Source organism: Vigna angularis, chromosome 11 (assembly GCF_016808095.1).
Source record: "Vigna angularis cultivar LongXiaoDou No.4 chromosome 11, ASM1680809v1, whole genome shotgun sequence".
In the NCBI taxonomy this organism is placed as follows: domain Eukaryota; kingdom Viridiplantae; phylum Streptophyta; class Magnoliopsida; order Fabales; family Fabaceae; genus Vigna; species Vigna angularis.
Genome location: NC_068980.1, coordinates 18,405,482 through 18,549,660, shown reverse-complemented (window position 1 = coordinate 18,549,660; position 144,179 = coordinate 18,405,482). Strand labels below are relative to the sequence as shown.

The window sequence follows — 144,179 nt, the reverse complement described above, 5'->3', positions numbered from 1 at the left end:
GTATGTTGATGACTTACATAAAGGATTCGGTATGAAGGATTATAAATCAGAGGATTCTCCAATTGCTAAGGGAGACACGTTCAATCTCAATCAATGCCCAAAAGGAAATTAGAAAACTCAAAAAATGTTGAAGATTCCCTATGCTTTAGATGTAAGGAGTTTGATGTAAGTCCAAATATGTACGCATTTGAATATAGCATACATAATTGGGGTATTAGGAAAATTTTTAAGCAATATGAATGAATCATCAGGAAGCAGTCAAAAGAGTTATGAGACATTCCAAGAGTACAAAGGATTATAAGCTCACATATAAAAGGTTAGACTAGTTAGAGATCATTGGATAATATGACTTAATTTTGCAGGATATCAAAATAGTTTAAGATCCACTTCATGTTACATTTTCATGTTAACTGGTGGTGATTTTTTTTGGCTCAATGCCAAGCAAACCCTTACATTTTTGTAGCATGTTATGAGACATCAAATCAAGGAATATGGTTGAGTTTTTGTCACAAGGCTGCACATTTTGGAAGGAATTGAAATACCACTTAAGTTATGTTATTACAAAAAATCAATTGTATTGTATTCTAACAACAATAGGATCTCGAGCAAGTCAAACCACATTGACTTCAAGTTCTTGGTTATTAAAGAAAGGGTACATGCACAAATTTCTATAGAATTCTAAGGGACAAACTCTATGATAACATATCCTCTTACTAAGGCTCTTACACCCAAGATTTATTATGAGCTCATTGCTTATATATGTGTTTTACATTTTGAGGAATCTTTGGTTTAGTTGGAGTTAGTCACTTTTGTGTGTTTATGTTCTATGTTTGATTATATTAAGGTTATTATATTAGTTTCATTGAGATAAAGTTAGGACCAATAATTGAAAATAGACTTGTATGAGTTACTTTCATATAATTTTAATGCTACATATTTCATGATGAATCCATGTTATTTGGTTTTGTCAACATTAATTATCATTGTCAAATTTGGTTGTGATTGATGCAACAAAAACTACTTTAGTTCTACATGCGAATATATTAAAGGCATATAATGAAAATTTTAAACGGTAACACATTTATAAAATTGTTAATATATATATATATATATATATATATATATATATATATATATATAACAAATCATTAAACTATTATATTTTATTAATCAATTTATTAAATGATTAAATTTATGTGTAAATATAAACAGTATTTTAATTTGTGGAGAAATCAAATCAAAATATTGAAACAAAGTAATCATATAAAAGAGTCACAGTCCCTGACTGAAAGCACTTAAAATTACTTCTGTTTCTTTTTCATCGTTCCATACAAACAAATTAAGAAAAAAAGTCTAAAATGTCTACAGTTAGGATTAAATATATCTAGATTGTTCTCGCCAATATGCTTTCCATGTGAATTGAGAATTACTTTGTTTCAAGAAAGAAAGGATTTATTACTTGTTGACACATGGAACAAAATCGACACCACCTTAAATCATACGATAAATTAATATATTAAACCAAAATTCTATCGAAAAGAAAATATTCATTAGTGATTTAAAAACCTCATTTTTCGTTTTTAAAAATGTGATCTTGTTGATACCAATCAAGTGTTCTGAGTCTGTAATGATGGGATCACTAAAGTAATATATTTTTAACGAATCTGTGATGGCTGAATTGCTCCTCCAAATCATGGTTTGATTAAATTAACCATCCAATCATATATAATATTTTGTGCAGAACATGATCAGCAAACTTTAAACATTGACCCATATGGTTTTTCCATCTGAGTTTCCAAGTTTAAACAAGAAAATGCAAAAGGGGTTTGAATTTTTTCACTTTGGAAAGGTCATGTTCATGTGTGTGGTAAGCCTAACATTAGAGCCTTTGAGTGCAACAAGTGGGGAACATGGCATGTTACAGCCAACACAATCAGTGTTATTGGACCCCATGCACAACAAGGATGCTTTAGTTTCATTTTTCAGCACGCTTAAACCTCTCTCCCCAACCCCTTTCAATTCTTTTGCCATTTTTTCTTATTTCACCATGAAGTGTCATCATCATTCCACGCCCAAGAATCATTTCTTCTTACCCTTTTCTTTATTTTGCCAATTCCACATTCACAGCTACTACATACATGGATGCCCCCAACAACACTTTTCTCTCATTCTCCTCTAGCTTTGTTTCAATAAATATCTACATTTTTCTTCTTATTTTGTTTTTCCCTTCTTATGGTCACCAAATTGGACTGTTTCACTACATCACTACAAGAGGCAATCCTTTTGACAGGAACAGCAAGTGTGAGTTCTGTTGAGGGAACATCTCCAAGAACCAGAACAAGTACTTTGCTGCTTTACCCTTTTCCATTTCATTGATCTGGTGTGTACTACTACTGCCCTTATTATCCTTCTCATCTATTACCACTCTACTATCTTCATTCTTTGGGACTCATTCCATACACCAAGAAAAAAAAAACATGATTTAGCCATGGTCTTTCCTTAGGAGAAAAACAAATATCAATGCTTTTTACTTTTGATGTTGTAGCTACCCATAAGGGGTTGACCTAGACACATTGCTAGTGTGTTTGGCCAGATGACAAGGTTTTAGGATCTGGTCACAATTGTGATAGCAGCGACCACATTTGTCTGCAATTTCATGCAATATCAAAGACTGACAAAACTGACTACAGTTTCAAGCATCAGCAAGGATTGAAACAAAACTAGGAGCGTTACCTTGGGCAGAATTGGAAGCCATTGGTTGTACATTATTGGCTCTTTTTCTGTCATGGACTCTGCTTTTGGTCTGTTTTTGATGACATTTTCCTGGGTGTCATTTACATGTGATGGTCAGAGTGTGAAATCAGCTCATGTTCTTGACCTCATCATAAGGGATCACACGTTCATGGCATTGGACAAGAACTTGAGAACAGCAATACCACAGTCAGTGGACCTACCTGCAAATCTTTCAGGCATTGGAGTTGATGCTGTGAGGTTTAGATGTGGCAGTTTGAGAAGGTATGGTGCACACTTGAAGGAATTTCATCTGGGTACTGGTGTGACTGTGCATCCATGTATTGAGAGGGTCATGTTGATCAGACAAAACATGGGTCACAATTGGTCTTCTATCTATTATGCTAACTATGATCTATCTGGGTACCAGCTTGTGTCTCCAATTGTGGGGCTCCTAGCTTACAATGCCGATGATGATGATGCAAACTCAAGCAACCCTTTCCAACTTGGGATTGTGGCTGGAGAAAGACCAATGACAATTGACTTCACCAATGCCACAAAGTTGAACAAGGAAGATGGGATCAAGCCCTTGTGTGCCAGCTTTGAAGGTGATGGAAGAATGACACTTGCAAAAGGAAACCCTTCAACACCACTTGTTTGTGTTGCAAAGAGGCATGGCCATTTTGGTTTGGTTGTGGAGTCCCCTCCAGATCAGTTCAGGAACAAGCCCATAAGTAGGTGGAAAGTGGCTGTTGGAAGCACCATAGGTGCTGCTTTGGGTGCTTTTCTCTTAGGCTTGCTTCTTGTGGCAATGCTTGTTAGGGTGAAGAAGAGATCAAGAATGGTGGAGATGGAGAGAAGGGCCTATGAAGAAGAAGCCCTTCAGGTTTCAATGGTTGGACATGTCAGAGCTCCTACTGCACATGGCACTCGAACCACACCCATCATTGAGCATGACTACAGACCTCATCCTCGTTGAATGCTTTCATTCTGTTGCTCATCAAATCAATTTTGTAACATTAAGATTACTTTCCATCAATTCCATTATGTTGCTGATCAATCACTTTGGTAACATCAAAATGACATCCGTCTAGTGCAATTTATCATTAGCCAAAACTAAAATTTTGAATCTCTAGTTTCCACAACACATTTCACGACATAGGAATATAGCAGAGATATCAGAATATTCGCAACAAATTTACATGCACTTATCAACCATCTGATGATTTCCATTTTGTAAACAGAGAACTTTTTGTTCCTTCATTGTCTTAATCTTTTGGATTGTAAATGATGTGGATTTCTTATGTATTAATTGGGTTAGAGCTTCCTAACGAAAGGTTTAAAATTTTTGAGTGTACATTGAGAATTATCCATAAGAATGTTAAAAGAAAAGTAATGATAAATGGGAGGAACTTTTTGTCCCTTACAGTGTGAGAGTAGCTGTGCATGAGAGTTGCTTAAAGGCAGAGACATGAAGAATTATTATGCTGTTGGGAAGTCAGAAGAAGGCAATCTATGAGGCTGAACAGCATGGACATTTCTTATACGTGAAGTCTGCGGTGCAGTTTTGACCATTCAACTACAAATGAGTATTGAATACAGTTTATCAAAATATGTAATTTATATGCATGTTTGGTCAAGAAAATTTCTTCATCAAGTATGAACCAAAACAAGAAAAGAAAAAGTAGATTGATCTAGTGCATGTTTTGGAAATAAATTCAACACATCCATAATCATGATTTTAACGTCAATAGTCACTAAGATAACATTTACACTTTTTAAATAAACTGCATAGCTTCTTTTTCTTTTTTAAATAAATAAAGCTTTTTAAGTGATTGATGTATATTTTATTTTAGCTTAATGGTGGTTTCTATGTTTATAATAATTATTCAATGTTTCTTTTAATTTATTTTTGACTAAATGTAATTTTTATATTTAAAAAATATATATAATGTGTTCTTTTTTTGTTTTCTATCAGAAAAAAGTAATGGTGACAGAAAAGTGTTGGTATTATCGAATAATATAATTAAAGAAGAAATTAAAAAGTTATTATAAAAGTAAGTTAATGATTAATTTGAGAGTGGTTATCTCACACAGAAAAAAGTTTGTAATTTTATCTTAAAAAAATATGAGTAATAATAATATATGGATGTATTTTATTTAAATTTAAATTTTATTTTTTTTTATGTGGAATACTTCTCTTTAAAACCAACATGAAGTTCATCTTCAGAAACAATACTACAAGAATCATATTAAGACTTTCTGAAAAATATATGTGATCTGTTAAAAAAATTAAACAAAAACTAAATAATTGCTATATAAAAATGGTGTTAAATATTTTACTTTAAAAAATTAACAATTTTCATTTTACTCTCCATTTTTTACATCTTAACACTTTCACGGTCGTCTTGCAAACTGGTTTGAATCTTACACGTTAAGAAATATTTTATTTCAATTCAAACCTTTTTTTATTTGAAAAGGTACAGATAAATCATAGAAAAAAAGAAAAAAAAAAACTAATCCTAAAAGTAAACACAAATTAGTAAATTGTGAATACTGTATCCTTGCATCATATAGATGTATAGAAAGAAAATTGATGAACACCCAAAATATTAAATAACACTTTGTATTTGCAGTTGTATCTTTGTGTAAGTATTACATTATGATAGAAAGAGACATAAATTTTAATGTCAATAGGTAAGGTATTTAAAAACAATAAATGTTAATATATCAGTATTCATCAAAAATTAAATGTACTACTTTTATTGTTACTATCACTCGTCTTTCTTCTTATAATCTTAATTATGATGTACGAATATGATAAGTATACGTAACTGATACATTGATATGTTTATTTTGAAAATTATAATATATATATATATATTGAAAATTATATAAAAAAATTTAAAAATATATAATTGTTAGTGTGTAAATTCAAATCAAAATTATACATATTAAATATTGTCAAAATAAAAGTTATAAATATTTGTTATCATAAAAGTACACTGTTTTATAGATTAAATATCTTATAGATAAATATTAATAAAGTATTCTAAAGTATGAACAAAGGTATATATGTGATCAAATTAAAATATCAATAAATCATAATTATTACCACTGAAGTTTGGTTATTGATAATATTTTGGATAGATCTATACATCAATCATCTTAATATGGTTATCCCTTTGGAAGAATTTAAAATTACAAATAGTGACACATTGTACACAAATTATGTTCTACGATTAATATATAGAAACTCACGTTTAACTTCATATTAATTGATATCCTCACTTTATACATCAACGATATCTACATCCATTTATTAAGTAACATAAAATATTCAAAATAATTGATGAATATTCAAATTAAAACATGAATACATGCATACATAAAACAACTATTATATAATATATATATATATATATATATATATATATATATATATATATATATATTATAAAATATAAACTACTTTACGTTCAAATGAGACTAAGTGTTAAAAAAATGTAAAAAACATATTTAGTTAAAGGATGGTCTTCATTGAGAAATCTCAAGTAGGTCTTCTTGTTTAAAATGGTCTCACTTGATTTCTAAATTTAGTAAATTCATAACAATTAAGTCTTTTTCTGTTAAGTGATCAAAAATGACGTCAAGAGTTGGTGAGTTGTAATTTATTTTGAAGCACGTGTCATTCTTAATTAATTTCCTGGCTGATGTCTTTTATAATGACAATTTACACGTGGATCCTGAAATTATTATGTTTGTCCTAACATTTAAAGGGTTCGTTCAGGCAGAATGTGTCATTGTTCTTCGTCTTGGGAAAGAAGAGGTTGTGGAAGGTGGAATTAGAACAATGTTCAGCTGAGGAATGTCTCGTTCTTCTTCATCTTGCACATGCAACGGTTGGGGATACAACATGGCACTGCAAGGAGGTTGGGTGTAAAATCCACTTGCTTTTGTGGTAAAAATTTAGTGTTTCGCGTTGCGAGAACACCTAAAAATAAGGGAAAAAAATCCACTTCCAATAATGCTCCATTTTCTACACGTGCAGTCCATTTTGTCAACATTGACAACAAATTTCTCTCCAAATTGAGATATGTGCCTGACTTCAAAAAAGTTATCTATTGACCACCTGTCATGTATACAAAACCATAACACAGTTACCAATAAAGTAATGATCATGTAAAATGATGTTAATTGTATCATTAAAGTTACCTTGGTATCCAATATCTAGTTCACCATGATTCCTTTTGAAATTTGTTCAGAACTTTAGGCAGATAGAACCTTCATATGATGTCATCTTTGTCCTGTTCGTAGCCCATTTTTTCATAATGTAAACCCTAATGTCTTGTAACATGGTAATAATGGGCTTAGACCTAGTATGAACTAGTACATTATAGAAGCCCTCGCACATATTGTTGACGAGAGTATTATAGTTTGATGTAGGGGTGAATCTAGATCTTAACCAAAACCTGATTTAATATGAGTAAATATAAGTCTGAAAAGTAGGGGCAACAAATGTATATAAACCATTTATAATAGTAAATACATACTTGGGTGGAATAACGATCAAGTATTTAAAGGCGTCCAAATTGACCTCTTTAATGTTCCTCATTTCACACTCCTATTGTGTTGGATGTATGGCTGTTGCTGCCCTCCACATGCACCGTTTAAGAATTTTCTCGTGAAATTTCTTTCTAAAGTTTGAATGCAAATGTCTAATACAAAATCTTTGTTCTACCCTAGGTGGAAGATCTTGAATAGCTGACAAAAGACCCTGACATTTTAAAACCCTCAAGTTAGTTTACTTATATGTCTTATTGTAATAAAAAATTGATAAAACTCACGTTTTGTTGGTCTGAAATAAATGTGCATGATGCACACACACGTTCCTCACCAAAGTCCTCAATGAGAAACTCCAAGAACCAAGTGCATGAGTCCTTTTTTTTCACCTCAACAACAACATATGCTAGGGACGAAATTTGTTCATTTTCATCTCTTCCAACTGATGTTAGCAACTCCCCTCCATATTTTCCTTTCAAGAAGCATCCATCCAACCCAATAATGGGTATAGAACAAATGAAGTTATCTTTGCATGCCTTCAAGCATGCATAAAATCTATTGAAGATTACTCATCGTTACTGTTTTCAACTTTTATTTTGACTATTGAACCTAGATTTGTTCTCAAACGGTCATGACCATAATCATAAATTCTTCTAAATTGTTCTTTGTATGACCCCCTCAACATTATCTTTTGCAATGGCTCTTGCCTTAAAAGCCATATTTCTAGATATACCAACATTCCATTTCCTACTTACTTTATCCCGAATGTCCATTACCTTCATATTTGGGTTTTCTCTCACAGTTTTCTTCATCTTTTGACTCAACCATTTCACATTCATCAACTTGACATTAAAATCTCTAGTACAATTGTGAACATAAATTATTTTTCTAAGCTGTCATGACTTCACACCACACATAAATGTGCAATAAGCATACCATTTACATTTTCCATTTGCCCTCAAACATTTTAATAACACACTCTTCTTGTCATTCTTAACAAATTTAAATTTTTTTCCATTTGTGAGTGCATAAGTCCTAATGACTTCTATGAATTTCTTCTTTTCAGTGAAAAATGTTCCTACTTCCCATTTATATTCATCCAAACTTTTAAGCATTGTAAAAGTGAGAAACCTACCATAAATTCCTATATTTTCAGTTTCCTCCTCCTTATTTGTACCACTAAGAAACTCATGTAACACCCACTCAATATCAGACAATCCACACACATCAAGAATTGAATCAGTATCACTTGCCCGTGAAGGCTCACCGTTGGACTATAAGGTTCTTCTGCGACTTTTCTTGTACAAGTCCCAATGTCACATTCAATGGTGACATCAACCAGATTTTCTTCACTCATAGAATCACATTCACTTTCAACTTCCTCACCTACATCCTCATCCTCATCTACATCCTATAGCTCAAAATCATATACATTATGTACCTCAAAAATCGTCTACATCGTTAGTATTACCATCACCATCACCAACTACATCTTCCACTTCTTTTGCAACATCACTTTCATCCACCTCTTTTGCACCATCAACATCACCATCACTCCCCACCTATTTTGCACCATTACCCTCCTCCATTTCTCTTGCAACTTCATCATCATGATCACCATCACCCTACTCCAACTCTTCTCACCAATACCACTCTCATGTTCCTTCATCTCTCTTGGAACATCACCATTACAATCTTGTCCACCATCACCCTCCTCCAACTCTTTTGCAACTTCAACATGACCATCACCTTCCACCTTGCAACCCTCCTCTACTCCTTTTTCACCATCAGCCTCCACCTCCCAACCTTCATCATTTTCCTTTAACTCACCCCAACGTGGTTATGTTAAGCATATGCATTGCGCCACGGTCATCAGTCAATAGTTCTAACATATCTTCCAGTATTGACTCACCTCTTAAAGAGTACCAAAGCTCTTTCACATTTATATGTCCTAAGTATTTGACTGAAGCTAAGATCCAAAATAGCTCAACGTATCCGGGTCACAAAATCATTCTATTGTTTCTCCATCAAATTCCAATTTCCCATTTTCATCACTTACAAAGTTTCCAGTATGGTGTACCATTACTCATCCATTTTATATTATATATATCTCACAAAGTCTTTGCACTTGTACAGTATGTCCACAAAATATTATTATTATTACACTTCCTACCACTCAAACACGCAAATGAGGGGACAAACTAACACCGAAACACTCAAACACAGGACAACGGGTTCTACACAATTCAAAAAGAAATAGGGGACAAACTCAAATCCCCACCACCCACCGACACACCCAAATAAGGGACCACAAGTTCTAAACTTCTACACATTTGAAAAAAAAATAAGGGACAACACCGCATAAAACATTGCTAATAAATACTCATACCACAACACAAAAATCAATTTCTCATTTCTCATCCCTAAAACCAAAATGCAACACAAAAACGAAGCATGAAAGCAAACTAACCTCAACTGATGTGAATGTTTGGTATGTCTTTCAAAAGCGTAAGGTGATTGTCTTTGTCTTCTCTCCGATTTGCATTCAAATGTCTTCATGGCGTTCGTCTCGTGTTCGAATTCGAAATTTCTTATTCCCTTTCAAAATCCCTCTTTTTGTAAACCTTCTTCAGTTCAAAAATCCATAATCTCAACTGCACAAAATCCCTAATTTATTTTGCTAACCACGTTGACCAATTACATAACACCATGTCAAAAACTAATACACCATCATAATTTAAATCTTAATTCAACGTAATAAAAACATTCATATTAACATATTTACTATGCAAGACGTCAGCAGCTCTTGACCCTATTTCTGATCACTTAACAGAAAGGGCGTAATTGTTACGAATTTACAAAATTTAGAACCCAATTGAGACTATTTTAAACAAGAGGACCCACTTAAGTTTCCTCAATAAATATGAATATATATATATATATATATATATATATATATATATATATATAACCAAACTTTTTAAAAAAATATAAAAAGCATATTTTTAGCAGCCAAATCTTTAAACCAATTATTATTTTAAAAAAAATTAAGCCTAACAAAGTATTTTATTTAAGTGAATATATATAATATACTTATTATTAATAAGTAAAACATATACAATTTTTATAGAAGGTTTTCCGGCTAACTCGCATAAAATAAAAATTGTAATTTTTTTAAATTACAAAATAAGATTTTAAATAGGTAACTTAATATGTTGTTCATATTATAATGTATATATGATATATAGACTCCTACATTCGAGAGTTCTCTTTTGTTCGATCAATTGGTAAAACAAAGTTCTTTTCTAGGCCCTTTTATAGTTACTTAGGATTTTGATATGCATGTAACTTTGGGTCAGTAAGGAACCTTTGTTCAATTCACTACAAAAAAAAGGCATTATCGACTGTCGAAAACGTCAAATATCCTACAGTAACAACTTTTCTAAGGAATTTTTTATGATCAAAATCTGTCAGTAAAAATACGGTCAGTAATATTTATCGACATAAATTTATATCCGTTAATAATTATTGAAGGAAAAATTCATCTGTAAATTTTGTTGGTAAATATTGCGATTTGGTTCATCTTTTTCCTCCTCTCTCCTTCATCTTTTTTTTAGGGTTCCATTTTTTTTTACTATGTGCATGGAAAATCCCATGGTGGGTTCTTGTTTGATCGCGAGACGACATGGAGGACCTGTGGTGGTTTGCGATAGTGTAGCGATGATGAGCAGCGGTGCGGTGGCTGCCTTGGAGAAATATGTCCGACGATGGAGGTAAAAGAACAAAAACAAAGAAAAAAGATAAAAGAGGCAAAGATGCAAAAGGAATTCATTGTTCTATATTGCCTTTCCTAAAAGGTAATATATGTACACAAAGGATGACTTAATAGAACAAGGGCAAAAACAAAAAAGTCTTATATACAGTATTATTGTCTGGTATATTCTTCTGTTGTGCTATTTTTTGTTTTGCTTTCGCATGTGCTCTTTTGGCCAAATTGGGCCTTGCTTTTATTAGCCCTCCACAAGCTAGAGGTAGGAAAATATTAACTAGTGCCAGCTTGGAGAGATTAGAATGAAAGAGTTTAGGTGAGAGAACTTTGGTAAGTATGTCAACTAGTTGATGTGAGGAGGAAATTGGTAATAAGTGCATTAACCCTTCTTGAGATTTTTCACAAACTAAATGACAATCAATATCCAAATGTTTTATGCGTTCATGAAAGACAAGATTGGCAACAATGTGAAGAGAACTTTGGTTATCACAAAATAAAACAACAGATTTAGAATAACTGACTTGAAGATCATTAAGCAAGTAAGACAATCATTGGAGTTCACAAGAGCGCGATACTCGACCTTAGAAGAAGAGAAAGAGATAATGCTTTATTTCTTGGTCTTCCATAAGATTAAGGAATGAAAAAAAAAAGTAATAATCAGTGATAGATCACCGAGAATCAACATAAGTGGCCTAATCGCCATCACTAAAACCATATATTTGCAAGGGAGAATCTTTACAAAAAAGAAGACCTTTCCCTATACAACTTTTGAGATAAGCTAAAACTTTCATGGCAGCGTGGTGATGAGCTTGACTTGGATGAGCCATGAATTGGCTAAGTTAGTGTGTAGCATATACAATGTCTGGATGTGTAGTAGTAAGTTATAATAGTCTTCCAACCAAACACCGATAGGACAGGGGATCAACAAAGAGGGGGTTAGAGTCCTAATGGAGGCGAAGAGAGCTATACATTGGGGGTAGAGGAAGGTTTACAGCCAACCATGCCAGCATATGTGAGTAATCAATACAATATTTGCGTTGACATAGGGAAATCCCTCTTTCTGAATGAGCTACCTCCAAGCCCAGAAAATATTTTAAAATCCCAAGATCCTTAATAGGAAAATTAGAGTGAAGAACATGTTTAATATAAGCCATTTTAATGGGTGAATTTATAGTCAATACAATATCATCAACATATATAATCATAACATTAATGTCAAGACTAGAAACTTTAATAAACAAACTACGATCAGTTTGGGCTTGAATATAAACACAAGAGAGAAGAAAAATAGAGTTTTTCATACCATTTACGGCTAGCTTGCTTTAGACCATATATAGATTTCTTCAATTTGCAACATTTAGAGGCATCTTAAGAGCCTAATCCAAGGGGAATGGACATGTATACATCTTCACTAAGATCCCCATGAAGGAGCGTGTTGTTGACATCTAATTGTTGAAGTTGCCAACAATTAATGGATGCAGGAGTAAGAATAACATGAATGGTTATCCTTTTCACAATAGAAGAAAAAGTTTCAAAATATTTGATTCCTTCAATCTATGAAAAAACCTTATCAACTAAACATGCTTTGTAACATTCGACAAAGCCATTTGATCTTCGTTTGAGTCGATAAACCCACTTACAACCGATGGGTTTGACAAGGGGAGGCTTGTCCACAATATCCCAAGTTTTATTTAAAACCAAGGTATCAATCTCAACATTCATGGCCTCAAGCTAGCAAGAATGGTAAATGACTTCATGATAATTACGAGGTTTTGCTTAGAAGAGAGATTCATTAACTAATGACGATGAGATTCAGAAATTCGACAATAATTAATGACAAATTGAATTGGATACAAGCACTTGGATGATGATGGATTTGGCATTGTAGACAAAGAATTACATTGAAAATGCAAAGGAAAGGAGTGGATTGTTGGGGCGAGTGGAGTGACGAGGGGTGGTGCACGTGGTATTGAAAGTTGTGTATCTGAAGATGATGGTAAATGGTTAGGTGATGGATTGTTTTGGCTTGTGTTGGTTTGTTGTGTGGTGGTTTGGGATTGTGTAAAGGGTGTTTCAGATTGAGATCTATGAGTAGTAGGTGGGAACTTAGGTGAATAATGAGAAATAAATGGATTGTGTGAATGTTGGACTGAGTGGGGCTGATAGTTTTCAAGATATGGATCCATGAAAGGAGTAGAAATAGTGATGTGAGGAACAATGGTTTTTGAACTTAAATTTGGTGTAAAGGGAAAATTAAATTCATAAAAGAAAATGTCTCGTGATATAAAGGTAGTTTTAGAAATCAAATAAAAAATAACATAACTCTTAGTTCTAGTTTTAAAACCAAGAAAGACTCCCTCACGAGAATGAGCATCAAATTTTTTGACATGGAGTGTGTATGGAAGCGTAACATAAACAACCAAAAAAATTAAGCATGGAAAAATCAGGTGTTTGTTTGTGTAAAATCTCATAGGAGCACATGTTTTGAATGACATGAGAGGGAGCACGGTTAATTAAATAAACAACATATTTAACCGCATAAGACCAAACATGTTTAGGAAGATGAGATTGAAACATAAGTTCATGAGTAACATTAAGAATGTGTTGATGTTTTCTTTCAATTCTTTCATTTTGTCGGGGAGTGTAAACACAACTAGTTTGATGAAGGATTCCTTTATATGCTAAGAAATCTTTAAGAAATATTTATGGACCATTATCCTTGCGAATGCATTTGATTTTTGTGTGAAATTGATTTTTAGCAAAGGCAATGAAATTTTGGACAGATGTTTTTACCTTAGCTTTAGATTTTAATAAAACAATCCAAGTGAATCGACTGTAATCATCAAGAATGGTTAAAAAATATTTGTGACCATGAGTAAAAGGGGTAGACAAGCGACCCCAAATGTCCATATGAATTAGATCAAAAGTATTTGAAGCTCTACTCGTGCTAGAGCTATAAGACAATTTTCTTTGTTTTGAAAGATGACAAATATGAAAATTTTCATTAACATGCTTTGGAATAAAGGGATATTTATTATGCAAGTCATTGAGACGTTTTCTAGAAATGTGGTCAAGCCTAAAATGCCATAGGTTGGTTGAGGATAAAGATGGGGTAACAACATTGTTGGCACAAGAAATGAGGTTTTCTCCTTCCTTTTTGTTTTCTAAATAGTAAAGACCTTTTGTTAATTTGCCAAACCAATTATCTGACACCTGTCAATTTCCTGTATTTGACAAGAATCATCAGAAAAAGTAATTGAGTATTTAAGAGAGGAAATTAATTTTGATATGGAAAGAAGATTAAATTTAAATTTTGGTACATACAGTACATCATGGATTATGAATTTTAGGGAAAATTGGATAGTACCAGAAAATAAGATTTGACAATGGTACCATTGGATAAATATATATCAACAAGTTTTATCTTTGAATAATTTTAAAAAAGATGTAAAGAGGAAGCAATGTGATCTATTGCGCCAGATTCTATGATCCACGAGACATTGAGTGATGATGGTGAAGGTATGTGTTTACTAAAGTTAAGAACATGTGTTTTGGTGCAAAAAATGAAAGAAATACCAAGAGAATCAGAAATTGGGCCCTTTTGTTTGATATGAGAAGAATTATCACTTGAGGACTGGACATTAACACTCGGGCCCACATCATTTAAGGAAGAATTTGGTTGCTACAAAAGATCCATTACATGTTGATATTGAGCCTGGGTTAAACCTTGATTCATGTGGGGTTGTTGTCGTTGTAACCTGTGAGCCATCAAGGGATGTATTTTTTACGACACTATTAATAGAGGATGAAGAGCCAATGTCATTGCGGCCATTTCTGCCGTTGAAGTGTGGTCTACCGGGATAATGAGGGTGACCAAGAGGATACCCATGTTTGCTATAACACACATCAATGGTGTGGCCAGTTTGTTTGTAGTAGGAACAATATTTATTTCAGTTTTGCTTAAAACTTCCATTTAGAGAAGGACTGCCACCATGACTTCTATTATGGGAGGAGGAACTGATGACATTGATGAACAATTTACTCCCTCAATGTTTGTTAATGACATTGATGAGATACGTTGGTGCTCTTATTGGATAACCATGGAAAAAACACAATTGATGGAAGGAAGAATATTCATAAGCAAGATTTGGGAGTGTACCACTGAGAATCGCTCATCCAAACCCTTTAAGAATCGTATAATAAGATCTTGTTGATGACATGTCTTGGCGAAACAAGTGCAAACAGGAAAAGGGTGAAAATTGTCTAGTTCATCCCAAAGAGACTGAGGACAGTATAATAGTCAAAGACAGATTTCAAACCTTGGCGAATACCAAAGATTTCTTCTTGGAGTTTTTTTATACGAAGCAAATCACCTTGGGAAAAAAGTTCCCAAAGATCAGTCCAAATATCAATGGCGCAATAAAAGAAGATAACACTTTGAGCAATGGAGGAAGACAAAGATTTAAGGAGCTAGCACATGATCAGTGTATTACAATGTTCCCAAGAATGATACGATATATCTATAAGAGAAGGAACATGTATGGAACCCATAAAAAAACCATTTTATTTTTGGAAATCAAAGCCATTCTAAAGGAGCGAGACCAAGAATGGTAATTATTTTCTATAAGAATAGGTGTACTAGAAACAAAACTAGGTCCTTCATTGGGATGAATATAGAAGGGACTGGAAGGAATGAGACTAGGGTCAGAAGAGGCACTAGAATTAGGATTGAATTCTTGACTGTGACCTGTGTTGTTGGAATTTGTTTCAGTCATGATGAAGAGAAGAAAATTGGCATAACTCTAAGAGGGAGCTCTGATACCAAAAAGAACAGAGAGAGAGAGAAAAGAGACAAAGATGCAAAAGTTATTCATTGTTCTATAATGCTTTTCATAAAAGGAAATATATATACACAAAGGATGACCTAACAAAACAAGGAAAAAACAAAAAAGTATTATATATAGTACTATTGTCTGGTATATTCTCCTATTATGTTATAATCTATTTTGCTTTCGCATGTGCTCTGTTGGGCCAAATTGGGTCTTGCTTCTTTTAGGAGGTTCAATAGTCATGAATGCTTTTAGTGGCACAATAACTTCGATCTGGGTGGTTCTCAATGGCTTGAGCGATGTTGTGGTGTGCGTCATTTTTCCAAATTTGTAACAACGGTGGGAACGAGTTCGCAAAGAAGCTTTGGTGGCAGGCGAGGCACGCTTCTCCCTTCCTCCTTTGACAACACCTATGGTGGTTATTGGTAGAGAGGAAATGAAGATGAAGAGACTTGGACGAAAAAGAAGAAAAATACCACTTTGGAGAGAGTTGTTGTGCATGGGAGAAGATGAAGAAATAGGTATATGTTGACACTGAACACGAGATTTTGGCAAAAATTTTCCTTTTTTATTGACGAGTTTGTCTACCGATAAATATGTTAGTAATAAGTTATGTAATTACTGAAAAATTTACTCGATGATTTTTTTTAACGATAATAACTTTATTGGTAAAATCCATCGATAATTAAATATGCATGTATGACTTCCACTCTCTTAAAAGTGCTTGATTATGACTAAGGGATTTGTCATCCCTAGCACTAATGCAGCTCAAGAATAAACTTGATGATGGACTACACTAGTGTAGAAAGGACTTTAGACATCTGTTCTTTTGGCCTTTTAACGTCCGACATGTACCCGACGTCTTTGTGGGTGACGTTACTCAAACATCGGGGGTATACCTTGGACGTCTATATAGACGTCCGATGTGGTCAGACCCGACGTCTATATAGACGTCCGAGGTATACCCCCGACGTCTGTATAGACGTCCAAGGGCCTATAACCGACGTCTGTATAGACATCGGATGTGGTCACACCCGACGTACATAGGCCCTGAAACGGTTTGTTTAGGGTTTAGGGTTGGACGTCGGTTTGTGCATTGCCAGACGTCTATAGACGTCCGTTAGTACACTAACCGACGTCTACTGGGTGTTTTTTTTAAAATTAATTTATTTTTGCAATAAAACCACACCTGAAAAGCAGAAAATTGTCCCAGAACAATATAGTATAATATATATGCGTTTCATATAAAGAAAGTTCTACTTAATGTATAAAACAATCCAATACCAAAAATATCAAGATATAAACTTAAACTAAACCTAAGCAATGTTCAACAACAAATAAAAGTGTTCCTAGCTCCATCTTTGCAGAAGATAAGTTGTTCACTCCTGCCTTATCTGCCTAATTGTGTCCTCTGGTATAGGAGATGTACTCTTCAAGCGCTGCAAAATTGAAGAAAGATTCATTATGGTTTCATATATGTTTAAAGATGAATTTGATTTGTAATGTATTCAAGGTATGCATCATTACCTCATTCCAATCATCTGTAATGACAGCTCGAATGATGGTCTTAATCCAACACATGACATAGAAGCCACATTCCCATGAATCTAGCTACTGGTTACACTAAAATGAAAAACTAAATAGTCAAGAATTTAGATCAATCAATAACATAGAAAATGAATTAGAACTATAAATGACTTACAACCTTTGGATACAAAATTTGAACTAGTTGACTTCGAGATTTACCAATAACTCTCTATAGATTGAAAACACAAAGTAAAATTAATATAACTATATTTATCATAAAAGTTTAAGTTGAACATCAAATTCAAAGTCATTTTTGGAGAAACACTTACCCTTGAAGCATGGTTCTCAAGTCATTTTTCATCTTCTTGTGCAACGAACAAAACCATATAATTTTACATTGTTTGGGAATGATGACCATCAGCTGCCAGTGCGACCTATCACGAAGGACAAATAGTTATTTAACTAATTAAGGAAACTTTAATAATGAACTTTTACATATAACAACACCTACCCATCAATGTATGGCACAAGGTATACGTCTCTTTTTGACTCATCCATCCATGTTTGCAAATAATGTTGTCTGTTTTCAAGTGTGTTACCAGAAGGTTGAATGGTCTGAGGTTCAACAAATTCGTACGTGGAAGACCGACCTTGGTCTACAACGATTGTGTCCATGTTCCTAAAACAACAAAGTTAAGTTGTTAGAAACTAGGAATCTAAATAAAAATAATATGGAAGACAAAATTAACTATCTTACATGCACCACAGTTGAATGATGGAAATATTCAACATCCTCTCTCCCCCAATCACCTCCAATGCATCATTCAATGTGATATATACTGACACATAAGGGGAAGACCAAATACTCTCAGATCCAAGTATAGTTCTAATGGTGCTCTCTTCAACCTGGGTAATCTTGTCATTAGCTTTGATAGAGGATCATCCTCTGCTTCAGCCATGTCATCATCTTCATGTATTATTGTATCATGAATCGGCTGCTTCTGAGGACGTGTGAACTGAAGATAAGAATCATCAATTTAAGTTTTTTAACTCTCACAAGGTTAGGCTCTACCCATTCAAAAAAATTATTTTCATAATTTGCTAAGACAAGTGCAAAGAAGTCTATATCATAAATTAGATAAAATTTCGGCAGCATTTCGCATTGGTCTCCGAAATACACGAAATTAGAGTAGTCAAGGATGACCACAATCAAATATGCATCCGGAGAACAACACAAATACTGAACCGAAATTTTATCAATCTTATCCATAAACTCCAACATACATGTTATAGAAAATTATGAAAAATAATTTTCTCAAACTGTCCAATCGGACAATTAAAAATTTAATACAAACGATTAAAAGATTAATCGTTTGTGTTAAATTTCAAACGGGAACTAAGTTTCACTCAATGATTTGATACTTATAATCTAACATGTCAATTATAAAAACACAACTATCACATGCATATTCAAAAGCCAATAACACATGCAGACCTTAAAGTAAAAAACATGCATACGCAAAAGCCAATAAAATGTATACACAAAAGCCAATAACATGCATACAAAAAAATTATCAACAAAGAAGCTAACCTTTTTAGCAAATTCAAAAACAAATGGAGGGAAATGGAGGAGTGCATGACCTAAAACGTATGTCAAAAAGAGTAAAAAACGCCGCCCAAGAACACGCCAGAAACTGCACCAAAACGCAACGAAAACTATTTTTAATCGGTTCAAATGAAAGATATTTCATCAAAGAGTAATTTAATCGGAGTAATTTAATCGGAGTAAAAGTAAATTTAAACAGTCCAAAAGAGAGAAAACACATCTGGAAATGCAATGTCGCAGAGAGAAAACGCGGGGAAGACGATGAACAGTGAGCGTAACTCCTTGCGAGTTCGCGATTTTAGTATAAGTGGCAGTAGACGTCGGGTACTAGGGGGCCCCGACGTTTATAATATTATAGATGTCGGGGCCCTAACTAATATGACGTCTTTCTGATTTAAATATTCATATTCGCGGGGCATTTAGACATCCGTGAGAGGAGCCCCGACGTTTATAATATTATAGACGTCGGGGCCCCCTAACGGACGCTTAAATGGCTGAAAAAAATAACTCCTCACCTACCCTGTCAACCACTTAGACGTCCGTTGTGGGGGGGCCCCGACGTCTATAATATTATAAACGACGGGGCCCCTCTAACGAACGTTTTTTGTGGCTGAAAAAAGAAACTCTTCAACTACCCTGTCAGCCTCATAAGCGTCCGTTGAGGGGGGCCCGGACATCTATAATATTATAGACGTCGGGGACCCTGTAACAGACGTTTAAGTGGCTGAAAAAATAAATTCTTCAACTACTCTGTCAGCATCATAGGCGTCCGGGGGGGACCGACGTCTATAATATTATAGACGTCTGTGCCCCCCCCCCCCCCCCCTCTAACGAACGTTTAAAGGGCTGAAAAAAATAACTCCTCACCTACCCTATCAGCACTTCGGCGTCGGTTTTGGGGAGCCCCGACGTTTATAACATTATAGACGTCTACATTCCCACTTATTTACAAAAATGTCACCGGTCAATAATTTACGTTGGTGTTTTGGTTTGGAAGTCTAACTTAAGGAGAATCCTATGCTACTTAGGCCTTAATATAAGCCTTAAACAAACCTACACTACTACGTGGCCAAATACAATATCCTACATATCCTACACTACTCTTCAATTCATATTCCATGATAACTCCAAATGTGGGTCACAAGGTAGAGTTAATATCATCTTTATGAATTACTTCCACTCTCTTAAAAGTGCTTTGGATTTGTCATCCCTAGCACTAATGCAGCTCAAGAATAAACTTGACGAGGGACTAACACTAATATATAGTCTTTAAGTTATATTACCTTATTCCTTATGTTATTTTTACAAACACAGTAATTTGTTTCTTTTAAAATCTTGAATGTTGGTTATAAAGAATATTATAATATGATATTATGACTTTTTTTTTTTTGTGAATTAGCTCAAGAATAAACTTGATGATACTAACACTAATATATAGTCTTAAGTTATATTACCTTATTCCTTATGTTATTTTTACAAACACTGTAATTTGTTTCTTTTAAAATCTTGAATGTTGGTTATAAAGAATATTATAATATGATATTATGACTTTTTTTGTGTGAATTATGTTTATTATCAAAAGTTTGAAATACTCTAAATTAATAGACCGTTTTTATTATTGGTGGTATTCTTGTCTAGACAGGGCAGCTAGTAATTCTGTTGCAGTCTATCATACATAGGTCACTAATATTTTAAGTTAGAGATGTATATCATTAAAATTGTATAAACTAACTTGATATTAAATTTAATTTATAATGTTTTAGTATTGGAAAAGAAATTAGGATGTCATATATCTCCATCATAACTAAATAACATTTGATTTTTCATGTTATCACGATGATTATATCTATGTTACATAGGATTGGTGGTAATCATAAGAATTTCAAAAGCCTTTTTAATAGTTATGTAATGTTTTTGTTAGAAATTCACATATAAAATAAAAGACTCCTAAATTTATTAATCTTTTTGGATTGAATATGGTTTGATTATCTTGTATGGTTTGGTTCTATTCTCCTTAGTGTTTTTTTTAGCGATGTCAAGATAACCACCAAGACAAATAACACGCACACAGAAAATAAGAGGCAATCACATTCATACTTGGTTTTCATAATTAAGCATAACACGTTTTTGACACTGACCAAGAAGACACCACTACTACACACACTAACCTCTGTTCTTCATCCTTAAAACAACCCTACTTTTCTAAAATCAACAAAATCATAGGTGTTCCCACAACACAGACCTCTAAAGAACAAACCAGCTTCAACAACAATAGCCCTTTTAACCAGAACACTCTGTCAACAACCTTTCAACAGTGTTCCAATTCAAACATTTTCTCTAAATTTTCAGCAGATGGCAAGATATTCAAGTAATTTGTCACACCTTTAATTGCCAAATTTAATATCATGGGGACTATACATGGAAGTTTAACTCCACAAATGGATATTTACCGTGAAAGTTAAGACAAGTAATTTACTATTTTTTAACTTTTTTTTCCTTAACTCTATGGCCAAAGGAGATCCTGGTCTGCTGTTGTCAACAGAGGAGAGTCCAAAAATTCAGCTTGGGAATTGTTTGAATCCCATGCAAAGGGGGAATCCACTGTTATCGATGTTGACAAATTGCCATGGACAACATTGGACACTTCAGCATTCAAACTGTGGCCACTGGTACCACCAACATTTTGCACCTGCTGCTGGTTTTTGCTTTCTAGAGAACACACATACATGTTGTTGCCAAAGACATCCTTGTCCAAACAAATCCTTCCATCAAAGAAACTATCATTGTACACCTGAGTCTGAACAGTTTGCAAATGCTGGTTTTGGCCTGCAAGACATGGAACATTCATGTTGTGCATCCCCATGTCCCCAACAGTAAAAGTCTGATTTTGATCAGTGACTGATGAGGTAAAGTTCCTGGATTGAACAAGAGGCATATTTACAATAGAATTCCCACATCCAATCTGAGAAGGCATTAACCCTCCAACTCCAACCACTTGCAAAGGATTTTTGCTTCTGTATTGGCATGTCAGCTGATGATTGTTCCTCGCGTTTCTGTCACTGAATCCAAAGCCAGTCTCATGATAAGGGCACTCTGAGCTGTTGCAAGAATAGGCCTCATGAGGAAATGTAATACCTTGAACATCATCCCCAGGCTTTCTCTTATTAGCAGCATGGTCTAGTGACATAACAATGTTGTTCATCATTGTAATGTTACTGCCATTACCAATACCAACACTGCTTCTTGCTGTTGTTATAGTTGTGGATGTTGGTGGTGGGTTATATTGGCCATCCAGAAAAGCTCTTATGAATCCACTATGAACCAAATTGCTGATTGGTGTTGGTGTTGGTGGATCGAACTGCCCCACAAAGAAATTTCTAGCTCCACCATTTGTGGCTGGTGCTGTATCAATCTGCACTCCATGAAAACTGGTAGCACCATCATCAGTGATCAAATCGGTGGTTGGTGGAGGGTTCCCAAGAAGAATTGTAGCAGCATTGCTGGAAGTTGAAGGGTTATTGTGGCCATCGAGAAAGCTCCAAGCACGACCGTTAGCAACATTGTGGTGTTGTGGTGTGTTATTCAGCCCCCCAAGAAGATTCAATGTACCACCAAGGCTATTACTTTGTTGCCCCCTAATAAAATTTGTAACATTATTATCATAAGGGACACTAGGTCCTGCTCTTGGAGGGAGGGTTTGGAAGAAATTAGGGTATGATCTCCTAGCAAAGTACTCTTCACGCTTCACAATAGCACTCCAAATGGCAGATTCTCTTGTATTGAGCTTGTCCTGAAGGGTCCTAGAATGACGAACAATGTTTCTGATCTTTGCTATGTCTGGGGATATGTGCTTGATGACTGCAGTGAGCACACACATCTTCCACACCTTCTTCAGGTCATGGGGCTTCTTGTAGGGTGGTGGGCCTGGGTCTATGGTAAAGCCCATCTGGGCCCACCACCATTCCTGCCCAGTGGGCCACCAAGGAGGGGCAATGCCCTTGTCCAAAGGGTACCTTCTCCGGGGAGGATCACAGTTCTGCACGAGACATGACAAGAGTGAGCCAAGAGTTGTGTCTGGGAGATCATTTAAACTGTATGCTGTTAATGGCTGTCCATTGAATCCATCACTAACCATGTCTTCAAACCCTGTTTCTTCCTCGTACCTGCACCACATGTATTCTATAAACTTATTATTATTTTTCTTTAAATATGTATTAAGTGTTCATCAATCTTTGAATTTATATGAATATTTTTTGAAGTAAATAATAATATATATAAGTTTGATGATAAGAAAAGTTTGACCTGAGCATAGCAGCAGGACCATTGTGATCAAACTTGACCCTATCCTTCCACCAACCTCTGAGGTTATCAGAAGCTCCACTGACTGGTTTTCCCTTCTCAGGAATGATGCCATAAACGAAGCCACGAACACCACAAATCTCCATCATCTTCACCATGTTCTTCAGCACTGTGTCTTGTGCACGAATCAGTGCCTTCTTCTTCATCATCTCCACCGTTTCTCCTTTCTCCTTATCCCTCTTCTCTTCCTTCAGCTTCCTCAACATCATGCCATCTCTCCACATCCTTGTCTCCAGTTCCTCCACTGTCACCACTTCTTCTTCTTCTTCTTCTTCTTCTTCATCTTCTTCTTCCTCTTCTTCTTCTTCCACCCTCATCGTTTCTTCGTCAGCATTTCTCCTTGAAGGGTCATCAAGAATACCATAGTTAGCACCACTCATGCTGTCATCATCCATACAATCCATTGCCTGTGGCTTTTCTTGTTCTCTGAAAAAACAATGTGTACAGAAGAAAAAGCTTATTCAATGTATCATCATTCCATTCATTCAGAAAGCTCGTTTTGAAGACAGATTGAAAAATCTATATATAATTTTTTAACCCCATAAAATCATCGTTCAAAGAAAAAAGAGGTGGATAAGCTCTTGGGAAACGTGATTTTCTTAGTCCATTTTATCATGGTAAAATATAAAACTTGTATACCTGTAAGCTACTGTGATGTAATAATGCCTGCTTTGATGACGTAGAACATGTTGTGTTTGTCGATTGTACTAGGTTAGGGTTTGGATAAAAAGTTAAGGTATAGGGTTTAGTTAGTAGTATTGATCTTTAAAATTTTGAAGAAAATATGTAAAGAAGAAAGTTAAAAAAAACGAGTAATAGTGAAAACTATATATGTATAGTTGTGTGATTTAATTATTTGATTTTTGAATTATGAAACTGAATTAAAAAAATTGGAAGTGATATTATATATGTAAAATTCACTTAATGATAAATTAGAAGAAGAAAATTATGCTAAAAGTTTGATACGCTGTCACTGAAAAATAGTTTGTTTATCTGATTAAAATGGTAATAAATCTGATTATTTAAGTAATTTTTGAAAAAATTGGTAAAATTTAGTATATACAAAGATGTTATTAAAAGTTTGTTACATAGTTATAGAATATAGATTGTGTAAACAATGTATTTGTACAAAATTAGACTCAAATTCGTTTTTATTTCTTTAAACATAAAACATATAGTGACTTGTTTATATTTTTTTAAAATGAAGGGAGTAATAAAATTTAGCCTGAATAGAAAGAAAATAAAAAATAAATAAAACGATCAAATTTTGAAAAAAAAATCTATATAGATAAGATGGTAAACAATTTTTTTATGAGTACTTGATGGATATTTATGTTTTAAAAAGTGTTTGTATATTTTTGTTCATGTTAAATATATCTTTTTCCTTTAAACTATTTTTAAAAAGTATGATTTATCTTTAAATTAAGCTATATATACATATTTTGTTTCTACTTTATGAAAGTAATCCATGTGTTATTTATTGAAGAAAATGTTGACATTACTTCAAGTGTACAGTATACAGTTTAGCTAAAAAAGATAAAAACACCTTTTGAAAATGGTTTTGGAGAAAAAAACATATTTAATTTATTTAATGCAAAGCTTGCAAAATTGGATATGGAGATTTTGGAAAAACACATCAAAATGAATCAAAAGAAAGGAAAATTGGAGGAAAATATATATAATCACTCTCAAAATTGTAGTAACTCAAATAAAAAATAAATAAATGAAAGCATAAACTAGATGCAGAAAAATTATGAAATATTTGGCAATAGGAAAATAATTTAGTGATTCTTCCTCCTATTCTATTTGAAATTAATCAAGCATGGAATAAAACACTAAATATAAACAATTATGCAATAAATTAAGCAAAGTAATGTAAAACATATATATAAATTGAATCATACCAAAAGTCCTTGTAGGGCAAAAAGGAGGATAAATGGTAGAGGTTGAATTGAAAATCGAATCAAGAGAGTGTCACAAAGGAAAGTGAGATAATTAGGACACAGAAAACAAAAAGATCTTTTTCAAATAGATAAAATTGTCACAAGAACACTTAATCTTATATAGACATTACAAAACAATATATATGGAAAGTTAAGCCTAAAACCAAAATAAATTGTGTTACAATTTTTATTATCATAAAAATTTGATGAAAACTTGGGTTTGGATGATGAAAGGCTTCCACAAAACAAATTATATATGTTTGCTAAACCACAAAACATGTATTTTTCACAAGAAAAAAGTGCTTAATTTTTATACTAAATACAGACAACAATTTTATAAAAATAATTTTTCAATTGTAAAAAGGTGCAACCGTGTTGACCTTTCAGTAAAATGATATATAACCAAGTGGAAAAAAAAAAGATTAATTATTGTACTATTTTGGTAAAAAAAGAAAAATTTAAATAAATGATTGTCTCATTACTCTTAAGAAAATAAAAAAACTTATAACTTTCTTCTTTTACATGTTATTCTTTCATTTACTATAACATAATTGAACTTAATTAGTTTACATTTTTACAACTATAGAAATATTTTATACTTCCTATATTTGTTCAATTAGCAACACCATTTTTATAAACAACTACCATTCATTAATTTCCTTTTTTTAGTGCCAACTGTTTTTAGCATTAATTGTTTTCTATGATATCAATGTATTTACTAAAAAAAAAGGCAAAAAATTGGGGATGTATATACAGCTGATGTAAATTCGGCTTAAATATATTTTAATCCTGTAAAATGAGCATATTTCAATTTTAGCCCCTATCAAATGAATAATGTTTTGACAAACATGGTTTTAATTCCTATACCTTAAAAGTAATGAATTAATATTTAATTTTTTAGAATATATAAATTTAGTTTTTCTTAATTTTTTTGATGGACCAAGGTTGTCACACTAAAGTTATGTTTAAGGAAAGATTAACTTTAAATATTTTCGTAAAGTTTAAAAATATAGAGACTAAAATAAAATTTATCATAAATATAAGAACTACAAGTATATTTTTGTCAAAACTTTACTTTTCAGTCATCTCAAAATAAATCCACTGTGATGCATATTCTTTTAAAAATTATTCAGCTGTTTCCTTTTATTTTCTTCGTTTTTTTAGTTACTAATGTAATTATTAATTTACTAGTATGCTATCATTGTTATGTCAAGCAATATGTATTCTTAATTAAATACTATTATTTAACAATTTTTCCTTATGTGCAAGAAGAACAACCCCGATACTATGACCGACTGATTTTGAGCATTTTTTACTTTGGGGGAAATTGAAAAAACAAAATTGTATGTGTTGTTTAAAATTAAATAATTTTAAAATATAAAAAGTACAAAAGTTAATTTTCAGACCTCATTAAAAACGTACTCCAAACTCTTTTTAGTGGAAGCCAAGTATCAAGAAGAGAGTTAGAATTTCACAGAGTGGAAAACAGGTGGCTGTAAGAAATTGGACATTCGATTTTGGTTGGTAGAAGTAAAATCTGAGTTTCAAAAGTTTATGCAATTCTCTGCATGCAACCATCTTCCTCTTTGATTTCTGAAACTCAATTTTCTCTTCTTTCTCTCTAAAAGCTCTTCCTTCTCTCTACAAAATCTCACCCTTTCTCTTCTCCGATCACCACCCAGGCACCGCTGAAGCACTCCCGACGTCAAGAGCTTCCGTGTAAACCGATTGGTTTATGATTCTGAGCTGGTGAGTCTCTTTTTCTCTAGTACGTTCGGTTATGTCTTGCATGCAACTCTTTGGTTCTAGTCGTCTGAGTGGGTGGTAGTAGTCTGAGTGTTTCTGGTTTTTCTCTGTAGTTCAGTATCCCTAACAACGTGATCGTCGAACGTTAGTTCTGTGGTAGAGGGAAGTTTTATTCTTCTTCGTTTGAGCGTTCATCTACGTGTCGAGATAAGGGAAGCTTATATAATTTGATTGTATGTTAGTTTCTATGTTTGTTTTTAATGAATGCATGTTTGTTGAGTTGTTGAATGTATATGAAGTATGATTGTTGATATGTTTTCACTATATGAAGTATGATTATTTACTATGATATGGATGTTTGATTTTATGAAAATAGATGTTGAGAAATGAATTTATATAAAGAATTCTAGTATGAAATTTTCCTATGAAAGTGTACGTTCATCACTGAACGGTCCTTGATCGTTCGGTTTTTCTAGTGAACTTGGTTGGAATTGAATTCTTTCATTTGGGAAGAATCCTAGTTGAGGACGAGCGTCTTCGTTTTGTAATACTGTGCATGAGCGTTTGGCCAAGAGTAGTCGTTCCTTGGTATTCGGTTATAAACTTAAATATATCTATATGTATTTGTATATTTTCGTTTATTCTTAAACACTACTTAAAATGGTATCTATTACATTCATCAACCCTTTTTCTCTATAAGTTTAGTAGTGCTTGGTCTTATACCAAGTGCTCGTACTAAGCAAGTGCTTGGTCTTACACCAAGTACTCGTTCTAATTTTCGTAAGCTAACTTCATAATAAGAGCGTTCGTCCAAACCCAATAGGGTTCGCTCATCATGGTGTTCAGTCTTTGACTGGCATTCTGATTTTCTTGATGTTCAACTCATTCAAAAGTTAAGTATATATATTGATGTTCGGTCTCTTCACCAGATCCAATTATGTACCCTTATTTGATATCCCTCAGTATCTGTCTAAATTGGTTCCGGCCTAGAGTTTTAGTACTCGGCCTAGGCTTGTTGGTGTTCGATCTAACTCGTGAGTCAGTTCATCCAATTGGCTCACTTAGTATATAAACGTTTGGTTCTAATCGTCCTCGAGAAATATTATGTTAATCACTCCCTTTCTTAAACCAATGATTCTCTTTCTCTTGGTTTTGATCCGCTTGGAACTGGAGACCTTTGGTCTCACTCCAAGCGTTCGATCTTGTTCAGAGTCGAAGTTAACGTTCGACATTTGGTATCTTCAGAGACGTTTATTCAAATTGATCTCATTGAGGTCTTATTAATGAAAGATGATGAAATATGATGTGTACGAAATGAATTGGATTATGAACGAGCGTTCCGGGGAGGAATAGCTCATGAATGAATATTGGAAATTTGGTAAAGTATGAATGTGGGAATGCTAAGCTGGCAGTTCATCCTGATATTCCGTGATTACTCGTTCTCACGTAGAGAAGGGTAAGTCATGAGTGGGAATGGTAGGAGGTCCTAGTCCTTATGGTTAATTTGGACAGATAGGACTAACCTCGGGTGGCAGCTGTTGAGGGTATCCCAGTTACTACATCACCCGGGTGCACGAACGTCGTAGCTACACAGAATTCATACAGTCCGGACAGTCAGAGTCTAGTATTAGGCTTTGCATATAAGAGTGAATGAAATGATCTTGTTTATGTGAATTGTGTGAAATACATGTTGATGATTAAATTGAATTACATAAGCTTACCCTATTTTCCTGTCTTGTCCGTTTTGTACGTCCGATATGTGTCCTTCTGTTGCAATGATCATCCGTGTGGATGTGAGCAGAAGGAGAAGCGTTGCTGGAAGAAGAAGAAAATTTGATAGAGGTAGAAGTTAAGACCGAACAGTAGAACCGTTCGGTCAGTTATAGGTCTCTTTGTAGTGATCGTTCGGTCATCTTTTGGGCTACTTCTTTTGTAGGACGTTCGGTATAGGTCCTTTGTAAACCGTTCGGCCTAGTTTCAGCTTTGGCGCAGTTTTTAATTCCTCGTTATTATGTAAGGCCGTTCGGCCATAATTGTACGTCCTCTCTTTTGTAAGACTGATTTGTAATATTATTAATTTGTGATGTTCCCATTATATGGTTTTGACACTGTATTTTTGGGATGTTACATTAATAAAGATAATTATTTTTAAAAAATAATAATAATATAAATTAAAAAATAATTAAATGTCTTTTATAATTTATTTATTTTGTTTTCATTTATAAATAAATTTTTCACCTTATTTTTATTCATTCTGTCAACAAATCTTTTATTTATTTATTTTTTATTATTTTCTTTATATTTTTCTCTTATAAGAGTCAAAATAATTTGTATAAGGTTAAAATGACTCTTTTTTATTCTAATTTACTACAATACCTTTTTTTTTGGTAGGAATATCTATAAAAATATTTTAAGATTCAAGTTGGTTAAAGTATATGTGATGCAATAAATGAGTAAATAGGGATTTCTATCTATTTATAATATTTTAATGAAATTTTACTTGTATGAGTGTTATTTACATGTCCTAAATATAATTTTAAGACTTGACTAATGTATAATCATTTCATTACTCTCTTAAGTGTTTTATAATGAAAAGTTGAAGTTGTTTAAAGAAGCAATTCATCCATTGATATTCTAATTTCAATAAATCCAAATACATAAAAACATCAAATTCAAGTTGAACTCGTAATTTTAAGATGTATATGAACTCATAAATCTAAAATTTTAATTAACTTAAAAGTTTATAAATATATTATCTAATAGTAAATATTTACATATTTTTAAATAGTATATTGTATAATAAAATGAAATTATGTAATAAATTTCGAATTAATTTTGACGTTGTATATATTTGTGTGTTTTTAATATTAAATAATACATTAGAATTATTACTATATATTTATTAATGTATTCATTGTTTGAATATTAAAGATTTATGATTTAAAATTTAATTTCACCTTTAATTCCATATAAGTTTGGGTTTTTGTAAAACTATTTTTTATTTTTCGACTTTTTAAAAGCATTAGTTTTAAGTATTATATATGATACTAACTATATTTATATCAAAACATTCTAAGTCGCCCATACTAATATTATTTATATAACGGTAACAAATGTAATTTAACAAAATCTTAAAGTTCTTAAAATTATGGAAGAATGAAAATTAAAAAAAAAGAAATCTTTTAACTAAAATTAAAATTGACATATTTGTAAGAACACAAGGTTTCATATTTTATAAGAACGAAAAACAAAGAAAAAAATTTATAACAACAAAACATAATCTCTAACTTTATAAGGGACTAAAAATATATTTAAAATAAATATGTAAATATTTACTGTTAATTATTAAGCATTAATTATTATTTTTTTATTATCAATTATTAATTAAGATTTAAATATTAAATTATTAAATATCAAGTAATAAATAATCCATATTCAACATTTAAATTCACTATGCAATATTCATAAATTGAAACATATATATATATATATATATATATATATATATATATATATATTTATAGTAAATAATAAGTACTCAACGTTCAATAATTTTATAAACATGTCATAATAAATACTATTATTATTATTATTATATAAAATGAATTATTCTAATAAATATATCAATATAAATTAATAAATTTAATTGCGTATTTTATTATCATATAACAAGGCAATATTGACATTCTAGGTGACGAATATGTTGTTTTTCTTCTTACATTCTATCATTAAAATTTTGTATATATTTTTGGTACATTATATATACATACATATAACTAATTAATTAGTGAATAAATAAATGAGAGTGGTCAACCAATTAGGATGTAGCACGCACTAACATGGCATGCACTCAACTTAAACATGCAGACACAAAATACAAGGTTTTTAGTGGCTTCCACGTATTAACAGTGTTGCGTGCTACTACACTCTTCCTTACATTAACATACTACACATATCTTATGCTAAACAACCTTGTAAATTCAAACAAATTTCTTTCAAGAATAATAGAAGTGGTGTTGGAGAATTTGATTCAGCATGTTCAAATCCTACGGGAAAGTTGATGAGCATGAGCAAATGGTGTTGGAAGCAAGGAAGAAAACCAGAAAGAGAATCACAATCATAGGATTGTCCTCGATTGTTTTAGCAGCCGTTGTTTTTGCTGCTGTGTTTGGCATTCGTGGCACCAACTCTTCAGAAGGTGCCAATGATGCTCACACTGTGACAGATTCAGTGAAGGCTGTTTGTGATGTGACATTGTACAAGGATTCGTGCTACAGCAGCCTTGGTTCTGCTGTGAACTCAAACCAGGTTCAGCCTCAGGAGTTGTTCCTGCTGTCAAAGAAGGTTGCCTTATCTGAAGTGTCCAAAGCTGTTGAATATTTCAGTGATCATGATCATGGAGCTTTCAAAGGGGTGGTTGTGAAGAACAGCAGGACCAAGGAGGCTATGAAAAATTGCAGGGAGCTTTTGGGTCTTGCGGTTGATCATCTGAATAGCTCTTTGACATCAGGGGAAAACTTTTCGCTTAAAGTTTTTGAGGATCTTCAAACATGGTTAAGTGCTGCAGGTACTATTTATTATAAGTATATATATGCTAGCATGGTTAGAAGTTATGAACATACATCCAAGGCTGTTTCTGGCCTAGTAATTACGATGTTAGTTTCAAATCTCCAAATTCGGCCACTTAGAGCTACAGTACACTTTTGTTCTACCCCTTTGGCTTGATAAAAATAACCGTACACTTTGTTTTCTCTGTGCTGAAATAGGTACATATCTGCATACTTGTATCGAAGGCTTTGAAGATGAAAAAGAAGCAATTAAGACAAGTGTAGTAAGCTATCTTAAAAATTCTACACAGTTTACCAGTAACAGTCTTGCCATCGTTACCTGGATCAACAAGGCTACAACCAAACTGAACCTTAGGCGCTTACTGAGTTTACCTCATCACAATGAAGCACCAGCATGGCTTCCTTCAAAAGATAGGAGACTCCTTCTGACAGAGGATTTGAGGAAGAAAGCTGACATTGTTGTGGCCAAAGATGGCAGTGGGAAATATAAGAAAATTTCTGATGCACTTAAACATGTTCCTGATAAGAGCAACAAGAGGACTGTAATCTATGTGAAAAAAGGGATTTACTATGAAAATGTGAGGGTTGAGAAGACCAAATGGAATGTGATGATGATTGGTGATGGAATGACTTCTAGTATTGTATCTGCCAACCTTAATTTTGTGGATGGCACACCAACTTTTTCAACAGCAACATTTGGTAAGTGAAAACTATGTCCATTCATTTTTACTTTTACATGACTATTTTAGAAGTCCTACCATGAAAATGAACTAGGCTTCAAATTTAATGTTTGTCATTTCATAAACACAGTTTGGATGACTAGGAAATATTTTCTTTGTGGTTTGTTGGGTGCAATCAGCTGTATTTGGAAGGAATTTCATTGCTAGAGATATGGGTTTTAGGAACAGTGCTGGTCCACAGAAGCATCAAGCAGTAGCACTAATGACAAGTGCTGATCAAGCAGTTTACTATAGGTGCCACATTGATGCATATCAGGATAGTCTCTATGCTCATTCCAACCGTCAATTCTACAGAGAATGTAACATCTATGGCACGGTTGATTTCATCTTTGGAAATTCTGCAGTTGTGATCCAAAACTGTAATATTAGGCCAAAGTTACCAATGCATGGCCAGCAAAACACAATCACAGCTCAGGGAAAAACTGACCCTAACATGAACACTGGGATTTCCATTCAGAACTGCAACATTTCACCCTTTGGTAACTTGAGTTCTGTGGAGACATATCTTGGAAGACCCTGGAAGAATTACTCAACCACAGTGTACATGAAATCCAGAATGGAAGGTTTTGTGAACCCCAAAGGCTGGTTACCATGGACAGGGAACTCAGCTCCAGACACCATTTTCTATGCAGAATTTCACAATGTTGGACCAGGTGCTTCAACAAAGAATAGGGTGAAGTGGAAGGGTTTGAGAACCATTACAAGTGAACAAGCCAGCAAGTTTACTATCAAAGGTTTTCTACAGGGAGATAAATGGATTTCTGCAGCAGGTGCCCCATTTAAGTCTGATCTATGACAACAGCCATAATATGCAATTTGCAAAGCTCCCTTTGTCAAAATTGTTTCCCCTTTTGGATCATTTTCCCTTTCCCTTGATCTTCTTGATTTGTATTATTAATTTGAAAGTGAATAACGATTCTTTTCATTTGACTATTCTTTTTATTCATGCATAGTTTGCACCAATCTCTGTCCCTTCTCTCAATTTTGTTTCACTTGGAGACAGGCATGGATTATAAAAGAGATCAATATTCTGAGATTTTTCTTTTCAACTAGGTCCAATCTCCATGTAGCCAACTTCACTTATGGGAATAGGACTATACTGTTGTTGTAGTTTTTGGAGAGTGGTGGAGACAAGCATGCAACTCTTCTCACATCTAGAAGTAAAAGAAAGGCAAATTGAGACATAATAATCATAGTGGACCACATTTCCTAATTGCGTTCAAGTGCATTGTTTCTACAAACTTGTATATACTTTTATTAATACTTGAGAATTTCATAAGAACATTAATGACTCTCATCATCCCTTTTGGATGCTCCTCCTTAAAAGGAAGTCATATAGCTATATTGCATCTAACAAACAATGAATCAAAATTATCTTTTCAATAATGAATCAATTATCTTAACAGTCCTTCAGTGTAAGGTATATCTGTGTCAGGAAGCCAAGTATTTCCCAACGTGAAGTTCAGGACTGTGAAGTTCCAAGCTTGAGTAGCATTCAACAGAAAGTAACCAGGCCACTGTACTCTATCGCTAGTGTTAGAACCAGGACCGTAGTTGTTAAACTCACCATAAAAGAGGGTGTCTAAACCAACAGTGCCATTCCACTCTAACCACCCTGCAGGTTGAATAACATTTCCAATGTATGATTGCAGGAAAACAGTCCTTGAATACAACTTCCATGGCCGGCCTAAGTAGCTTGCTGTGGAATTCAAGTCCGCAGCTAAGTCTGGTGCGGCATCAATGGTGCAGTTTTGGATTGAAATGCCAGTGGTCTGAAAAGGATCAGTTCTTCCTTGTGCTGTCACAGCATTCTTCTGGTTTGGCAATGGTTTTCTGGCATAGATCTTACTCTGTTGGAACACCACGGCTGCGTTGCCAAAAATGAAGTCCACAGTGCCATAGATTTCACATTCCCTGTAGAATTGCCTCAGAGAGTGAACATAGAGAGTGTCTTGATATCCTTCAAAACTGCAACGGTAGAATGTAGAGAGGTCAGCATTGTTCCTCACTGCCACTGCTTGGTGTTTTTCTGGTCCAGCTGTGTTTCTGAATGTAACATCCACTGCTATAAACCTTTCTCCTGAAACAGCTGTATTCAACAAAATGCAAATATGTTAATGATTAAGATAAATTTTTAATATTATAAATTTATTCACCCTTTTGAAATTTCTAACAGACCCTGTATACGTCTCAAATATAATATACCTAACAAATAACAAATTTCTTTAAAATAGACATAGAAAGTCTGATAGGAAATAGACCCAACAAATAACAAACTTTGCTAAAATAGACTATAATGACTCTAATATCAGATTAAGAAGTGAACTTTGAACTTAACTCAATTTTACAAGTAAATCTTATAAGGTTGAGTTAGGCTTAAAATTTACTTAACATTTTTAACTGTTAAAGGATTATCAGTGAAAGAAAATTTTCTGATGACACTTGACTTGCTATTAGGACAAGTAAAACTAGTCGTTGCAAAATGAGAAGAACTAGAAAGAATAACAAGGACTTACCAAATGTGGAAGAATTGAAAGTTGTCCAACCATCTATGACACTATGGTTCCCTGTGATGATAGTCTTGTTAATACCATCTCCAACAAGCAATATATTCTTCTTTTCTCTGGGAATTACCACATATTCCTCATAGATTCCCTCCCTAACATACACCAGGAAATATCCATCTTCAGGCTTTGTGTTATTGGGTGCAGCAGCAATAGCCTCTCCAATGGAAGTATAGTTGTCCATTCCATAAGAACTCACAATCACAAAATCCTGTAATAAAATTCCTTGGCTTCCACTTTCCTTAAGATTCCTTCCAGCTCTGCTGCAATTGGATAACTTGGTGCAACTATACTTTGTGCGAAGAAGCTGCAACAATTTTAGCCTTTCAATTAACACTTTATGCTTATATATATATTGAACTATGGTTGATTAAGTAGACAAAATTTATGCAAAGATTAACAGCAATAAAACTTCAGTGTTTCTTACCAAACAATTCTATGATTGAATTATATGCTCATGTATGTATAATGCAGCATTGATAATTGTTTGACAGACATACAAGAAAGTTTATGTAAGATCTTTGTCATAGACTGATTTGGTAGCAAGTGATACCCAGTAACTGAAAATTACTTATATGTTTTATGATTCTAAAAAATGTCACAAAGTGTAAAGAGTTTTTCTTTTATGAAATTTGGTAACAGCTAAGAATCTCTGCTCATGAATTAATCTGCATAATGTAGACAACTTGACATTAATATATGGTATACATAATGGCAGGTTAGAAAATAAAACGCAGATTTCACGTGCATGGAGCAGTGCAAATGGTGGAAACTAGGAAGACTTCACGTGAATGATCATGAAATTTTTAGATTATGGCAAAGCATTCACATTAAAAGGCAGAGGATAACAGAGCGTACTTGTTTGACCTATAGTCAACCCATTAAAGCATCATGCATGTGGTTGACTTCACCTATCTCTACTTTTTATCATCTTAGAAGTTGAAATTACCCCATTCAAATCTCAAGAATCGATAATAAATAAAATAAATTTTAATATTATGTTAATATTTGAGTTTATCTTAAAATTAATTTCACAAAATTTGCTTACAAATATTAATTATTCAGAAACTTTAAGGTATTGATGTTTTACAAATCCAAAATTTTATTAATTAACAATCCTTAGAGCAGTAATTCACTACCCCTGTTTGGCAATTACAGTAGTAATTTATAAAAAAAAATGTAATAGTATTAAGTATAATATTTTAGTATGAAACCAACAATATTTTAATCTACCAAACGTTTCTTAACATCAATATATATAAAATTGACTCCTGAAAAAAAAAAAATATATATATATATATATATATATATATATATATATATATATAACAGTGGAAATACTTTTAAGATAAAAGTAGTTCCACAAAAAAACGTTTACAACAGCTATTGAAATTTGTAAAGAGGAAGATTTTGGCTTAAGAAAATAATTTTTTTTATCAGCAAAAGCCTTACGAAAAGAATAAACTTCTGGCTCAACCAATAAGCCACATAATTTTAAATCTAACAAGTTGTATATTTTCTTGTTCTTGAAAAGTTAGAAATATAAATAACCATTACGGAAGAAAAAAATGAAGAAATATAAGTTAAAAAATCCGTGATAACTTTTACGTCAATTGAAATTTATAGTAAATTTTGTCTTAACTAAGACAAAAAATAACGTTATAAACATAGTTTGAATGTTTGACCAAAGATTAAAAGCATTGATATTTGTTTCTCTTTCAAGTAATACCAAAAAGTGAAAAAGTAGTGAAGATTTGACTGGTGGAGTGTGCTTTACAGTGCTTGGTTGAGGTGATTCAATGAACTAAAAATTAGAATCCATAGGTCATAAATCTGTCTCCATGCAAATAAATATAAACCTAACCTAAAACAGACAAAAACATATGATGTGTCGGTGATACAATTGTACAGAAACAAACAACCTCGTTAATGTACTTCAGTTTGCAAGATTTAGATTCACTTTCTACATTATAATCTGTCACATATATTCACTTCAGTAATCAAAACCAAGTACGAAGAAACATCATCGGTGAAGAGAAACAAGGATTACCTTGATGAGCTTCTCCAGTGGTTGCCTGACCTTGAAGGTTTTGGTGGGTAGTCCATGTTTGCGTGTCTTGTTTCTTCTGAGGTTCTTGTCGAGAGCCTCGGTGACCAACCCAAGTGAGACACTGTACAACTGGGTCACATCCTTCAGTGGCACAGCAAGGGCACTGGCAATGTTGCTTTTGGTCACCACCAACCCATCATAGCATGTGTAGTGGTTGGTAGCCACAGCACTGAGATAGCTCTCCATTTTCTGAACCAGTTCAGTATCTGAAGAACTCACGGATTTGAGCTCTTCAGATATGGACGATAAGTAGTCCACGTTTAGCTGGTTGAGGTCTTTGCAATCTCCAAGGGATGCAACTTCTGCATGGTTGAGGGAAGAAGACGATTGGTGGCGATGGAGGAAGTCATCAAAGACCTTGGCGAGTTTACGTGCCTGTTTGAGGCTTTGCTTTATGGAGAACTTGCCATAGCCATAAGGGTCGGAAGGGGAGGCACGGATGGCTGAGAGAATGGAACGGCATAGTTTTGGATAGAGTGTGGCTTTGCAGGCAAGAGAAGAGGAAGGAGAAGGTGGAGAAGGTGGAGATTGAGCTAAGAGTAATAATGGAGCTGAGAGGAAGAAGAGAAAGAGAAGGAAAAATGGTGGGGATGACATTGTCTAGTTGTTGAACTTCGATGTGGGGCTTGGAAAGAAGTTTGTGTCTTGTGTCTCCGAATATATGTTTTAGCATATGATGAGCATTTATAGAGGCATGGGAGTGAAGGAGAAGTGTGAAATTATTGACTCTTCCAACTATTGTGTATCTTCTTCCATTAATCTTTAAACTATTACAAATCATTTTATCATTAGTTTATCTTACCTTCGTTTAGCTCATCATCATGCTAAAACTAATTTAAAAGATCAAATTTATCAATATTTTTTTTTGTTAATATTAGACTTTTAACATTTTCTTTTTTTATTGAAATATTTTGTATGTGTGACTAAATGTCTTTTAATGTTGTTGATAAAATTCTAATAATAGATAATTTAATACAGGTAATAAATCTTGTTAAGATAAAATTAATACTGTATTAAAAAATGGAAATTTTTTTAATATAAGTTGAACATTTTGTTAAAAATATCGTATCGAGTAGAAATAAAATAAATTTATAATATATATATATATATAATTATATTTTATAAATTTTTGTAAAAGTAAGTTAGACTTAAAAAATTTAATTATGATTTTTCTAATCTATAGGAAAAAATCCTTTTCTTTTTTGTCGGTTGCGATAGAGAGGAAGTCGAACTTCCGACACTGTGGTTTGTAGGCACGTATTATAATTCTCTGAATTATGAGTGACATCCCGTTATCTTTACTTGATATCTATTTACTTAAAAATGGAAATTTGTCTCTTTCTAGTCTAAGAAAATGTGAAAGTATCTGTCATGAGGTGTTAAGAGACCTTAAACAAACCTTATTTTTTCGACTAAAAGTTGTGAAAACGAGGAGTGAGAGAAAAATTAATAAATATTGGTAAAATAATAGAATTAGAGATGAAAAAAAAAATCTCTGTCCTCAAATAAATATCCATGAATATTTATTATCCACGAATTGTAAATAACGGGTTTTTTAATACCGCATGTGGACCCGACCCAACAGTTGCCATCCTAATTAGAATGTAATAGTATGTTAGAGAAATAAAGTAAAAAATGAGATAGTTACGTATGGCGTTTGGTTTTTTGAGGATATATTTATGAGAGAGAGAGAGAGAGAGAGAGAGAGAGGAAACGTGAATGCGCGTTGGGAATTATTAAAGGGAGAGAAATAGTAGAAGTGTGTCGGTGTTCTGTAGAAGAAAGGAACGTGCAAGGAAAGGAAAGTCTTCTAACAAATGCTAAGGTTAAATGCTACTTCTAACGGCAGATAAGGTATACCTGCATGTTTGTTGGATATTTTCTCCACTTTCAATTATTACCATTTGGTACAACAACAATATATATATATATATATATATATATATATATATATATATATATATATATATATATATATATTTGAACCAATTTCTTTACAATTATCTTTTGGAAAAAAATACGAAATTAAATTATTATTTTCTTCTTCTAAATTATATTTATTTATGTATAAACTAACTGTACAAGTTTTCTCATAAAACTGCTCCAACTTTTTACTTTTAACTTATGGATTAGTTAATTTCATTTTCTGTTTCATGTTTTTTCTTATATACATCCTTTATGAATTTATCAAAAATAAAAGTATTAAAAGCACTTTGTGTAAGGCCTCTAAAACGTAATCAGCCTCCACATGTCAAATCACGTTATTAATGTCAAAAACCCTGTTCAGATTTTGTATTAAGAAACGCACCCAACCCCACACTCTGACCACCATTAAATGCACCCACGCCGCACGTTCAGTGCCATTAAAACGCACTCACACCCACTCTGCATGCAACTGTCAAGTGTCACTTTTGGAACATTCGAAATCGTTAGTGGAATACAAGTGGCAGCAGGAGAATGGACGTTCGTCCTACGTGGAAGGGAAAATGATTTTCTGAAAAACTCTCTTCCCACTCTTCTGCATGCTTCGTCTTCTTCCCCAAAATTCTAATTTCCAATTCTCTACCTTCTCTCTAGAAACCTCCATCTTCTCTCTACCGTAACTCACTTTCTTCTTCTCCGATCCAATTTCAGAGACCGTAGAAGAGATCCAGACATCCTAAGCTTTCCATTAAACCGAACAAGTTCAAGTTTTGAATCTGGTAAGTTTCTTCCCTTAGTCGTTCGTTCTTAGGTTTCATGCAAAACCAAACCTAGTTATTTGCATTAGCTTTGTCTGAATCAAATTATGATTCTGTAAATTGTTTTAGTTCACAAGAGTTGAGTGATCTGAGGATAGAAGTGGTAGTTGGGCGAATCCAGTTTTACACGTTTGGACGTTCGTTCACGAATCCAGGTAAGGGAAGCTTATTAAATTTAATTCCTATGTTTACACTGTACTGTATGCGCGTTCTATGTGTTGTATGAAGTATGAATTTATGATATTTGATTTTTGGTATACGATTATGATCATGAGTTGATGTATGAAAATGATGAAATATACTATGGTATGAGTAAACTGAAATATGAAATGTAGGATGAGATGAATATATGAAAGTATATGCTGAGAAATGTGTTTAATGTAAATGAAACTTTAAATATGAATTTTCATATGATATTGAACGTTCGTCATCGAACGGTCTTTGACCGTTCGGTGTTATTACCAAATTTCGTTGGGATTGAATTCTTTCATTCGGAAAGGATTCCAGTCGAGGACAACGCCCTCTTGTATTAGAGCTACGTTTGAGCGATCGGCCGAACGTAGATATCCTGAGTATTTTGTGAGAATTGAGAAACCTATAAAAGTAACTTTGAACTCTTAGTCATTCTGCGACGAGTCTCGACCCAAAGCGTACGTCCTAAGTGGCGCTCGGTCTTATACCGAACGCTCGTCCCAAAGCATACGTTATAAGTAGCGCTCGGTCTTATACCGAACGTTCGTTCTTTATCCTTAATTACTAAATGGGTAGAAATAGCGTTCGTCCAAAAGTTTCAGTAACGTTCGTCCAAATATTTAATAATAAATATCTATTACCGCGTTCGGTCATTGACTGGCGGTTAGTCTCTTTTATTAAATCGTACTCGGTATCAGTATCTAAACGCCTTGCGGTGTCTTTATCCATTTGGTTTCGATCTATAGTTATTGAACTTAAATTATTCTAAGTATCATTTAAATCGTTCTAGAATCAGTTCATTTAACTGATTCAAGTGGTCATAACGTCCGTACTTGGAAAGACGTTTGTTTCCTTCCGTTCAGAAACGAGAACTTCTCTGTATCATGATAACGTTCGTCCTCATTATGAAGGGGGCTGAACGCTCGTTTTTTTATGAAACTAAAATGGAGTATGAAAATGATGTTAAGTTGGAAAGTTATTGAGAATGAGCAGTATATGAGGTGAAAATATGGTTGTGGATTTTGAACGAGCGTTCCGTGGAGGAACGACTCATGTATTGAATATTGGAAATTGTATAGTATGACTATGGTAAAGCTACTGATGGCAGTTCATCCTGATGTTCCGTGAGTACTCGTCCTCACATAGAGGAGGGTAGGTCATGTGTGGGAACGGCAGGAGGTCCTAGTCCTTAGGAGTACTTTGGACTGATAGGGCTAACCTCGGGTGGCAGCTATTGAATGTTTTCTAGTTACTACATCACCCGGGTGCAAGAACGCCTGTAGATACATAGATTCATACAGTCCGGACGGTCTGTCTTATGAGAGTTTTGAATGTTTGTATGTGTTGTGATATTCTTATGATTGTTAATATGTTGATTTGTATGAATGAATTGTGAATTAAATTCAATAAGCTTACCTTGTGTTCTTTCCTTGTGTTGTCGTTCGTACCTGTACGTCCGTCCTGTCTATGCAATGATCATCCGTGTGGATGTGAGCAGACGGAGAGGCGTTGCTTGAAGAAACGCTGGAAGAAGAAAATTTGGAAGACGCCAATCTGGTTGAAGTAGAAGTTAAAGCCGAGCCCTAAAGCGCTCGTTAAGTTTTAGTCTTTAGTATTTCTGTTTAGCTTTTTGAACGTTCGGTTAATGTTTGTAAAACCGTTCGTCTCTGAACTTTGCAATACTGCTGTGTTGTAATTATCTCTGTACTTAAGCCGTTCGGCTTTGGAAGTTTAATATTAGTGTAAGACTGCATGATTTAACTGTTAATTGTAATTAATTCTAAATTATAGTTATTACTGTATTTTGGGATGTTACATTTTGCATATATTAAAATTAGTTTATATATAATTTATTTGTAAATAATTTCTATTTTTTTAGATTAAGCATAAGTTAAGTTGGTTTTTTAGTTTAGGAAGAATTTTTTTTATTAATATTTAAAACCGTTTTTAAACAAATATATAAATTCTCTTTGTCTTTTTATTAATACGCTTTTGGTCTTTCAAATGTACGTTGAAAATTGCGCCTTCTAAATTTAAAATTGATTTTTTTAATTAAATATTTCTTCACGTACTTTTTAAGTGTTTATTTTAATAACATTTATGTATAAGCATTTGAAAAGAGGAATTAGAACAAGTTCATTTTTTTCAAGTCAAAGGAACTGAAAAATTAAATTTAAATTTAATAATAAAAAAGAAAACTAGTGGAAATTTGAAGATCTAAAACATTTTTTTTATTTCTTGGTGTTTTATATTTGTTTCAAGCTTCGATGATGAATATAATAGTAATAATACAATAACTTGGTGAAATATAGAATATATGAGTTTGATATCTCTCACAAAGAAAGAGATTAGTCTATATCTCGATGTTAGGTAGATGTTATTTGCTCCCTTTAATTTAAATTGAGTGATATTAGAGGGTTTTAATAGTTTACAAAAATAATTACTTCAAGACAATGTTACTTCTATTTTAAGTTGAATAATGTTTTAATTTTCAAAAGAAAAAATCGTGTTAAGTTTGATTTTTAATTTTTAATAAAGCTGTAACATGTATTCTAATTTTGTCATATAATATTGAAAAGAAAAAAAAAAGGAAGGATATTTTAGTAAGACTGTTCTTTCCTTCTTTTTTTTAATATATTTGTTACTAAATAAATGCTTGGTGTGAGATCATTAAATTCAAAGAAAGTGGAATCCAGGTTTATGCAGCTGGTTGGATCCATCGATCTTTTACGGTAGTATATAAGTAAATTTTTCAAAATTTTGGACCACTTTTTGCATGCACTTCTTCTTTCCAAATTTCTAAGTTTTATTTTCTCCTTCTTCTCTCTAAAATTCTCCTCCTTCTCTCTACAAATTCTCATCTTCTTTTTCTTCTGATTATCAATTTAGACCGTGCCTGAGTTTCCTAGTCGCAAGAGTTTCTCTTTTCACCAATCAAGTTGTTGTTTGGAGTTGGTAAGTTAAATTCACTCGTTCTTTGAAGTTTTTGTATTTTCTTATACAAGCAAGCATTGTTCAGCTTGCATGTGTTCATCATCTACTTCTCTGAGTTTGTTTTCTGTCTTTGATTCTCTGGTTGGTTCCTTTTCACCGATCAGAAAGTAGTAGGTTGCCTTAGAACTTGTTTTCTGGTTAGTCAACACAGTAGAAGCTTAGGAAGTGTCTGGTTTATTCGAGGTAAGGGAAGCTAGTAATTTAATTATGTTTTTCTGTGTTTGGAATTTATGTTTGAATGCTTGCATGTATGAATCATGATATGTTTGATTGAATTGTATTCAAATTCTGGGATTGACCAGACTTGTGAACTGGTTTGGAGTTTCCTGCTGTAGAACATTCGGTCATTTCTGGTTTGGAAAAGAGAGTATGTAAAAATGTGAGTTGGGATCAGTGTGAAATAGGTTCAGTGGAATAGGTTTAAAATAACTTAGAAATCAATTTTGGAGGTTTATAAATTAAGAAAAATTATCTTGTTGTGGTGTAAGAAGTGTTATTCAGAATCTTGTTTTGTTGACCGTTTGGTCGTGTCCGTACTCAGTCATTAACTAGGTTCGGTCTACTAGAGGTGTTATTTATTTATGACCGTTCGGTGTAATCACAGTTTTTCGATATTAAACTAGTGTTCGGTCTGGATAGAGTATCCAGTACGCTCTAAGTACTCGGTCTAGTATAAGCATTCGGCCTAAGTTTTTAAGAGTTCGGTTTGAGCTATGAGTGTTCGGTTTAAGCTCTTCGGGTTTAGGTTAAGTTCCTAGTAGTTGGTTTTCTGTAGTGGTCGGTCAATAATAGCGTTCGGTCATTTCTTTTGTTTTGTCTCTTATGGACCGTTCGGTGCTCTCGATTGGGTAGTGTGAAGGTGTTCGGTCTCCAACGTTCACAGGTTTTCTCTTTCTTCTATGAATAAAAATATAACTGATGAATGATTGTTTATGTTAAATATGAGAATCTTGATGTTCAAATACTATGGAAGAGAATTCCAAGGCGGAATGTCTCGTGGATAGTTATTGAATTGTAAAGTATGAATATAGATATATTAAGCTAGCGTTCATCATGAAATTCTATGAGTATCATTCTCACATAGAGAGAGATATTTCATTTGTGAGAATAGCAGGAGGTCCTACCACCTCAGGGTGTCGAGGTAGGTATTATGAGATTAACCTTGGATAGTAGCTTGATTGGTGTCAGCTGTTACACTACCACAAGTGTAAGAACGACTGTAGCTACATATTCATACAAACCATATATATATATATATATATATATATATATATATATATATATATATATATATATATATATATATATATATATATATATATATATATATGTGTGTGTGTGTGTGTGTGTGTGTGTGTGTGTGTGTGTGTGTGTGTGTGTGTGTGTGTGTGTGGTGTTCGGTTTGTATGTGATTATTTCTATTTAGTGTTTGCATGATGTATTGTTCGGTTTTGTACGGACTAAAATTGCATGAAATGTATAGATGTGTTTATAATCAAATTACATTAGCTTACCCTACTTTCTTGTTTTGTCTTGTTTTGTCCATCTGGTTACCTTTTCTTTTGCAATGATCATCCTGTGGATGTGAGCAGAAGGCGATGAGTGTTCGGTGGAGCAAGCGTTGGAAGGCGAGGATCCTGTTGCTTAGGTTAGGACCGTTCGGTCATCAGTTGTATATAGTTTTAGAATAGATTGTTCGGTCAATAGGCTTAGTTTATCTTTTGTAAACTGATCGATTTATACATGATGTTATATCACCATACGGTTTTGACAAGTATGAAAATTACATGTTTTCAGACTTATTAATTAACTCAAAATTTGTATTTATTCATGAAATAATGTGTTTTCCTCATTGAAAAGTTGTAATTAGAAGTAGGAAAGTGTGTAGTAAATTGTACAGGAATTTATACATCAAAGTGGAGTGCTATCAGATGTTTCTCGCTAAGCCAACATTAAATCGCTCAACTAAATAGAGTTTTATTCGCTCAGCGCACCAGCACAACTCGCTAAGCGAATAAAGGACAATTAAAGATATGCTGCAGTTGAATATTGGCTTAGCTCATAAAGAGTTGTGCGCTTAGCGAATTAGTTATGTTTTTAATTGGCTTTTAAAGTGGGAAATAGACAGAAAGAACTCCTGACAGAAGTCCCAGACAAAGGAAAAAAACGAAAACATCTCAAGAACTTTCGGAGACTACTTCAAGGCATCAAGACACCATTGTTGCAAGCGATTGCTTCAAATGTGTACGTTCTAGATGTCTAGGAGTAGTTAAATTTTTCTTTCGTTGGAATTGGATGTAATGAACTCACTCTGATGTAATTTTCGTGTTCAATATATCATTGTTCGTTCATATGCTCTTTCTTGAATTTACTAACATTATATTAAAATATAATGTTATTTGAATGTCTTTGATTACTTGAACATGAACATAGATAGAGCACCTAAGTGATTTGAGATCTAGGGATAGACTCAATAACTTGATCTTTTTTAGCATCAGACTTAATGCAAATTGTATGTTAAATTGACTAAGGGATTAACATTTTGATATATAAATTTAGAACTAGTTGCTAAGGGATTAGGACTAGTATGCCTTAATGTGAATGCTTGAATGAAATAATGATATAGTGTACAAAGTTTTATCTTCATATGATTCATGAAAGCCAATTCCAACAAAGGTTCCTTTAAATATAATTCCTTCCACACCAACTGTTTGATAAAATACCAAAAAGAGTTTCTAGTGTTGTTTTGTGCATTTTGATGTCTAATTGAATTATAAAAGGAAGAATTGTCATGTGTTGCACAAGTCCTTTGGGAGAACGATACTCTGAACTTACTCTATATTAGTTGGAACGATTTGTTATACTTGCCAAAAAAGTTATCAGGTTTATGTCTATATTTTTGTATAAGACTTGTGTTACTCTGTAAAGTTTTTAGTTTTATAGTTATTTTGTATAACTATACTGTTAAAATATTTTACTAACTCTCTATGGACTGATCTATCGTATATTATATGTGATTAATCTATGATATATTATGCTATATTTTGGGATGTTACACTTGGAACCAATTATTCAAATTTTCTTCAAATATTTTTACTTTAATTTCTATACAAGCATTATATATTATTCCAATACAATATTGGTATTTATTAAAGAAAATTATAAAAACTATTTTATTAAAAATAAAAGTGTTGTTTTTATTTATATAGATAACATCAATGTTTCCCCTCTAAGTTTAGTTAGATAATATGGTATTTGATATATTATTAGCTTTAAAGTTTATAAGAATGAAAATAAGTTTAATTCAAATTCATAAAACAAATTTATATGGTCTAGTATGATTACATTTATATATTATTGATTTTATACTTAGTTTGTATGAGACTTCTAATATACTCTTCTTACTTTGAAACATATAATCTTATGCATGAGATTAGATATTAGTAGTAATTAATTTAATAAAGAGTTAAACAATAAACTTAATAAACAACAAACTTAGGATAGAGTTTAATACAAAACTTTGATATCATGTTAAAAAATAAATTTTAAACACTTTATACTTATAAAATAAGGTTGAATTAGAATTAAAGTCAACTTTTTAATATAATATATTAGAATATTTGTTAAAACTTATTCTAACAAAATTTCTTGTTTATTGAATTTGTTATTCTATTTATTATCAAGTTATCTATTAATATTTACTCTTTTATATATATATATATATATATATATATATATATATATATATATATTATGTTTAAAGTTTTATATTAATTATAAAATTAATTTACAAGTGAATCTCAACTTATAAATTATTTTTATAAAGTTAATTAATTTTAAAATTCCTTTTAAGTATTTGAATTGTTCTTAGTTTCAACTAGTAAGTGAAGTAGAACTATTAAATATATTTAAACATACAAAATTTAAAATTTACAGATATTTTGCAAATCTCAATTTAACCACATGAGATAAGGTTGGATTAAATTAAACAATGATTTAGTGATTAATCATTAGGTGGGAATGTATCCATATATATAGGTGCTAGAGCTCTGACAAAATAGCAAGATATCATGCGCACTAAAAAGCGATTTTAGAAGGAAAAAAGTGCTTAGTAGATTGAGTTAGTTAAAAAATTGAAGATACTTTATCTATCATCGATCATTTACAAAAGTTGAAGCAAGATATGACGTCAGTGATAGTTCAGCTTCTTCATCAACTTTTCTATGGCAAACTTAAGCGCTTTTTACTTGAAGTTGTCATCTTATAGATTACTTCTTTATTTTCTTCTCTTTTAAGGAAAAAACAACACTTATTGGTTCTATCTTAAGTACGTTTTTGCATCGCCAGCAAGAAAATATAAAACAAAAATATAGAAAACTCCAAGGTAAGAGAAAATGTAAAAAATATTTTTATTCAAACATCAAGTCTAATTAAAATTAGAGGCGGAAAAGCAAGAAAACCTTTAATATAATATCATCTTTGTTTCAGTACGAATGTTGTGACCGAGATACGAACCTAACGAATTGCAACCGCTTCTTCCTGTGATGTCGTTACCGTGATATCTCCCTTTCTGAGGGGAAAATGGGTTGGGTACCTGCAAAGGCACTCCGACGCTCAAATTAACAAAGGATATATTGAACCCTTCCTATTCAAAGTGAAGAAGAAGCTCTCTTAATTTCTCTTAAGGAAAAACGTACATTTTTTCCTCTCTGCTTTTCATATTTAAAACAGTAAAATAAACCGTTTACCTGAAAATCCGATCAGTTATCAAAGTTAACCACTTGAAAGTTGTAACTGTTAGATCGTGCTTGATACTGGATCAGTTACTCCCGAGATTCGTGGCATTGGCTGATACTCCCAACCGTTTACTCTTAACCGCTAATTTATAACTTGTCGATCGTCTTGCGTATCGACACAAATATGCGAGTTGTCGATCGTCTGGTGTATCAACACAAACTTGCGAGCGTTATACGTCGCGACATCGTTGTTCGCTGTTTGCTTGTCGATCATCAATGTGTCGACATCAACATATAAATGTTATGAGGCGATTGTCTTAACGATGGTCGTTAAGATGTGTTCGACATACATACGATCGTGACATTACGACCGTAAGAAGGCTCGGCAAACGGTCGCCCGGATTACTTGTCGACCGTTGGTGAATTCAAGTATCCTACGGTACAATCTTAAAACTACTTTTCTGACTCAGTCAAGCATATTATAATTAAATTCAAGTTTACAATTACTTCTATCCATAAAGGTTTTGTTTCTTTGTTACAAAAAGTACTGTATTGAATAACATGTCCAATTTTATTATTAGAGATCTAAAGTAACTTATATTTATAAAAGTATTTTTTTCTTTGTCTTAATATTAGAGAAGAATATTTGAGTGTAAATATACATAATATTCAAAATTTTAAATAAATTAAACAGATACATATTTGTCTTTTTTTCATTTACTTATATTTTAAATGTATACGTTAGCACTGTTTAATTCTATTTTGATACGGTTAATGAATATCATCTTAATTACACATAGGTATGAATATGGCTAACAGGTAACTTTTTTAAATAAAATACGGAAACATGGATTTATAGATTATACCATATTTATTTTGAAATTCATATTATCATGATTTCTTCATTAACATTTAGCATTGAAAAAAAAATTTGTAATTAAATTTTTTATAATATCATTTTCAGTTTTTTTTTTATTATTACAAAATATTCAATGAGTATTTAGACAAACATAAAAATATATATTGTACTATATATAACCATATATATATATATATATATATATATATATATATATATATATATATATATATATATATATATATATATATTTGAATATCAAAGAAAAAAGTGAATACAAATTTTTATTTTAGATAAAAATATAATATGGGCTCACATCCATACGTCTTTTTCTATAAAATTAGAATTAGTCTTTTTGAAAATTTAAATCAATTTAATCTCATATTTTTAGAAGTGCATATATATTTAATTCTTTTATTTTAACTTTTATTAAGTTTATTTAATGTTTTAAACATGTTTTTAATTAATATTAAAAATATATATATATATATATATTCAATATAAATAATTCAAATACTATCATATAATATAATGTGTTTAAAAAGTTAAATAAATCTAATAAAATTTAATTAAAAGAATTAAATATATGTATGTTTAAAGTTAAAAAATTAAATTAATTCAAAGTTTCATAAACAAACTAATTATCATTTTCACTCAAAAATTAAAAATAAAAATATATTTATCCTTGTTCAAACGTTCTTAATGTACCAATTTGAAGTGAAGAAAATGGTAAGAGACTTACATCACTTAAAGTGAATTTAATTTCTACTTTCTGTAATATAAATTAAAAAACAAAAAGTTGATCTTAAAAAGATCCAAAACCACACTTATAAAACCGGAACTAGTCTATTTAAGACCTTATAATTATTTTGTATAATGTAGGAAATAAAAAATAAAAAATAAAAAATATAATTTGATATACATAAATATTTTATATTTACTTGATTTATTATTATTATTAACTATTTTTAAAATATATATATATATATATATATAAATTTAGTTTTTATTATTTATTTTTATAATATATATGAAATAAATATATGTATATTATGGTGGAATAGCAAGGTGGTGGCATTTCCCAGGTGACAGCTCAAATTCCACAAAGTGGCATTGTGGTCAATGAAACAATCATAAAGCTTTGAAAAAGTCAAAAAGTGTGTGTGGCAGTGTCTGTGAGCATAGTACTTCTCCTTTTCTGAGTGGAAGGAATATTGCAATATTATTATACACTAAGAATCTTCCTATGTTCACACATCCTTCAATATTATACTTAAAATACAACATATTTTGCTGGGTTTACACTAATTTTTAATTTTGTTTTATATATTAATTATAATATTTTATGCTTTTTAATATGTGAAGATGAATAAATAAGGTATGAAACAAAACAATAATTATATTATTCAGTTAACAAAAAAGTTTGATAATAAAGATTTGATTGAAAAATATAAAACTTTCAAATATTTAATAAATAAAAATTAAATTAAAAATACTTAATTTATGAAAAAAATTAATATTTAATTAAACTTGATGTAAATCATGTTTTTATTATTCTGTGAAATATTATATTAAAAGGTCAATTTTAAGTTTAATTTAATGCTATACATAAAATTAATTTTAAAGATAAAGTTTGTATTTATTATCATAAATTTGTCTTACTTTTTATCTATACGTGATTTTCAATACATTTTTTTCATTTATAAGTTGTCTGATAATAATATAATAACAAGTGGCACAATACACACAAATAACAAAAGTAATAAATTTTACTAGAAATAATTTTAATATTATTTTAAAAAGTAAAATTTAAATATAACTCAATTTTATAAAATTAAATAATATTTGGATTTATTTATATTCTATAAATTTATAACGTAAATTTTCAATTTCTTTTGAAACAAATAATTCGAATTTAGATTTAGATTTATTAGTATGAACTACCTTTAGGAACCAATTAATTTAAAGCAATTCACATCATATAAACTGAAATATGCTCATATTGAAATTAGAGAAATAGAAAATTGGACAACTTTTTTTAAAAAGACTAAAACTAAACATCAAAAGACTTTAAAGGAAAAAAAAATGTTTTCTTCCAAAAGTTGCATGGTGATCAAACACAGGTTCAGATTGGAATGATTTAGCAAGAAGCTAGCTGTAATCCATCTCCCAAAGTCAACCTTGTAATGTGTTTTTTTGTGATTTGAGCTCTCTATAAACGACATCATGAATAAATACACACATATATTTGAATAATACCCATTAAAATATGTAGTAGAACAAGAAGAAAAATATATTAAAGTTACTATTTGATCAAGACATTTTCAATTTTAAGTTGTTGTCAACGAAGGAAGAAATCATTATTATTTGGCTTGAGACAAAAAGTTATATTTTCTTATTACGTTTTGTTGGACGCAAACGACAAGAGAAATACTGTTCATAGGGTTTTTCAAAGGATTTTATTTTTTTTGAACTTATTGCAAACGCGGTTTCGGCTCCTAAGTCCTATCTATTTTAGATTATGAGTTTGTTTTAATATTGTTAAAGAAAAATAAAGTTACTTCTCGTTGCACATTCTCGTTATTTTGTAGTTTGGCTATGATTCTGAATTCGTCAATACAATTTTCTTTAAGTTTTGAGGAAAACATAACATTTCATCAAACTTAATGTACTTTTACTTTGAAACAAATGGCTTTAGAGAGTGAAAATAGACCAATTTTAAAAATTGATTGTGATTTTCCTTTTCCACACATATGTTACTTGTAAACTTGTTATTTATTTTGTAAATCGAACATCTTCTCAAGTTTTTCCAATTGTATGCTTGGAGTGGACCTTATATTATTTTTAAACATTTAAAAAGTTAGGTAGAAACTATGTTCTTGAAGAGTTTGATGTCAAATATTGTAGAAGTCGTCGTCATATCACCTTTAAACATCGGTTTGGAGGGGCACTGATGTCATATGATTTTTAAACATTTAAAAAAGCCAAATGGAAGATTTTTAGACTACTTTTTAGTCTAGAACAAATTTGGTCCCCACTAATGTAGTAAAGGGCTTATCAAAATATCAATCCTAGGACTCGGTACAATTAAGTTTAAAGTGTAGAGTTAAGGTGTTGTATTATTTACTAATTATATACTAATGCTTGTGGGGACACTAAAATTGAATTTTAAAATAAAAGAATTAAAAATTGAAATTTGTTTAAAAGGAAAATAAGGAAATAAAATATCAAGAACTAAGACCTGAACCTAAACTACATTTATGAAAAGATGTTGAATCTAACTATGCCTACAAGTTAAACAATAACTAAAACTAACCTATACATGCTATGATTTAATGATGCAAGGAAACTAAAAGCAACTGGATATGGAAACTAATGAAAACAATGAATAGTGAATGAAAAGGATTGGTTTATGCATATATCAGAACCAAAATTAAAGAATCAGAACAAGGAGAATTGATTATAATAAAAAACTAGAATCAAATTCATATAGAATTAATGTACAAAGTAGTTGATCATATTTCAGGAAGATATCCTGTGAAAATAAGCCCATTACAGGGTCTTTAAAGTTCATTTTCAGAACTTAAAACAATTATCTATACTTAGTTCATCAAAACTACAATGAATCCAAATCCAATTTATGTTTTTTAACCAATATCAGACATGGAAACCTATTCTAATTGCATAAAAAAATACTTCTAAACTCTAATTCATCTCTATAATTCATAAAGAAATCAAAACATGCAGAACAATACCTAAATTCTACTATTACAATCAAAAGCAAGATAACAATCTCAAAAGCAGAATTGAATTCATAGGTGAAGGCACATTGGAGTGAAGAAAGAATACTAAGAATTCTCAGGAAGACATCCTGTTAATGTGAATCCCACTTCGGGGTATTCTAGGTCATATTTCATAACCTAATTTTGACTCTTTCCACTCATTTATCCAACCAATGTTCATTAGCCTATTCATCAATCTAAAAATTCACAACCAAATTCAATAAAGCATAGAAATAGCATTGAACTCAAAAACAAAATCAAAACGTAAACCAAAATAGAACCAAAGCAAGAAATTGAATTTTATTAACATGAAAAGGAAAATTACACACTACCGGACTCACCAAACCATTCATGATATGTCACCTTCGCAAGCCTATCGGCGAAAGCGAGCAACCAAGAACGCTACCTTTACGAAAGCGTAAAAAACCCTAACTATAAACTGAATGTAAAACTGCAGAGTGTAAACTGTTCTGAAGGTCTGAAAAATATATTTACATGGCAGAAGCCCCTTTATATAGGGTTGAAGAAATGAAAGAGGGAAAAAGAGGAAAAAGGAAACTTGCTTGTGACACTTCATAATCGGATGACCCTCTTCACTTGGCATCCTTGCTTTCCTCTGGCCGTTTGATCCTCTCCAACGGGCAGCTCTGGTCAGCTCTTCTTCTTCAAGTAGGATTGCACCAGCGAAGCTCTCCTTTCTTCATCTCATTCAAAGCCGTAGCTTCTTGGGTGCTTTTCCAAATGAATTGCTTGAGAGATAGACCCCCAAAAGCAACATCTGCTAGCCTCCAAAACGTAGCATTGAGTGTTCCTCCCTACACCACCACGGACTACTCCCTACACCTCCTCATTCTTGTTTTTCCCCTCAGTAAAATTTAATTATTAAGGGGAAATGGATGTGGATATCCATTTTATGACATGAAATTGGCAAGGTCTTAAACTTTCCTAAAATTAAATGCTTCATCTCTATCATTGTTCTTGTATACAATATTAAGACCTCATTCTCAGTTCTAACTTTGACAATAACTTTTTATAATTAACTTTGATGGTAACTTATTCCTTACTTTTTATTTTAATCTTCAAAATGAAGTTTAGATCCTCAAAAGAAGAACTGGGATATGATTGGCAGTTGACTTCTATTTGTCTTTTGGATATGTATTTAACATGTTGCTTCACAGGTCAGTGGGTCAAAGTTCTACTACCTGAAAAATGAAGCAGTTTTGTTAGAGATGGCTCTTTTAAATTGGACACTCTCTGAAGTGATGTAGAGAGGGTTTACTCCATTAACAACCCCTGAAATTGTGCGATCCTTTGTTGTTGAAAATGTGGATTCCAACCACGTGCAAATAATACCCAGGTTTGTGAGTGTGTATCTCTTAACAATGCTCTCTTTCTCAAATTTTTTTATTAAATTATACTTAACCTTCATGATCATGGACATAAGATTCCTAGCTCATCATGACAAACATTTTTGCCAACCATTTATCCGTGTTAGAAGAACTTGTCCTTTTAATCCTTTCGTTTCCATCTTGTTTTATATTATGCTAGAGTTAAGGGCTATAAAGGTCGTATAATTATAATCATAATACGACTTCCAACCTTGTTTCATGATGCAAACATTGCATCATCATTTAATTTTTGCTAAAATTTCTTTGTATGTTTTGTGTTTAATTAGATGATTGAAGTTCATAGCATATGTTGATGTTCTTGCCAAACATTGAACAAATTTATTCCATCGATGACAGTGACCAATGCCTCATCGACACTGTAGAGATTCCTGTTGGTGGCCTTCATATGGATTCTATACTCTCTAACTCATTCCTACCTTTAAAATATGTGGCATTTTCTCATTGTTTCCAAACGAATATCGACATTTGTTCAATGCAAAACGGATATGCCACATCCGTTGAGGCTTGGGCGGGTTATCTTCTTCCTCTCCACACATAGAAAACACAATTAGCAGAGAACAAAATGCAACACAAATAATATATTCTAATACATTCAAATGAAATAATACTACCAAATTTAATTTGAACCAATCTCTTGTAGCCTAAACTACACAGTAGATGCACCCACGAATGAAGCACCACCACCAACGAACCACCACCGCACCACTAACACACAACCAAGGGACCAAAATGGAGAAGAAAATATTAAAGAAGTGGAAACTAATATAAAGAATAGGTTGGGAAGAAATGGATCTGAAAGAGAGAAAGTGAGAGTTGGGGGGTGAGGCTACTATGAGAGTAAAAATGAGAATTGAGGGGTGGGGTTGGGGGGTGGGGCTGCTATGAGAGTGAAAATGAGAGGTAGAGATTTAGGATTTTCTTTAAAAAGTACAAAAGTAAAAAGGGTAGTTTTGTAATTAAAAAAATTGGGGAGGTGTATGGAGCAGTTGGGGTGGTAGAGGGAGTAGCTCTCTACATCGTTCCACTTAGTTGGAGTCAGCCCATGCAGCAGCCCAATTCCAAGTATAACTGCAGCGTCCAATGTCCAGCAGCATAACGCATTTCAGCCTAAAACTTTTCAATTAATTCCATTCTAGTGGCGTTTTCAAATTGCATTGTAGCAGCAACGTCCAAACAAGAATCAGCAGCAGTGGCCCAACAGTGTGCAGCACCTGTCCAACCTAATTAAGCCAAGGCAACAACATCCCATTAAAATGCGCAGGCCCAAATCCAATGCAACAGAGCCCAATTTCATTCAATTTGTTCAATTCTTCAGCATCAGTTTCCAGTAGTGGCTTCCAAGCAGCCCAATCAGTGCAACAACAACATTGTCAGTCCAAATTCAACTCAATAGCTTCAATCAGCCCACGACCAACAATGTTTCAACCGAATTCTGCATAAAAATTGAATTAAAGAAGGGTAAAAACAATGAAAGAAAATAACCTATTAAAAAAATATTTTTATTTTGTTTTCTAAAAAAGGAAAAAGAATCTAACTCTTTAAAAAACTAATTTTATTTTCCTAAAAAGAGAAAATTAACCAAATTTTTATTAAAGTCATATTTTTACCTTTTTACACTAAACTATTCTATTTCTAAAGAATTAAAAACTAAAGAAATCTAAGAAAAGATTTTTAACAAAGAAAAATATGCAAAAATAGAGTGTTATCAAAGACAATATTCTAAAAAAGTTTGATATCGAAAAATTAGGGGGGCAATATCTAATTATGTTTAAAACATTAAAGAAACCCAAGTGGAAAGGACTTTTCTTATACCCTTTAGGCATCGAATTCTATAGAGGACGACGTCATATCTCATTGGATGCCAAATTGTAGGGTGACCAACGTCATATGTTGTTTAAAACATTAAAATATCAACATGAAAATCATTTTCTTGTACCAATTAGACATCGGGGCTCTTACAGATAAATTTCTAAGGAGATATGACATTTCCCCATGTAGAATCTGACAACATATGTTGTTTAAAGAATTAAAAAAAGTAGCGCAAGAACATTTCTCGTTCATTGTTTCTTCGAGCTCTCTCTTCTCAAGCCTCTCAGCAGTTGCGACGACAAGTGTGACCACCACCAAAGGTAAGTTTTCTTTCATTTAATGCAAAGGCACATTGTTTGGCTACCTTGGGTATAATTTTCTTTCGTTTTCAACGATTATTTTCGTGTGGGAATTGTGTTTTGAACACCTTCAAGCGGTAGTGCGAGTTCTCTTTTCTCCCTCACCGACAAAGACTCTTCCACAACGACGACGATGATTCCTTCACCAACTTTCAATTTTGTTCAAGGTTTGTTATGTATACTAAATATTGAATGAATATTTTGTATATGTGTTAGCAATTTTGAATATGGCTTGATTTGCATGTGATTTTCGCCATTATGTTTTCCATTATTTTATTTATCTTGGCCAAATTTTTTTAGGGATTTGATAAACTTTGTTTGGAGAAGTTTTTCTCATCGTTTTATTTATTGGTTTTATTAACATGTTTGTTTCATTTAAATTTGTAGAATATTTTTAGTATCAAATTTAGTTGTATCGATGATGTTTGATTAGTTATTAAATGATTGATTAAATTGTATTTTTAGTTTATATAAGTAAGTTGATTAATTTAGATTTATTAGATGTTGTAGTTTAAATAATTTTAGTTTTTTAAAGATTTATTATAATTTTAGTTTAACATTGGATGAACCTTTGTTTCCATTTGAGATTTAGTACAAATGATTAAACTTTTAATTTTTTGTATTAAATCCCGAATTATCTGATCGAACAGTTTGGAAAAATTATTTTTCATAATTTGCTATAATGTGTACATTGAAGTTTATGCATAAATTTGATAAAATTTCAGTTGAGACCACTTTTTGTGTTATTCTCCAGATGCATACTTGATTGTGATCATAAGTGATCATTTTTATTTCGTGTACTTCAAAGATTAATGTGAAAAGCTGCCAAAATTTTATCAAATTTATGATGTTAGACTTCTTCATATATGTGTTAGCAAATTATGAAAATTATTTTTTTAATAGGTAGAGCCTCACCTTGTGAGAGTTATAAAAAACTGAAATTGATGGAGTATGTTACGAATATAGTATGGATCGATGTTCGATGTATGAACGTTGCATCAGTGAAGAGTATGAAAAGGGGTCGAGTTCTTTCAATATGCTAAAAAAACATGCAATATATGTGAACAAGACATATTTTTGTCCTTGTGTTCCTTATCTTAATCAAATACATCAGAACTTGGGCAACAAACGTGATCATTTATTCATCTTTAGTATAGAAAGGAATTATATAATTTGAACTTGGCATAGAAAAGTATTACACAAGCCTACAATGTCACGAGGAGCAAATTATGTGGACGAATGAATGAGTGATCATTTAGATGACATGATACATGATGTAGGTGATTTTTTTTTTGAAAAAACTCATTTATATGATTCTCTTAAATCCGATTTAGAGGAAGATATGTACATAGGATGTTCCAACTTTACACTACTAATAACAACTTTGAGATTGTTCAGTTTAAAAGCAAGGAATGGATAGATATATATAAAATTTTCACAGAATTGTTGGAGTTGTTGAAGAAATGCTTCCAGAAAATAACATGTTACCTATCCATAATTACGGGACAAAGAAAATTCTATGTCTAATGAGTTTGAAATAGCAAAAGATATATGCATGCCCCAATGATTATGTATTGTACAAAGACGAGTTTGCTTCACTAAAGACATGTCCAACATGTGGTTTATTGCGGTTTAAAAAGAAAGTTGATGAATATAGTGGTGATGAAGACATAAATGGTCCACATGCTAAGGTTGATGAAATATTGCTCGACAAACCTTCCTCAGTGTTCTCTATTTGTATATTTTTACGTTTTATTGTATACGCTTTTAGCTTGCATGGAACATGAGTCACTATAAATACTCAACTCCACCATTGTATTTTCACTTTTGAGATGAATGAGAATTAGATTTATGAAACCAGAATTATTTCTCCTTGAAAGTCAAGGCTAGAGAATCCTAGAGATCCTCCTTTAGCCACCTTCCAAGCACACTCCTTCACTTTCATTTCTCCTTTTTCCATTTATGCTTCCATGTTAATCTATCTCCTCCATGCAACACCAATTCGACAATCCGTATGAGACCTTTCGCGCTCGTGTGTCAACAGATTCAGCCACGTCTTCATTGAGTTGTCTCGCGTTTTCTCTCGAGCCACATATCATATTTCCTTCTCCCGTAACCACATCAATAATCCATAACTTCATTTTGCTCTCGAGAATTCATCTTCATAGAACACTCTTCATTCGCGTCTTCAAAGGTAGTTTCACTTTCTCGCTGCTTCTTGATAGTTCCTTATTCTCGAGTTTATTTCTTCATTCACCGAGCTCGTCCAACACTGTACAATATCTTCCGCTAAGGTTTCCCTCATTTCATATTTCCTTCATTTTCACCGATTAAACCTCCTTTGTATTGATTTGATTCACTTTTCACCGATTGAAAACCTTTTTCCACAGTTTAATCTTCGATTTACACCAATTAATTGGTCCAGATTAGGGTTTATCCATCATCTAGGGTTTCTATGAGTTCGATCTCACTTTTGATTCATTCGTTCTCTATTTATTATTTTTCTTTCGTGTTTAGAGTTTCTACTGTGTTCCTTCGAGTCCATGCTCTATCTAGAGTGTTCTTCGATATTTCTGCGACGTCATTCATTGGAGAAAGCTTCGAGGAGACCTTCAAATCCAGCTTGTGTCGCACGTTCGGTCCTCTCCTTGGAGCCTTCATCCACAAGGGTGGTGTGGTACTACCTATAATACCTAGATTAAAACGATTGTTTGTCATTCAAGAAGATGCAAATAACCTGAAATGATACGTTGATGGAAGAAAGTGTGATAATCTTCTTCGACACCCAACTAATTTTCCACAATGAAAGAAGATTGATGAAACATTTCTAGAATTTGGTGCAATCTAAGAAACTTAAGACTTGAATTTGCTACAAATGATATGAATCCTTATGGGAACTTAAGTAACAAACATAGTTCATGGCCAATTTTGTTGATGATTTACAATAATCTCCTTTATTATGCTTGAAGAGAAAATATATGATGATATCGATTTTGAGATATGCCAAATATTCTATTAAAGGATATTAGGCAATTAAATATTGTGTTAGTTATAATTTAGATATTATTATAATTTGTGCAGATTTGTGCACCTGTCATTCCTTTAATAGATGAAGAATTATAGGATATTTGTATGTATATATATGGTACTCTACTCTTTGAAATAATACATCAGAATTATTCTTTAAACCTTTTATTAATCGAGCCCTAGACAACTTGGAAATGAAATTGATATGTACCTAAAGCCATTGATCAATGATTTGAGAATGTTGTGGAAAGAAGGCGTCAATGTGTTCGATTCATATTCTCAAGAAACTTTTGGTTTGCGTACAATGTTATTTTGCACCATAAATTATTTTCCAACATATGGAAACTTGGGTGGTACAGTGTTAAAGGTTATTTTGCATGTCCATTTGTGAGGAAAACATAAGTTATATTCAATTGAAGCATGGTCAAAAAACTATATATGTACACGAGACAAAAGATTCTTTCATCAAAATCATCCTTACTGTAGAATGGAAAAAGCTTTTAATGAAAGTCTTGAGGATGAAGTTGTGTCAAGACCCTGCAATGGTGAAGAAGTATAGAATCAGGTGAAAAACATTAACATTATGTTCAGAAAATATCAAAAGAATAAGACCATTGTGAAAAAACGATCAATATTATTTAATCCTTCATACTAATGTAAACTTAATATATGACATTGTATAAACATGATGCACGTTGGAAAATATGTATGTGATAGTGTTATCGAGATTTTACTATACGTAAAAGGAAAGACAAAAGATGGAGTAAAAACACGACAAGATTTGGTTGACATGTGCATTCGTTTTGAGTTACATCCACAATCATGTAGAAGACGCACCTACTTATCCCTAACCTGTCACACTCTTTCTAGAAAAGAAAAAAAATTGTAAATGTTTAAGCATTATGTTATTCTTTAAATATTAGTAGTTTTATTTCTATGCAAGATTTAAAGTTAGTTGGTTTAAAGTCCCACGACTGTCATGTGTTGATGCAACAACTTTTACCAATAATTATTCTAGCCTTACTTGCTTCTGTTGGATACACTTTAACATGTTTGAGTATGTTTTTTAATGTCATTTGCAAAAAAGTTATTGATCCAGAGTGTTAGATGATTTGGCAAATGAGATCATCAAACTATTGTGTCAATTGGAAATGTATTTTCCACCTTCATTTTTTGTATTATGGTTCTTTTGATAATTCGTCTAGTGAGAAAAATTTGATTATGTTGGCCAATTTTCTTGAGATAGATGTATCTAATTGAGAGATACATGAAGATCTTAAAGAGATATATCAAGAATTAGTTTTGATCGAAAGTTTCAATTATAGACTGATACAGTGTATATATCTTAAATAAACAATACATAGTCTCTTTCCAACCAAATACATCTACTAAAGTTAACCCTTGAAAATGCTCAATAGCAAGAATAACTCCACTAATTCTAGCATTTAAATAATTTTGAATAAAAAAAAGACATATTACCAATATATTTACCTCTATTACCTTTGAAAAAGTCACCGATAATGAGACCAAAACTTTCACAAGCTACATCATTAATATTTTTCTTAATCTAACCAACATCGTCAAAACACGTGTATATGAGAATTATTTCTCTCAAATATAGTGGTTATATAAAAAGATTTTAAAATAAGAATATGATACATATCATTCTCTGTATGCTTCGTAGAAGAATTACCTATTAATTTTACATGTTCTCTAATAGTGTGTATAGGAGTTTGTGATGCAACACTTTGTTGGGAATGAAATATTTTGTTAAAATTTATTATAATTTTTTATCTTTCAAACCATCTAAATAGTATAAATTACAACCAGTTAATCAAATGATTTTCAAAATAAAAAACTTCCTGAAAACTTAATAAAAATAATTAAATGAGTCCGCAAATTCACAAAAATGTCACTCAAATCCATAAAAATATTGTGAATAATTTAATGATAACAAGATTTATATTTTTTCTCTTTTAAGATCAAATAATAAAAAGTAAGTCATATTTGTGTAACTTCTAAAATAAAATATTAAATAAATTAAGAGTATTAACATCTTCACCTTTTAAGGGATTGAGGAAATTTTGTAAGATTTGATAAATTATTGTGTTTGTTGAGCTTTGTTCTCGTGGACGATCTTCTTAGGAATTAGTCTATCAAGTGTGCGGACCCTTGGGCCCAAGAATGAGTGAGTACAGAAATTATTCCGTCAATAAAATAATTTGCTTAATACAATTTTTATATATTTATGTGAGTTATTTATATTCTTTCAACTACGCTTCCATGTATGTTTTTAATTTGATTATTTTCAAACATGTATTTTTGTATAACAATGGGTTAATTTGCATACATTCAGAATACGTATTTCAAAATGAGTATTTAAAAAAACCACTTATTATAAAAAAGAATTTATCACTAAAAAAAAAGTAGGAACGGCTTATTTTTAAAATACGTAGATTACACATACGGAAAAGGTAGTAGACGTATATTAATTATTATTATTATTATTATTTTAAAATTACAAAAAGAACTCACCCTACAATTAAAAGGAGATAGTTTTTAAATGTACACTTAATTTAGCTTTTATATGTAGACTTAAATTTTAAATAAATCTAAATAAATCTTAAACTGCAATAATTAAAAATAAAAGTCACTTGATAGATATGATTTATGTATTTTTTTTCAAATGTTTTTTCTTAAAATGTTTATACACACAATAAATATATTAAGTTTACAAATAAATAAAAAAATACATATAATTTGATACTATATTACTTTTTTTCACAAAACATTTTAACATGTATATATGAATTCATTTTTAATAATAAATTTTAATAACCATATAAAAATTATACATATAATAAATAAATATATAAGATAAATATGCAATATTTAAAACATTTAAAAATAATACGTTTAATGAATATACGATATTTAATCATACGATATCCAAAAGCATTATTGAAACAACTTTTATACTATAGAATCATTTTACTTTATATATTTATAAAAAATTGCATTAATAGCCTTAAATGGTAAATTTGTTGCATTTCTTATGAAAAATAGATGAAAAAACACAATTAATGAGTTAGATTGTGTTTTTGGAAATTTTTCATAAAATTTTGTATGATGAATGAATGATTTGTTAAGTAATTTTTTAAATGATAAAATTTTGTATAATGAATTAATGATTTGTCAAGTAACTTTTTAAAGAAGAATGTCTTACATAATCTCAAGTTATATGAAAGTTGATTTACCTCTAAATAATATTTCTATTGTATATAATAACATATAAATTTCATATGTACATAATTACTTAAGGATAATATCCACGTGTAATTTGTATAGAAATTCCTTCTATACGTCATTATTTGCATGATCCATTTTGTAATTACATACAAACCTTATTGTATGTAATTATATACACATTTGTAACTATTGAGTGTTATTAAATTTATCTACAAATTTCAAACGTTTTTTTTATGAATTTTGGCTACAAATAATCTTGATTTTTCTTGTAGTAAGTTTGACAAACACACAATCAAACACATTTTTGTCAAATTTTGTTTTCACAAAAACTCTTCTTTTTAGTTTATATGTAAATCAATAATATGCAATGTAAAAGGTTTAAAGGGATTAAAGATTTATTCTAAATTTTTCTATACTAGTTTGTTTATAAACAACAAAATACATTTATATATCAATCAATTTGATTGAGTACCACTAAATAAACTAATGTTACTTATATAAGTAGGTATTATTTAGATCTCATCCACTCCTATCTAAAACAACTAAAGTATTATTTGGACACAATTATTTCAGGTTAAAACCTATGTATTATTTGGAACACAGTCACTCTTGATGATGAGTCTCTAACTCCAACCAGGGATGGAGACACATACTTAGGAAAAATAAGCTTCTTTAGGGGGAAGTTTCTTCATCTTCTTTCTTTTATTTGGTTTAGTTTTTCTTCTTTTTATCTTATAATAAATTATAGACTCATGAATTACTTCTTTTTTTGTAAGATTATTGTTGGACACCCTTAGTTTGATAAGGGGAGAACCTAGATGGATTAAGAAGGGCCTTAGAGCTTGGTCCAACATGTGGGGTTTCATTTAAAGTGGAAAGGAGCTTGGTTGACCTTCTAGATGGTAAAAAATGTGGGAGAGAGCTTTGGAGAGAAAGGGAGATTTTTGTTAACCTTCTAGATTGTTTTGACACTCTTGGAGAGCAAGGAAGAGAGCATGGACTACCTAGGTTACCCTAACATTTTATATTTGTTAAGAGGTCCTTAATCGTGGCTATTTAAGGGAGTCTCTATATCATATATAAAGGATTGATAAATATTGAATTTGAGAGACACATTTGTTCTCATTTGTGAGCTTTGCTCTTGTGAGAGTGTTTAATCTTGCTCTTATCTTGAACCTTGGTTCAAGTGATGACAACTACCTATTGTATTGGGTGGCCTAGTTCCCAAAGTGGTGTGCCTCGTTCCATTTCCCATCCCATTCTATTCTCTTCATTTTTTGTTATTTTATTCCATATTTTTTTATGTTATTACTTTCATGCTTTCGCACCTTTTAGGTTCATTATTATTATCTTGTTTTGTTTCAATTGAAACCTTTCTTCCTCTATTTTTATCTCCTTGAAGTGAACTTTCATATCTAGATAACCATTTGATTATCTTAATGTCCAATGAGAATCTTCTTAGAGTTTTCTTGAGAAACTTTGACATAAAACCTTGCACTAATTTAAAATTGTAAGATGGATCTACATCAATTGGCTAAACCCGTTAATTATTGTTCGGAATGCAATCACATCTTCCTAAGATTGAGTATTTTTTAAAACACAACCACTCTTGACTAAGATTGAGTACTATTTAGAAACACAACCACTTCAGGCTAAGATTTAGTATTTTTTAAAACATAACCACTTCTAGTTAAGATTAACTATTGTTTGAAACACAGTCATTCTTGGCTAAAACTAAGTATTCTTTGAACAAGAATCACTCCTTGATAAAATTGAAAGGTTTTAAAAGAAAGTAATCTAAAATATTAGTGGGATGCTCACTAGAAAGAGGGTTATTATGTCTTACGATGGATACAAGATAAATTTGATTCTTCTAAATAGGCATGAACACAGATAATGTTCTTCCTCACGTATAAATTAAGGATTGCTTAAGAAAACAAGGGTTTGTTTATGTTTTTATTGTAAAAGTTTCATCAGCCTTCCTTCTTCACCAGAATCTTCTTTATATAGAGCTTGAAAATAAGATTCATTACAAGTTCTTTAGAGTTTTTATGACATAATTGTAAGTTTTTCTTTTGCTAATGCTTTTTCTTGCGTTTGACCACATTTTGAAGTTGTAAAACACACAAAAATGATAAAACAATTGGCTCTATAAGAGGGTTGAGTAGAATTTTAGATTCTTTTTCATATAACACTACACTAGATCGTCTAGTTCACAAAGATCAAACATATAAAATATTTTATATTGGTTTGCCCAAATTCATAAGTTATGTCTAATTCTTTTTTAAGCACACTACTTAACAAGTTATACTAATCAACGAACGATTATAATGAGTACATCAATCTCTCCAAGTTACAATGAGTACACATTGTGAATACAATTTAAGCTCACTTGTGAAAGCTTCACAATGTGAAACATTTACACATTTTTCTCACAAGCCATAAAGAAAATAAATTATACAAGAAGATCTAGAAATATGTATTGTTGATGTAGGTTCTAAAAAATCAACTTGTTCTCTTTATATAACTTCTTAAAATTTGACCGATGATTCTATATAAGGTAGACTTAGATATATAAAGTTTTCGTATTGAGATCTCAAGTTGTATATTTCCTCTTTATGATAGAGAATGCTTGTTTTGGAATGATTTAATTTGATCTCCTCAAAATTCATATGTTTAAGTCTTATAAAGGAAACAATTGGAATAATGTATGCAAATATAACACTTAAGTATAATTAATCATACTTAAGCATGAACACATAAGATTATTTGTTTCCTAAATAATTGATCATAGACACGTTGGATTCATACAACCAATTTATTCATAAATAAAATAGTCGTTTGAGATTAATTTTAACTTAGTTTATAATGCATTTATCAGTTTGATTTGATTGATTTTATTAGAACTAATTTTAATATATCTGACATCGTCTCTAAAAGCGTTAAATGATATCTTTATGGTTGTTTGATTAGAGATAGAAACATATCAAAATATCCTTCAATTACAAAAACACACATGTTATCATCATATGAAATGTTAATTCACATTATCATTAAAATCATTAGGTGGCTTATATGCATTAAATCGTCTAAGGAGGTTCATTACATAATTTGATCTAAAGTTAAATGCTTTTGACTAAACATTAAATGCATGTTTTCTCAGGCAACATCTTTAGAATAGGCATATAGCTTTTTTGTTTTCACTTTTTAAAGCAAAGCACAAGGCCTTTCAAAAAATGTGTGAGACAACTTTCAACACATTTTTCAAGAGATCTTGATGCTAACAAAAATAATTATGAGTTATTATTAATATAAGGAAGAAACATGTATTTATAAGCCTAAAATAACCATTTATATGCTTGATGTGTATTATGAAATGTACAAGATTTTCATCTCTATTGTTTCTTTTAATCAAAGTATGCTTATTTGAATCTACCCCAACAAAAACTTATGAAGAAGATAAAGAGTATACATAACGTTTATGTTTAACAAAACATACTAAATCACATTTGCAGTTAAGTTAAATTTGTTTTACATTTTTGTTGTTAAAAACTGCCAAAATCATACAAAGACTATATTAAACTAAGAGCTAACAATTTTCTACGTATATTTTTATTATATAATTATTATTTTAAGACTAGTGGAAACATATGCACCAACATGTATATGTATCCATCTTTATGAACCAATAATAATTAAAATTTAATTTACAGATAAAGTACACATATATTTATATACTAAATATTATATTCTATAATAATAAATTTTCTTCAAATAATAATTTTACAATTAATCATGAGTATAAAATCATATTGTATATAAGAAAATAATAATATCACTAAAAGTTGATTATATATTGTATTTAATAAACACGACCATTAATAAATATTAAATTAATCATACTGTTCAAAGTTTTGGTGGTCTCAAAGTCGAGCATTCAAATTGTTTATGACTTTTGTCTATTCTTTAATTTATAGGTACATAGTATGGTTGTAAACTGAATAATAAATATATATCTTTGAATCTAAAGATAAAAAATATTAGAAAAATGATATTATTTTTATCTGCAAATAAATTATTAACTTTTAAGAACAGAATGGTCTTTTTTAATATCTTATATTATAGATAATTTATTTATTTTATTTATGAGCTTTATCTTATTTATTTGATTTTGATCGAATAATATCTATATGATTCCAAGATTCCTTAATTAGCACTTGAACGTTTTCCAAAGTTATGATGGTACATATACTAAAACTATATTAATGTTATTTTTATCATATACAATATAACTTCAATAAATTTACTAAATATTAGATATGTTAGTTTTAAGGAGTATATTCAATTTCACGTGATTAAAAATTGTAAATGCTAAAATAAATTTTGAGATAAGTATGATAAAAGTTAGAAAATTCGGTATAACTTCGAAATCTTTTTCAGAACAATCAACTTTAATATAGAAAAGTAAATTATATTAGCACATATCAAAATATTTGTTTGAATTATTCACAGTTTTGTTTTTTTTTACCATAATTTAAATTCTTATAAGAACACACATTATGGTATTTTGTAATCAAACAAATAACTGATATAATAAATAAGAAGTATTAGTGTAATGTTTTCAAAATTGTGAGTGAAGTTTTCTTAGAAGCTTTTAACAAAAATACAAAATTTGAGAAAAAAGATTTATGAGACACTGTAATTTATTTTATACAAAAAATAATCCAATTCTATTCTGTCCTTTCATCCTTCTGAACATCTATTTTTTTTTTAAATTTTTTTAACTGATGCATATTATTTTTTAAGAAAATTGTTTAATATTGTATTATTTATTGTGTGAGCTGAGCTTAATTTGCACGCGCCTTGTTATTGACTCGTTTTAAAAGGAATAAACCTTGAGCGGGAAAAAGCATCAATAAATACTAATATATTAATTTTAATTTTAATAATCATTATTAGGAGTGCTAATTTTCTATTTTATTTTGTATTAATAATTAATAATATTCATTAAGAGGTTGTGGTAAGTAGAAGGTACGCGACACGTGCTCGGGTCTGGGAGAGTCGGATTGGGAAACGAAGAGAACAGAGTGGCTTCGGAAACCCTAAGCTTCACGCATTTGGGGAACCTCCTTCCTCCACTCGCTCATGCTCCTCGCGTGACCTTCTTCTTCTTCTTCTCTCTCTCTCTCTCTTCATCTCTATCTCTCCTCTTCACTCTCAACACACATCGATCATCGTCAAAACCATCGTCAATCCCTCTTTTCAGGTACTCTCTCACCATGATTTCCTCCTTTTTTTTATTTTCTTCATTCATTCATTGACGATCATTAATCAAATACTATGTGCTTATGTGTGTATGCGTGCGCGAGAGATGGAGAGATAGTATTGTGCACAAGGAAGTGGAATTTGGATTGGAATTCGAAGTTTTGTGTGTTTTTGTGCTAGTTGGTTAGGTACTAAAATTGTTAGGCGAGGTGCCAGTGTTTGTCTCTGTGACTTAGAGACTTACTGTGTTTGATTAATTTAACTGTGAAATTAAAGAGAAAATAATGTCGTGACGTAGATGAATGAAAGAATGAGTTGGAGTGTTAACATTTGTGGTTTGGCATTTCAAGTTTGTTGACTTGTGTTTTTGACTTGTGTGCTATGAGAGACGAAGGGTACTGTGGTTTTGGAGGTTAGACTTAAAAACCCTGCTTGGCAGAATTGTGTTGATATTGTGGTTCTTTTATTTTGTGGAATGAAGTTGAATTTGAAATGATTTTAGATTTGTTAGTTATTGTAAGTGGTTTTGGAGGTTAGTTAGACTTAGTCTTCTTGAGATTCTCTAAAGTATGGTCAACCTTTGAAAAGGATGTTAACTATTTGGATTGAATTGCGTGAGCAATGCTTCAATTTTTGTCGGATGTGTACCATTCTATTCATGTTGATGTTTCTTGAGGTTGAGTTAAACCCTCTGGAGGGCTCTGAAGTGATGTTTCGCCACTGGAACAAGTTGAACAGTTGCTGAGTGCGGAATCCCAAAACTATGTAATAGAAACACACCGTTGTAGCCTTTGGTGCTGCCATAGCGGTGCTGCCAACCTCCACAAATTGCCTATTGGGGGTTGGTCGAAAATACCCTGTTATAGCATTATGGTGTTATGGTTATTTCATAACATTACAGTGGAAAGAATAATTTGCAATTTGAATTAAATTGTGACAGCCTAATCTTTTGGTTGATATCATTACATTAATGTTGATCTCTAGGTTGTTTTATGAGCTCTAGGTTATTTTATGAAATTCAATGAATGGGGGTGGAAAGATGGGAGAGATATCAAGAAAAGCGAAAAGGTAGGAAGAGGATGTAACAAGTGATGTAATGGTAAAGAAAGATAAGGATGGGAAGAAAATTGGGTGGAAATGAGATGGAAGAGAAAGTAGGTGGTGGAGGATTATAGTTTTTCTTTTATGCTTGGAAAATGATTTGTCGAAGCAAATTATTTGCTTGGATTGAACAGTTGGATTTATATGCTTCTTTCCTTGAGTTTTTTGTATGCTGTGCATTTTATAGAAATAGTTGGCTGTGGAGCTTTAGGGGCATTTTGTCTTTCTGTAAAACCTTCCTGTTGTCTGTCAGTGCTTGTTGCTTTACTTGAATCTGCTTCAACTTCTATCTACTTGGAAGGTATGCATTATTTCCACCAGAAATATCAGAACGAGGAACTTGAGGCCAACATTAGTCAATAACTCAGACTCATATGTTATTTCTTTGCTCTTATGTGCTCTGATGATTTGTTTCTCACAGGGAGGTGTTCAGAAACTCTGGTGATCATATCCTTTTGTCTGAAGGAAATGATTGCACAGTCACAGTAAGAGAGGATCAGATGGAACGGAGGAGGTCATTGATGTGAAGGGTCTGAAAATTCTGGTTCCTGTACCAAATCCTTTAATGTGGATATTAGTTGTTTTCTGCCTTTTTTTTATATGGTAGCCTTCTTGTTTGACTGCTAGTAATATTATAGGCAAGTGAGGTGGAGTTATGTTCTACTTCAGGGTTGAGTGTCACTTTGATAAACTCCATAGGGATGGGGAGTTGAAGTGGAAATACACTTTTTCCATTCTATTTCAGTTGGTTTTTGTAGGGACCTGATTATGGCTGCTTCATTATTTTTCTGAATGCTATTATGGGAAAAATAACGTGGTTTGTATAGATCATAGTTGTATATGGTCCTTTAATATGGGAAATTTCATACTTTCAAATTATTATTTTTTTCAAATTGCAATAGTAAGTTATTTGTATAAGAAGAATATTAGTAACTCTTAGAAAATGAATTTTAGGTAATTCAACCTCATAAAACCGACTTGTAAGATGAAGTTTGAACCCACTTATGTACTATAATTTGATTTTAGCTCTAGTCAATATGGTTCTTCAACACACCCCTAATGCCAAAGGACTCAATATCTTGAGCATGGGAATAAAGGGGGGCCCATAGTGGGTGACATGATAGACTAGTAAACCTCGATAGGATTAGAATAAGCTCATGTACCATCTTAGAAAGTGGATTTGAAGCCTACATCACAAAAACAACTTGTAAAGTAAGTTTTGTACTCACTTATACACTATAATTTGACCATATCTCTAGTTGATGTGAGATCTCCAACAATGTAGATATTTTTGCTTTCGGTGAACGTGACATTGTCCTATTAGCTTGGAACATTTTAGTTCCACTAATTTTTGAAGCTTTGATATGAGTAAATAGGGCTAAGCTTCAAATATCAACTTGGTTGGAGAGAAACCCCAAAGTTTTCAATAGTAAATCCTTTGTATGGTATATAACAGTCTTCTTTGCCTCTTTATCGCATTCAACTTATGAGGTTTTAGAGGGATTTTTGGGTAAATGAAAAATAGTTTAATGACTTTACACTTCTATGATGAGCTTTTTATAGCCCATTCTTTGTTCTTTAAAGAGGATTTCTTGGTCTTCGAGAGAAACCCCAAAAATTAAATTTGGCTGTTGTGAAACTTAGCTGTTTGTGAGTTCTAAAAGAGGTTAAAAAATCCTAGACTTTGATGACAAAAAAATGCAACATAACACACTCCTTTCACTTTACGACACTTTACCCATGGACACTTCACTCAACTTAATCAATGCTAAACGCCCTCTGTAGGTAGCCATTTCTGAAGCATCGAAATTCAATTCTGATACAAATTTGATAACCACCATAGCACTAGAGGAATCCACCCTCAATATATAGCAAGGGGGGAGAACAAACACTTACATACCCCATCGAACATCTCATTACTTGATATGGGACTTAGGTACTCTATATACCCAAGTTCTTATCATGTGATTACCAAATACCCATTATAACCCTTTATTGGAAGTCAAACCACTTGTTCGCACATCTAGGTGACATGGCACTGTCGGTGCTGTTGCTAGCCTCACCTCTACTTACACCATAGAACAATTGATATAATTTGGTTTATCTATTTGGATGGGATTTTGATACAGACCCACACCTTAAAAGCTTATAAGAAAAAGAAAGGAATGAAATGAACACTGATGTATGTATTGTTCTGTCAACAAAAACATGAAATAGAAGGATAACAAATCCCACCCAGGGCTACGCTCCTCTCTAGAGCAACACGAACGGTTCCTCTCCTCTGTCAACCAAAATCCCAGTCCTCCCCAACGTTTAGCAAAAACTGAATACAAATAGAATCTCTCCATTCCCCTCCTGATTTCTCCCTCCTCTAACTACCTGCCACCTCAGCCCTTGGATTCTTCTTTCTCACGTATACTTTTCCCCACTGTGCTTGGTACCTTCGTGGGCTAGAGGTTGAGGAAGCCCACTCATTCTCTGGGCCTCGTCAGATATGAAAGAGAGCGTTCTCCTAGCATTTCTCATATTCAAGTCAGGTTGCTATTTATTTAGTCGTTGCTTTGTGCAGCATATGAATTTCTGCGGAGAAAATGACTTAATTTCCGTGGCAGCCTTCATTTTCTCTTCTCAAGATCATGTAAAGAATTTGGGCCTCTATAAATTGTCATGGAACTTTCCCCTAAATTAGGAGCATTGGTTGGTTACTCATTGATGTTTCGAAATATGTACATATGCTTATTATCTGTGACTGTTTCTGCCTATAATAATTATCTGTGACTGTTTCTGCCTATAATAAGGTTATGCTGTCAATTCTTCTATAGATGATTTAACTATCTTGTGCCTTTAAACTAACAAATTGTTTTCCTTTTTAGTTAAAATTCCTTGTCATGATCTATATAGCTTTCTTTTGTTCCTAGAAAATGCATAATCACACAGGGAGGCAGTTAATGAGGTGAATTACTTGATCGTTTGACATGCCTTTCCTTTATATTTTTCAGTACCCTTGAAACCACTGAGCCGAAAGCTTTTTTCGTCATGGATATAGATCTCCGGTTACCTTCTGGTGAACATGATAAAGAGGATGAAGAAACAACTACAATTGATAACATGCTGGATAGTGAAGAAAAATTGCATAATGGAGGTATAGATGGCAGAAATATAGTTGATGCTGGTATTGAGGTACATGCTCTAAATGGTGGAGATTTGAATTCACCCACAGTTGATATTGTAATGTTTAAGGAAGATACAAATCTTGAGCCACTTTCTGGCATGGAATTTGAGTCTCATGGGGAAGCTTATTCTTTTTACCAAGAATATGCTCGGTCAATGGGATTTAACACTGCAATACAAAATAGTCGTCGTTCAAAAACATCAAGAGAATTTATAGATGCAAAGTTTGCTTGCTCCAGATATGGAACAAAACGAGAGTATGACAAATCATTTAATCGACCACGCGCTCGACAGAACAAACAAGATTCTGAAAATTCAACAGGTCGAAGATCTTGCTCTAAAACTGATTGTAAAGCAAGCATGCATGTAAAAAGAAGGTCAGATGGAAAATGGGTTATACATAGCTTTGTGAAAGAGCATAATCATGAGCTTTTACCAGCCCAAGCAGTTAGTGAACAAACAAGAAGAATGTATGCTGCAATGGCTAGGCAGTTTGCTGAATACAAAACTGTGGTTGGTCTCAAGAATGAGAAGAATCCATTTGATAAAGGTCGGAATTTGGGCCTGGAGTCAGGGGAGGCTAAACTCATGCTTGATTTTTTCATACAGATGCAAAATATGAATTCTAACTTCTTTTATGCAGTAGATCTTGGTGAAGATCAACGTCTGAAAAATCTTTTATGGATTGATGCTAAAAGTAGGCATGACTATATCAACTTTTGTGATGTAGTGTCATTTGACACCACGTATGTTAGAAACAAATATAAAATGCCTCTTGCACTTTTTGTTGGAGTGAACCAGCACTACCAATTTACATTACTTGGATGTGCCTTGATATCAGATGAAAGTGCTGCCACTTTTTCTTGGCTATTTCGGACATGGCTGAAAGGAGTTGGTGGTCAAGTTCCAAAAGTGATCATTACTGACCATGACATGACATTGAAGTCAGTTATTTCAGACATCTTTCCTAATTCTAGTCATTGTATTTGCCTATGGCATGTATTAGGGAAGGTATCAGAAAATTTAGCTCCTGTAATTAAAAAGCATGAGAATTTTATGGCAAAATTTGAAAAATGCATTTATAGGTCCTTGACCAGTGATGATTTTGAGAAGAGATGGTGGAAAATTGTTGATAAGTGTGAACTTCGAGAGGATGAATGCATGCAGTCATTGTATGAAGATCGAAAGTTATGGGCACCAACATTCATGAAAGATGTTTTCTTAGGTGGTATGTCTACTGTCCAGCGATCTGAAAGTGTAAATTCCTTCTTTGACAAATATGTTCATAAGAAGACCTCTGTCCAAGACTTTGTCAAACAGTATGAATCAATCTTGCAAGACAGGTATGAAGAGGAAGCAAAAGCAGATTCTGATACTTGGAATAAATTGGCAACTTTAAAAACTCCTTCACCTTTGGAGAAGAGTGTTGCAGGGATTTTCACTCATGCTGTATTCAAGAAAATTCAAGCTGAGGTTGTAGGTGCAGTTGCCTGTCATCCTAAAGCTGACAGGCAGGATGATACAACCACAGTTCACAGGGTTCATGACATGGAAACAAGTAAAGACTTTTTTGTTGTGGTGAATCAAGTGAAGTTCGAGTTGTCTTGTATATGTAGGTTATTTGAATACAGAGGTTATCTTTGTAGACATGCATTGATTGTTCTTCAATATTCTGGACAGTCAGTGTTCCCGCCTCAATATATTTTGAAACGGTGGACAAGAGATGCAAAGCTCAGGAATATAATTGGAGAAGAATCTGAACACATGCTAACTAGAGTGCAACGGTACAATGATTTATGTCAGCGAGCACTGAAGCTTAGTGAAGAGGGATCATTGTCCCAAGAGAGTTATAGTATTGCATTCCATGCACTACATGAAGCACAAAAAAGTTGTGTGAGTGTTAACAATTCTAGTAAGAGTCCTACAGAAGCTGGTACATCAGGGGCTCATGGTCAGCTTTCCACTGAAGAAGATACACAAAGTAGAAATATAGGCAAGCCAAACAAAAAGAAGAATCCAACTAAAAAGAAAAAGGTTTGCTGTTTATAAGAACTTGACTTCTACGCTTTCATGTTTTTGCTATATGACCTTCTCTTTGACTTGCAGGTGAACTCTGAAGCAGAAGTGATGACAGTTGGTGCCCTAGACAACTTGCAACAAATGGTTTGTTCTCCTACAATTCGTTAACCCTTAAAAATGTTTGATCTTTTAGTCTTTGGGATAAAAACATGTAGATGAAAAGTTATGAAACAATACATGTGAATTTCAACTTATTTTAATGAATACATGTGTCAGCTTGCTTGAATTACACAGCAGTTCAGTTAAAAGGAACCTTCTTTTGCAGGAAAAATTCAGCACAAGAGCAGCAGTAACCCTTGAAGGTTATTATGGTACACAACAGAGCGTGCAAGGAATGGTATGAATACGACATACTAAAGTTCTAATATTTAATAATATATATTTAATGAGTTAAACTTTATAACATTTTTTTATTTCATGATGGTGCAGTTGAACTTAATGGGACCAACACGTGATGATTACTATGGGAATCAACAGACTCTTCAGGGGCTGGTGCGTAAAAGAACTTGTGATAATCTTTTGTTAAATATTTTTTAGTGTATAATAATATAGAAACTGTGTTTACATGTGTAGGGACCAATAAGTTCAATACCAACCAGTCACGATGGTTATTATGGTGCACATCAGGGCATTTCTGGTCTGGTATGGTTTACTAAAAGCCAAGGATAATTTTCTTTCCCTCATAATGTTTGATGAATTCTTATACGGTTCAAACATGCAGGCACAACTAGATTTTTTGCGAACTGGCTTCACATATAGCATTCGGGTTAGTATGGTAATTCAAACATTCTTAGTTAATATTTTTTCTGAAGAGCACTTCTATAAATTGCTTCATTGTGGCAGGATGATCCTAACGTGAGAGCAACACAGTTGCATGAGGATCCATCAAGACATGCATGATTGTCATATTATCCTTTTGGAACAAGGTAGTTTATATTTTGAGCCAACCCCAATATTTTGTTGTGGTTAAATGAGTAATTTCGTTGAAGACGAATGTTTCAAGTTGTGTTTCAAATTGTTCCTATTTATAGGCTGATGGAGTGAGAGCTACTAGATGATTTTCTGGCGTTGAGAATGGATACCTCTTGGCCATTTGAGGTTATAGTGGAAAATCTCCAAATCCAGTATTTGTAATATAATACTGTTATATTAATAATATAATATAGGATAACTGCAATTAAAGTCTACTATAAATATTAATAGATATTGTAAGGCTTTAGAGATCAACCTCATTTGGAGATTGTTGTATTATATACTTATTCTTTAGGCTGCTTGAGAAATTGTAATTATGAAATATTTGTTAGGAATGAAGTATTTCGCATGCTTATTTCCTTTAGTGCAAATGGTATACTCTTACATTTATAATTTTATTTTCTCCTTTAGTCGATATATTCTGTATTTATAAGTGTCAAATTACAACTTTTTTCCCATTGAAACATAATTGTGCATGAGTCCTGAATGCATGTTCATAGATCAAAATTCTGTTACTTTTGACAACTGAGAATGTTCAGTTGGCAATGACAGCATTGTACTTTTTGATAATGACAGGTAGAGGTGTTTACTACTTAGTTCAGTTTTTTCTTTTTTTATGAAAATGTTATTTGAACCAAATATAACTTTAAATGTTGTTAAGTTTACTTTCAATAAAAAATAACATTAACTTTTCATTTCACTTTCGAATATGAAAACTTTGTAGCTATTATAAATCCAAACACATTGCTAAATTTTCACAGGAACTCATATGGATCAATATTTTAATTTTTTAATGATTTCACTTAGTGTTTTCTTTGGTTTAGATATTCTTCAATCTTCATTACGTGAATTGTTTTTATTGGCTCCTCAGTTAGTTGTCTCCACACATAACCACAATAAGCAAAACATACAATGAAAAAAAGAAACACAAAATGGAGTAACGAGAATATGACACAACTACCGAAAAAGAAGAAACATGAAAGTTAATGGCTGGGAAATAGTGTTAATTTTTGTGCTAAATTATAGATTTGACGATGTTTAAAGAAATATTATAGATTTAGATATGTCGTTATTAGGTTAACAACTTAATTATAAAAATAGTCATTCACCTTAGAATTTTGTATTTTTTTTTCTTAAAATCGAATTATCATTTAAATAAGGATTTCAGGCTCCTTTTTTTTTTTTTAAAAGTATCAATTTAGGTATTAACCTTTTCTTTTATTTTTTGTATTTTTTTTATTTTGTATATTTAGAAACCAAAATTATTGATGCAATTGATTCAAAATTTATGAGTTTTTTATTATAATACCGTTAGTTTATGTTTTTTAAAATTCTATTTAGTTTTTTTTTAAGATATGGATATTTTATGTTTAGATAATAACTTTGAATACTTTTTTGAAGTTAAGCTTGCTAAAAGAAGTTTTCTTTGTGTAATTGAAAAGATTAAATAAAAATTGGAATAAATTATGGTAAATATTTAAAATTATATATTTGTTTATGTAACGTTAAAGCATATAGATGGTCCTTTAAAACATTTATTAATTAAAAATGAAGCATAAACAATTTTAAGCTTATGTGTCAACAAGAATTAAGCGTATTGAACTTTAATATTTTATAAGCACTCCAATTCAATATGGCCAACAAAAATAACAAGAAGGATAAGAAGACAAAGACATGCAATCCTTGCTCATCAAGAGGAAACATCACTCCTCAAGTGTCCAGTGAGACAACAACGGTTGATTGAAGCACCTCTATAAATCCAAATTTCAGCTACACATGTAGATACTCTAGCCAACCTCAACATAATTTGATACCTTTATCCATGCCTATAAGTCGAAATCAAGATCAAGCACAAAGTTGTCTCGTTATACCCATCTCTAACTTTGTTATATTCCTTCCACTCATTTGAAACAATCATCCACGAACCTCCACCTGAACTTAAAAATAATGTACCTATAGATCGCCCTCTAATCACCCTCCAAATCACCCTCCAAGTAGATGACATAAATGCCCTAGCCTATCTTCTTATCCAATCCTTCATAACAATATGATACTTGGCTTACCCTTTTGGCCAATATATCCGACCTAACACCACTTATTGGTGGTTTCCAGATAGAGTTGTCCCTCAACTACCACGTCTTAACTTATCCATCATCATTGGTCGACTATTCTAGATTAACCTGTCTGGACCGACCAATCTTGGCAAACTTATCTAAACCGACCTATCTGGGCCGATCATCCTGGGTCGACGACCCTTAGTCGACCATTCTGAGCCGACCACCCTTGGTTGACCATTCTATATCGACCACACTTCGACGATCATCCTTTGGTCAATCACTCTGAGCCGACCACCTTTGGTTGACCACCCTTTGGCTGACCACCCTTTAGCTGACCACCCTTTGGCTCAACATTAGATAGATCACCTATGGTTGGCCACCATGATTGAACGGCATGGCCAACCGGTTACACAGTGAAGGTCATATTAACATGAATGATAATCACGAATCAACTTACTACTGCTGATTAAGGTATGATTGGGTTGTGATTAGGCCGTTAAAAAGGTAAAAGCCCATTACATCTACTATTAATAAAAGTCCAAGGTATGAATTTCAGATACATGCACAACACAAACATAATGACAACTAGTGCTTTTTCGCTTGGTCACTTACTAACTTTAGCATCAATGTACCTTCTACATGTACCATCCGAGCAATTTGGACACATGAGAGGCTCCTCAGACCAACTAGTTAGAAGACCAACCATTTGACTTAGAGTTTGGCTAATTGACGTGAAGACTTGTCCGATCCATCCCGAACAATTTTTAGTACTTATGACTAGAGAGGTGTCTCTTTGATCCATGGACCTTGGGTCAATCTTGACCCACTTATAAATAAGCTCTCTTTTATAGGGTCATAAAACGAGTGGGTCAAAACAAAGTTTCAATTCTCAAAACTCCTTCTTAAAGAAGGTTAGGATCTAGGCCAAAGTGGGTTTGACCCCTCTATAGAACTTGAAGGTCCACCCAAAGTTCTAGCAAAGTCAACCAAAACCGAAAGTTGAATCAATCCAGTTTGGGCCAAACTTTGAGTCCAATTGATTCAATCAAGCTTAAGGTCGAGACAAGACCGCCAGACCAAAGGTTAGAACAAGTTGGCCAAAACCAAAGGTCATAATGGTTTATCCCAAACAAAATATTGACACGAATTGGCTTGTGAATAGTTAGAGACGAGTCGACCATGGTCAAAGATCGAGATGAACAGGATAAGCCAAAGGTTGAGACAGTCTGAGTCAGATTAAAGATCAAGACTATTTGTCAAATGTTGAGGCTTAAGACAAGTTAGTGTGAGCCAAAGGTCAAGACAAGTTGACTCGAGTTGAAGGTAGTGACTGACCTAAAGGTCAAAATAAAGGTTGAGACAAGCAGGCATGGATGTAAGGTCATGACAGGCTAAAAGTCATGATAGGCTAGGTTGAGATAAATGACGAGACAAGCTAAAATGGGTTGAATGTTAACTCGAGTCAATCTGGGATAAAAATTGAGATGGATCGGTCCGGGTCGAAGGTCATGATGGGTTGACTGAGGTCAAAGGTCATGACAGGTTGACCTGTATTGAAAGTTATGATAGGTTGATATGAGCCAAAGGTTGTGACGGGCCTACCCTAGTTGAAGGTTGTGAATGATCAACCCAAGTTGAAGGTTGAAACAGACAATCTCGAGTTAAAGGTTGAGACGAGTCAGCCTAGGTCAAAATTCGAGACGGGTCAGCCAGACTGAAGGTTGTAGTTGGATGAACCAAGTCGAATGTCATGAAAGGATGGCTCGAACTGAAGCTCTTGACATGCCCACACAGGTTCAAGGTCAAATTGGGTTGACTTGGGTCAAAATTTAACCTAGGTTGACACGAGCCAAAGATTGAGATCGATCAACCCAGACCAGAAGTTGTGACGGGTAACCCTAAAGGAAGGTTGTGTCGAGTCAACCTGAGTAGAACTCATGATATGTTGACTTAAACTAAAGGTCATGACAGTCCAACTCAAGTCAAAGATTAAAATGGGTCAACCCAAGCCGAAGGTTGGGACAACCCTACTTAGTCTAAAGGTTGTGACAAGCTCTTTGGGCCTAAGGATGTGATGGTGGTCGGCCTTGACAAATGGTTGTGATAGGTCAGCATGGGATGAAGGTTGTGATAGGTTGACCTAGGTTGAAGGTTGAGATGGGTGGTCTCAGGCTAAAGGTCAAGACATGGTGTTTGATTGCTTTTTGCAATCAATTTTAAAGCAAGTATACTAGGTGGATACAGTACAAAAAGTATTGTATCCACAAAGATTTGAAAGAATACATAATGTTTAAATATTCTTGATTTAAATAAAAAAGTGTTTGGGTTGTGTGAACAGTGTATCAAAACAGATTCTAATAAAAGAGTTTATTTCAATATAACAAAAACATGTTGAGGTTAGATTTCATCACTTTTTCCCACTCTTGTACTAGTTCAGTTATTATTCATAAAAAAAGTAATTATTCATGTATTGGAAGTTCTCTTAAATGTAACTTTAGGTTCATTCCTAACACCTAGAGCCTAAGATCATCAAACTTCAGAATGATCCATCAGTGACTATTTGAATGAATCACTTGCATTAAGATTAGGACTCTATAACTCACTAGAGCCTTGAATATACTCCTAGCATCTAATAACAAAAAGAGAATTAGTTGGACCACAAATTGGAACCGGTTCTCACTGAATCCCAAACTAGTGAAATAAGATGAGTGATTAGTTCATCCAACTATACAGACTAATTGAATTGAAAATTGATGAGTGCTTCCACATTTTATCAATATTCTTTAGATAAATTAGAATTAATAGCTTTAATTTAGCTAATTCGCTTTCGTAATATTAAAAAAAAGTATTCTTTATATTTTCATATTCTATATTCTAATAAAATGAAAAAGTTTTTATTCTAAAATCGAATAAAAAAGAAAAAAAGTTTTTTTAGTTATTTTAGAAAACGAATCGGGAGACATTTAAGGGATTATTTCAAATAGAATAACAAACATAAACTAATTCATAAACATGTAAATGAAGGATACTTTAATGAATAAAATAGTACTAGTACAAGAGAGTTTTAAAGGGTTACATCATAAATCTCAACACAAGAGGGGTTTAGCTCATCATCATCGATGAAAACATTACAATGTTTTCAATAGTCATCCCTCTTATACTTTGTAAAGATGTTCAAGAAATACAGAGAAAGGGTTTCTAAAATCCCTAGAATAGTCTAGGAAAATATATCTCTAAAAAGCTCCTCAAATCATAAGTATAACTCTATATTTATAAATTTTCCATGGGGGTGCTCAGCTGCACTTGCATGGCTTAGCAATAAAGATTTCCTTTCCATGTGGGTTTCCTTTGTGGCTCTGCCTCTAGTGCCCAACTCCTAAGATATCTTCTCTAGGAAGAAGTCTTCATGGCTCAACTGCAAGTTTAATGCTTGAGGTTTATTCTTCCAAGGGGTTTTCTCTTTGTGACTCAACCTCAATTTTTCCGCTTAGTCACATCTTTCAAGTTTAGTTCAAATTGCAGCATTTTCATTCAATTCTTCTAGTTTTTCTTAGATTCTTTTTTCAATGTTGTACTTTACAAAACAAACTAAATTGGAGTGAATTTAACTCAAACTTATCGATAATCAAAACAAGTGACAAAATCATCTTAAAATTCAATTAAATTAGACACTTATCATGAGGAGGTTTGAGTAAAAATTCGAGATGGATCGGCCTAGTTCGAAGGTCAATATGGGCTTGCTAAGCCGAAGGTCATAACTTTACTTTGAGTCATGATTTTTCTTGACTTTTTCTTCTATTGCCTTATACTTTCCCTTACTCCTTTCAATTATTCATGTTGGCTTCTTATGTCTTATGATCACATGAAAAACTTCTTTGAATGAACTTTTGCAAACAGAATTGATTTTATTTGACTGAGATTTTATTTTATCAATTCCATATTCTTATACAGTCCATTGAATGTTGTTATGTTTTTCTTTATTCTTAACAAAAAAATATATTCTTTTATTAGTGCCCTTAATTTTACTATATTGTAGATCTTTAAGTATTGAATTATTTATAGGTTGTAGTGTTTGATGGTTGTAGACATTATGCACTAGATAGGACATTTAATATTTGTAGATGTCGTGAAATAGTATTCATTTAATGACTCAATGTTATATCATTTGATGGACCAATAATCTTTTATGTAAGTTTCATTATTCTAGTTGTTATTGTTGTGTACTTTTAGAAAACATCTAACCACTTTGTAGGGCTATATAAAGGTATATTATGCTTGTTGCATGAATGTTGAAAACTTTTCATGCAATAGCATTTATTAAAAATACAAGAGACAATTATTCATTTTTATCTCACTTCGTGTGTGTTCTTCATTTTGTCTTTTGCTGGTGAAATTAGTATCAAAGACATGTTATGATTTTTAGGGGTATGTTGGGAAGTGAGCTCGTGTTTCTGTTATGCATATTTTATAGTCCTATGTGTGGTTGACTAACTTTTGTGTGTTTTTCGTGTAACTTCATTTTTGTGTGTCTAGAATGTCGCATAGAGTTAGGAACCTAAACCGCTCTCATAGGCAACCAGCTAAAGAGATTAAGGGAGTCTTTAAGGCCATTGAAATGATGGCCACGTAGTCAGTGGAGCTCAAGATTAGCCCAAATTACGCAACTTTATGAGACACAATCACACTAAATTTACTGGAAAGACTATTCCAGATAAGGTTGATTCTTGGATCCGAGAGATGGAGAATATCTTTAGGACCATCTCTTGTTTTAGAGAAAAGAATTTGGGGTTTGTATCCTACCTTTTGAATTGAGAGGCTAAAGATTGATGGATTGACATGTAATAGATGATGGAAGCTCGATGAGAGAATTTGAATTGGGAAAACTTCAAAGAGAGGTTCTTAGAGAAGTATTTTCCTACCATGCACCAAGGAAAGATGTTCGTGCACGACTACGTTGCTAGGTTCGAGTATCTAACAAGATTTTATACTCAAAACATGACTGAACTATGCAAATGCCAAAAGTTTGAGAAAAGACTAAGGCATGTGTTGAGGAAGGTCATTACACTTATGGGAATTTGGGAGTTTGTGGTGTTGATCAAGAAGGCTAAAATAGTAGAATAATAACAAGTTGGGTGATCAAAACTTAGAAGGGAGGATCTTCTGGTAGGAATTTTGATGGTGAGTAGCAAAAAAAACTTACAATAAGCTGCAATAAGGAGGTATGAACTATTATTAGTGTAGAGGAACACACTTCAAGAGAGATTTCCTCAACAACTGTCTAGGAATGAGACAAAATAAAAGAAATGTTGTACCTATGAGGAGATAGAACAATTTTCTTGAAATGGCTCTAATAACAAAATGGATGCAGTCAGTGGACACCAACAACAAAGATTTGGGCGAAGCAAGCCTTAAGCAGATGTAAGAATTTTTTATTTTAGTGGGGAGAATGTAAGACAAAATTTTTTAATTAGATAGAATAATGAAAATGATGAATTAGTTTTAAATTATAAGTTTTAGAATGATTAAAATAACCAAACAAATTATATAGCTCATTTGGTTAAAGTGTTTTGGGTAATACATGGGAGGTAATGGGTTCAATTGCCACCTTTTGGACTTGGAGAAAAGTATTAGGTGTGAAATAAGGTAATTGTGTTAACTATTTTAACTATTTTACTTGTTTCAACATGTTTAAACTTGTTTTTGTATCGTATTTGTGAATATATAACGGGTTTTAATGGTGTATTGATGATGTGTGAGAAATCTTGTATGGACAAGAGATGATTATTGACAAGTTTTTGTGTATGTCTCTCAACAAGAAGTGAATTCATGGGTTGAGTTCTTGGAAAGTTGTGTTATCCTATTAGTCTCTACTTGTGAGCTAGAGGCATTTTAACTCTATAGGAGCGAATGACTAGTAAACTCTGTGTGGTGGTACAATTGGTAAACTTTGTCCATATATCTCTCCAAAATAGCAATGAGGAGTGAAGAGTTATAGCTTTAGTATTGAGTGAATGATTGGTAAGTTATGTGCATGAGTTGCAATTGGAAACATGATATTTGCTTAGTGCTCAAAGACCAAAAGGTTAGAAACACTGTGAGAGGGTGTAACAATTGGAAAGATAGTTTATGAGGTGGCTTTTTGTGCAACTATTAGACTGAGATCCTTATAATAGAGACAACATGTGTTTGTAAATGTGTTGTTTGAGTTTATGATTTTCATTGAAAAGTATTTTTGAATTTATTACATGGTAAAATTGATTATTATGACAATTATTAAATTGTTTTTGGATTCATTTCAACAATAATAGAGATGAACACATAAATAGTATTAGAGTCCTTTTCAATCTCGATACATTTGTGATGAACTTTTTTTTTCAAGATGAGTATCACATCCAATACTAAAATGTTTAATTAGGAAAACAATTTCAATATATGATGAATCAAAATGGGAGTCTTACTCAACTTGTGATGAAATTTTATAACATATTCAAAACTTGTACTGCAATTTTTCACTCAGACAATCAATATTCAGTACTTTCTTCTGCTTGTTTGCACATAACACATTTATTTTATGCAATCATGTTTTTTTAATACTTCCATAGAGAAGCTGTTATAACTTATTTCGTTCCAGATTCATAAAATATTATAAATAATGCAATGGAAAAAGTAATAATAGAGGAATTCAACCAATACACCCTTCATAATATCTGAATATACATTAAATTTTGAACTACTCCATTGTAACTTCTTATGACTTCTTTCTTATAATCTCTAAAACATATTTTGTCTATAAATGAAAAAAAAAAGCTAAAAAGGCTTAAAATTTGTTTGATGCTATTTCTTTATAGCAACATTTCCTTTTTCATAACATGAAATAGTTGAAATGCTCAGCAAGCATGTCATCCAAGATTCAAGCCACTCTATAAAGCTTTCATAATAAACTCAAGTGATTGAAAAAGTTATATATAATGAATGCCATAAAACTATAATGTTGCTCAATAGGTTTTTACTATAGAGATTTCAGTGAGTTATTATAATTAGAGAAGCACAATAACAAGAAAATCTGTTCCTTGTATGCAAGTACATCAAACAACATAAAACCATAATGTTCCACAAGAAGTTTACAACAGATATTTCACTGAGCTATTATAATTAGAGAAGCGTAATAACAAAACAACGGTTCCTTGTATCCAAATGCATCAAATAGCTAATATTACTAACACACAACAACCAAAAGAAGCATCCATTGATGCTCATATATATCTACAAATTTGTCCTTACAGGTACAAAAATGTCAAAATGAAGCTGATGTAGTTCGACGAATCTGGTATCTTGGTTTTTGAGGTGTCACACTCAATAATATGTTCTCTATCTCCTGAAAATTAATGTTTCAAAGCAAAAATCACTTTTTATAATAATTTTTTATATCGATTGAAAGTTATACAATATAAAAAGTGGTGGTAGAATAATTGTAAATACTGAAAGAATTTCTATACTAACTAGACAGAAAATGATCAGTATATAAAATGACAGTGACAAAACTGTAATAAATTATAAACTTTTCGATCAAAGAAAAATAATATACTCAATATACTACACGTTATATTCATCATTTTGAATCAATAGAAGTGAAAAAAACAAAAACTAGAACCTGAACCAAACCTTTTGTCTCCTGAGCTTTTGATTTTCTTCTTCCAGACGGGAGATTTTGTGCTCCAATTCAATTGTGTAAGCCTGTTCATTATTATCACACTTATGATAAGGAATTTAACCAAAATACTATATGATAGCATTTAAAAGAAAGAGAATTCTGACTTGTTTTCTTGCTCTAGAACGTGCAGCAGATTCTCTATTCTTAATCATCCTCTTTTGTCTTCTCTCAAAGGTCTTATCTTATGATGTAGCAGTAGCTCGTGTGTGTAACGATTGTGCTATGTTCTGGCCAGTCATGTAAATCCCCATTAAACCTTGTTGTGGAATTTGGTATTGTGGTTGTTGAGGATTAACAACGGTAGAAGATGCTTCAACAACAACTCCTGCTTTCACCAAAAAATCCGCTAATTTTATGTCTCCCAGTCTAAGCTGTCTCTCTTCAAACTTGTTGTCTTTGCTTTCTTGTATGTCTCTCCAAACCTCATCAACAGTTTTCATACAGAGAGAACTGGTTAAGGATAAACCAGCTTTGGTTGAATGGTTTTCTTCAACAGTGTACACAATTTTTAGAAGCTCATCAAGGTTCATGCTACTCACTGGTTTTCCTCTCTCACCTAATTCATTCTCAACTTCGTTCAGTGTCAGACCGTACAAGGAATTTTGTCGCACCAAAGGTTGTTGCACTAAATGTTTTTCATTCTTATCACCACCATCTTGGCATTCCATAATTTCGATCACAAAAGCCAATCATCAAACTTACAATATGAACTTTTTATGATAGCTAAAATCGACTTTTCTAAGACAAAAATGCTGTACTCTTACGTAAGAGTAACAAATACATATCTTCAATCATAACCACCTTATATATAAACTCAACCTCACAAAACACAAAATATGAATTCAACATCGATCAGCTCCACATTTCACATCATATCATACAATCAAAAATGCCCTATTAAGAATAAAAACGTGATATAAATGCTCTTCAATTCCTTTAAAAATTTAGCATACATGTCTCGATTGACCAACAACAAACTTTTCATCTTCATAACCATGAGAAAAAGCCGTAACAGTGCCACTTGGGTTTTTTGTCCATTGGAAAGAAAGAAGCTTCTTGAAACTTTTTTTCAAACATATATTTAAATAAATAAAAAAGAAAATATTTTGACAACAACATTTTGATAAAAGACATATGTTATTTTTTTCATTGATTCATTATTTCTTTGTTATTGTACTGACTTACTTGAAATTCAATGAAAAAAATAACATGTGTGATGATGTGTCACAATGTTGTAAAAGAAATTTGTGTTAACATATTATTCAAGAAATAATATTTCAAACAAAGTGTTGTGTTGAAACGTCAATCCATTCAAACATTAATATGTAATTTTCATGGAATAGTAGTAGATTTTTTTTGTATATTTTATGAGACTTTTTTTGTGAAATTTTACAAAGTTTACATAAAGGGTGATGATTTCTTATGGATGTATGTAAAAAGCATTAAGAAAAGTACTAATTTCTATTAGGAATAAACATTGGAAAACAATGAGATCATACATCTAATGGTAAAAGACTTTTATAGTCATTGTTGTAGCTCTTAATTTTTAAAATGAGGCCAAAAAGAAAGGAATACATAAGCATGAAAATGTTGAGCACTAACGTTCTTTCATCCTAATGATTTTGAAATTTGAAGCATTCAGACCAATCCAAGAAGAACAAAACCCATAATTAACAATATTTTCATTTTACTTAAAAAAATGAAAACATATTGATATGATATCAAAATGACAACTATTATCAAAGAGTGTGATAAAATTTGGACTAGGACATCATTTTCTAATATAGTACAAATTATGCATTTCCAAACCTTATTCCCTTCGTATCACACAAATTTGATCAAAATTCTCACATGAAAAAAAAAAAATTGCTTCTCTCTTTATAAGCATCAAAGGGTGCATTAAGAACATTGATAACTTGCCTCCATGCTCAAATACATATACCTCAAATAAATACACATTCAAACACTAAACCCCACAATTAAAACGATAAAAGGTCCTATTTGAAATTCCACTCCAAAACCCTTTAGTTAAGAGTATACACTCAATTTTCTTTTAAAGTAAAAAATGGAAAACAAATAAGAACAGATAGACAATGAAAAATTGAAAAGAAAAAAAAAACAAACAAACGAGCAAAAGGGTTCAAAAAAATAAAAATGAAAACACAAAAAAGAATGGTTTACATGCAATTAATTCAGTGGCAAAAGGAGATCAAGCTCCATTTTTAACATGAGAAGAGAAAAAATATTGAAGCGTGTGGCGGTTTTCAGAAAAAGGAAGAAAAATAAAAAGTAGAATGAAAAGTTTACCTTGTGTATCAGAGCGATCTCATGAGTGGAGAAAGGAATGAAATTGAGATTTGAGAGTGTCTCAAAAACACAAAGCTGAGAAATACAAATGTGTGTTGTGAGTGGATGCATATATTTATATGAAAAAAAATATTTTATCACATATTTTTCTATAACATTTTAACACAATACACATGTCATTTTCTCACGGAGTATTAATTTATTATTGTGTTACCCTATTCTATATTTAATGAAAAAATAATACAAATGTTATATCAAAATGTTGTCAAAATATCATTACTTTATTTATATATCTATTTATATATAGCATTATTGATGTTGTAACGTGGTCGGAAAAGGACAATTGACAATAACATTTATGTGTGAGTGAAGAGAGAGAACTACAAAACCAAACTACATAATTTTTCTTTGGACTATGATATGTTAATAATTTTTTTAATAACTTTTTGACAATAGACTATGTATCACTATTTTATTGGTCCATATATTTGAAACGGACACAAGCTACCACATAGGCTGTTGTAAAAAGGTTGTCAAAAAAAGTTGTTAAAAAAACATTTTCATTTTTCTTCTGTGCACACTTCACGTAAAACAATGTTTGGTTTTATTTAGTGTTGTCAAAACAAGTTGGAATCCACGAGCCAATTGAGTTGAAAAGAATTTAAAATTTTGATATGGGTCAATTTCACCTGGATTAAACTCATGGTGAGTTAGGTTGCCTCACCAATCCACCTAATTTTTCTAATAAGTATTTTATTTATTGGATTAGTCGTTTTACAAAATATTGAAACGAAGTCTTCCATGAAATTATTTTTGTATGGAATAATTAGACAACATGAAAAATCTATAAATCTATATTTAATAACTCAATTTTTATACAAAAACAAATTTAAATCGCTATAAAGCCATTAAAAATTTTGTTGAGGAGATTTTATCATATCTTTGTATGAACGAAATCTTATGTTTGATTGATTATAAATCTAATTTAAGACCCTTCCACTTTATTTAGATTTGAATCAGAAAAATTTTGCTATTTCTTTTAATTGAAAAAAAAAGTGAGTTAGTAAGTCACACCATTTAACAATGTGGAAGGTCGAACTTTTTTTGATTTACTAATAAATGAGTTGGGTTGAATTAATTCATTAAATAACTAACTTGTAATGGAGCGAGCCAGATTTTAACTGTACTAGTTTTATTAATACTTTTTTGTTTGCCACAAAATTTCATGCATCTACATTCCTTTAATAAACCGCAAGCTCATATTCTCTGTCTTCAAATAATTATGTTAATATATATATTAATTATACGTCTACTAATTATTAGTGTATTATTAATGCTAATAAATACGCATGTATTTTTAAATTCAGAAAACAAAACTTAAAGATTATTTTAATAAACATATTTATTCTCTTACAATTCATTTTTATTTGATAAAAAATATTATATAGTTTTTGGTGTATTGATATTAATATATAAAAAGTTGGCTTAAATGCTTACTTGGTCCCTATGTTCAGTGGTAATTTTTTCAATTTAGTACTCGATTTTAAAAGTGTAGATATTGGGTCTATGTTATCAAAATTGTTTGACTTCAGTCCTATCTGTTTAACGGTGTTAAAATTGATAACATTAAAGTTACTGTGGATGTGAGTTGTACAAGAAATGTTGATGTTGCATTTAGTTAGCCTAAAATCAGTTAACGTGGCAGGCAAAGTTTGGGTTACGTGTATGTAAATTAGGGAAATAAAATCATTAGGGTTTTTAAATGGTGAAATAAAATCATTAGGAAAATTAGGTCATATTTAAATTAGGGATTTTTTATCAAGGGTTGAATTGCTTGGTTTCTTCATTCTGTGAGCAGAGGTGAATTGCTTGGTTTCTTTAAAGAAGATTCTTGACCGAAAAGGCTTGGTGAAGGAGTAGGGTTTGTCAGTGACTACGGTGGGGGAGCGAATACAGTTCGTGAGCATGGTATTTCTTTGAAGCGAAAAGGTGGAAGATGCGCTTTTTATGAGTTATTTTATGTAGTTGGGGTCCCCCATGGAAGTATGTTGTCTTCTTGTCCCCTTAGTGTGTTCTGTTGTGGTCCCCCTAATGTGTTGTGTTGGATATGTTGTGGTCCCCTTCTTTATTGTCTTTCGTTTTGTTGTGCGTATTGTTTGTATGTTTTTGGTCCCCCATTTGAAGATGAAATTGTTTATTTTGTGGTTGTTGTTTATTATGTGGTTCATGCATATTGATTTAAGCATAACTACACGTGTAATAGTTGTAGGTGAAACATTGATTGCGTGTGATTAAGTTGTTATAACTACACGTGTAATAGTTGTTGGTAATGTGGCATGTTTACAATGTAGATGGATGTGAAGGTCACTAAATAATGATAGTAGATGCATGTGAAAGTCATTAACCAACTGCATGTAGTTTGACACTTACTTTTATATAGGCATATAATAGTTGACAATTAAAGAAAATGTCAAACTCTGATATTGAGGTGGTGTTCCATGGGGTAATTTTCTTAATGATGGGTCATTTCGATACCATGGAGGTGATACCAGTACCTTGATCATTGACCTAGACATATGGAGTTATTTTGAAATATTGGTCATACTAAAGGAGATGGGATATAGAAATGTTACGGATTTGTGGTATTCCCTGGGTGGTTCTATATTAGAAGCTGGTGAAGATGTGTTAAACTACCTTTTAGTCGCCTAAGGCAGAACAAAGTCTGGTCCCCACTAATGTAGCATAGGGCAACCAGAATATCAATCCTAGGACTCAGCTAATTAAGATTAAAGTGTATGGTTAAGGTCTTGCAGTTATTTACTAATTATTTACTTACTAACTACATAATAGGTGGTGACATTTAAAATGAATGAAACTAAAATAAAAGAATTAAAACTAGTATAAACTAAAATTTGTTTAAAAGAATAAAGAAATTGAAATGCAATAAAAGAAAAGATAATAACAGTCTAAACTAATCAAAACAGAAATAAAACCTATTTACTATAACTACCTAAAACTGAGATGGAAACATACATGATAAAATCTAAACAGAACTCAAGTGCTAAATGAATTAATCAAAATAGGGAAAAGATCTTTAAAACAAAATTACAAAACAGAAGCAAAACCTAAGTCTAAAGGAACATATTAACAATCAGGAGATAGACCTAAACTAAGCATCAAACTGTAAGACCTAAAATCTAAAGTAAACATCAAATCCTATACTCTAAACAGAATTAATCCAAACAATCATGATATTACTATCAATTAAAACTGAAATCAAATGAACAAACACCTAAACTACGGAGTAGAAACAAATTGGTTTATTAAAACCATGAATAAGAACCAAAAGTGCCAAAGTTAGTGTAGAAAAGTAGTCATTTACCACTCAGGAAGACATCCTGGACAGTCATACCCACTGTGTGGTATTTAAGTTCCAAATCAGAACCTAGATTGGGTAAATGTCCACTTACTATACCAAATCACAGCAAGTTTAATTCCTAATTCATGTTTCTAATCATCACCAGATGCAAAACCTAATCTAAATACAATTGAAAAAGGAAACCTACTCTAAAATGTATAAAACTATAACTAAAGTGAAATGACAGAAACAGAACATGAATTACAATATTTTCTTCTTCATTAGACTCATCTCCAAACTCGAGAAGACATCTCGGTATGTCATGCTCACTGTGGAGCCATGTAATTCCCTAAGGAATTTCAACTTTGTGGAGTCATGGAGTCTAAATCATATTTTTCTCAAATCGAAACAACACAAGAAAGACTCTCACATCATCAAACAAGAACACAGAATAAATGGAAAAATCAAAATGACAAAATCACCGCACGTACAACACATAGAAACTTCACAGAAGAAATTTTATTCACAAGAAAACAAGGATTACACGAGAATATACCGAAGAAAAGGCGAGCGAGAACGCAAGAAACTCAAAGCCGAAAGCGCGATAAAACCCTAAGCTCTCACGTTCGATCTATCTATTCCTAAGACTAAAAACGTAAACTAAAAAAATATATGTCTCCGTGAAAGTGTATATATTCTACATGGCAGAAGCAAAACCCCTTTATATATAGAAAAGAAAAGAGAAAAGAAATGGGAAAAGGAGATCAAAATGGGAGATGGGAACCTTGCTCGAGAAGCTTCATTCAGTTTAATCGAACGGCTAACATTCATCTGCTTTCCAGCCGTTTGATCCTCTCCACGTGGCAGCTCCGGTCATCTTCCACTTTTGTCGGTTCAGCTCCAGTCATCTTCGTTGGGCAGCTCCTACGGTCACGTGCCTTAGCCATCTTCGGGCAGCTCCTACTCTCTCAAACTCTCTTTTTCTTCTCACATGGGAGCCCTAGCGCGAGGGTTCTTCTCTTCCAAAATGGGAAAAAAATGAATTGAGTCTTCGAGACTTACCCCCAAAAGCAGCAACTTCCCTCTTCACCCAAAACGACGTCGTTCAACTTAGGCCTCATTGCAGCAGCCCAATATGAAATGTTGCAGTACATTCCAAGTGTGGCAGCAGCGACCCACTCATCCAAACAGCAGCAGCGGCCCAAGATGTCCATTATCCAGCTTATGCGTTGGCCAAAAGCTTATGCAGCAGCTTCCAAATTTAATTCCAATCAGCCCAATCAGCTTCAACAGCCCATTTGTCAACTCAGCTCAATTTATAAGGGCTTATTCTGCATCAAAAAATCAATCCGAAATTAAAGAAAAGAAAAGGAAATTTATCAATTAAAAAGAAAGATTTTTATCAAAATATTTTCTAAAAAATTATTAATTTCCTAATTATTTACAAACACTAAAAATTACTCTTAAAAACCTAATTTTAACTACAATTTTACAAAACTACAAATATAAAGAAAATTCCTAAAACTAGCCTAATTCTACCCAATAAGAAACTAAAATACACTAACAAAGACTTGTAGACACAGAAAGATGCAAACATGTTGCTGAGGATGGAGGAGGTGAAGTTGTTGAAGTTGGTGAACATGATGAAGATGAGGTTGATGAGGCTGGTGTGGAGGGTGAAGGTAAACTTTGTGAACATGGTGAAGATGAAGTTGGTGAAGAGGGTCAAGAAGAAGTTGCTGAGGAAGGTGAAGGTGAAGTTGCTGAAGTTGGTGAACATGATGAAGATGAGGTTGGTGAGGAGGGTGAAGATAAACTTTGTGAACATAGTGAAGATGAAGTAAGTGTCGAGGGTCAAGAAGAAGTTGTTGAGGATGGTGAAGAAGAAGTGGGTACAAGAAGTGGATGTACTACTCTAAAGAAGCATGTACAAGCCAGAGGATTATCTGATAGTGAGTGGAATCTCATAGCTGTGCCAATATTTATTTAAGTGATGACCCTGATATGGAGATTTTGGGATCTTCTCAGAACCCATAAGTATGAAAGAATATAAATGGCAACTGGGACATATTTCTCTCAAAAAAAAGATTTCACTGATGCAATTAGAACTTATGGAGTACATAACGGTAGGAAGTTGAAGATTTCTAAGAATGACAAGAGAAGAATATGTGTCAAATGTTGTGGCTCACAAGGGAAACGTCCATGGTACGCTTATTGTGGATATAGGAGTAGCCAAAGTACAAGGCAGTTAAGGAAGATTATAGACAGGCATACATGTAGTAGAGAATTCAATATTGGTTTAGTTACCTCTAAATGGTTAAGTGGGAGGTTAGAGAAGAACATGAAAGGAAATCCTGATATTAATCTGAAAAACCTGCACAATAAATTTTGTAAAAAATGGAACATTGGTGTGTCTAGGTCTACAACAAGTAGGGCAAAAGCAATGACATCCGCCAATATTGATGGTTGTTTCAAACAACAATATGAAAGACTGTATGATTATGCATAGGAGTTACTAAGGTCAAACTCTGGCTCAACAGTTAAACTTAATGTAGAACCAAATGATGATAATGCCATATTTAAGAGAATGTATGTGTGTTTCAAAGCATGTAAGGACAACTTTGTATCATGTATGCCTATTATACATTTGAATGGATGTTTCTTAAAAGTCAAATATGGAGGTGAGCTTTGAACTGCTGTTGAAAGAGATGGTAATGACCAGATGTGTCCGTTGGCATATGTTGTTGTTGAAGTAGAGAATAAGGAAATATGGACTTGGTTTTTAGAATGGTTAATTGATGATCTTGGAGGTGGGGGATTTTGTTCAAGGTGTACAGACGTTAATGAAGACGCCTTTAAACACTTGATAGCTTTTCCACCAAGGCAAGTATTCAAAAGTTTAAATGATCTATCATATTTTTTAAATGTTTGTTTCTTTTCCAAATCTTTAACTTTAATTTTTTTTGCAGATTTTGGTCTAGATCCAGGTTTACAGGAAGACCTGCTTGTGACACACTTGTGAATAACATATATGAAGATTTTAACATTATCATCTTAGATTCAAGGGGGAAACCAATCATAACAATGTTGGAAGAGATTCGTATCTACCTGATGAAGAGGTGGGCATCCAATAGAGAGAAGATAAGTAGATTTGAAGGTGCCATTTTCCCCAAAATTCACAAGAGACTACAGAAAGAGTTAGAGAAGACAAAATATGTGATACTTGAGTATGACAATATTGATTTGCTTCAAGTTTCCATTCAATTGTTTCCATTTAAGATTTCTTGTTAACATTCATTGTTTATGATTTGGCAGTTGGTCAGGGATGCAAATATTTGAGATTTTCCATACATCCAACATTGCTGAAAAGTTTGTGGTTGATGTAGAGAAAAAAGACTATAGCTGTAGAAAGTGGACTGTAACGGGAATCCCTTGCTATCATGCAGTCATAGCCATGAGGTTTTTAAACATCAATCTAGAAGACTACATCCCACATTGGTTTAGAACCTCCACGTATGATGAAACATACATTCCAATCATTTTCCCTCTGAACGAACCTCATCTACGGCAAAGGACTTCAAATCCTGATATTGTGCCTCCACCAAAAAGGGTGTTGCCATGTATACCAAGAAAGAAAAGAAGACTAGAGACTTTGGAGCAAAAGAGGGATGATACACAACTTAGAAAAACCGGAATCCCTAAGAGATGTGCCATATGTAGACAACTAGGGCAACTAATTGTCCACAAGCAAGTGAACAACAACACCAGGAAGCTACACCAGACCCTACTCAAGCAAATCAAATTACTCAAGAACCCTAGACTGATCAATATACAACACCACTTTAGATTATTGTTCTACTTTCAAACATTAAGTACATCTGTGTTGTATTTTGGATATGTACTTTGAAGTTTAAATATTGTTAATTTCTGATATTGAGGTGATGTTTCACCTTCAATATTATTACTTTCTGTCATGTATTTTGCACTTAACAACGTTTACATTTTGGATGATATGTGATGTATTTTGTTTTGTGATGTTTCACCTTCAATATCATATTATTTTGGGTTGTCTCATATTGTATTGTCATAGCCATATTAACTTCATGACTTTATTTTTCATTCAAAAGTTAATGAAACCAGATTTCATCAATATCACAAACACTTGAAGTAACAAATATTACAATATAACCAACTTCTTCATTAAATAGAATGTCATTACAAGCACAATCTCATTACAAGCAGAATCTCATTCATTAAGTAACAAACAAACATTACAATATAACCAACTTCTTCATCACAAAATGTGACTGATGCACCACTTGAACAAAATTAAAACATAAGACATACAAAGATGATGTTAATCAACCCCATCAAACATAACATTCATATTAACACCTTCTCCGTTTTCTGACAAACAAAAAGTCATTTTTCCAGATTAATAATCTTTCTTCTTTGCCATCCAATTGTAGTATCCTTTTCATCTACATTATCTTCAGTGCGCCAATTGAAGAAATTACATCCTCGCATTTCTTCATTTCGACTCCACTGTTCAAAACATTCAACCAAAAACATCTCAGGAAAAACCAAAGAAATGTATCCCAAAATAAAAACACAACGATATGAAGCAAACCTTGTAATTAGGGCAACCCCAAAAATGATTCCCCTCATTCTTAAGAGTTTTTGCGACTCTCAATACGGCAAGCTCTCCACAATAGCATATTTGGTTGCCAACCATTCCTCTCGATGAACCACCACGAGAGCTCCCCCATGAACAAGACGAACACTGATTCATTGACATTGCCTCGTGGAACGACACAATAATGCTTCGTCCAAACCAACAAAACAACCTCAATCCCCAAAAACGAACCCCAAACAGAGAAGACAACAACAACAGTTCCTCAACTTAGGGCACATACTTCAGAAAACCAACAACACCTTCCTTAACTCAGGGCACCCACCTCACAGGAAGGAAACAGCAAAGAACACAAACACTATGTTAGAACGAAAAACTTAGGGCACTCCACCTCCTTCAGCTCAACTCCTTCAGCTAAGCTCCTTCCAGATGAATGTCTTAAGGCAAGCACGTATGTATTTGATTTTCTAATCAAAGGATATTTTCATATCTGTCTTTGCTATAAAATTTGTTTTTGCCACGTTGGATAAGTAATTTGCCATATAAATTAACATTTAACGTCGTTCCTACCAACTTAACGGACTAAAGTCAAACAATTTTGATAACATAGGGACCCAATGTCTACACTTTTAAAACCGGGTACTAAACTGAAAATTACCACTGAACATAGGGACCAAGTAAGCATTTAAGCCTAAAAAAATTTAAATTATCAGATGGTCCTCGTATTTATTCAAGAATTTCAATTCGGTCTTCTCATTTAAAAGTATCTCATTTTGGTTCTAAATTTTGTAAAGTAGTAACAATTAAGTCCTTTCCGTTAAGTGATAAGAAACGGCGTCAAGACCTGTTGATGTGATGTATATTAGATATGTTGATCTAGATGATTTTATTATGTAGAAATAGAATTTAAATTATGACATGTAATTCTCCACCCAAATTAGGGTTTTGACGTAGAGTGAGATTCTTGCATCGTGAGGACATGAAGAAGGTTTTCTGGTGGCTACTGGTTCTATCACGATGGCGCATTGCATAGTTGGGTTTTGTGGTCTTTTTCTTTTTGTTGGTTGAAGAAGCTAAAGGAGGTAGTGCGCGAAGTTCCTTGGAGAAGAAGAGGTTCGCGTGTGATTCGCCGTTGCGACACGATGGAAAGGCCATGGTGGCACGATTAAGCTCGATATGAAGGAGGATTGCACGAGGATTTCATACTTGGGTTTCGTTTTCTCTTCAGGTTGTAGCGCAATTTGGGTTTTGTTGGTGATTAACAGCGAGGTTGATGGTTTTGCGATGAGGAGCTTGCGAACTCGCGAGTTAGGGTTTCGATTTGCGGTTTTTTGGGTTTTTCTAGTTTTTGGTTATTTATCATTGTAGGTGTGTGATGATGGAACTAGATGATCCATGGTAGCTACGATGGCGCGATTTAGGTGGCGCGATTCTCGCGATTTAGTTTCCATAGGTTCGCGAAGAAGATGATTCACGATGGAAGAACAACGAAGATACGAGACCGTGGTTCTTTGGTTCGAGTCTTGGTTGCGATTTGCGGCTTTTCGCAATCTGAGTTTTTTGGTTTTTAGGTCTTCATGAAGGCGCGATTATGGTGCATTGGTCGAACTCGCGATTTATGCTATTAAGGTTTCGTCACGGTGGCTAAAAATGGCGTTGCTGTGTATGGTGAAGTTGATGGGTGCGTGACGCGTGCAAGATGCTACTCGCAATGGTGATTGGAACGAACATGGTGGAGTCATGGGGGTATGATAGAAATGACGGTAGCGCAAGGTAGATTTACAGTGACGCGATGAAAAAGATGAGTAATTGTGGTCTTATTAATTATACATCATAATTTAAATTTTATTTCCACATAATAAAATCATCCTGATCAGTATGTCTAATACAAAATAACTATGTCTAGTATAAAATTATTCCAATATTTGAATTTTTTTTTTATCATCTAGATGTCTAATATAAAATAACTCCAATGAGTATGGATTTTTTTTATAAGATATTTTAATTATTACTAAATGAAATGTGAAAAATATTACAATAACTTTCACATTCTCATTTAAAACATTATAGATGATTAGAAATAAACACGTTAAACTACTAGAATAGTATAACTCTTTAAGCACCTAATAGAATTGAAAATTATTCATATCTTGATCTTCAACACGAGTTCTATTTGAAACAATTGGAAATTATTATTAAAGGTCTATAAAAGACATATTCTCATTTGCATAAATTTTGTATCATCTTTAAGAGTTGAATCTTCTTCATGGTAGACATTCAAAAACAAAGAATATAGTGTGATCTAAATATGTATAGAGATTTTTTTTATCATGTCTTGTTAAAAGAAAAAATTCCAATTCAAATGATAGTGAATTTAAAAATTACCAAGCAATTAAGAGCACAAAGCATTATCTCATTACTAATATGATTTAAGGTGTTATTTCCTTATACAAATAAGGTAAGACCATATAATCAATTAAATCTTTTTTAATATAGATATGTATTTTACTTAGAAAATATTTATAATATTTTTTTTATTATTTATAAATATTTTGAAATTAAGTAAGAGTAAATTTAAAAATAAAGTTTATGAGAATAACTGTACGATTTGATTGATATGATATATTAAAAACAAATTTCAAATTTATTCTCATTTATCTCCAAATCCACTAAAATAAATAAAAATAATTATGTTAAAATGTCTTTTACATACTAAAACCCCTCATTCATATTTAAAAGATGTCCAATCTTAACATTGTTTCATCTTTTGATCTTAAGAAAATCAATCACAAACATGATTGTTGAAAAAATAAAACTTTGATGGAAAGTAATTATAATTTAAGATCACTAATTTAAAAAACTTCGATGGTGTCAACAAAAAAATAAATACAATCAAATTTGGCAAGAAAGAATACAATCAAATTTATTAGAAACATCATTAATGTTTATTAGAACAAAGACAATAAAATTTGACCAAACCGACATTCTCTTGGTCTTGATCAAACTCAAGACACACCCTTCAATATTGAGCTAATAAAAGAAAATAAAGAAAAAGAAAAACTTGAGTATAAAATTTTCAAACAGAAGTTTGTTTGAAATTTTTTAATTTTAAATAATTAATTTACTCTTTAAAATTTTATAATTTCAAATAATTCTTAACTTCCAAGAATTTTTTTCATACATTTCAATTCTATGTAAACTTTAATTGCCCTCTTGTAAATCCCGATCCATACATAATACTAAAGTTCTTATGTAAAACATATTTACTGAAACTTTTACTTAAATATATTACATTTGGGTGGAACAAAAAATAATTAATTCGAAGACAAATTTCAAAAAAGTTGCAATAATTCTTCATTGAAAGATAAAAACATCAATTAATTTTATTTTTTAATAAGTCAAAACTACAATTATTAGGTAATTGATTAAGTATGATTTTCTTGAATAGATTTAAAAAATAGAACGTGAAATGTTGGAAGAAAAAAATTGGATTACTGTCTTGCCCTTGAAATTAGTATTATATTTGTATTAGTTGATTAATTATTTAACAAGAAATGAAATGAGATGAATTAATAACAAAAATGGAAAAAAATAAATCAACAACCAATTTTTTTAAAAAGGTCAAAAACTAACTCACTTTTAAAATTAAAATACTACTAAATATTAATGGATTAAAAGTAAATTAAATCACTCAATAAAAAAAGGAATAAAAGCATTTTCAGAATGGTTATTATATAAAAAAAATGAAGTTGTTAAAGTATAATATATAAAGAAAGGGAGGGTAATTGCTTTAAAGGCTTATAAATTATTTGCAAGATGCCCTATTTGCACAGCATGTTGCCCTATTTGCACAGCATGTTGCCCTATTTGCATAACAACAAATGAAACAATGCTAACATGGCATTTTTCTCTTGCTTTTGATTAGTATCTTCTGATCCTCTTATTAAAAATAAATAAGTAGAATTCAAGAGAGTGTGAATTGAACTTTTAAATATTTTTCTTTTTGTTTAAAGTATAAACATGACTCAAATTTTTCTTTTTACTATAGAAGAAAACGCTAGAAACCGTGTTCTGCATAAATATGTAAGAGATAGATATCAAAAAGAAAAATACATATACATTTATACAAGTTCACCTCTTGAAATAGGCTACATCTAGTTGTTTATCAACTTAATAAGGCTAAATCTCTAACTTCAAATTTTTACAGGCTCATTACACAAAACAAATAAGTAGTACACCATTTAAGACTCGATCTTCAACCATACAAGATCCAATCACACTTCGAAACCTTTCCACAAGCAATTCTTTTATATCGCCAATCAAGAAACCAATCTCAAAATCATAAAAATAAAATAGAAACATAGTCTTCTATACAATGACAGCGGATAGTTCAGACACAAATAATTCCTAACCATTACCCGACCCTGTTATCCATCTAATCAAATATGGATTTTAAAAATACTTAAAATATGTATTCTGTCCAATCGAATATCGGGTTAAAAAATACCTACAAGTTTTGCCACCCCTACCATTAACACCTAAATCACAACTCAACATTCATCAAGCAGACAAAACGAGTAAACAGGATTTTCCAATCTCAATCTACAACTTTCATTTCGTATACTACACCCGATATATCATAGAACAATAATCAACCATATCAATTCGATCAAACACCAATGGCATCAACGAAATTTAACATGAAAGCGAATAATAGATAATCCAAATCGATAAAGTATTGATAAAAGTTTAATTAGACAAACATGAAACAAAACTTTTAAAAACTAAAAATACTAATAAGAAAAGCAAATTCATTACGGATTAGGCATCGGCCTTCTGGTAGACATAGGTGAGACCGCACTTGCCGCAGTAGTGACGATCGAAGTGGTTAGCCATGAAGGTTCCAGCGCCGCACTCAGTGTTGGGGCACTCTTTGCGGAGCCTCTGCACCTTGCCGGAGTCGTCAACCTTATAAAACTGCAAGATGGCGAGCTTCACCTTCTTGTGCTTGTGCTTGATCTTTTTAGGCTTGGTGTATGTCTTCTTCTTGCGCTTCTTGGCACCACCGCGGAGACGGAGGACAAGGTGGAGAGTGGACTCCTTTTGGATGTTGTAGTCGGCGAGGGTGCGGCCGTCCTCGAGCTGCTTTCCGGCGAAGATGAGACGCTGCTGGTCCGGTGGGATGCCCTCCTTATCCTGGATCTTGGCCTTGACATTATCGATGGTGTCAGAAGACTCCACCTCAAGGGTGATGGTCTTCCCCGTAAGGGTTTTCACGAATATCTGCATTGCAGCTGCTAGGGTTTCCTATGCAGGGTTTCTGATCACATGGAAGGTTTAAATAGTGTAGGAATTAGGGTTTCTGCTGGGCTTCTTTTCAGCCCAAAACTTGCTGGACCCAACCCATTTAATATTAAGTTTTTGAAGAAAAATCACAGCTTTATTATATATATATATATATATATATATATATATATATATATATATATTAGTTTTATACAACGAATTATCACACTACATTGTAAAAAAATATAATTTTTCATTTGTGAAATAAAAATGTGATTTGAAATAATTATGTTATGTTTGATTTTTTTTATTTACTGTATTTTTTAAAATAATTTTTCTATTATTTCATTTCAACATTAATACTGAAATTATATATATAAATGCACACTTAAACTCTAATGTTCGCTTTGTTTCTTTCTTTTCCGCGGTGGAGGCAAACGCAGAAGCTAGTTTGAGATATATATTCTCTGTTAAGCAATTTTAAATTCTTCTTCGCATTTCAGCGATACCCATTCAGCACGCTGTTCCATTCTAAGTAATTTTGATCCAAAACAAACAGCGCCTTGCGAGAACGCGCGTTTCAATGGCGGGAGGGAAAGCGAGGAAGGAGAAGGCGAAGGCGCAGCAGCACATGCCGTACCAGGGAGGAATCTCCTTCCACAAATCGAAGGGGCAGCACATTCTCAAGAACCCCTTGCTCGTCGACTCCATCGTGCAAAAATCCGGCGTCAAACCCACCGACGTTGTCCTCGAGATCGGTCCCGGTACCGGAAACCTCACCAAGAAGCTTCTAGAAGTAGCCAAGAAAGTAGTCGCCGTTGAGATCGATCCACGCATGGTTCTCGAGCTCCAGCGACGGTTCCAGGGCACTCCTCACTCCAATCGCCTCACTGTATGTATACAAAATACAAAATTTCACTTTCTCTTCTTCAGTTTTCCGCACTCTTGTTTTTAGGAAAATTAATTCCACTGCGAATTCTCAATTTTTCAGTCATTTACAGTCAACAATTCAAAATATTTGATTCTGTGAAAATTGAAAATAACCAGAAACTTGAGTTGTTAGGAGGTCAGTGACTGGGTTTTTAAAATATGGGGCAGATTGCTTCAATGGGGTTTTAGGGTAGCCTATGAAAACAGTTTTCAACTTATATTTCGAGTGCTTATTACGATGAGTTATGAATTAAGTGTATCATGCATGATGAGCAAAGAGAATCCGTTTGGAAGAGCTTATTTTCGACTTACAAGATGGATACTTGTGTTCTGTTTTATTTTTTTTCATGGTTACAGGTTATCCAAGGTGATGTGCTGAAAACCGATCTTCCTTATTTTGACATATGTGTTGCAAACATTCCCTACCAAATATCTTCTCCTCTCACATTCAAGTTACTCAATCACCAGCCTGTATTTAGGGCTGCAATCATAATGTTCCAGAGAGAATTTGCCATGAGACTGGTTGCTCAGCCTAGTGACAAACTATATTGTCGTCTTACGGTGAACACTCAACTCCATGCTCGAGTCTTCCACCTCCTCAAAGTTGGAAGAAACAACTTCAGGCCCCCTCCCAAAGTTGATTCCTCTGTAGTGCGAATTGAGCCCAGGAAACCCCGTATTGAAGTAAACCAGAAGGAATGGGAGGGGTTTTTGCGAATTTGTTTCAACAGGAAGAACAAAACTCTTGGTTCGATATTTAGGCAGAAGAGTGTGATCTCCTTGCTTGAAAAGAACTACAGAACTGTTAGGGCGCTGCAACTTGGGCAAGTAGATTCATTGAAGGAAGCAGATAACAAAATTGACTTTGCTAGTTTTGGTGATGATCAAGGTATGGAGATGGATGATGATGGAGCAGATGATGATGAAATGGAAGTTGAGGATGGGGAAGCTGATGAGGTGCAATCTGAATTCAAGGACAAGGTTTTGGGTGTTCTGAAAGAGGGAGATTTTGAAGAAAAGAGGTCATCCAAGCTCACATTGCAGGAATTCCTATACCTGCTATCTCTATTTAACAAAGCTGGCATACACTTCTCCTAATTTCAGATGGTCAATTTTCTTGATAGCTTCTTCAGTCTTAAATCTACACTATTTTTTTCTTATTAGTCTTATCATTAGGCTGCAGTTTTCAAAGAAAGAGTGGTATTAGATAAACTTTTCTTAAGCATTGTATTTTGTTGAGATCCTTCATGGATGTGTTCGACCCCATATAATCTATAGTGTTTTGATCACATGTTGTTCTTCCTTCGTTACTTTATGAAAATCTGCATGTGCAGCTTTCTGTGTGGTGTCACACATTATTTTTTTGGCAAATATTCTCATTCTCTCTTTCTGCTGCAACCTGATTGGGAAGCTGAAGTGTTGATAATGATCATGAGGCATATTGCAGTTACAGATGAACCAATATTTTGTTAGAGCTATTATTTGTCACACGCAGGTTAAATTTCAACATTTGGTACTAAAATTTATAGGTAGTCTTTTGGTGATTTGAGGCATATGATATTCTAAGGTTGGAAATGAATAAATCTCTACACTACCTGGATTGAATCAAATAGCCTTTAAATTATTCATGTCTCTTTGACATGGGTGCTTATGCCTTTTTTAATGGTATTACCAAGTTAATATTGAACCCCTTTGTGGCCATGGCCATAATGAGCTCGTTGTAGTGGACGCTGAAACGAGTTGTTTCATGTGCTTTCTGTTTTGTTACTTACGTTTAAATTGAATCGCAAGAGCTTGATTCATAGGCCCATTGATGATGAGTAAGTGAAGTTAATGATTATTTATTCTAAAAATTGCATGGCAGCATTTGGTTTGGACCTGATCAGTTAACGTTTTTGAAGGTTACTGTAGTACAGATAGAGGGGCACTATACAACTCAATCAAATTTTACCGATTTTGATATTCATGCCAGCCAGTCTTTTACTTCTGGTTTCCATTAACCAGAATAAAAGTGCAGACTACTATACTGTTGCAGATGCCTGGTTTGTGAATGAATCATTGTGGCAGAAGGTTACACTATTCAAATTCCAAGGACTGGCAACTGGTTCCCTGTCTTACCCCAGATAATGTTTATGACAAGAGAGATTCCATGAACCAAGCAAGAAGTTAGGTTTATCACTCCGAATTTGATATCACAGAACTTAATCACAGTGATTTCAGTTTATGCTACGTTATGCTTTGAACTATTTATCATTTGGTATGTCTGATATTCCGTATAACGGAAACATATTTCATTGTTATATGGTATTCAGTCTAAATGAAATATAAATTAACTGATTGTTCGGCAAATGAATTGAAAATTGATCTCGATAGTCATTGTCCATGAGGTTCATGTATCCAATAAATTATATGAAAGATTATGGAAGCTTGCTAATTTTTTTCTATTAATTTGACAAGTTTATAAATTATAGATACAGTTTAATTTTGAAAATCATCAATGTCATAACTGTTTTGTGTGTAGGAGAACTTAATTTGGAACATTTCAAGATAGTTACAACAAAAAAAAGGTTAGGAAAACAATGGGGGAAACAAAAATAACTAAAGTTCTTATTACTAAATGATAGCAATCTTTTCAAGCTATGTTGGTCCAAATCTAGAAGAGATGTTATGAAAATAATATGATGCGGAAGCAAGGTGAATAATGGGGAAAGACTCATGGCCTTTGTTGTTTTAATGGTGATGGGGTGGTGTTTTGATGGTGTTCTTAGAGAGCTTAGGCCAACTCTAGAGGAATGTGGCTACTAGCCTTGACTTTAGAGATTAATAGAATGACTCAATATTTTGACAGCATTTCATTATTAATTTCAAAAGTGGGTTTACAAAGGGGGAGACACCTCTATGTATAGATGAAGGTGTCTCCAAAGTATACCAATACTCTAAAATGTTATCTTGCACCAAACCTTAAAAATCCTATCTTGTTGAAGGAGAGCTTGACATGTGGCACTTTAATTTTTAGAAAAACTTTTCACTCCTAGTCATGTGGAAAGCCACTCTAGCAAAAATTTCTCAGTAGAAAAATGGCATATGGCCATTACCTTTGTAAGAAAAATCTCCACTAACAGTTTGTCATGTAGAAAGCCACTTTAGCAAAAGTTCTCCATCAAGAAAATGACACATGGTCACTACCTTTGTAAGAAAACTCTCCACTAAGAGTTTGTCATGTCGAAAGTCACTTTAGCAAAAGTTCCCTACTAGGAAAATGACACATGACTACTACCTTTGTAAGAAAACTCAGAGTTTGTCAAGTGGCCACCATGTCTCATGTGGGATAGCCTCCACCAAGTTAGGGTTACAAAATTAATCATCCAAGATTAGCTTAAGCTAGGTGCAAATATCATCCTACAACTTAAGCAAGATTGTTTAAAAATCCTATATTACTTTGCCCTTAATACAAGACCTAAAAATAAATCCTACATTACTTGACCTTAGTGCAAGGTATAAATATTCATAATCTACTAAAGGTACTCTATGATGACCTAATAGAAAGTGTTTAGTTTGACCTTGCATAAATGACTCTAGCTCTTTCTTGAAAGTGCTTGCATAGATGGCATGCCCCCTAAATACATTAATGTTGTGTTCATTTAGGGTGATAATATTTACAAACATTGGTGAAGATGAATTCGAAGGTAAAATTTTGCTCGTATTCATGCATTTGAAAACGAGAGAAGATAACGATAGTAGGATGAAGTGATTTTCGAATCGTTCTTCAACTATGGTGATTTGAGGGTATTATGTATGAAAATTCATTTTTACCCTCAATATTTTTTTGTTCATGTGCATGTTTAACCCTAACATTTTTACCCTTGATAGAGAATCCACGGACCCATGAGCCACACAATGAGATTCTCCTAACATGAATGAGTACACAATTTTCTTTTGAAATTTTTTCCCAGTTCGTGTTCAACAAGCCATTAAATATGGTCAAGCTAGTTGTTATAGGTGGTTGGTGAGTGTACAAATTTTTAGACATGGAAAAGTTGGATTCATTTTCTTTTGTTGTGGTGGAAAAAGTAGTGTTTTGAGTTATTTCAAGGGAGTTATATGTGTGTGTGGTTCATGGGTTCACAATTCCATGTTTAGTGGTAAGAGGCGTACTGCCAAGCTGTTAAGGCGCATTGTCGAGCTATGCTACCAAGTTGTTAATATTGTATCCTTCACAACTCCCATGGTGGTGAAGATGAAGATGAGGTAAAAAATAAAGGAGACAGAACTAATTCCCCTTCAAGTGGAATCGATTCCACCATGCAACAAAACGAAAAATGAAATCCATTTCAGTAAAGCTCGTAACCAATTTCAACACATAAAGAATCAATTCCAGGAGTTTGGAATCAATTTTGTAAGGCATTGTAACCCATTCAAGAGGTTGTAATTGATTCTATGTCATTATAACCATTCCAATACTTATTTTTGGGTTGTGGGATATCCATGGTGGAAAGGCAGGTTGAAGTTGGTACTTACGCATGTTGTGAAGTCGAGTTTGTGTGATAGTGTTGACTCGTGGTGGATCTGAGTTTGTGGTTGATGTAGGAGATGAAGCACATGGTTCTCAACTGGTGGAGGTTAGTTGGTGGTTTGTGGAGGTGAAGTTGTTTGTCATTTGATTTTTTTTATATGTGGTGGTTAGGGCTAAGCAAAAATAACTAATTTGTACTGTACTATAGTTAACTATATTATATTATACTTAAAAAAACTGATCCACTTTTACTAAAAGTTCAGTATACTATTTTATGGTTTAGTTTTTAAAAACTGAACTTATAACAGTTTGGGTTCAGTTAACTGTGAGAACTGTATTTACTCTTTTCTCTTCTCTAGTTCTCGTTCAATTGCTCCGTCTTGCTAAGAAAACGTTATTTAATAATAAAATATTAATAAAAGAAATCGTTCAAATAAAAAATTAATAATAAATTTTTTAAGACAAATTTTTTTTATCACAAATTTTTATATTTTTTTATCAATAAACATATATTATTTTTTAAATAATATTATTTTAAGTAATAAAAGTAAAATATATTTTTTAAAATTTAATTTTATTAAATGATTAAGTAATATAAATCATAAAAAAAAAGACTATATAAAAATAATAATACTTTAAATATATTATATTCTTTAACATATTATTAAATATGTTAAAAAAACTTTTAATGATATTAAAATGTGTGTAAGCGCACACACTAAAATAACTATTTATTTTAAAAATCAACTTACTTTAAAATAAATATCAATATTATTATTTTTAAATGATAGTATTTTACATGCTAAAACTAAAATATATTTTTAGCGTTAAATTTTATTAAATGAATATATAATGAAATATCATAAAAAATAGTAATGTAGCAAAAATAATTAATATTATAGAAATATCAAATGACAAAAAAATTAAAAAACGTTTATTAAGAGTAATTTTTCTAGTATCATCTTTTATTATATTATAATAATTAATAAATATTAGTTTAATTTTTACATAATAAAATATAAATAATAAATAATATATTAATAAAACAATTTTACGAGGGAACAAAATAAATATAAATAAAAAAATATTTTAAAATAAAATAAGTAGATAAAAAGATAAAATAAATTATATACACATATAAAACAAAAAAATATAAATAAAAAATTAAAAAAATAAATATAAAAGAAAATAATATTCATGACAAAATAAATATAAATAAATAAATAAATAATAAAATAAAATAAAATAAATAAATAAATAATAAAATAATTTCCATACACATATAATAATAAAAGAAATATAAATAAAATAGAAAATAATAATATCAAATAATTAAAAAGTTAATTTGTAAGACACTTATAAATAAAATAAAATAAATATTAAAACAAATTTCAATTAAAAAGAACATGTATTATTATACTATTCAGTTTAAAAACTAATACAATTCAGTTTAAAAATTAGTACAATTCAATTTAAAATTAGTATAATTCAGTTTAAAATTAGTATAGTTAGTAGTTCGGTTTAGTTTATATTGTAGTTTAGTACATTTTAGTATAGTTCAGTTCAGTCCAGTTTGATAAAACAAAAAGCAGTTCAGACACGTTTTATAGTTCAGTTCAGTTTAAACAAATTAGTTTTTAGTTCAGTACAGATTTTAGTAATACAGTGCAGTTCAGTTCTATTTGCCCACCCCTAGTGGTGGTCAGTGTAGGTGTTGGAGCTATTGTGGTTGTTTCTAATAGTGGTTGTGTTGTTTTTGCTTGTGATTGTGTGTGGAGGTGGTTGATATTATGTGCTTGTTTGGTGCTCAGTTTGTGGTTATTTTATCCTCAATTCCTGGTTGTTTTATGCTCGATTTATGGTTGTTTTATGCATGGTTTATGGTTGTTTTATGCTTGGTTCGTATTTCGTTTTCTTCATTGGTACAGAAGTCTTCAATAGGTAATATTTATTATGTGTTATTAATTATTATATGTATTATTTACGAGTATGTATTATTTACTTAATGATTGTATGAATTTATGTATTGTGTATTATTTTAATGAAATTATGTTGCTCAATCTAGATATTTATGAAATTGTGATGTTGAGTAGATGTATTACTATTTTTAAATTATTATTTTTAGGAAAATAAAATAATTATTTTGCTTTCGAGAAGAATAAAACAAAATTTATGTTTAAATTGTAAATGAATATGGCTTCATTTTTATTTGTATGTAATAATGTTTATATTTGTTTACGGTAGTATAGATGAAAGAAGAATTAGATGTTGATGATGTTGTGTGTGTGGACATCAATATAGTAACACACTTACACTGCTAATTACAAATGCACATAACACTAGCTGCAATAACAATGTTATGCATTATTGCACATGTGCTGAAGATATTGAATATGTATTCGAAAGCAACAAATGGTGTTAGCAAATTTATGTCAGACAAAGATCGTCGTAGAGAGCAGTTAATGTCTTACCTTGTGCATACTAATCGATATTGTGACATTATTCAGATGAGATCAAAGATATTTATTAACTTATGTCAGCGACTAAGGGCAACTGAGTTAGTCAATAATGCATTATGGTCGATAGTGGAGGAACAAGTTGCTAAATTTCTACATATAATTGGGCATAATGTGAAGAATCAAAGTGTGACATTTTTCTTCCATCGATCTAGGTTAACAATTGACAAATACTTTCACAATGTCTTGGATGCAATTTTAAGTTTAGAGTCTGAATTTTTAATTCAGCCATCGGGATCAGATGTTCATCCAAATTTGTTAAACAATAATCGATTTTACCTATTCTTATTTTATGAAAACACAAGAACATGGTCCAACTTTATTCACAATTGTGATTTCTAACTACTTCATTCACATTAGCATAGGCGGAAACATTGTTTATATTCACACATGCTGCCCCGTCACCATATACCTCTTCTCACTCGGTTGATCCAAGGATTGAAGACCTGACCGATGACGTTGAAGACTCCGAGTCACTGTCGCCATAACCCTGGCCTCTTGTCCCCTCAGACTTTTCAGACGAAGAAAGCTTAACGATCAATATTATTATTTTTGAGAAAAGAAAAATAGGACGCTCGGTTCTTGAAGAGAGTATAGATAACAATGGTGAAAATGACGTCGAGCCCCACCTCCTTTTATAGCCGAAATAGGCCCTCAGACAAACGAGTCCAAACCATTGAAACAAGTAAGATCTAATAGTCCACATCTCACGACCCTTTCTTTCAACGAGTGCACGAATCCACGTAAACCACGTGTCCCATTGCCACCGATTACAACTTCCCTCAACTAACACGTCCTCAAGATAATTGCCCATGCAATTAATCGTTTACGACCAATAGCTCTAGCATCCCAACAACGCGCGATATCTTTCCACCTACAAACCCCTTCGCACATCAAGATATGCTCGAGCTTGGGGGGTTGTGTACTTTATGACTGAACCAGACATTCCCACATGTCAAGAACTCAGTCGGTTAGGAAGTGTGAACTGATCAATCTCATCAATCAGACCTTAAACATGGTTTAGAGCTAAATACTATTATATTAAACCAAAACATGATCATTAACAAGTTGGGACGTAATTAGGTTGGTGCTAATCCGAAACCTACTTTGAAATCTATAAATACAGGTTTGAGGTATTGCAGTAGGTTGGTTATGTTTAATATGCATTTATTACTGAACTATCGAATCTATACCGACTTTGACATCGGAGTACCTTCTGCAAGTAACATCCAAGTTTAACCGAACAACAACAAGAGTAAGGTGAAGGGCGAAAAGTGGCCTATGCAAGAAAGTTTGATGAACGAAATATGGAGAGTAGCTGACCTGAACCCCACAAGCCCGAATACATATTCTTTTCAATCTATATAAAGAAATTAACACAATATTTCAACAAAAATAAAATCTTTAATTGCTTACACATCTCTCTTCAGTTTAATAGAGTCTTTTCATTTTTTATACTTACATTTTTATACTTTTCAAATAAGGAAAATAATAGATATTATGACAAAATGTTCTCATACCCAAGGAAGTAAATTTACTTATATTTAGTACACTCATATATCCTACAAATAAATTATCACTAAAATAAAAATAAAATTATTGAATTTGTCTAAAGTTATTATCCTATTTAACAAACATATTAAAGAGCACAACCTAATAAGATTTTTTAAGACTATCTATTATAAAGTAGTCCACACTTATATCTATTATCATTCTTTTATTATTTATTATATTGTTATTATACTCACAAATAAATATTATTCCATGGACTCACAATTCATGTTGATCCTATAAATACTATTCACTTTCACCTTCTATCATAACATTCATACACACCATTTATTCAAAGACCCCAACTCTCTTATGATATGGATGACAACGGGTCGGGTCGGGCACGAATAGTGCCTACCTGCAACCCAACCCGCAACCCGCTCGCTACCAGTTTAAAAAATATCTCCGAGTATTTTAAAACCCACAAATACCCGCAAAAATTAAAAAAAATATATTTTATATATTTTTATAATAAAATTACAAAAGTTATATATATAATACAGTATAAATTATATTAAATATAAATTAAATTTTATTTTAATTAAATTTAACCTAATAAAATATAAATTAATTTTATTTTAATAAAATTAAATTTTAAAAAAATATAAATTAAATTATTATTATTATTTTTTGCGGGTAACTGAGTATCTGCGGGTCAGATAATATAATACCCGCATCGACCCATTTAGAAGCAGATATTAAAATATCCGCTACTCACTACCCGTGAGAATAAATATTTGTGGATAGTAATTAATCGCGAATTTTATCTGTGGATATCCGTACTAAACAGATTTTTTGTCATCCCTACTTTTGAGAGTCTTTTGATGGATCTCCTCCCTCTCAACAACAAAGAGACCCTGAGTAATCAAACCATTAAGATCTTACCCTTTATATGCAACTCCACACTAAAAATCTAAAGTTACCTTTCTTTTTCAACTTATAAGATTTTACATCATATATCTCTAAATCTAAAAACTAATAAAATAATTAAGGGATATAATTTTATTTATTTTTATTACAAATTTTAAAATCTCTTAAAAAACTTTAAAAATCTAACCGTAGAAACACAATTCAAGAATTTTAAACTTTTAAGGAACAAATATGCCATAAAATTTTGGTTTAGTCATTTTGATAGTCTCTATTTATGTTGGATTTTCTTAAATAGGTCATTTCTTATTATTTTTCTTAATTGGGTCCCTAAAAGGAAAAAATAGTGCAATCACCCTGTTGTTAAATTGGGTTAACGGAGTTAAATTTAAGTTGAGTTGTGACTATGAGGTGGAATCATTAATTGATGTGGCAGATGCAGGTCATCACATTAAGTTGAGTTGTCACCACATTCTGCCATGTCATCTTCTTAAACCTTTCCCAAAATTAGAAAGCCTAGCAATCCATGGCAGCCACCCAAAAAACGTCACCACTAGCCTTCATGTGACGCCACACAACCACCACCATCGCAAAACCATGTTTGTCTTCCTTGCACAATCGCGAAACCTGCGATGCATCAGCAAAACCACCATGGTCAGCCAACGTCTATGCGCCATCACCGCGAACCAGGCTCGCTTTTTCTTCATCCTCGTGCCACGAAGCAACCTAAACCGCAAGCATCGCGAGAGCTATGCAACGAGTCTGAACCTGTAGAAACTCAGAAAAATCCCAATTCAGAACCCTAAAATCGTGCCACCATTGGACGAGTTCTCTTCTCCCTTCTTGCACAAATCCCAAATTCCAGACCTGCAAAAACTCAAGTCAATATCCTTCAACCTAGAAAGCCATGAGCATCCAAAACGCAGAAGCACCCAAATCGCAAAACTCCTTCATATTCATCACACAGATCGCAACAATCTTCTTCGCACAAAAAACTTCAGCCCTTCATCTTCTTCAAACGCGCATCGCGAGTTGCTCATTCGTCAACCATCATGAGGCCATCGTCACACCTTCATCTTGAACGAAAACCTGCAATGAAAGCCAAACACAGAACCAACCCTATAATTGCTAGGGTTTCTAATTTGGAGAAAGATTGAAGATGATGAACCATAATTTCTTTTTCACGAACCCTAATTTCAATTTTCAAAAACTTTTTCTTTCAATTACACATATTCCACGTAATATTCTGCATCTGCCATGTCAATTAATGATTCTACACAGTAATAATCTAACTTAATTTTAACTTGTTAACCCAATTTAATAACAACAATCCAATTACTTTGATTTATCAGTTTTATAGACCTAATTGAAAAAAAATAAAAAAGAGAACTATTTGAGAAAATTCAACTCACATAAAATAGGTTGAAAGTTACAAATTTATTACTAGTTACCCCAAACTTAATTAAGCCTTTTTTTTCATTCTACTTAACTGATGGGATTTTTTAAAACCTTAGCTTTATTTCAGATTCGCAATTTGACTCGTCTTTCTCTCTTTCATGGGTTCGCTTGAAACCCCAACCGGCGGGGAAAACGGTTCCGCTCCTTCCGCCGGCAAAGGAAAATCCATGTCCGTCGACGGCGCGGAGGCGGCGCCGGAGGCCGACATGTCGAAGCGGAGGAGATCGTCTGTTCTCCCCCTGGAGGTCGGCACGCGTGTCATGTGCCGGTGGAGGGACAGCAAGTACCATCCCGTTAAGGTCATCGAACGCCGGAAGGTTCACAACGCCATCCCCAGCGATTACGAGTATTACGTCCATTACACCGAGTGTAGGATCCTTCGTCCTTCGACCTTCGTTCTGTTTCTCCATTTGAATGAATAGAGTGAACTGTTATGGTTTCGGCTTCGAGGGTTGATTGGTTGGTTGAGCTGTGTGTTGATTTAAGGTTTGTTTGGATGCAATTTGATTTGGTTTCGCGTTTTGTTCTGGGTTAACGGTGAGTATTGTGTCGGTGGCTCTGATTGTAATTTAAATCTTATTACTAATAGGATTCGTTGTGAATATGATGTGAATACTGGTGAAGCGTTCACCGAACCTGGATTGTTATAAATTATTATTTATGAATTCGTTAGTGGGCCGAGTTAGGATTATTTGTTATTTGAGGTTTTGTTTTACAGAACGAAAAGTTCCGAGTTGAAGAGAAAGGAATCACTTGTGCGTGTGTGGTTTTTATCCCAATCTGGGGTGAGCAGGGAAGCCATAACTAGTATTTTGGAAATGAAGGAGTGTAATAAAATTAGGATGTTAACAGCTCTGCTACAGTAGCATATTGTTGTGGTGTGGCTCCACCTACTTTAGGGTTTTCCGTAGCAAAGTGGTTTAGTGTGGTTGTTGTAGCATACAAAATAACGGGCTGAATAGTGGCAGAAGCGGCACAATGTGTTGATTCCTAAAACATGCTATGAAGAGAGGCATTAGGACATTTTGCATGGGAATTTTGGGTTTTCAATTATGCAAAATGAAATCTACAACTGTAATAGTAGTGAAAATGGTAAAGAAGGAACCTTGAATTAGAAGATAATGGATTGATAACTAAGGATTCCTATCTTAGAAACTTATTTGACTTTGGTTGGTATTTGTTTGTATGTTTTGTTTAGGACACCTATGGATTTTTATTGTTAATTATGAATGTCATTAATCTTGATTGATTTCTATCATTCGTAATTGAAGATACCTGTTATATATAAAGTTTCAAAATAGCATCTATCTTATTATAGCTTTTTTTGGGCTTGTTGCTATATGTTACTTCCAGAAGTTTAAAACACTGGTAGTCAGGAATGATGATAAGATGCTCACTGGTTAGTCTTATTGTAATTTTTTTGCCTTTTTCTTTGGCAGTCAATAGAAGGCTTGACGAGTGGGTTAAGCTTGAACAGCTTGATCTTGATTCAGTGGAGGCGGTTGTTGATGAGAAAGTGGAGGAGAAGGTAATGAATATTTACTCCAAATTGTATCGGCAGCATTTGTTAGACCTCGTCAATTTATTTTTTTTGAAGAAGGTTGTGGGGATTTCCTGAGGAAAAAGTGATAATGTTGTTGAGACATCTGTTTATTTACAAACACAACTTCATCTTTTTCTATTAGATGGGATTGGTTACATGGAACTGATGATGCCATTGGATTGCATTTAAGTGCATGGTTTTGTAATATTTAAAACAGACATATTTTCTTTTTTATGGAATCTTCTTTTGGTGGGACCTGGTGGTAGCAGAAGAGTTTTGGTATCATAACGAGTTGTAGTCATGTTCATCTTGGTGTCTGGAATTTAATACACAATGGTTTTCACTTGTACTGGTTATTCTTCAATTTAATATCTTGAATGTTGTTTACTTTCTTGGTTATGTCTACTTCTAATATCAAAATTTGGGGTATTGTGACTGGACTCATTTTAAAATTGCAAATATGGTTTTTTAGGGCGCAACTGGTTTGAAGATGACACGCCACCAAAAGAGGAAGATTGATGAGACACATGTAGAGGTAGAATTATTACATTTTCAGTTACAACTTCAAGATAAGGTGTTAGACACAAATACACACTACAAAACGCAAGCTATAAATTGTTAATTTTCGCTCTGGCACAACTCTTTGTTCATACTGTTCTGATTGAATATCTTATCAATATTTGAGTGTTACTTCAAAATGATGTATAGCAGCGTGTTTGGATTAGCTGTAAAAAATATATTAAGTATACAATTAACTATTGTTATGATTGACTATATAGAATAAGTTATTTTTGATGATATGTAAGGTGAACAATGATTTTAAAATCTACTTTGTTTGGATTGCATAAAAGAATTACTTCTTCTGTAGTAACATTAAAAACAAGGTATTGAATTATTTGCAATTGGTTGTATTTTAGATAATCAATTGTTGGGGATAAATTGAGAAAACGGAAATTTGCTGCCTAGAAAATAAGCTGATATAGGTTATCATAAGCTCCAGTTTTTTTTTTTCACTTATTTCGAAGAAGCTATTTCCTCTGTAAAAAATTGAACATCGTAAGCTGAATTTCTAACAACTTTCAAACATGAATATGATAGATGGGTATTGGATAATGGATGTATGTTATAATAGTTTTTCTTCATGAAAAAAACTGTTCGACAAAAAAAGTTTAGAGCCCCCTAAGTTGCAAACACATTAAGACACCTCATGCATAGGTGCTTCAAAAACTCTATCCTTGTTTGCATATGTAGCTTTAATGGTAACATTGAAGTTGCATGAAACATGCAATTGTGAATTTGTAATATTATTATGTTTGAGCTGGATGCTGATCATTGCTTTCTTGTGTGTTCAAGTTGAATCCACTATATTCTACTGGCTGTTCAGTTTGTTCCTGCTTCAACTATCAATTTGTTCATTGTATTTTAAATTTCTATATGTATTGTTAAATTATAGGGTCACGAGGAGCTTGATGCTGCCAGTTTACGAGAACATGAGGAATTTACAAAAGTGAAAAATATAGCTACTATTGAGCTTGGAAGATATGAGATCGAGACATGGTACTTCTCCCCATTCCCACCAGAATACAATGACTGTTTGAGGCTGTACTTTTGCGAGTTTTGCCTCAATTTCATGAAGCGCAAAGAACAGCTTCAGAGGCATATGGTGAGCTGCGGCTGAAAATGTCCTTTCACTTTATATTTTTTTGTTGGTGTATGCAACCTTTTTTTTTTTGAGCGAAGTACAAATACTAGCAGATAGCTCTGTATACACAAACTAAGGCACTGAACTTATCTGAGGGGAAGGTTTGTTCTTCAAAAAAGCAAAATTTCTTTTACCAATTTTATATGCTTGTCCTCCTTATTGCAGTATTGGTACAAAAACTGCTTAGTTTTTGGTGATCATAATCTGCACCTATGATGCTTATTCTTCTTTGAAGTTCTATTTGTTGTAGCTTTCTATGGGATTCCAAACATTATGTGGTTTTGTATTGTTTGCCATTTGAAATTTACTCATACTCAGGATTGCACTTTTAATCATTTAGTCATCTTTAAAATTTATTTCTTCTTTCTATTTATTTGAAAATGAACCTTTTTGAGTGAAATGAATGTTTTTAGTTTCTTTACCACTTAAAAATTGATAAAAGAGTATTAATATGAAACCGTCTGTGATAGGTTCCTGAACTGGGAACCTAATCAAGAACTCACTTCTCACCGCAAAACACAAAGAAAAGAATGAAACTGAGTATTATTCATAGAAAGAATGTTCTATACAATCTGGATACAGAGGCTTAACCCTCTTCACAGGTCAAAACCTGTCAACAATGATCTCTCAAAACGTCCCCTCCCTAGACAACCATTTCCCTATTTAAAGACTCCTCCTAAGCTGAACATAACACCCCACCAGGACAATTATCCTACCCCCTGCTTCCTAACTGTCCTAACAGACCCCTCAACCCCTCTAAGAACTATATTTTATTATTGTCTTCCCTTCCTTCTAAGGCCCACATTCATATCCTATCATTACACACCGCTGCAGAACAACCTTGTCCTCAAGGTTGGAACAATGAAACTTGAGTTGGCATTGTGATATGGTCTTATCATAGGAAGGGAACCCGCTGGCTACTACCTGCAACTTTAGGTATGGAGGCTTGGGTGGTGGTCGATAGGAGAGACAAAGTTTATGGAACCATCTTCGTGTCATCCTTGTTTCCTTGAAAGTGAGGAACTTCTTATTCTTCCATGTAAAATAACTTCTTCTACCGGAATTATCCAAAGAGCCATTATTATTCAACTCGAAATCATGCCTCGTAAGATCTTTAGCCGAGACTATGACCTTTTCCTTGGTGGAAGATTTATCCTTCCTTTTCTGGTTCACCCTTGATAACTGATGGCTAACAAAACAATTCCAATCACTGGAAGTATTTCTTGAATCTGTATCCATGATTTTCCTCTGCTTCTTAGCGAGGCCCTGGCAATTTTGGATACCCTCCTGGGCCTCCAGCGAGCCCAATTCCCAAATCAATAGCCAAGCTTCTACTTCATCTATTTTAGACAAAATCCTGGGTCCCACCAATTTTCTTTCTAACGTGGGGTCACCTTTTATTGTTACCTCCTCTTCGGCCATGATCAACATTTGCAGTCCCCACTCCGGGCACCGATGGCCTAGGCTAGGCTGAAAGGCCCTTTGCACCGGAAACATCTCCCCTCCTCCCTCCTTTTCACATACTCCGAATACGGCAGGTTGCGAGTGTTCCTCTCCCTTCCGTCGCCGATCGTCCTCGCGTTGCTGCCCCCTTGGGTCGCTTCTCTCCTCATGAACCCTACACTTTCCGCGACCCCCCCCTCTATTCGGCGTGTCTCGATGGGTTTCTACTTGCGTAACGGCCCCCGCCGATCATCCCCACAAACCTTGATTCTTGGACGCCGATCCTCCTCCCGTCGTCGTGATCGTGCATAATTTCTCCACATCCCGCGCGATTCTCATGCCCATGATCAGGTCTTGGGGGTCATGCGGCCTGACATGGTTGCCCACCTCCTCCCGGAGTCCCGCCATGAAGTAACCCACAATCTGGTCCTCCGGAATCTGGGTCGTCTGTCCCACCAAGACTTCGAACTCTCTGACATTGTCCTCAACCGCCCCCTCCTGCTTGATGGTCGATAGCCTTTCATATACCGTTCCCCGTGTTCCTCTTCCGAACCTTATCCCCAAAGCTCTCTTCAACCCCTCCCAAGAATGGTTCTTGGTTTTCTCCATCCAAAGTCGAAACCAACTTCCCGCATAACCCTCCATGCTAATGAAAGCTAGTTGCAACTTCTACTCCTCTACCTTCTGCACCTCGAAAAATTTTTCTTCCCTACCAATCCAATTCCACGGTTCACCTCCTTCAAATACGGGTAGCTCCACCCCTTTTCGCCAATTAGTAAGCCCTTCTTGATTCCCTTCTCCTCTTCTTTCTCTATCTCCGTCGGGTCTGCCACCGTTGTCATTCACCAACGATTCACTGCCCCCGTTGGCGGTGGCCGTTTGGGTCACGATTGCGATCACTGCTTCGTAGTTCTGTCTTAAGTCTCCTGTTTCACGTCGGAGGTACGCCGTGTTAGTTTTCATCTCCACCACTGCGATTTCCGTCCCGCGCGTTCGTCACTCCTCCAATAGGGATCCGGCAGGTCGGACCAATTGATAGGTTCCTGAACTGGAAACCTAATCAAGAACTCTTCTCACCGTAAAACACAAAGAAAAGAATGAAACTGAGTATTATTCACAGAAAGAATGTTCTATACAATCTGGATACAGAGGCTTACAGTGAGAACAGAGACTTAACCCTCTTCACAGGTCAATACCTGTCAACAATGATCTCTCAAAACGTCCCCTCCCTAGACAACCATTTCCCTATTTAAAGATTCCTCCTAAGCTGAACATAACACCCCACCAGGACAGATATCCTTCCTACCCCCTGCTTCCTAACTGTCCTAACAGACCCCTCAACCCCTCTAAGAACTATATTTTATTATTGTCTTCCCTTCCTTCTAAGGCCCACATTCATATCCTATCAGTCTGTAAAATTCATCTGCTGGTATTTATTCTTTGCTCTCCGTTGGGACCCCAAGAACTTGAAGAAATTGCCCGTTTTGTATTCCCAATGCTCACTTAAGCGCCATTTTCAGTGCTAACGTTGGCTTCCTGTTCATGCAGAGGAAATGCGATCTGAAGCATCCCCCTGGTGATGAGATATATAGAAGTGGCACACTGTCAATGTTTGAGGTACATTTTTTACACTGTTCTCTATATCACAAATTCCTCCTTTTATTCTCATTAGTACTCATTCCATTATCTTCAATTTTTTTAGTTCAAAATTAAGTTTTTTCTTTTTGTCACTTATCTTTAAATCTTTGTGCAATGAATACTCACAATTTGTTTATAAAAATTCATTATTCTCCTTTGATTCTGGTAGAGTTCTTTTTTAAAGACATTGATGGTTGCCCAAGTTTCTGCGGCTCCCTAACCTGATGAGCACCAGCACTCCAATAATTTTTTTAATTATTTCTCTCATTAAAATAAAATAGGTGATTTTGTTTTGAAATAGTTAAATGATATGTAATGCAAGTTAAAACATCTAAAATATTGGAAATTATTTCGATTTAGAAAATAGCAGCTGTCTATTTTGCTGGCAGTTGCAAGTTGCAATAATTATCTGCACATTTTTTATTATTAGTCCTTGATTATTATCGAAGTTTGAATTTTTTATTACTATTTTAAATATTATTATTATTATATCTGGAAACAGGTTGATGGAAAGAAGAACAAGGTTTATGGGCAGAATCTTTGTTATTTGGCCAAGTTATTTCTTGATCACAAGACACTCTATTATGACGTAGATCTGTTTCTGTTTTATGTTTTGTGTGAATGTGATGATCGAGGTTGTCACATGGTTGGCTATTTCTCCAAGGTAAAATATTACAATGCTGTAATTATTTTGCTTTGAATAATTGCAAAGAGAATAATGTTTGCTTTTAGTCAGTGTTTTTAAAAGTTGTGGTCGGACTAGTGTTTATATTTATACATGTACTTAAGTTTTTCAAATTTGCTTCCGGTGCAGTGATTCATTCTTGTCATTTTCTTCATGTCTCGAGTTCAATCTTGTTCATGTTAAACCTTTTACTTGGTTTTTTGAAGTTTGTTTAAAGTTCCTGCAATACAGCAGTAGTCTCTTTGAAACTGACATAGGTTTTCATTGCCGATTTACTGAGTTGTGCATTATGAGGAAAGAACTTGGTTCTAATTTAAATATATTTAGTCTTCAAACTTTTCATTTGTTAGCCATACACATTAGTTTATTATTTTTCTGCACGTTGTGGTTAATCTTGTTGATTTTGTTTACTTTTTTCTTGTGAAGGAAAAACATTCCGAGGAATCTTACAATTTGGCATGTATCCTCACCCTTCCACCTTACCAAAGGAAAGGCTATGGCAAATTTCTAATTGCTTTCTGTAAGCTCTCTTTTTCTGTAAAATGGGCCTTTTGTTATTTAGCAGTGGCTAGAGTATATGTGATGAAGTGTGACTGAAACTGGTTGTTGAAATTTGAATGATTGAAAAGCATATGAACTGTCGAAGAAGGAGAGCAAAGTTGGGACACCTGAAAGACCCCTTTCAGATCTTGGACTGCTAAGCTACAGAGGATATTGGACCAGGGTTCTCTTGGACATTCTGAAGAAGCACAAGGGGAACATTTCTATCAAGGTACCTTGATGTGAATGTTTGGAGGGCAATGAGAGTGGTGTGGTTTTTATTGAATGAATGACTTATGATTTGGTTTGGAACAGGAACTGAGTGATATGACTGCCATTAAAGCTGAAGATATATTAACAACCCTACAGAGTCTAGAGTTGATTCAATACAGGAAAGGTCAACATGTGATCTGTGCTGATCCCAAAGTGTTGGATCGCCATCTTAAAGCTGCTGGAAGGGGCGGCCTGGAGGTTGATGTTAGCAAATTGATCTGGACTCCTTATAAAGAACAGAGTTGATCCCTCAAAAATAAATTGTACCTTTATGTATAGTGAAAATCAGAATAGGAACAATACTTGATTGGGTAGTGCTGAACCCTAGCACCTGTAGCTGTAGTTGTAACTGTAACGTTAGCGTAGGTACATACATCTATTGCTCTATTATCTCTTTCCTCCTATCTTTCTAATCATGAATGCCATAAGCAAAAAATTATTTTATTTTAATGAGATTGGTGATTGCATGATGTTAGGTGCACACATTAACTTAAAAATAAATAGTTAATATAGTTATTATTGATATATTTTGTTTTAAGAATTATAAAAAAAAAATACATTTTCAGTTCAAAAAAATTAATTTAATTTTTTATTTATTTTCAATGATTGAGAAAATTGAATATTATGTTTTATCTTTAGTAATTGTTATATGTATCTATTAAAGGGATTACTAAGATTTTAAGTTTACAAAATTAAAAAAAAAAGATAAAAAGTTTCTTTCAAGATTGTATGTTAACATTAATTTTCTCTTTAAAAAAATATACATGATACAGTAAACATGAGTTCAATTATGTCAATATTTACTATATTGGACTGATTGTGTATCCTAAAAATAATGAGTATTTTTTTCAATATTTAAATTCTTTTCTATGAAAGTAAAAATAAAATGTTTTAGAATTGAGTAAAAGTCCACTTAAATTTCATTTTTTTCCAGACACATTTTCAAAATTGTATCTAAAAGCCCAAAACTAAAAGTACAATTGTACAAGATAAAATTTCAACTACAACCTTTTTAAAAAATTTAAACTACAAGATGAAATTTGAAAATTGTATTATACATTTTAAAATATCCACACTATATAAAATAATGTCAAATACATTTTGAATTATATAACCACATATATTAACATAAATAGGATCACATCTCTTGCAAAAGTTTCCCTTTTACCCCTCATTAAAATATTATTAAAAACCCTTAAGGGCAGATATACTTTTTGGTTTCCAACGATTATTTTTCTTTTATTTTTCCTTACTACGGTGAACACACGGTTCAAATTGCAACGCTTGCAAAACGTAAATGGGAGTAACAAACCCTGTGCGTCATTTTAACAAACACCTTACCAACCAAGTACTGGTATTGGTAATCAAAGACCTTCCATTCGATGCACCACCACCGTCACCGTCACCGTCAGCTGCGCCATGGACAAATGACGCTGTCACGGAAGTTCTCCGCTCCATCTCCCGCTACACCCTCCAATCACCTCGCTCCATCGGTCGCCAGAGCGGCTTCCGTCACCGCACCCCGCTGCGGCAGCGCAACCTCAACCTCGAACATCACAAGTTCTGCAACAACACTCTCGTCTTAGGCCCAGCTGCCCACCAAGACCCCTACAAGGTCCATCTCGGCTCATTAAAGGCCCTCGAGTTCTTCCGCTGGGTCGAAGCCCGCTTCGCCTTTGCCCATTCCGAAGCCACGTGCCGCGAGCTGGCATGCCTACTTGCCCGTGCCAGCGCAACCAAACACCTCTGGAATTTCCTCAAACAGTGCCCTCATGTGACCACCGCCACTGTCACGTGCGTCATCAAACTCCTCGGAGAGCACGGCCTCGCCGACGAAGCCTTGCTCACCTTCCACCGAATGAAACAGTTCCGCTGCAAACCTGATACCCATTCCTACAACACGCTGATTTACGCGCTATGCTGTGTGGGGAACTTCACCAAGGCGCGTTACCTTCTCCAGCAAATGGAGCTTCCCGGTTTCTGGTGCCCGCCCGACACCTTCACTTACACGATTCTCATAAGCTCTTATTGCCGCTACGGAAGGCTCACCGGCTGCAGGAAGGCCACGCGCCGACGGATTTACGAGGCCGGGCGTCTCTTCCGGTCAATGCTTTTCAAAGGGTTGGTTCCCGATGTTGTGACTTACAATGCCCTAATTGATGGGTGCTGTAAGACGTTGCGCGTGGAGAGGGCTTTGGAGTTGTTCGATGATATGAAGACAAGGGGTGTTGTTCCGAACCATGTTACTTACGGGTCTTTCATAAGGTACTATAGTGCTGTGAATGAGATTGATAAGGGTGTTGAGATGTTGAGGCAGATGCAGAGGTTGGGGCACGGGGTTCCCGGTTCGAATTCATATACTCCCATCATTCACGCGCTTTGTGAAGCTGGGAGGGTTGTTGAGGCTTGGGGGTTTCTTGTTGAGTTGGTTGATGGCGGATCCGTGCCCAGAGAGTATACTTATGGGTTGGTTTGTGATGCGCTTCGCGCTGCTGGGGAGGGTGGCTTGTTGTTGAAGGAGGATGTGGTGCACAAGAGAATAAAGGATGGCATATGGAATAGGTATAGGCAAATGATGAAGGTGAAACCTGTTATGACTCGCAAGGGCTATCAAGAGATGGAGGAACCAGTTTGAGTTTGAATGCACAAATCTAATTTTTTCTGCTTTCAGGGTCAATTTATTTATTGGATTAGGCGAACACGATGGGTCTTAAACTGGATTGATTTTGCATTCTTAGATACTGTATCACAATCAGTTGAGAATGAGCTTGCTTTCAAGAATAAGGCATTATTTACCCCATGGTTTGTATATACAAACTTTTCAGCCAACCATAGTGCAGCTTAACTCTAGTAACATATATGCATTTTCAAGAAATTTTGGTCAGCCTGCAAGGAAAGAGGAGGAGGATGTAGAGGAAGTGGAAATTTACCCAAGAAGTCTTCCAGCTGATTTTGATCCCGCTACATTTGATCCCAATGATCATCGAGGTCCTCCATCAGAAAGAGTTTTCAGGCTTGTTGATGAGATAGCATCTCTTACGGTAGCTGAAGCCTCAAAATTGGGTCTTGTGCTGATGAAGAAAATGGGTGTGAAGGAGATGTCTAATGTGGAATTTATAAAAGCAGGATCGGGAAATTTGGCTGGAATGGCAGCGAAAGCACCAGCTGCGGCCAAGGAGGAGCAAAAGCCAGGAAAAACTGTGTTTGAATTGAAACTGGAGTCCTACGAAGCGGCTTGCAAAATTAAAATCATCAAGGAAGTCCGGGGCTTTAGTGATTTAGGTTTGAAGGAGGCCAAGAATTTGGTGGATAAAACACCTTTTTATATAAAGAAAGGTGTTTCAAAAGAAGAAGGGGAGAAGATAATGGAGAAACTCAAAGCTCGTGGTGCAAAAGTTATTATGTAATGATGTATGTGTTTCATTTTACTTTTCTGAAAATTAGAAAATTTTATAGTTGCTGTGTTAATTTTTTTAGCATGAACTGCAATTTGATTTTATGCAGCTTTGCAACATTATTCTTCTGTTCCCTTTTAATGGAATAAATTTTTGTATTCCTACGTACGATACTCATTAACATCTTACAAATAAATTATTGTTCTCTAGACTTTTTCTTGTATCAATTGAATTTTGTTGCATATGAAGAAAAGATAAGGATAAGCTTAAACGTAAAACTGATCTTGATTATTATCTCACCAAACAGTCACGACTACTATATATAGGCTCTAAAGCCTTCTGTTCAAGCAACAAAAATAGAAAACTAACATCGAGTTGAATAACTGAATGCTTTTACATCAATATCTATAATATTATCTGACTGCCAACTCTTGTCCACTCCCAGGTAGGATATATGAGTAACCTTTATTCTGATTTTAGTTCTTCCATCAGTTTCAACTTCTAGAGTGTTGAGTATGTAATACTTAGGGTGTGTTTGAATTCAATGAAATTTGAGGAAAAAAGCTTCTCTGATATAACCCTTTTTAAAATACCTTTTTAGACGCAACTCATTTAGCTTCTAAGAAAGGCATCAAACGCTTTTTTTGTGCAGTTCTTACTTTTCTCCAGGAAACTAAATTTTGTAAACCGTTTTAAAATTTTAAAATGTTCTGTCCTTAAAAATAATTCAACTGAACAGGTCCCTTATATGTGTTTGTGATTTGCTGACTTCATATTCACTAATCACTATCTAGATGATATGCCGATAGAATGAATGAGTTATTATGATGAACCGGTTAATGGAAGCCTTCTTATTCATTAGTAAATTTACTGATAGTCAACTAACTAGATTTATTTATTTTGCTGTGGTAAAGTTGTAATATTTACATTCCTTTTCTTACAATTTGATAAATTATTGATGCTATTTTCATAACTGATTCCAAGGATTAATAAATTAATAACTTTTTTACCTGCACAAGTTCAGTTATGCTTTGTTTTTGGTGAGAATTAATGACAGCAATCCTGGTGAGAATTCCTCTGTTTTTTTCCCAGATGAAGTCCGCTTACTGTCAGTATATTCCTGTATTATGCATTCATTTTGCAGATATGGATATTAACCGTGGTTATGCAGATTTGTCAAGTGGAGGTACACAAAGGTCAGTTTTTTTCTTTTTTCTTTAATTTAAACAATGCACGAATAAATGTATCTGTCTTGTTTCATCTATTCCTCGTGTTACATCTGCTAGAAGTTCAATCAACACGATGGTAGTTGAGAAAGGAAATATGGTGAAGGAGCCAATATAGTCTTTAGAACATTGCAGGATTGGAACATAAGCTTTATAGGTTATTGAGAGTTTTTCATATCATCTGGGATGAAATGTTTACTACCACAAATCAAAGAAACTAGCCAAACCTTAATAAGAAAAAGAAATTCCTTCATTGGTTATACTTTTACTGGATGTTTTGATCTCAGAGTGAGAGAGGAATCAAATTATACTATCATAAATTACAATTTACATCAGCTTTCAAACCATCAATAACTTTATATAGAATGTGATTTTTATTATTCCAACTATTGGGTATAACTGTAACATCCCAAAATATAGTAATAAACCATATAATAGTAGTCACAGAAATAATAAAATAGATAAGTTAAAGACTAGGTTTGAAACACATTCTCTAAGATGACAACAATTCGTGAGATGTCTGCAAACTTTCACAAATTAGACAAGTTTGAAGGCGTTGGTTTCCGACGATAGCAAAAGAAGATGCATTTCCTTCTCTCAGCTCTAAACGTGACATATGTCCTAAGTTCTCCCCAACCCAAAGAAAGCGAAAACGAGACATTGGAGGAACAACGAAAAAGGAACAAATGAGAGAATGATGATTATGTCTGTCGTGGTCACATTTTGAATGATATGTCTGATCCTTTATTTGACATATATCAATATGTGGATTCTTCAAAAGAACTTTGGGATCAACTTGAAAGCAAATACATTTCTGAAGATGCATCAAGCAAGAAATTCCTAGTTACTAATTTTAATAATTACAAAATGATTGATGCTAAACCAATAATGGAACAATTTCATGAAATCCAAATAATCCTAGGAAGTTTCAAGCAACATAATATTGTAATGGATGAGACATTCATTGTTTCTTCTATAATTGACAAACTACCACCAAATTGGAAAGATGTTAGAAATTCTCTAAAACATAATAAAGATGATATGAATGTTGAACAATTGGCTGCTCATCTTTGGATAGAAGAAGGGGTCCGTTTGTAAGATGGTCAAAAGGATTCCAATCATCCTAATTCTTCTACTGTTAATATGGTGGAAGATGAAAAAAAAGACAATACCAAATAACAAGAAAAGGCCTCATAATTTCTATAAAGGAAAGATGAAAAAAAGGCCAAAATTTGGTAAAGAAAGTCAACAAGCAAATTGTTGGGAATGTGGCAAGCCTGGTCATTTAAAGAGGGATTGCACAATCTGGAAAAGGGAGATGGCCAAGAATGGCGCTAAACAAGGTTAAGGGGAGTCTAGCCAAGGCCAACCGAAAAAAAGGTAACTGTACACAAATTGCACATAATTCTGTTTTGAATTTTGTGGAGATGGTTTCTGAAATCTTTTGTGTGCAGACCGATGATTCATGGTGGATCGATTCAGGGGCTTCAAGACATGTTTGTAAGGATCGTTGTCTATTCAAAACTTTTAAGGAAGATGACAATGGAGAAGTTCTTTACATGAGAAATGATTCTATGCTTAAAGTCCTTGGTGTTGGACAAATAGAATTATTATTTAGTTATGGAAAATCACTTGTTTTAAGAGATGTATTATATGCTCCAAAATTAAGAAGAAATTTAGTGTTTGGAGTAATCTTGAATTGATTGGGATTTAAATTGGTATTTGAATATGATAAATTCATATTATCTAAGGGTGGTGTATTTGTTGGGCTAGGATATCTTTGTAATAATATGTTCAAATTAAGTGCAATAAATGATGTGAAAGACTATGTTTATGCTGTCAATCATGATTCTTCTTTATGACATTTTCGTCTTGGACATGTTAATTATAGAAAATTATATTCAATGTCTAAATTTGATTTAATTCCTCCTTTTGATTTGAACATAGAAAAATGCAGAACATATATGTTGACAAAGATAACAAGAAATCATTTTCCTAATATTGAACAAAATTCAACATTGCTTGAATTAGTGCATAGTGACTTATGTGATTTCCATAATACACCTTCATTAGGAAATAAGAAATATTTAATAACATTCATTGATGATCATTCTCGTTATTGTTATGATTATCTTTTGTTTTCTAAGGATGAAGCCCTAAAAAAATTTAAAGTTTATAAAATGAAGTAGAGTTACAACTAAGTGTTAAAGTTAAAAGATTGAGAACGGATAAGGGTGGTAAATATTATGATCCAATTTATTTTCAATCTATGAGTATTATACATGAAACAACTATAGCCTATACACCAAAACAAAATGGTGTAGCAGAAAGAAAGAATAGGACCTTAGAAGAAATGGTCAACTCCATGTTGTCCTATTTAGGATTAAGTGATGGATTTTGGGGTGAAGACGTGTTAATGGCTTGTTATATTCTAAATCGAGTTCCAATGAAAAGGAATGAAATAACCCCATATGAACTTTGGTATAAAAGAAAGCCAAATTTGAATTATTTCAAAATTTGGGGTTGTAGGGCAATTGTAAAAGTGCCAGAACCCAAACGCAAGAAATTGGGAGAAAAGGGAATTGAATGCATCTTCATAGGATATGCTGAATATAGCAAACCATATAGATTATATGTAATATAACAAAATGACTATGTATCGTTTCATTCAATTATAGAATCAAGAGATGCAATATTTGATGAAAATAGGTTTTCTTCAATTCCTCGTCCAAAGGATTTAACTCTTAAACCTAATATTGAAGATTTATACCAAAACTTAATTGATCAATGATCAAATGATCAAACTTTAAATCAGAGTGATGCTTCTACATCTCAACTCAGAAGAAGCAAAAAGGCAAAAAAAGAAAAATCTTTTGGCTCAGATTTTCTGTCTATTTAGTTGAAGGAACAAGAGATGGTATCTTAACAAAGTTCTCATATTTTTATAATATAGAAGAAGATCCATTGACATATCAAGAGGCCATAAGGTCTCAAGATGCAACTTTCTGGAAAGAAGCAATTAATGCTAAGATGGAATCTATCCTAGAAAATAACACATGGATCTTAGTTGACTTACCTCCTAAGTGTAAGCCAATAGAATGTAAGTGGATTTTCAGAAGGAAAATGAAGGTTGATGGAACTATTGATAAGTTCAAGGCACGTTTAGTGGCACAAGGTTTTAGACAAAAACCAGGAATCGATTATTTCGATATATATGCACTAGTGGCTAGAATCTCCACTATAAGGCTATTCATTGCTCTTGTAGCCATTCATAAACTTGTAATTCATCAAATGGATGTCAAGACAACGTTCTTGAATGGAGAATTAGAAGTAGAAGTGTATATGACACAATCAGAAGGTTTTGTTATGGAAAACCAAGAACACAAGGTATGCAAATTGATTAAATCCTTGTATGGATTGAAACAAGCGCCAAAACAATGACACCAAAAGTTTGATGATGTTGTGTTATTAAATGGTTTCAAGATAAATAACTCAGACAAGTGTGTGTATAATAAATTTGATGACAGGGATAATGGTTTCATAATCTGCTTATATGTTTATGATATGCTAATTTTTGGAACAAATTTAGATCAAGTTAATTTGACCAAAAAATTTCTATCATCTTATATCTCTATGAAGGATATGGGAGAAGCAGATGTTATACTAGGTATAAAGATTAAGAGAGAAAATGAGAAATTTATTTTGTCTAAATCTCATTACATTGAGAAAGTACTCAAGAAATTCAATAATTATGAATGTTCTCTTGTTTCAGCCCTATGGACCCTAGTTTAAAGATATTACCTAATGGTGGTAAAATAGTTTCACAACTGGAATATGCAAGGGTAATAGGATGTTTAATGTATGCAATGACAAGTACAAGGCTAGATATTGCTTTTGCGGTAAACAAATTGAGTAGATATACTAGTAACCCTAGTCTATCACATTGGCAAGCAGTACGTCGAGTACTTAAGTATTTAAAGAAAACTATTAATTATGGATTAACATATAGTGGTTATCCTTCAGTATTGGAAGGATATTATGATGCAAGTTGGATTACAAATGCAGAATATCACTCTTCAACTAGTGGTTGGATTTTCCTCCTTGGGGAGGTGCAATTTCTTGGTCGTCTAAGAAACAAACTTGCATTACAGATTCAACTATGGTTGAGGAATCTCATGTTCGAAATACCATTGTTACCAAAACCAATATCACTAATAGCAATACATTATGACAATGCTGCAACATTGGCAAAGGCTTATAATCAAGTATACAATGGCAAATCAAGACATATTGGTGTGAGACATAGTTATGTCTAAGGACTCGTCAAAGATGGAATTATTACAATAGATTTCGTACGAACAAAGTTTAATTTTGCTGATGGATTTACTAAGGCATTGGCTAAAGATTCCATTTCCAGAATGACAATTGGAATAGAAATGGAGCCCACGATTAATCACAAGTAAGGGAATCTTAACTTAACACTTAATATGACATTGAGTCTTAAGTTCAATGAGATTAAATCTCTTATTTGATGATTGAAAGCACAAATAATTATTTCAAAAGTGTTTTAGATCTATGATGCTTAGGAGGTTGACTAATTCTTAATTGATTTCTTGAATTTATGTTTTGTCACAAGGAACATGTTTACCTAAGAAATCAACCTATGTAAGTGCGAAGTTTGGCCACTTCAAGAAGTTAAGGGGACATGACTTTGTTGCACTTATGAATAGATACAGACGCATGACTCTATTGTGTGAAGTATAACAAGAATGTGTAATTTATCTTATATGTAGAGTATCTTCAAGACTTCATTATGTATTATGTTGGTTCAATCGTTTTGACACCAATAAAATACGAATCCTGAAATGTGTATTCTACTAAGTGAAAGTTCAAGTCTATGTACACTTTCATTTATGTGTAAGATTGCAATTATTAAATTGATTATTGTGTTAAGTAATTATACAATACTCTCAAATGGTGGAGGATTGTTGGAATTTAAGAGTATTAGAGACAATTTTCAGATTCATGAAGAGTTACATTTATTCATGAAGAGTTATAACCAATGAAGAGTTACAATTATGCATGAAGAGTTACAACCATTCATGAAAAGTAACTAATCAGAATATGATATCTCTTGGATTTCAAAGATGCCTGATCATAATCTATATAAAGGGATCTTGTACTCTATTGATGTACAGATAAGTGAGACTTTTTCTCTACATTCTCTCATCCACTTAACACACAAATCAATTTGTGAGAATTTTATTCTTGTTTCACGTTAATACTAAGAGTGAATATGATCGTTGTATTTCTTCTTTGTATCTCAAAAGCAGATTTCGTGATCCCCTTCACTCTTATAAGGAACGAAATATTGATTTTAGGAAATGTGTATTCATGCCTAGAAGATTATATCAAGTCTACATTGTTGTTCATCTTGTTTCCCTAAGTTCTTAGAAAATTGTTCCAACATAAGGTGAGTTTGCTTTGTTTATTAGTTTTTTAGAAAGGGATTTTGGACAAGTTTTATTGTTCTATCTGAATATTTTTTTATTCTTTTTTATGTTATTTATACTTTGTCCATCACTGAATAATATTTCTATACTCAATATTTTGTTCGATAAAAGTAAAATAGAAATGTCATACCATTTCATTGTACAATTGTAAAATTTGGTATTATATGTTCTAACCAACAAAGTGTTTCCATTCAGAGAGAAATAAAGAGTGGAAATAAATGCAAAAAAAGAAGAGAAATACATTAAACAAAGCCAAGATAATCAGACTAGTTAGGGGTGAGAAAATGGGTCAATCTTGTCCGTCTAAGCTTGACTCTATTGATATGCCAAAAATGGGTCGGGTTGGACTGCCATGCCAATTGAAAACAGGTTAAACTTTACAACTTGGCCCACTGTCCAACTTAGTGAAAACAAGTTGAAATTTTTATTTTTTACATGAAAATCGGGCTGATAATAGGGTTGCCAAGTTGATTTTGAGCTAAAACGGGTTATCGTCCAGGCTGTTTGAGATCTTGGTCAAACCTTATCAGACCTTGACCGAACTGTTTTGGACATTGAGCGAGTTGTACCAAACCTTGGTTGAACTTTCAGATTGTGTTAATATGATGTTTCATGACACAAGTTCAATTTTTTTTTAATGAAGTTGGGTTGTTGGGCTGGCTCGTGAAGCTACCAGGCTTGGCCCACCTTTTTGGTCGGACTGAAAACATTGTCTTGACCTGCCTTTTTTGCTTGGGCGGGTGGGCTAGATCAACGAGCTTGGCCTCTTTTGCAATCCCTAGGGTTGGCTTGTCAGGTTTGGTAGATCGGGTTGGTTCGGACTCCTAAGTTAAAAACATTATTACGACCTGACTTTTTTTGTCTGGTTGACCTGTCAAACCTGGTCCTTTTTGCCATCCCTAATTCTAGTGTATTATGTAGTATTAATTCTTAAAGATTTCATTATTATTACTTTTAATCAAGATGTTATGTACAGGGTTGTGTTGTAGGCTTGTTGTGTGTTTTCCAACATGTTATGTACGAGCTTTGTTTCGTGAAATTTAATGATCTTGGGGTTTGCAAAGGCGGTTTTGTGTTCAAATTCAATGCGTTGTTTTATGGAGATGCCAAGCTTGGGTGGAATGATGATGGATTTCATGGGCCCTTCCTAGTGTTTTGAGGTCTTTTGGAAAAAGCAACATGTTGACGTTTTGGCATGTTCATACACTCATTTAACACGATTAATGTGTCCATTTTAATATTTTTTAAATGTATGGGTCTCATAACATGAATTGGAAGGTGGATAATTATGTCATTTTGCAAGTAAGGGTGGTTAGCCCAAAAGGTGGGTAATTATGACATTTCATTAATCTTGTGTTTTTTTGAAAGTTTGGAAAAATTTAAAGACCCAACATCTCAGGATTTGGTTTAAAAAGATTCAAAATTTTGTGAAACCAATTTATTCCCTTCTTGGTGGAAAAATATTAGTTACATTGAGTTTTCTTCATGGTTGAGCTATCTCGAAAACTGAGTTATCTCCACAATGAACTATCTCTACAACTATGCTATCTCCATCGCCAACCTATATTTATAGTTAAGTTATCTTTACAAAAATGATTCTTTGACACGGTTAAAGCAAATTACATTCATTTGACATGCGGTGGGACCCGATAATTGTTAACATCATGAAGGATAGCTTGGTCATTTCAGTTTATGGGCTGGTGCTGAGTTGGCTCATAAAAAAGTAAATGAAACGTTGCGTTTCACTTGCTGCGTTAGTGTCGTGTGTGGGATTTGAAATTTCGAAAGTTGGAGCTAGGGTTAGGATTGAGAGAGAACGAGAGATAACGAGAGAACGAGAGAGATCGAGGGAGAAAAAAAAAGGAGAACTCCATTACTGCCACCGGAGGCTGGACGTGATCGGAAAAGTTTGTACCAGCGAAGGTGAAGCCGAAGGAAAAGTTCGTACCGGACGTCATCGATGTGGAGCGCGGAAGGTTTGTCCCCTTTCTAATTTCTCCCCTTTGTACCGTTTGAAGAATATAAAGTATGAGTTTCTTCTTTCTTTCTTCTTTTCTCATAATTTGTCTATCTTTCTTTATATTTTTGGTTTATTTTCGGAAACCCTAGACTAAAGGGGGAAATGTCGTGAGAGATAAAATTCTGGATTGGGCAAACCTGTAGGATTATTTACTGTCCTTAGTGTTTTTGGGCTTGCTTTGCTTATTTGCAAAAGGGAATATTGCAATAAATGGATAAAGTGTGAGATGATTAGAAGAAATGGAAAAAGGGTAGTGGCGATGGAGAGCTAGAGAGTGAAAAAGTTGCAAAATGGCACCCACCCAGCACGGTTTAACTGCTCAGCAGCAGCACGAAATGCAACGCAAACGTTTCTAACTCTCTTCGCGCCAATGCTGGAGCTACTTCCCATGAACTGATTCAAATGATTCCCCATTTTCTTATAGTCCGAAAACTCCCTGTCCATGCTGCATTCGCTCCCTCTATGTTCCTTCATTCTTTTCTATTTGATGATATTTTTTTGCGTTAGAAAAAGGGAAATATTGTCATGAGAGTTGAACATCAGTTTAAGGTGTCCTGAATTTTTCATACATTTGCTTCTGGCACCATTTTATTTTTAATTTATGTATTGTATATGTTATTTACCAGCATCCAATGTTTTTTACTCAATGATAAATTTGCTTTGGAATCCATCACATATATTTTATTTCTATCACTACTAGGTTGCCCTTTCTTGGTCAGTTGTATTAGCATTGTGCATTGTGCCCTCTTTGCCCCTAGATATATTGCGTGATTATGTTGTTTGTGGTTTGTATATGGTGTTTGGCCACTGTTATTTTTAACTCCTTGGATTTTATGTAGAGAATAGTTTCATCTAGTTTATGAATTTAAATATAGATTATTCTTTCATAGAGCTAAGTGCTTGATTAACACCAAAAGTTTCTTTCTCCATTTTTTCTGTTTCTAGTGTCCTTGTGGAATCAGCTCTTACGAAATTAATTGTTTTGCATGTATTACCGTATGACAATTGATGCAGGAGTTAGATTTGACAAATGTTCGTGAACTTGAAGATTGCATGTATTACCCTATGACAAATGTATGTATTCCCTTCCAGAGAGTATTTAATGCTTTCCTACTATCCACACAATCATTATTACCACTATTTTATTTTTTATCTTGTGTTTTTGTAGAATGTTTGATATAATTACGTTAATAAATTGGTTGGTTGAAACGATATTTGATGAATGACAGACAAGATTTTTAATTTTCTAGCTTTTATGGCTTGAAGTCTAACTTGTTTATTTGATGGACATTCAGTACAAACCATAGAGATAGTTGGAAGAGTCATTATGGAGAAACAGGTTTGAATACACATGATGATTTATTATGTTTTTAAAATTAATTTGGTGAAATGCTTTGTCTGACTTATTCAATTGTATACTTTGATGTATAGGTTTATGTACGACATTCATGCAGGACAAAATACTTGGCACATGTGAACACATTATTAACTGATGTGCAAAAGACATTGATACAAACAACTCCTTTTGCATGGCTATTGTCCATTGATGTGGATGCCAAAATGAGTAGGACACTACTTTTAGAATTGTGTAGTAGATGGTCAGAGAGGAGGGGCGGGTTTGAAGTTAGGTCTGTCTTTATTCCATTCACCAAGTTAGACCTTTGTTTAGGTTTAGGGGTTAGGGTTAATGGAGAGATGTTTAAGTTGTTTAAAGATGAAGTTGATTGTCATACTAGGAGATTGTTTGACACAATTGATGTAAGTGTTCATAATGTTTATGAAGAAATTCAAAAGCATATAAAAGGGGATGAAGTAAGTGATGTTTGTAGATTATATTTATTGTTAGGGTTGAGTGAGTTTTTCTTCCCAAATAGAGGTGGAAAAGTTCACTTAGGTTTATTTGAATTATTAGATGATTTATCCTGTATTGGAAAATATAACTGGGGGCGTGTTATTTATGAGTATTTGGTTTCTAGTTTGTGTGATGCTGCATTGTGTGTGGGAAAGAGACAAAACAGATCACACTGTCATGTGGTTGGTTGTGTATTTGCATTACAGGTATATTTTGATGTTAGTTACAAAAGTTATTGTGTTATAACTTACAATTGTAACTTTTTTGAAATTGAAGTTTGTATGTAACAGATCTGGGCAATGGAACATGTTTTATTTGGTCAGAAGAAGTTGGCTGAAACAAATAGTTGTTTACCTAGAATCCTTCATTGGATACATGTTAAAGTTGGTGAAGCAGAAATTGAGAAAGCCTTCCTGTGTAATGAAGTGAGATTAAATTAATGTGTTATACCAATTGGATGTTTTGTAATTTGTATTGATTTTAATATGTTTTTTGTGGTTATTTTGTTTTGTATAGGTGATTACCGAGGTATATGTAAGCAATGAAGAGATGTGTACTGAAATAGTCAAAGAAGGCTTAGATGGTCATCATAATGCTGGATTGAAGGAGAACTTGCAAAGGCGATCTATGGCTGATATTGTGGCAGAAAATGAAGCTTTGGTTGCTATCATTGTTGACCAAGAGGCATCCATTGGCAAGCTGGAGAAAATGGTTGACAACCTGTCAATGTTTGTTGCACAAAAGCGGCAACATGTTGATGATGTTACGAATTCAAATTCGAATAAAAAGTGTGACATGTTAGTTCATGAATTTGGGACCAGTAGTTCACAGGAACATTATGAGGTAGTAGTATCATCTATTGGGAAGTCAAATTCAAAGAAAGAGTCAGAGATTGAAGGTGATCGTGTGGAGAAGTCCAATTCTGAGAATGTTTTTGATGTTACACCTGCTGTTGGAAAAAGTTTCAATGAAAATGGTGGTGATGTTTTAGGTCATGCAGAGATGGATATTGAAAAATCTGACATGTACACGCGTTTAAAAGCTCAACCTAGGAAGCGTGTTAGAAGTGTTCTTCTGAAAACCCCTTGGACAAGATTAGATAGGAAAAATCATAGGCGCATTGTATAGTTTATGAACTTGTTTATGTTACAATAATAGGTTGAAATGATAAATATTGTTACCAAACTGAAATGTTATTTTGAATTATGTTAACTGTTGTATTTTTTTATGAATAGAGGTTGAATATATGAAGCATTTGTAATTGTTATTGAGATGTTATTTTTCCTGGTTGATTGAATTTGATTTGGGAATACGTCACTTTTTATGTTGTTTTTGTTGATAAGGGCAATTGAATTAACCATGTGCTTCATTAGAGATAAGCAATAACTCAAACAGTTTTGTAGTCAATACTGTAGATTAGTAGATTTTTTGCTGCAGTACGTGGTTATTTGTTTGAAAAGTTGTGGTTGGTTGTAACAGATATTATGTACAAGAATAAAATGATATCACTGATTTTAAGTGGTTTGATAGCAACAGTTGACTAAGAAGTTAATGTGGTTCCCAATATTTTGGTACCAGGAATGGTATTATGCAGAATAATAATTTGGTCATTTTAAATGGTCAGCCTTTTTGCAGCAGTACGTGGTTATTTGTTTGAAAAGTTGTGGTTGGTTGTAACAGATATTATGTACAAGAATAAAATGATATCACTGATTTCAAGGGGTTTGATAGCAACAGTTGACTAAGAAGTTAATGTGGTTCCCAATATTTTGGTACCAGGAATGGTATTATGCAGAATAATAATTTGGTCATTTTAAATGGTCAGCCTTTTTGCAGCAGTAGGTGGTTATTTGATTGAAAACTTGTGGTTGGTCCTCACACATATTTCGTTCAACAATAAATTGATCAACCTCATTTCAATGCGTTTGATATTAAGGTTTGATTAAGTAGTTAATGTGCATCGCGTGATATGGTCAAATGGAGTGGTATTTGGCAGAATAGTTATTTGATAATTTTAACTGGTTTGATTAGTTTGGTTCAGTAAGTGGTTATTGACGTACAATTTTCTGGTTAGTTGTCTCAGACATTTTGTACAAAAGCAGAATACTTGAAATCGATATCACTAGCAAAGTATAAATAGAACATTTGTGTGCAATGATTGTAAATATGTTGTTCACCACATATTTCAAATGACATCACCCAAAAAATGTAACAACATACATGTCAGGAATTGAATCCTAAATGTGAATATTGTATTTCAAAATACATTGTCAATATTAGTTGTGGACGAGTGTGTGTTTTGCATGTCATTGTGTAATGATGTCAGCAGTGACATGAACCCAGTGGATTGCACACCTGACACCTGCATGACAGAATAAGAGTATAAAATGCCATCTAAATATATGCAGGACTTACTAAATGTGAAATCAATAAATTATAAAATCAGAATTGAATCTTACCGGTCCAATTAAGTTGGATGTTGTGTAATGTGTGTTGACTGTGACATCACTGTTGTTTCTCAATGTTGTATATGGTACGTCCGTCATTGTTTCCTTTATGAGTAGTCGATATGAAGTTAGTTTAACTTGCATTAGTTTGGGAATTTTTACATAACGAAATGATTATTGCAACTAAACACAGTAAAAATTAATAACATAATTACTTACACCAATAGCATTGGATGTTTGATTAGTGCCTTTTGTTGATGGTTTCTTTCTTTTGATTGTCTCAGTTGTTGACTTCAACCTTCTTGTCTTAGGTCGACCCTTTCGCTTCACACTTTTGGGGCTTTGGATTTGAGCAGTGTTTGTAGTGGTGTCTACATCATGGACTATGTTACTATCATACAGGTGTTCTTCTTGTATGTGGCTATTGTTGTCGACGTATGGTGAAGATGAAATTTGTAGGTCATGCTTGTTTACAAATGAACTAAGGTTGTCAACCAATAATTGTGTCATGTGTACTGAGTCACAAGCAATCTCAGCAATATTTCCAAAAGTCTTCATTAACTCATCATACCGTTCAATATGTGGGTCCTTTTCCTTGTTGTTGTATGTTGCTCTAATATACGTGTGCTTTCTGCGGACACTTTTACACCATCTTGTGAGTATGTACTTAGCTGGAACCTGTATCACTCGCTCTTGGGCCAAAACACAAACACAATGTCTACATATAATGCCCCTAAACTCAAAAAGCAAACAACTACAATTAACATCCATTGTGTCTCGCTGAAATGTAACCTTGAATGCTCTCTCTTCCCTTATTTCATTATGAATGAAGTCCTCCATGACCTTGTACAGTGACGAATTATCTTGTACCACGACGCCATCAACGAAACAATTAATTTTACCTCTAAATTCTGACTGTATTTCTGTAAACTTAGCATGTGTGTAATGCTTTTGGAATTGCCGCTCTATGAGTGATTGTGAACCGCATGGAAGAGTTGTGTTTAATGATGTGAAGTCAGCTTGGGTCTCTTTCTCTGTCTTGTGTTGTAGTGCATTGTCATATTGTTTAACAAATTCTTGAAGAGTAGTGCGTGAGTTAATATATCCATCAAAGAATGCATTCATGCTCTCGCTTCTTTGAGTTGTTGACATGCCAGCCCAAAAACTGTTTCTCAAGTAACAAGGAACCCACCTATGACGTTCTTCGTAAAGTGAAGAAAGCCATTCATTCTTGTGAAGTGAAAAGGTTGTTATCATCCTCTCCCATCCATAAACAAAATTATCAACTGAATCAGAATTGTACACAACTTCCTTAAGTTCGCGCTTGATATCTTTGTAAGCTGCATAACTCTGTAACTTCTCAGGTATTTTTTTCATTATATGCCATAAGCACCACCTATGACGAGTGTTAGGAAACACTAAAGAAATGGCTTTCTTCATTGCTTTGCACTGATCCGTAACAATTCCTTCGGGTGGTCTATTGGACATGCACCGAAGCCATGAATTAAATAGCCAAACAAATGAATCTGTGTCCTCTGAACATAACAAACCACAACCTAACAATATAGATTGGCCATGATGGTTAACACCAACGAAAGGAGCAAATGACATGTCGTACTTATTCGTTAAGTATGTTGAGTCAAAAGAAATGACATCACCAAAATACTCACAAGCTGCCCTACTTCGTGCATCAGCCCAAAACACATTAAGTATGCGGTTGTCGTCATCCACATCAATGTCGTCAAAAAAATCCTTATTTAATTCTCTCATGGAAGAGAAATGATTTAAGAGTGTCTTAGCATCACCATCTTTTGATAAGGCTCTTCTTTGTTTGGCCACATAATTTCTAACATCGTGTTCGACAAACTCCATGTTCTCATAACCTCCAGTTGCACAAACCAAGGAACGAAAACTCTTGTTAATCCTAACTCCTGCTTCGACATTCAAGTCTAGAGTTCTTTTGACGTTGAGATTCATTCTTTTATTGCCTCGGAACAATCTGGACTTTGTTGGACTAAGATCATGAGTATGTACATCATCAAATCCTGAAATGTACCATTTATCATCTCTTTTTTATACAATCATTCGAGCTGAACAGTCATTAGCACATGTTGGACGTCCAGTCATTTCATTTTGAATGGCGGAGACATATTTTCCAGCCCTAGAACACACCATCATGAAGTAACATAATTCGTTCTTGTTGTTCTTCCTTGAACTCCTTGTACGAATTCCAAAACCCTTTGATATTGCATATTGTCTATAAAATAACTTCACTTCATTTACAGTTTCAAAAACCATTCCAATTGTTGGAGCGATTGAGAGAGGTTGAACATTGTTCTCATTTAATTCTTCTTGTGTTTGTTCGTGTTGTTCATCAATTTGAATATCATCCAAAGATGTATTTGTATGATCCATGTACCTGATTTTCCTACATTTAATTAATAAAAAATTGATTACTACTCACTGCACTAATTAGTATGGTTCTTCATATTGAAGAAAATGAAATTTTATAATTGTACATAACCAGTAGAGGAAATAACCAGATAGAAATGACAAAATAACCATTTACTGCACATTAAATGTTGATCATCGATGTGATTATCATCCAAATATGCATGTATAATGTCCATGGACTTTGTTTAAGCACATTAATTCAGTAAACCTTTTATTGTTCATTATTGGACTACTTAATATCGTCTTCATTAATTTAAGTTAGTACTTTTCTATATGTCCATAACCAGTTTAACAAATAACCACGTACCAATGAGGAAACAACCATTTACTGTAACGTTAAATCTTTTGAAACGTACACTATGCAATGATTTCTGTCACACCGAACATTACACACCATTGTACCATGTCTATGCATTCAAAGGGGTATAAATTCAAAGATGACACTAAGAACAATATCACAAACACAAAGAAAATGACAAATATAATTTCCCAACAATAAAGGCAGTGAACAACCTTCTGGCCAACTGTAAATGTTTCTTACTTTGAATGGAAAGTTGTAATAACTTACCTATTCAATAAAACTGCAATGGTTGTTGAGATTAATGCACTTCAATAAATGCGTATGAGCTCTCTCCATTCGGTCATCTCCTCTCCTACCAATATTAGGGTTTACGGTTGGGTTTGAACTTCATTATGTTGGAAACAACATTGTCTCTACCTTTTATTTCAATCATAAAACGAAAAAAGTGTGTGGGTCATTAAGTTTTGGCAGAGGCATTAAATAGACAGTGATATCATGACTTCTACCACAAGCAATCACATTTAATGTTTCATAAGGGCATTTATGTAATTGCAGAATTCTCTTATTAAAACCTCTGGTTGGGTAGGAATACGAAAGATTTCACTGGAACGGACGCACAATATATGCGCTTCCTGGTATGCCCAATTTTAAGGTTTCATTTCCGTCACCCCCAACTAATTCTTTGGTTATAGATTATATTTGGTTATGGCCACATCCTCTTCATTTTATAATTTTTAGAAGAACAACACCGACCTTCGTTATTGTCTCCCCGATTTTGAAATTTCCCCCCATTGTTAGGGTTACTTTTGCTGCATACATCCTCTGAAATTGTGTTTTTCTCATGCACACGTCATAGGATTTAGGGAATACATCGTTTTAGTTTGGTGAACTTGATTTTTTTGTTCAATTTTATTTGTGTCAACAGCAACTGAGAGCAATGGAGCCATGGGAAGAACTTGATATTGATGAAAGTGATATTGATAGTTTTATTCGCCGTTGCAATTCTAATGACACTGTCATCCCGGGCCCTGCTGGTGTCATTGAGGCAGCTATGCTTAACCGACAAGTGAATGAAAACATTCCAACACAAGAATTTTTGAGTGACATAGCTAAAGCTAGTTTTGATCGTGACTTCACTTCCAATGCTTGGTTATGGGCTGAAAAATTCATTGACATCCACGGTAAATACCCTAATTGGGAGTTGATGTTGATAGATTTTTTGTAATTTGCTATTTTAGGAAGATTATCGAAATAGTAATTTCATTTGCAGGATTGTTGATTAAACATGAGGTTGAGCATATCTCAACCCTTGATTCATTGAGAGGAACTTCTAAGTTATCTTTGTTGCGATGTATTGTTAAAGCTTGTGAACATAACGGATTGGGTGACATGAAAATAACAATTCGGGTAGGTTGATGTATATTTACTTTGACGACCATCTTCAAATATTATTGTGATAAATGAACCTCTTTCTTAACAGGATCCAACAGGGACTGTAAAAGCAAGTGTTCACCACAAGGCCATTGATCATCCTGAAATAGGTGTACACTTAAAAGTTGGAAGTGTTATAATCCTACAAGATGTAAGTATATTTAATTTTCATAAACACTTAGCTATTGACCTTATATTCCCACATCAAAATATGGATTCCACCAATAATATTTCTATAGGTTTCAATTTTTTCACCAATACGTGAAACATACTATCTTAACATAACTCTGAGGAATATTGTCAAGGTAAAGATTTTTGTGAACAATTTTCTATTGTATTGTTATATATGTTGTAAACTTTTCTATGACTTTAAATGATACTCTCGGATTGTGCAGGTTTTTGGAAGTGATATTGGGGGCCCAACTGCTGGCCTAGTACGTCTATCAATACCAATTGATACCAACAAGCCTCCAACACGCTCCGTTGCTGACATTCTATCGAAATTGATTCCACCTCTTCACAAACCTGAAGGCACTGGATGAAAGAAGAACAATATAAATGCAAAAACTTTAAAACTTTCATAATTTCCTTGCCTGTATTTCAGATTTATCGTTGTTGTTTGTAGTCGAATATTGTGCGTGGTTACATGGATGTGTTATTTAGAAAAATTTGTGAACTACTTAACTTATGTTGAACAATTTGTTGTTGCATTAAGTGGTTATGTAATGTTCGTTATGTTATAAGTTTTATATGAAGTTCATTTGGTGAAAATTAAAAGTGTTTAACTTTATGGACAACTTTATTCGGTTATTTATTGAATTGGTTTTCTACAACAATACAAGTGGTTATTTATTGAATTGGTTTTCTACACCACCACGGCTGCAGCGTCCTCTGGTTTCCTCCCCGTCAGAACTCTCTGGTTCTGGACTCGAGATCTGGTTTTTAAAGACAAGGGTCCAATTATTGAGTCACGGCTGTCTCGCTGGACCAACGTCCAATTTTCTGGACGAGCGTCCTTCTGGATGAGCGTCTGGATGAGCGTCTGGACGAGCGTCCACTTCTGGACGACCGTCCTTCTGGATGAGCGTCCTTCTGGATGAGCGTCTGGACGAGCGTCCATCTTGTCCAGCGTCTGCACGAGCGTCTGGACGAGCGTCCTTCTGGATGAGCGTCTGGACGACCGTCCACTTCTGGACGACCGTCCTTCTGGATGAGCGTCTGGACGAGCGTCCATCTGGTCCAGCGTCTGCACGAGCGCTAGACGAGCGTCCATGTGCCAGCGACGGACGTATGGACGAGCGTCCACTAGCAGATCGAACGTCAATTTGATATTCTGTGGACGAGCGTCCTCTTGTGCGTGCAGGGGGCGACGAGCGTCAGCTTCCTATGAAATGTGAGTGCGCTCGCTATGTGACGAGCGTCCTGGGCGACACGGTGATGTGCTGAAACGCTGGACGCTTGGTCAGCTGGACGCTCGTCACGTGTAGAGAGCGCTCGGTCACGTCATGCATAGGCGCTGATTTGGTTACAATAACTGGTTATGTTGTTAGACCTATGTGGTTATTTCTGAATTTTATTTTGTACAACAATATTACTGGTTAAATTCAATATCAAAGTTTTAATTCTTTGATGCAGTAACTGGATATATGGACAATTTTATTCGGTTATTTACTGAATAGGTTATGTACAACAATACAAGTGTTCAACTTCAATTTCAATGTCAAATATTTTTCGTATAGTAACTGGTTATCTGTTAAGTTTTATATGGTTATTTGCTCAATAACTTTTGTTCACTGCATGTTCTGCTAATTTAGTTAATAGCTTATGTACACAAAATGGACATTGGTCATTTAACACCTCCTGGAACTACATTGGACATTGGTGATACTAGTGCATAAGTAATGCAATTTGTGATCCTTCATTATACATAATAAACAACTTAAAAAACGATAACAAAAATTGTTTCATATTCTATCATATTCCACCAACATCATTACAAGTTATATCCTACTTCATGACTTCTTGATTTGCTATAGCATTCCACAGTTCTTCATTACTGTACTTCTATGCATATTTCCTTCATGTAATACCCAATCACAAACCGTTTGTTGTCGAATAAGTTGTAATTGCTCCTGCATTGATATTATAGTTGTGAAATATTATAATTAATAACCTGTTTTCAAGAACCATATAAAACAATACAAACATATACTTAAAGAAGACCAACCGTTGTGTAATCGGGCATTTTTTTGCCATCAAATTTAGGTTGGTTGTCCCATAACTCCATATATTTCATCACCAACAAACCACAATCATACCTACACATTAAACTAATATTAGAAGGATCACATATGAGACAACCTAATACATTGGTTATGGATAAGGTCACTAACGTATTTGGTTGAATTGGCAAATCTTCTTTAATGACCTTCAATTGTCGCTCCTTACAATTTGCTTCATTATCTATCATATTGAATAACTCTTGCAAACAACCGACCTTGTAAATTTGTATTCAACACATTCATTAATATTGTACACCTTTTACTCTAAAATAATACTTCCATCAAAATAACAAGTCTACAAAACAACTTCTCTTACCATTGCCTTGTCAATACCATATCTGGTCCGCCTCTTATGACCAAGAGAATCTAAAATGAAAAATTCCCTTGATTGGCAATTGACACAATAGCACCACCAATGGTCATCACTCACAGTAGGCACAAACAACTACAGAACCACAACCACAAACATCAATATAGTGAACAACACATGTTATGATAAAGGTATAGGTTGAAGTACTTACAAATTCAGAAATTAACAAATGATTTAATGAACAACTCTGAGGTTGGAAGAAATTATGGTAATCTATTGCTTCCAATAATTCTCTCTTTTTTTTAGGAATCTTCATTCTTTCAATGATCGTTGTCTACAAAAATTGCATCAGTAACATTAGTTCAAACATACGTACTTCACCAAGGTCAAACATCAATGAATAATTAATGTACCGCAAAAAATGGATTGAAACAACATCGACTGATCATTCCTGATTTATGCAATTGATTTAACACAAGCATCGCAGTCGCAAACAGCATAACCTACACCAAAAGTTCATAACCAATCACTGAATATCCTTTTCACATTTATATTTCATTATAATAAAATAATGTAGCATTTTTCAATCTTAACCGTTCTATATACTCCTCACATAGTACTTCTACACAACAACTTTCGGGTATTTGAACTTACGATGTTATCAATTTTTGCACGAGGTCGAAAGCATTGCAAGTCTCCTCTGGTTAAGATGTTGTTAGAAACCTCCACAAGCGCTCTATATACAAAACAAATTCCTCATAAATTTCAATCATAAAAACATTTATACATAATTTTTTGAATTTTTGGTTCCATTGAGTTATGTATAACTTACACATCAGCATCATTACAAAGTGATGAAGTGCAGGTGGTGTAAACACTTCTAAAATCAATGTTGTCCTGTCTGGAAGCTCCCTCTATTCCCACATCCACAAAATTGACAATAGCTAAATCATTCATTTTGTCAGCTGTGGATGGTCCCTCCATACCATCATTAAAAGATGGCATTTCATTCTGTACTTGTTCTTCAAGACGTCTTATTTTCATTTGTAACTCATCAAGCCGTTCTGCATGCTTGTCAACTCTTCTCCTCAATACTCTCTGCTCTTCCACAAGTCTAGCAAACTCTACGTTCTCATCA

At 33.2% G+C, this 144,179-nt stretch overlaps 13 protein-coding genes across 22 annotated transcripts; 9 read left to right on the top strand and 4 right to left on the bottom strand.

Moving 5' to 3' along the window:
* Positions 1 to 2,053: 2,053 nt before the first annotated feature.
* On the top strand, positions 2,054 to 4,034 carry LOC108333596 (uncharacterized). The gene has a single exon (XM_017569066.2). It carries the CDS (start codon positions 2,786 to 2,788, stop codon positions 3,707 to 3,709), a length of 924 nt encoding a protein of 307 aa, XP_017424555.1. The 5' UTR covers positions 2,054 to 2,785; the 3' UTR covers positions 3,710 to 4,034.
* Positions 4,035 to 31,107: 27,073 nt separating this feature from the next.
* Positions 31,108 to 33,434, top strand: LOC108333697 (probable pectinesterase/pectinesterase inhibitor 46). The gene is made up of 3 exons (XM_017569175.2): positions 31,108 to 31,639; positions 31,839 to 32,339; positions 32,500 to 33,434. Exons 1-3 carry the CDS (start codon positions 31,108 to 31,110, stop codon positions 33,174 to 33,176), a joined length of 1,710 nt encoding a protein of 569 aa, XP_017424664.1. The 3' UTR covers positions 33,177 to 33,434.
* A 122-nt stretch (positions 33,435 to 33,556) lies between these two features.
* On the bottom strand, positions 33,557 to 37,724 carry LOC108333112 (probable pectinesterase/pectinesterase inhibitor 47). Its single transcript, XM_017568447.1, has 3 exons — positions 36,995 to 37,724; positions 34,897 to 35,251; positions 33,557 to 34,469 (listed from the first exon to the last, which is right to left on the bottom strand). The coding sequence occupies exons 1-3, from the start codon at positions 37,649 to 37,651 to the stop codon at positions 33,775 to 33,777; spliced, it is 1,707 nt and encodes a 568-aa protein (XP_017423936.1). The 5' UTR covers positions 37,652 to 37,724; the 3' UTR covers positions 33,557 to 33,774.
* A 29,518-nt stretch (positions 37,725 to 67,242) lies between these two features.
* LOC108334000 (protein FAR-RED ELONGATED HYPOCOTYL 3) lies at positions 67,243 to 75,205 on the top strand. Of its 4 annotated transcripts, none has more exons than XM_017569553.2 (10): positions 67,243 to 67,477; positions 68,999 to 69,107; positions 71,577 to 73,782; positions 73,855 to 73,911; positions 74,093 to 74,164; positions 74,257 to 74,319; positions 74,401 to 74,469; positions 74,549 to 74,593; positions 74,671 to 74,753; positions 74,859 to 75,205. In XM_017569553.2, the coding sequence occupies exons 3-9, from the start codon at positions 71,614 to 71,616 to the stop codon at positions 74,725 to 74,727; spliced, it is 2,532 nt and encodes an 843-aa protein (XP_017425042.1). In that variant the 5' UTR covers positions 67,243 to 67,477; positions 68,999 to 69,107; positions 71,577 to 71,613; the 3' UTR covers positions 74,728 to 74,753; positions 74,859 to 75,205. The 4 variants fall into 4 exon arrangements, with proteins under 4 accessions (XP_017425042.1, XP_017425043.1, XP_052726784.1 ...); XM_017569554.2 differs by having other exon boundaries at positions 68,999 to 69,121; XM_052870824.1 differs by having other exon boundaries at positions 68,999 to 69,127.
* Positions 75,206 to 84,056: 8,851 nt separating this feature from the next.
* On the bottom strand, positions 84,057 to 85,235 carry LOC108332685 (ABSCISIC ACID-INSENSITIVE 5-like protein 3). Its single transcript, XM_017567999.2, is given in 3 exon segments — positions 84,057 to 84,231; positions 84,519 to 84,590; positions 84,672 to 85,235. Coding segments are annotated over 3 exon segments (717 nt in total). The 3' UTR covers positions 84,057 to 84,150.
* Positions 85,236 to 91,372: 6,137 nt separating this feature from the next.
* Positions 91,373 to 92,222, top strand: LOC128194660 (uncharacterized). The gene is made up of 2 exons (XM_052870219.1): positions 91,373 to 91,532; positions 91,810 to 92,222. Exons 1-2 carry the CDS (start codon positions 91,373 to 91,375, stop codon positions 92,220 to 92,222), a joined length of 573 nt encoding a protein of 190 aa, XP_052726179.1.
* Positions 92,223 to 99,500: 7,278 nt separating this feature from the next.
* LOC108332424 (ubiquitin-40S ribosomal protein S27a) lies at positions 99,501 to 100,196 on the bottom strand. The gene has a single exon (XM_017567684.2). It carries the CDS (start codon positions 100,152 to 100,154, stop codon positions 99,687 to 99,689), a length of 468 nt encoding a protein of 155 aa, XP_017423173.1. The 5' UTR covers positions 100,155 to 100,196; the 3' UTR covers positions 99,501 to 99,686.
* Positions 100,197 to 100,541: 345 nt separating this feature from the next.
* On the top strand, positions 100,542 to 102,450 carry LOC108332317 (ribosomal RNA small subunit methyltransferase). The gene is made up of 2 exons (XM_017567508.2): positions 100,542 to 101,043; positions 101,439 to 102,450. Exons 1-2 carry the CDS (start codon positions 100,735 to 100,737, stop codon positions 102,177 to 102,179), a joined length of 1,050 nt encoding a protein of 349 aa, XP_017422997.1. The 5' UTR covers positions 100,542 to 100,734; the 3' UTR covers positions 102,180 to 102,450.
* Positions 102,451 to 112,020: 9,570 nt separating this feature from the next.
* Positions 112,021 to 120,260, top strand: LOC108334041 (histone acetyltransferase of the MYST family 1). 2 transcript variants are annotated; one of them, XM_017569644.2, is made up of 9 exons: positions 112,021 to 112,355; positions 113,426 to 113,514; positions 114,002 to 114,064; positions 114,983 to 115,192; positions 118,223 to 118,291; positions 118,815 to 118,976; positions 119,424 to 119,517; positions 119,627 to 119,769; positions 119,853 to 120,260. In XM_017569644.2, exons 1-9 carry the CDS (start codon positions 112,085 to 112,087, stop codon positions 120,054 to 120,056), a joined length of 1,305 nt encoding a protein of 434 aa, XP_017425133.2. In that variant the 5' UTR covers positions 112,021 to 112,084; the 3' UTR covers positions 120,057 to 120,260. The 2 variants fall into 2 exon arrangements, with proteins under 2 accessions (XP_017425133.2, XP_052726435.1); XM_052870475.1 differs by lacking the exon at positions 118,815 to 118,976 and having other exon boundaries at positions 112,024 to 112,355.
* Positions 120,261 to 120,936: 676 nt separating this feature from the next.
* Positions 120,937 to 123,376, top strand: LOC108332360 (pentatricopeptide repeat-containing protein At1g77405). The gene has a single exon (XM_017567586.2). The coding sequence runs from the start codon at positions 121,108 to 121,110 to the stop codon at positions 122,443 to 122,445; it is 1,338 nt and encodes a 445-aa protein (XP_017423075.1). The 5' UTR covers positions 120,937 to 121,107; the 3' UTR covers positions 122,446 to 123,376.
* LOC128194794 (uncharacterized) lies at positions 122,573 to 135,081 on the top strand. Of its 6 annotated transcripts, XM_052870959.1 has the most exons (7): positions 123,555 to 123,650; positions 124,350 to 124,401; positions 132,979 to 133,038; positions 133,260 to 133,303; positions 133,396 to 134,022; positions 134,107 to 134,241; positions 134,333 to 135,081. In XM_052870959.1, the coding sequence occupies exons 4-7, from the start codon at positions 133,292 to 133,294 to the stop codon at positions 134,942 to 134,944; spliced, it is 1,386 nt and encodes a 461-aa protein (XP_052726919.1). In that variant the 5' UTR covers positions 123,555 to 123,650; positions 124,350 to 124,401; positions 132,979 to 133,038; positions 133,260 to 133,291; the 3' UTR covers positions 134,945 to 135,081. The 6 variants fall into 6 exon arrangements, 1 of the variants encoding a protein (XP_052726919.1); XR_008246158.1 differs by lacking the exons at positions 123,555 to 123,650; positions 132,979 to 133,038; positions 133,260 to 133,303; ... (1 more) ...; positions 134,107 to 134,241; positions 134,333 to 135,081 and adding exons at positions 122,573 to 123,221; positions 124,492 to 125,811; positions 125,886 to 126,314; XR_008246161.1 differs by lacking the exons at positions 132,979 to 133,038; positions 133,260 to 133,303; positions 133,396 to 134,022; positions 134,107 to 134,241; positions 134,333 to 135,081 and adding exons at positions 124,492 to 125,811; positions 125,886 to 126,325.
* A 1,365-nt stretch (positions 135,082 to 136,446) lies between these two features.
* Positions 136,447 to 138,240, bottom strand: LOC108346526 (protein FAR1-RELATED SEQUENCE 5-like). Its single transcript, XM_017585600.2, has one exon. It carries the CDS (start codon positions 138,238 to 138,240, stop codon positions 136,447 to 136,449), a length of 1,794 nt encoding a protein of 597 aa, XP_017441089.2.
* A 1,715-nt stretch (positions 138,241 to 139,955) lies between these two features.
* On the top strand, positions 139,956 to 140,991 carry LOC108344533 (uncharacterized). Its single transcript, XM_052870218.1, has 5 exons — positions 139,956 to 140,199; positions 140,289 to 140,425; positions 140,499 to 140,600; positions 140,689 to 140,754; positions 140,845 to 140,991. The coding sequence occupies exons 1-5, from the start codon at positions 139,956 to 139,958 to the stop codon at positions 140,989 to 140,991; spliced, it is 696 nt and encodes a 231-aa protein (XP_052726178.1).
* Positions 140,992 to 144,179: the final 3,188 nt, after the last annotated feature.

Bases quoted from the DNA above. Each gene is read 5' to 3' on its own strand.
- LOC108332360 (XM_017567586.2), top strand. From the start codon at position 121,108: ATGGGAGTAACAAACCCTGTGCGTCATTTTAACAAACACCTTACCAAC.
- LOC108346526 (XM_017585600.2), bottom strand. From the start codon at position 138,240: ATGAATCTCAACGTCAAAAGAACTCTAGACTTGAATGTCGAAGCAGGA.
- LOC108344533 (XM_052870218.1), top strand. From the start codon at position 139,956: ATGGAGCCATGGGAAGAACTTGATATTGATGAAAGTGATATTGATAGT. The intron at 140,426-140,498 runs GTAGGTTGATGT...CTTTCTTAACAG, and splicing joins ACATGAAAATAACAATTCGG to GATCCAACAGGGACTGTAAA. The intron at 140,601-140,688 runs GTAAGTATATTT...ATATTTCTATAG, and splicing joins GTGTTATAATCCTACAAGAT to GTTTCAATTTTTTCACCAAT.
- LOC108333697 (XM_017569175.2), top strand. From the start codon at position 31,108: ATGTTCAAATCCTACGGGAAAGTTGATGAGCATGAGCAAATGGTGTTG. The intron at 31,640-31,838 runs GTACTATTTATT...GTGCTGAAATAG, and splicing joins AACATGGTTAAGTGCTGCAG to GTACATATCTGCATACTTGT. The intron at 32,340-32,499 runs GTAAGTGAAAAC...GGGTGCAATCAG, and splicing joins TTTTTCAACAGCAACATTTG to CTGTATTTGGAAGGAATTTC.
- LOC108333112 (XM_017568447.1), bottom strand. From the start codon at position 37,651: ATGTCATCCCCACCATTTTTCCTTCTCTTTCTCTTCTTCCTCTCAGCT. The intron at 35,252-36,994 runs GTAATCCTTGTT...AAATTGTTGCAG, and splicing joins CACTGGAGAAGCTCATCAAG to CTTCTTCGCACAAAGTATAG. The intron at 34,470-34,896 runs GTAAGTCCTTGT...TGTTGAATACAG, and splicing joins TTTCAATTCTTCCACATTTG to CTGTTTCAGGAGAAAGGTTT.
- LOC108332424 (XM_017567684.2), bottom strand. From the start codon at position 100,154: ATGCAGATATTCGTGAAAACCCTTACGGGGAAGACCATCACCCTTGAG.
- LOC108334000 (XM_017569555.2), top strand. From the start codon at position 71,614: ATGGATATAGATCTCCGGTTACCTTCTGGTGAACATGATAAAGAGGAT. The intron at 73,783-73,854 runs GTTTGCTGTTTA...TTTGACTTGCAG, and splicing joins ATCCAACTAAAAAGAAAAAG to GTGAACTCTGAAGCAGAAGT. The intron at 73,912-74,092 runs GTTTGTTCTCCT...CTTCTTTTGCAG, and splicing joins TAGACAACTTGCAACAAATG to GAAAAATTCAGCACAAGAGC.
- LOC108333596 (XM_017569066.2), top strand. From the start codon at position 2,786: ATGGACTCTGCTTTTGGTCTGTTTTTGATGACATTTTCCTGGGTGTCA.
- LOC128194660 (XM_052870219.1), top strand. From the start codon at position 91,373: ATGTTGCAGTACATTCCAAGTGTGGCAGCAGCGACCCACTCATCCAAA. The intron at 91,533-91,809 runs GTCAACTCAGCT...AAAGACTTGTAG, and splicing joins TCAGCTTCAACAGCCCATTT to ACACAGAAAGATGCAAACAT.
- LOC128194794 (XM_052870959.1), top strand. The intron at 134,023-134,106 runs GTATATTTTGAT...TGTATGTAACAG, and splicing joins GTTGTGTATTTGCATTACAG to ATCTGGGCAATGGAACATGT. The intron at 134,242-134,332 runs GTGAGATTAAAT...TGTTTTGTATAG, and splicing joins AAGCCTTCCTGTGTAATGAA to GTGATTACCGAGGTATATGT.
- LOC108334041 (XM_017569644.2), top strand. From the start codon at position 112,085: ATGGGTTCGCTTGAAACCCCAACCGGCGGGGAAAACGGTTCCGCTCCT. The intron at 115,193-118,222 runs GTGAGCTGCGGC...CTGTTCATGCAG, and splicing joins AACAGCTTCAGAGGCATATG to AGGAAATGCGATCTGAAGCA. The intron at 118,977-119,423 runs GTAAAATATTAC...TTTCTTGTGAAG, and splicing joins TGGTTGGCTATTTCTCCAAG to GAAAAACATTCCGAGGAATC.
- LOC108332317 (XM_017567508.2), top strand. From the start codon at position 100,735: ATGGCGGGAGGGAAAGCGAGGAAGGAGAAGGCGAAGGCGCAGCAGCAC. The intron at 101,044-101,438 runs GTATGTATACAA...TCATGGTTACAG, and splicing joins CTCACTCCAATCGCCTCACT to GTTATCCAAGGTGATGTGCT.